Source organism: Gopherus flavomarginatus, chromosome 19 (genome assembly GCF_025201925.1).
Source record: "Gopherus flavomarginatus isolate rGopFla2 chromosome 19, rGopFla2.mat.asm, whole genome shotgun sequence".
NCBI lineage: Eukaryota > Metazoa > Chordata > Testudines > Testudinidae > Gopherus > Gopherus flavomarginatus.
In genome coordinates, this window is record NC_066635.1 from 19,613,176 (window position 1) to 19,757,354 (window position 144,179).

The window sequence follows — 144,179 nt, forward strand, 5'->3', positions numbered from 1 at the left end:
GACAATTATATACTGCGGGTGGGGGGGAACAGCTGAAGTGTTTTGAGACTCAGCCTTCAGCTGGCTTTGTGTCTGAATTGTCTACCTATTTATTTTATTTTTAATTCTAAGCACCTGTGACGGGGTCATGTCTTCTATATACTGTACAGTACTGAGCAAGTTGATGGGACTATGTTAAATACTTTAAATGATTGCTAGCTATGTATAAATAAACACGCCCTGATGTTTTGATGAGAGATCTATAAAACAGGTACAATACAATCTTCGGGCTTGATCCTACTCCTGTTGAAACCAATGATGAAAGCAGATGAGATCCCAGTCAAAACACCGTGTACTCGTACAGTCAAAAAGTCACCTCTCCTGGGGTCTGGTTTATTAAGGAAAAGGTCTTTCCAAAATAAGACTATATGAAGCTGCAGCCTAAACCTTCTCTCCAGCTAAGCTGCATTTAAGATTCCTTCCTTCAGGGCCTGTCTGTCACAAGCCTTAACTTCCCTCTTTAGAAAGCTACTTTCACCTCCCTTAGATTGCGGGTACAGTCTAATGAATCACACCTACTCCAGTGAGCCTGTGGCTCCTACCCCTCTGTTACAAATGGCAAAACTCCTATCAATTTCAGCGTAAGCTGCACCAGACCTGTATTCTGCATAACGTCCTTCCTACACAGTACATTCCAAAAGGCTTTAGAGTTACTGCTTTCTAAAAAAAAAAATTCAAATTGCAGAGATCAATAATGAAATCCGCTACCGAGGGCTAGGGGGAAAGATTTTCAGCTGATGTCTGGAATGCAGCTAGCTGGAAAATGGGCATGAGATTCAGTCTGTTTTTTCCCCAGTGAAAAATTTTGATTTGAAACAAAAAAAAAAAATGATCTTGACAAAATTGACCCAATTTTTTTTTTTTTTTTTAGTTCTTCAATCAGAACTCAGGAAAGAAAACTGGTTGAGCAAAATTTCATCCCCTCTCCTCCCACCATTTTCCACTGAAAACTGTCTTGAGGGACAGTTTCTAACAAACCCTGGCTGGAAATGCAACAGGTTGCTGCAGCAGAAGGACACACACAGGAGTCTCTTTCAGATGAGGGGAACTGCAACTGGGAAGGCTCTTGTGCCAAGGGGTAGTGAGCGCATGTGGAGGGACGGAGAGCAAGCCATTGCAAGACAAGCAAAGGGAGTAAGGTGAGCCTAGGAAGAAAGGACGTCAGTAAGTGAGGTTGAAAAGGTTTAAAAAACAGTCCGCTTTGGCCTGGCTACTGGGTGAGGGAATGAAAGATTTTGAAAGTTCAGCTTAACTGTTCACTTGACTTGATTGCATGGGGATTTTGTGGGAAACTGGCTCACACTTTATATTAAGGTTCCACTTATAAAGGGTTACTAAGTAGTGTTTTAATAAATGGTAAATCAATTAGAGTCCAATAACTCAATAGTGTGCTTATAGGCTCATAATCATCCATGGCACCACTATTCATGTCTGCATCATGCTTCTAATGTGTATTATTAACTGTTTACAAATGAAACCCCAGTATGAATGGGGGATGGGAAATGTAAGCATTTGATATTTCATACTAGGCAAGAAATGTCCTACGTGAACATTAATACTGTATTTGAGCCCAGTGATCTGACTTTGCTTCACTCTGAATGGAGTCCTTGCCTCCTGTTTGGTGCCCCCTGGTTTTAATGTTCAGTGGTACAGTCTGCAAAGCCTGGGATCGGGTTTCGGGTCCATTCTCACATTTGCCCACCCCAGCAGACTGCGGCAACACTTCTGACGGTGCTCCGTGCAGCTAGCCGCTGAAGGGAGCTCCTTCCAGCCTGCCTTAGCTGAAGGAAGGCCGATTCAAGACACTGACATGAGATGCAGGGTACAAATCCCCAGGCTGTTTCTGCAAACTCTCATTGACTCCCCTGTAGAAGTCTAGAGGACCCAAGGATCAGGCCCCAAGGGAAGAAATTAGCAGCGGTAGTAGCAGTCCCTATAGTAGACCCCTTATAACCAGCAGGGAAGGGAAGATCTGATGCTGACGAGACGCTTCTGTGTCCAAAATATTAATTTGTGCAGTAAAAAGCCAGGCCAGCTAAGCTAGGAGAGTTTGCAGAGCCCCTCTGGAAGAAAAATGAGAAAATAATGAATTACCCGGATTGACTATTTCTAAACATGCCCTAGATTAATGTGCAAAGTCTTCTCCATAATGCAGAAGGCATGAAATAAATCCTGCCCTCCCAGAATAATGAGGGAATCAATAGGATTATGAGGTTAGGGCTGAAGTAAACCTGAAAGACAGCTGCAAAATAAATTTTATTTGGAGGACATGGTTGAGGTTAAATGAAACATCATAAATAATGTAAAGTCTTTGGAGGGGGCAGGGAATAGTCCAGAGATGTAAGGTCTAACAGCAGCCTCCATGATTGCTAAATCTGTCTAGGTTATACCAATTGCCTGCTTTCTTGAACAGCAGGACATGTGTAGTGCCCCAGATTTGGTTCCAGGCTTTTTAATGATTTTGTTAGGCCTCTCCTGTGCCTGCCCAGCATCAGCTTGGAGTTGGAAGAGCTGGTACTAGGTGTGAGGATGTAGCGAACGGAGTAGCATCCCTTTGCAAGCCTTCTAATGTTGTTCGTGGGCCGCAGACTCTGCAAGGGGATTGTTTTAAAGTCCAAAACAAAAGCCCACAACTCCACCTGTTTTTGCTCAAATTTTGGAAAATGCACAAAGATTCTAGCATAGTCATTGTTTGTTTGTGTTACCGGGTTACCGTGTAAAATTATCCCTCCTGCAGTTGAAAATCTTAAATTTTGGTTAATTAGAAGAGAAGTTAGTTAGTTACATAAATCACTAATGGGGCACTAGATGGCATTGGCTGGAAATGGAATATCCAGAGCAGAGGTGAGCAGCAAACTACAACCTGCGGGCCACATCCGGCCATGGGACCGTCCTGCACGGCCCTTGAGCTCCCAGCTGGGGAGGGTAACTCCCAGCCCATCCCCTGCAGCCATGCCGCCGTGCAGGCAACGCTCTGGGTGGTGGAGTTGCGCGCTTCTGCTGCGCAGCGCAGCGGCGTGTCTGGCTCTGGCCAGGCGGCACAGCTGCCAGACATGCTGCTCTGAGCGGCATGGTAAGGGGTTTGGGGTGTTGGATAGGGGGCAGTCCGGGGGTGGCTGGATGGGGCGGAGGTTCTGGGGGGCAGTCAGGGGATGGGGGGTTGGATAAGCATGGTAGTCCTGGGGGGTGGCTGTCAAGGAGTGGGGATGGAGATGGGGAGCAGGGGGGTTGGATAAGCATGGGAGTCCCGGGGGGGGCCCTTTCAAGGGGCAGGGGTGTGGATAGGGGTTAGAGCAGTCAGGGGACTGGGAGCAGGGGGGGTTGGATAGGGGTTGGGGTCCCCAGGGCAGTTTAGGGTTGGGGGTCCCAGGAGGGGGCAGTTAGGGGACATGGGGCAGAGGGGATTGGATGGGTTGGAGGGTCTGTGGGGGACAATCAGAGGTCGGATAGGGGGTGGTGCCAGGCTGTTGAGGGAGGCACAGTCTTCCCTACCCGGCAACCCCAATGTGGCCCTGTGACGAAATGGGAATGTTCTTAATGTTTTCTCTGAATACTGTGTGGGTGCCTCAGGTTCCCCCATGCAGTTCTTAAGTATCTAGGTGGTGGGATAAAGGTGTATGGTTGCTGCAGAGCAAAGGGCCAGTGCACCTAAATGCCTGACGCTCTGTCTCCTAGCAACTGATGGCCTGGGCCCCTCCTCTGCAAAGGTGCCAACTGAAGGTGTTGGGGACAGAGGTCAGGTGACCTCCTGGCCCAGGAAAGAGAAAAAGCCCAGAGAGGAGGAGCTGGAGGGGGTTTCAGTTTTGAAGCTGTCTGGAAAATAGAGAGGGACGCCCCGGTGGGGCTTGGGCTTCCTAACAGGGCTGTAGCCTCCCTGGGGCCCCAGATGGATCTAACTAAAGGAGGTCCTGTTGTCTGTGCCTGCAAGACCTGTCGTGGACTGTGTTCCTGTCGTCCAAATAAACCTTCTGCTTGACTGGCTGAGAGTCATGGTGAATTGCAGGAAGCTGGGGGTACAGGGCCTTGTGTCCCCCCACACTCCATGACAGGCCCTCTGGCCAAAGAGTTTGCCCACCCCTGATCTAGAGCCTTTGACATCTAAGTTGTTGGCACGAATCTAGCCCAGGTCCGCAATGACCAAAACATGATACCATCTGGTAGCTCTTTGGTGGCTTCTGTGAAATGGGTTCATCTGTTCACATTGCCGTTGGTGCTAAATGGTGTCCTGGTTTGCATCCTCTGCAGAGAGGTTAAAGACTGAGTGGCCCGTGGTGAATGAAGCAGTTCTGCCCGACTGAGCTCTTGCATGGTCAGAATGAAGGCCTGTGTGAGGGAACCTGGCACTGCCACCGCTTCCTATGCGGTACTTGTTCTGTGGATTAATAGAAGGCCTCCCTGTGCAAGTTTGTCAGTTCGGCAATTTTTCACGAGCCAATGATAGGCGCACACAACAGCTCATCGTGCTAAATATGACAGGTGAGTCAGAAATGTGAACCGTGACACAATTAACATAGGAAGGTTCAAACGCCCTCCCCTTTCTTGGATTCTTTCCTGTCCCTCTTAAATTACATTCATTTCTGTCATCTAGTATCAACAGATGACAGAACAAGATTTTATGCTGCAGAATCCTGGTCTCCAATCTCTCTCTCTCTCTCTCTCTCTCTCTCTCTCTCTCTCTCTCTCTCGGTTCATATGACTGAGTCAGATGGTCTTTTGCTAGCACTGATAGGGGATGTTTGTGCATGTCAAAGAACCAGCACTCATTCTGGTACAATTCATCGTGATTAGCAGCCTCTGCTGGGAGAGGCCCCTAATGGGAATAACAGGAGGTATTCCAGGTCAGAGTGAGGTGCGTTACCAGAGCTGTGTAGGGAAGCACCTGCATGGAGCAGCATCTGCTCCCAACCAGGGCTGGCTTTATCCAGTTGTATTAGTCCCTCATTTTCACGAGCGCCAGATACACATGGCGCAGGGAAACAAATGCACAGCCTCCTCCTGTATCCCCAAACCAGCTCCTCAGCTTTGGCATCGTCTCCAACACGCCAGCTGTTTGGAGAAGACCAAATAGATCTGACATCATGGAAAACAAATTGAAAGGGCCTAGGGGACTAACACAAACCCGGAGACTGCTGGGCAATAATGAGTTGAACTGTGCAGTGAGTCCATGCTTTCCACTTCATGCAGCCACGTCGGGTATTCCAGACTTGGGATCTGTTTCAGCATATCTAGGCTAGCACTGCATCGTTTAATCAAGGTTCCTGGGTTTGATCCTTCACAAAAAAGGCATTTTCCAACATCTCACAGGAACATTGTGGGTATTTCCTTCCTTCCTTCCCTCCCCCTGAGTCGAATACCCTCTTTACCTGTGGGACGCTAAAGGTACATGGGAAGGGTCACCACTTTTTGGCCTAACTCGCAGAAGTGTGCGGCTATTTCCAAGAACAAGGGAAACTGCCCTGCTAAGCTCCTATGGGACAGCTGCAGTGCTCTCCATGCTCATCTGAGACTGATCCAGCTCCCACTGAAGTCGAGGAGTTTTACCATTGACTTCAGTGGGGGTGGCTTTGGTCCCAGGCTGCCTCTGAGATCGAATCCTTTCCTAGTCTAATTGTTGTGTCTATTTGTATGCTGCTTTTACTAGAAAAGATGCTTTTCTTTGGCTTACGAGTGTGTCCCAACATTAGCAGCCAGTTTCTTGGCATTTTGGCCTTTGTGGGGGACTTAAATGTTTGAGCTCTCTCACTCGCTCTAATTTAAATGACCAATTCTTGGTCAAATAGCAGAAGAGGTAGCACAGTTGTGAAGAGACTTAGGAAGGGCCAAAGGTCCTGTCGTGGGTAATGCTGCTTGTTTCTACTCTGAGAAAATGTCATCTTCAGGCCAAGCCTGATCCTACTGAATCCAATGAGTGTTTTGCCATTAAATTTGGTGGGATCAGGACCTGGACTTTAGGGTTTGACTTAGCGCACCGAGTTGCCCTGGTTTAACTAAACTTTATATGGTTAAGCTGGAGCAAACTCCTGGGTGAATTAGACCTAAATATATGGAAGCCAAGTTTAAATTGAATTAAGAGTGTCCACACATGGCTTTGCACTGGTTTAACTTAGTCAAAATGATGTAACACTGTGTGTAGACTGGCCCTTAGCAGATGAAGCTTTGTTCCATTTCCTATTCTGAACACAGTGTAAATGTTCGGCGATAGGAAAGAGATTTTTGCCAATATACTTGATCCCGTGCGCGTCCATGTACTCACTTAGGCAGGTTACTAGGGCGAGTTTTTAGTTTTAATGCTGGTTCCTTATATATTTTTTTTTCTAGCCCTTCCCTCCAAACATGTAAACTTGTACCTGTGTGTATCCTGCAAACCTACACATGCTTGTATAGAACACTCATCCATGTGCATCCGTTGTCATGCACATCCACACCCAACGCATGCACATACGTCTCTCTCGCCCACCCACATGCATCTGTTCCTGTGTTATGAACACCCACAGACATGTAAGTTAATACAAACATGTGAACACTCACACACGAGACCTTTGGGAGGGAAAATGCAGAAAATACCTTGTTTTTTTTTCTCTTGACATAAACTGCTCCTGTAACGCTTAAAGTTAGCCATATTTCTTAGGCTTTAACATAAAATATGAAATATTTACAGGTGATAGGGTACATTGCTTGACAAAATTCTTGGCAGAGTCCGCACTGGTGGGCCACCTGCTTAAGAGAAGGATCTGCACAGTCTAGTTCCAGTCCCAAGGCCTAATTCTGCACGCAGTCCCATATGTGAATAACTTAACTCACATGACCAGTCTCACCGACTATCTGTAGGATGTAAAGCCATTAGGGTCATGGGGGTTTGCAGGCTTGGGTCATCAGTGATTTACATTATACACTGTGATAGATTCAGTTCCGAACAAGTGTGTGCGGAAAACCAGTTGTGCAGTTAGTTAAAGTAATTTGCTCAGCTTTTATTTTTGTATTCTTTAAAAAAAAAAAATTACAATCAGATACAAAGAACAAGGAGTCTAATGGCAAATGGAAAGTGAGTGATGGTAGCTCCTTTCTGTGCTACTCCTGCTCTGGGAGCAAGACAGCAACTACAGACCACATGGGATCTACTTCAGGCAGTAAAATGCGGGCTGCTAATATAGTTACATTCTGCAGTCCTTAATGAAGCAAATCACCCATTGGAGTCAATGAGCCACCTTCCCCATTCTCTTCTCTGGGGAAATGCCAAGTAACTTTCAGGATTTGTACGGGGGTCTTCATTTGAGTAAGGGCCAAATAAGCCCAGATCTTGAAGTCTTTACTCAGTGGTTCCATGACCATGTTATCTGACGATCCCTGTTTAGTCTATCCCAGGCCATGCGGTTGCTCTTCGTAAGAGGAGAACTTGCCTCAGAGCATAAATGCAAGTGCTGCAGGCCACACCTCCTCCACTTTATAAACCTTGCCCACTACACTACATGTTCTTGGAGACGCTGCATGTTGGGGTTGTTTTTTTTACATCTTGCGTGTAAACTCTCTTCCAAATCCCACCTCTGAGGTCAAGGGAGAACTGGCAGACACCTGCACTCTGAAATCAATTCTGCCTAGTGCATGAGACTTCGTGCTGTGTCACTAATTGAAAAGTTTGGGTTTGATTTTTAGAGGCTCTGCTTTTAAGAGTCAGCTAATCGTGCAGGTTTCATACAGTAAACAGATAATCTCAGCTATTAAGTTATTTATCTGGGTCTGTTTTCCACTGTGCGGAATATTAACTTATTTTGCAGTGCCTCCTGAGGCGGCTTCTGGGTTAAAATGTAGATGACATACACGAGGCTGGGCTAAATACTGGCAGGAAAACACATTTGGTGTGTTAATTGGAAAAACATACTCCTTGTTTTTATCACCGGGGGCCTGGATTCTGTAGAACAATATAGTGCATTCCAGGAAGTAAAATGAAAATGTACTGGAAGTGCTTGATGCTCTCGTTCGAAGACCGGTAAGGGTTTGATGTAAATACACAAGTGAATGGGTTCAGAGTGTAAGGGTGGAAACTGTGCCATGCCCTCTGTTAGCATTGGAGGGAATTTGATGGAGCACCCAGCCCTATGTTCCACAGGGCCCTTTGTAAAGTAATATGTTCAGAGAGACACAAGGCTCCCCGCTAATATCCGAAACTGGGGACATTGGCCTCTGCAGCACTCTCTTTATGTGGCTGCCTTCGAACCCTCCCTTCCCAAACAGAGGGGTAACCACAGGGGGACAATGCAGGGCTCTCCTCCAGTTTTCTTGTGAGAAATGTCAACAACACAGCAAAAGGCTGGGGGAGAGAGATCATTTTCCCCCCCCCTCACTCTTCTGACGGCTGCAGCTCTGGTCCTTTGTCTGTTTTGGTCCCACAGCCCTTTGTCCATGTCTGGAACAGAAATCCAGGCTGGAGCCAAGGGGCAGCTTTCCAGAGGAGAGCTAGGGGAGGGATGGTCCTGGAGTCTGATGGGGAATGGGGATAGCACTCCGGCTGGGTGTGTGCGCCTGTGGTGTGGGGTCCCTCGAACAGCAGGACCCTCTGCAGCTAAATAGATCGCACCGGCCTAAGGCGTTCTCTACCGCTTGTGGCTTTGTCAGGCTCACAGCTGCTGACGTGACCGGGCCCAGAGCATGAACTTCCTAGTTGTCACGACACATCCCCAGACTCCGTGTGATCGCAGGGGAAGAACTCGTATCTTCCTGCTCTAAAGTCCCAGGTTCCAACCAGTTGAGAATCCCTCTTAGCAAGTAAGAGGAAAAGTCCTATGACATGCAGCTGAACAGTTCTGCTCCCATGGAGTAGAGGATAGTATGTGTCTATGTAATACTAGCTGATTAACGGGAGCATAATTTTTGTGTGCATATAAAATTCAGTTAAATAGAGTGGAAGAAGATTACTAATAACACCACCTAAAAAGCACTTATCTAGCTCTTGACTTCTTTAAAGGGCTTTCTAAGGGGTAACCTCCTGAATCCAAGAAAGGAGAGGACATAGCTGGTAGTTCTCTTTTGCAGATGGAGAAACTGAGACCCAGATAGGTCAAACGACTTTCCCCTGGCCACAGAGGGAAGTCAGTCTCAGAGATGGGATAGGAGCTCAGCAGTTCCTGCCTTGCAGCCCTGTGGTCAAACCCCTAGACCATACATTGCTCTCAGGCCCGTTGAATAATGCACATGGCTGGAGCTGAGGTAGAAAGCCGTGCTGAGAAGGTACAGGCTGAGATTTAGAAATCATGATGTGTGAAATGAAATGGGAAGCAATGGATCTAAAGAATCACCACAACTGCTACAGGGTGTTCCTGAAGCTGTCATCAAGCCATCTGCCTGCTTGCCATAGGTAAATAGCTGCGGAATAGAATGCAATGGCTGACACTTATTAGACATATATAAAGGGGCCTTGGCTGAGACAAGAGGAGCCCCCACGAGCAAACAGGCCCCAAGCTACACGTGTCAAGGGAAGTTCTGTTGTACACAGCGCAATGATAACCAGAGCAAGCCCTGTAACAACTGCAGACAAGGCTGCTAAGGCTGGGCCACCCCTAATGGACAAAAAGGAGAGAAAAGCCTCTGGCTGGTGAAAGCTTTGTGCAGTGTTTGCAGGGGGGGAAGACAGCCTTTTTTTTCCCTCATGTTGTTTCAATTGAGTAAACCTCCCTGTTCTAGTGCCGAACTCCTCATAACTCATCCGCGGGACACTCGAACTGAAGGGAAACGTGCAGTTAGCTGAGAGAGAGGCGCTGCTGGTTCCAGGACGCAATTTATGGCCCTTGGTCTCAAAAAGAGAGTGTTTCAGAGCGGAGCCTGCCCAGGGTAGGCCTGTTTCCCATTTGATCTCCCCACAAGCTCATTACCCAAGCATTCGCTTTACACCATAGCAACCCCATCAACAGGCAAGACTCATTCGCCACTGCCTCCGAGGAACAGGGCAGGCCGCCTCCGGCTCTTTCACTCCTTCATTTTCTGTAAGGACCATGCAGGGTTCACGCTGTGGGCAGTGTTTCAAGGGAGGGACAATGTACTGCGTTCTGGCCCTGACCCCTTGCATTCATTAAAGGTCCCAGGGCACACTCTGAATGGCTCGGGAAGTGAACTCCACCCGTCCTAGGCAAGTTCCCACTTGGGTTGGAAATCCCTTCTGCCTGCCTGTGGCGAGCTCAAGTTCCCAGACAATTCTGGTGTGTTGCTGTGCAGTGTTAAATACTTGCTGAATTCCATCCCAGGGGAGGCCGCACTGCAGTGGTGGATGAAGCCATGGCTGGGTATGTAACTTATACCGTGATTTGGGAGCTTGGAGGATGACTGGCTTTGTGATTGTAAGATATCTTGGGCTGGATCTTATCACTCCATCCTGCACCCTACCAGCTGCTTTGCATTGCTCCTGGCGGCAAACCAGGGACTTGTGGTTTCTCTAGTGCAGGGGGAGTGTAACCAAGGGGCAGGTAGCTCCTGGGGGACCATTGCTGTTGGGATGTAATTCAGAGCAGACCTGAGGGCCAGCCCAGCTCCTGGACAGCACCAAGGTCAAGGAGAGGGATGGAAAGGTGTCACACACGTGCCGTTACATATGCACGCCCTGCTCCCTGCACCACTTTGGCTGCACCCGGCTGAGTGTGAGGATCAGGCCAGAACAAGACCACAGGGCTCTTGTTCTGCACCAGAGCATCCTAGTGATGTTTCAGCCGCATGGTCTAAGGATGACTCAGGGATTATGGCTGGGGGAAGCCAATGTTTCTGATGCACAAAACCCTATACACAGGACACAGTTTACTTTGGTACATCTGTTGTGTTGTATAAGGCAATAGGTTAAAGACCAAACACATCCGTGGTCTAACTCACTTAGCTTAATTGTGTGGATGGTTCCATTGATGCTTATCTGTTCTAGTGTTCACAGCAGCCGGGCCTGTCCCCACTCAGGCTCAGAATCTCTTTCTTTCTGCAGAGAAATGCAATCAGACACTTCCTGAAATAGTCAGCAAAGATGAGGGCAGCAAACCCAAGAATTCCTCACAAGCCCTTGTCCTCTCTTCCCAAATCTGACTGGGAGGAGAGACAGCTTTGCACGGTTGCCGACTGCGGTAAGAAGGGCAGTGGAATTGAGTAAATATGTATATTTGTTTGAGGTTTGGGTGCCTCGGCCTACTCCTTAGTGAACTGAGAGGAACCTGATCCGGTGGTAGGGGACTTGAGAGTCCTAGCTTCCATTCTTGCTTTGTCATGGCTTTCCTGTGTGATCTGGGCTAGTCGCTTAGTTCCCCTGTCCGTAAAATGGGGATAGTGATGCTTCATTCCCTCACAGGGGTGAGGATAAGTGTATAAAAGTCTGTGAGGGGCGGAGGTACCATGATGATGGGAGGCGGGGCCAAAGCTTCCTGTTCTATCACAATGCTCTCCACAACATGGAGGCAGTCCGGAGACTCGCCTGGGAGTGGCAGAAGAGGGCAGGTTGTCCGTGTGGGATGCGGATGCACCAGCAAAGCTGTCAGTGCAAATTTGAGGGCGCTGGCCCCCAACTCCGTCTGGTGCCAAACCGACCCCTAAGTCCTTCCCTTCCATGAGCACCGAATTCGCCTGCAATGAAAGGAACGTTCATGAAATGAGCAGGCCCCTGAGCATGTAACCTAAAGCTGTTAGAGCTCGAATTCTTTTAACGTCTCACAAGTCTCTCCTCTGCACTAGCCGCCTCATTTCTCCTTCTACCCAGTAAACTTAGACCCTTTTGAAAATGCCCAAGGATGACTCCATAGACAAAATGTTAATTTATTTGAATTTCCTATTCCTAATATGCACTAATGTCCTTTTGTTTGATTTGCTGCCAACGTGCCAGTTCAGCATTTCCTTAGTTTCCCAGCCTTTATGGTAACTCTGCAGTAATAAGTATCAAGCGTACACATCCTAATTAGCCAGATTTGAGCCCACAGCAACAACTTTACCTTTTTCCTCTGGAAGATCCTAAAGCTGCAATTACCCATTGATTTCCCTGGGAGTTTGTTGGTGCAAGGATAGAAAAATTAGGACCTCAGTTCCTAGAAAGTTTTTAAGTTTTGCACAGTGCTAAATAGGTGGTCGTGATGATAATATTTATGTTGGGTCAGTGAACGTTATTTCCACTTCACAGAAGGGGAAATTTTAAAGCACAGAGGGGTGAAGTGACTTGTCCATGGGTACCCCATGAGCTGGAGCAAAATGAAGACTAGATCCCAGGGCTGCTCATTTCCAGTGCTATGGCCCAACTTTTAGGGATTAGTCTGAGGGCTGCAAATCTCCAATAAACAGTTTGATGCCTTTAACAGAGACCAACGCAACAGACTTTCCAAAACAAGGGAATCTGCTTTAACTGTAATGCTGTGTTTATTTTCACATCTTGCTCATAGTGAAGTCAGGGGAAAGTCACTAGTAAGACATACTGGGTAGCAAGGAACCTGGCCGCATCGCTGTGAAATGTGTGTGCATCATCGCATTGCTTTTTCATTTAATGATGCAGCTGTTGATACCACAGATGGTGCTATGGGTTCGTTGCTCAAGAGCAGCCTCCTCTGATGTATTATGTGTCTGAGTCGCTCTCACTTATCCACACTCATCACCCTGTTGGTTTGTACCCATACAAGTGTTGTCAGTGGCAGCTAGCAAGGTTGCTCTGCTAGCCATCCCTTCTGCTTTTCTTATTGTGGAGTTTGTTTGGTTCCCAGGCCCAAGCAGAAAAGCCATTGTGGCTGCTGATGCTTCATCTCAATGGAGGTTAGATAACCATTCCCTGCAGAGCTCTGGCCCAAGGATTAGTGAGCTTGTATCTATTCTGAACTGAAATCTCTGCCCCACACCTTTCCAGGTACCGTTCTTTCATTATCTCATTCACCTTTTCTTCTCTCGTTAAAACAAAGTGCAGGTGTGAGAGAGGAAGAACCCTCTGTTCCAGCACTTACCTCACTCCCCTTCCCCTTCCTCTGTTTTTCTCATTCCTTCCCCTCCTGTTACTTACAGGGAGTTTTGGATCCCAACACAAAACAGTCCTCTGTGGCAAGGAGAAAATTCCCAGCCTATGGGTCTGATCCTACCATTTGATAAGCATCCCAGGCTCCTGCTGAAGTAAAACAGGAATTTGGAGTGGCAGTGCCTGCATCTTGCCTTTCCTAAGAGAGACAATCATCAGAAACTTGGTCCCAAAAATTAGCATTCACTCTCTAGTCTCTGATCCGCAGCAGCTATGATTGGGGAGGAAGTTATTCTAGATGAAGAATAGCTCTTCTTTCAAGACCTCGCCCTGCACTACTGAAATCAATAGGAATTTAAATTACTGTTAACTTCGCTGGGACAGGACAGGAGGCTGTGGGTGTTCCATTAATAAGGGGAAAGGGCTGGAACCTGTATAAATAAGGTTCCAGCTCTGTGAAAGCACCAACCTTGATTCAGCTCTGGTATAGCTCAAGACCCAGGTGGGTTTCCTTTTGGACTCGCGTTTCAGCACTGGTGAAAACTGTTTACATCTGGCTGGATTTGCACTTTGCCTCTCTTTGTACTTGGCTTTTTTGTGTGTGTGTGTTGGGCAGGGGGGAGGCTTCATCCTGAGAACTTGCTGAGGTGGAACCAGGAAAGGCCTTGTTGACAGAGCATGCAAAGAACTGGAAATGTCAACTCCTGCCCGGGAGCATCCACATGGAGTCGTGGAGTGAATTGAACTGGGACTCAAGGCGCTAGCACAGAGAAAGAGAAGGAAGAAATAGTGACATCCTGATGTCTGGAAAATCAACATCCTATCGTATGTGACTTGTATCATTGGTTTGATCAAGCAACCTGGATGGGATTTTAGCTCGACCGTCTTTAACTTCAGAAGACATTACTGGCAGGATGGCTTGGCAGAGTGCACTGCCTTTCAGACCCCCTGGGGCAGGTATTGTCGTCCATGCCCCTTATCTCCTCACATCTTACCATCTGTCCCATACGCCTTTTGTATGACTCCCATGTGTACCGAAAGCTGCTTCCTGCTTTCTCAGATGGACAAAGAAACCCGATGGCATCTCCCCATCTTCAAACAACTCACTTGGACCTCCATTCATTTCAGGGTCCCCTTCACAATTGCCCTTGCTTCTAAACCTCTCTAAGGATTTGTGTTTCTCTGCCTATTCTTCCCATTCATCAGCCTCTGGCCTCTTTCCTGTCCCTTCACTGTAACTGGTGGTGTGAGGACCAGCTCCTCTGTAGCCCTTGGTATCTGGAAGAGGCTTTGTACCTCCCTCTCTGTCTTCAAGATCGGGAAGGCATGTCAGTGGTCAGCAACCGGAGCAGTTTTCATTACACAACCGCACCTGTTCCCCTCTCTTCCCTCCCTCCTTTGAAAATCAAACTCATTTTTAGATTATCCTTGAGTCTATAAGACCCACGCTATGAAAATTTTTTGACATTAAATATTTATTTTTGTGGCTGGAGATTTGTGAGCAATAACTAAAGCCCAGACAGGGCTTTCCTCTTGATGTTCCATATAATGTTACGTGTCCATTCTGGGCAGCGTCTATTGTTTTAAATCCAATGTTCCTGGATGATGCTTCCTGTTTGTTCACGGTCTTTCTTCCACCCTCCCCCATCATTTGCACCTCCAGAATGAAGTGAAGACTCTATCCTAATGCTGGTAAAATGGAGACAAGAATACATGACAGGGTAACTAGTAGAAAGGACAACATTGTCATCTTCCATGTGCTGCTCATGACTAAGTTGGAGTGAGACCCTCCAGTCTTTCTCTGGGGTGATCCTGAGACTGAGACCAGCTCTGCCCGCCTGCATTGTGCAAGGAGACTGGTCCTGCTAAAAAGGATAAGTTGGAGTCTCTGGCTGGCTCACCCGTTGGGAGAAGGAGGCCATTTCTCTGTAGAGTGGTCAAAGCTGGAGAGCAAAGAATCTGGAAAAAGCCCATGAACTGCAGATTAAAGAACCCATGTAACTGGCAAGAGGCTACTTGGGAGATGTTTCTCTTTGAGTAGGTGTGAAGGCTGGGCACTCGTTCGAATGGCAAGATCCTGAGCAAGGGTGGGATACCAAAGCACATGGTGGGACATGCAGAAGTGTCTGCCTTGAAGGCATTGGAGCATACAATAACAAGAGCAGGGATTTTTTTAACTGTACTTTTGGCTAACATAAAATAGTGACCTGTCTGGTTTTCATGTTTGGCCAGAGCATTAAATTTAGGCTGTTTGTTGAAATTCAGGGCCAAATTCTGCTCTGGGTTACACAATGCAACTTCCCTGGGGCTGGGCAGGTGGAACTGAGGCAACATAGTCCAGTAAAATAAGACACTGGACGGGGACTCTGACAATGGGGCTCTTCCTCCCTCTGCCACTGTTCTGCTCAGTGACCTTGGGTGAGTCACTTCATCTCACTGTCCATGTTTCCCCTCCCACCCTATAGCCTGTCTTGTGTATTTAGATTATAAATTCTTTGGGGCAGGGATGGTCTCTTACTCTGTGTGTGTGTGTGTGTGTGTGTGTGTGTGTGTGTGTGTGTGTGTGTACAGCGCCTAGCACTATGGGGACTCAGTTAGGGCCCTCTAGGGGCATTGTAACACAAATAATAAAGTAATAAGTGAGGTTGGAAACTGGCCCTTAGTCCTGTTATCTTGCATTGTTTGTACCTCATTGTGCAAAAGTATTAAGGTTACCATACGGTAAAATGTGCATTTTCTTCCAAGCAGTGAAGCTTAGATTAACTTTTTGATTCTGGTTCTCGAATGCTTGAAACAGATTTTTTGAATTGGGTCACCAGCACAAGGTTTGGAAGCTTCTCGTTTTGTTTTGTAATGGAGGCTGGCAACACTCTTGTATCTGGTCAGGCCAGTTGAGTTACTGACCTGGAATGGCCCAGTTTGTGAAATGCCAGCATTGTGGAAGTGATTGTTCCAAAGGACTGTTTCTGGAACCAATGCAAAAATTATGTGCGTTGAGGAATGAATGACTTGCAAGTTGTCACTTGTGGGCGGATGCAATTCCTGTGTCTTCCAATATCCCCCACACCCGAGAGAAGCTTAACCTAAAGGTTTTCTGAGTCTTCCTCCTATCACATGATGGCTTCAATAAGCCCCTCCACACCCTGGAGTTGAGTGATTTTCTATATCCACTCCCCCTTTCCTCCATGTGCAGCAATCAACCTTTTTGAGCGTCAAGCCTTTTCTTCTTAATGACTCCAGAAGTCCCTGTATTAGCTGAATATCCCTTCAGGGCTGCTCCATTCAGGAATTGCTAAGCTTGAGCTTACAGCATACCTCAACCTATGATTCCTCCCCTGCCCAGAGAGGAGAGAGAGCTATAACAGTTGACCCATTGACCTGCCTTAAACTGTAGCAGCACCAGAGGATGCTGAACATGAGTTGCAGCAGTGTTAGGATCTGGTGTGATGTTTCTGGCCAGCAACATCATTTTGATTTCATTTCAGGAGTGCTGTGAATCTGTGCTCGTTAATATGTGTGTGGATAAGTCCCATGAAAATTATCAAGTGCCTAGGGGTTTTTTTAAGGCTACTAAGAGATGTTCCCATGTGTTTATCTATTTTTATCTGTTCAGTCTTGCATCTCAATAAACTATAGTTTTCAGTGTATTTGCACACTAAAAATGTGATTGTAAATGTTAGGCAGATGCACAAAATTTTTCTAGTGCATATCTTAGTGAATCAGGCCTATGGCTAATAATAATGATTACATATTTCTAACAAAGGACTACCTAAATCTGACATTCACGGGTATAATGACCGCTAGGCTTTTCCTTCCTGAATAAATTGTTTCAAAATTCTCCATGAGCTCTCTTATTTTGAAAATACCCAGTTTATTCACAATATTTAACATAAATGTTTTCTCACCAGTGAATAAATATAATAATTCAGTGAGGATCAGCATATAACTCCAGAGTGGTCAGGGGAAACTATTGTTAGTTTCAAAAACGAAAATAAATTCTGATGTAAATTATTATTATTTGCAAAACCTTGGATTCATCTTTTTAATCTCTAGACTTGTGAATTTTCATGCATATTTTTATGAAAAATATTTGCTAAGCTACAAAAATTAACACCCCCCCCCAAATCTGGAACTAAATAATTATAGTTGAAGAGTGTACATTTATTATGTATGGCTCAGATTATAAAATATCCTCAAAATAATACAATAGCAACTAGAAACATCCTTGCTAATTTGATTATCCTTCTATAGTGCACACTTACAGGGCTGCAGCTGTTGCATGGAATAACATGTCAATATATAATGATTGCTCTAAATCATTCATTTAAATATTCCCTTAGCTGTGTACAAAAACGGCTCCGATCCTGCAAAGATTTGCTCCCATATGAAACTTTTACATATGTGAATAGTTCCATTGTGCATAAAGTTACTCACATAAGTGTTTGCAGGGTCACAGCCGTAGGGTGTATATTTTATATGCACTTGAATGCACACTAGAAATTAAAGAGAGCTGTTTATTGGATATGATTTATCTATGCTTCTGGTTGTCACTTCTTTGATTTGTTTTTGTGTTTCTTTTTACATTTCAGGCTGGAAATGTCTGGTACCTATTGCTGGCAAAACTAGCTGAGGAATAGACGAGTAAAGAAATATGCCCCAGCTGCTATGCACAATGAGGTATGGATGCCCTTGTACGGTATAATTTAAACATGTTACAAAGTTATTAGTATTGGAATCTCAAATTGAGCCCGGTTTAATTCCAGCTGAGTAAATGAATAATCCTGTACCACCATTCTCTCTTTGGATCTCTACTACCAACCAAAATCTGTAACCTTTGTTCAGCTCCCACCATTCCAAACTCCCACTGGGCCATGATCTCGGTGGTATAAATTGGTGACATTCCATCAAGATCCATGAAGCTAGTTTACACTAGTGGAGGTTCTGGTCTGTTGATTTCAGTTGGGATTATAGACCAGGCAATAAACCCCGATCCTCCTCTCACTTACAGTGGTGTAAATTAGAAGTCAATGGAGTTGCACTCATGTAAAAGTGGTTTGAGGTGAGGGGAGCCTGGAGAGTTTTGTCTCAGTAAAAATGGCAGGATTTTACCCAAATATTTTCATTTCAGTTAGTTTATACAGGGGAGCAAATCCTGGTCTTTCTGATGACAAGGGTGACCGCAGGGTTGTGGTGTATTCTCCCTCACTGACTATTTTTCAATTAAGATTGGATGTTTTCTAAAAGATTTGCTCTCGTTCAAACCGGAATTATTGTGGTGGTGAGAAATAAGTGGATAAATGCAGGGCTGCCCAGAGGGAGGGGCAAGTGGGGCAATTTTCCCCAGGTCCCTATGAAAATATAATATTCTATAGTGTTGCAACTTTTTTTATGGAAGGGGCCCCTGAAATTGCTTTGCCGCAGGCCCCCTGAATCCTCTGGGTGGCCCTGGATAAACGAACCTATACTGAACTCCATATTCCCCAAAGAATAAGTGAGTAAATTCTGTTTACCCATGTGTACCTTCAACAACCCAGTGATTTTCAGGGACGTTCTCTGGCATGTGGTGTGGTTTGGTTTGGTTTGCAGAGGTCCCACTGGGTGAGCTGTGGTCCCTTCTGGCTTTAGAATCTAGGAGCAATGAGAGTTTTGCCATTGAGTTTAGCCAGGGCAGGATTTGATCCAGTGTGGGGCACCTTTTGGTGAGCAGCTATTGAGAGAGACTATCTCATTTTAGAAACTAGTGAGATCTTTAAGCAGGAATTTCTGTTGTATTTAGTGCTTTGTAGTTGCATATTCTGGAGGGAATTTGTGGAGGATTTCTTTGGGGAAAAGAAGCAAGCAAGGGGGGCTGCGTCACACAGTTCTCAGTGCAAATGCTAAATGCCACATCTTGAAAAATATTAAAAACCCCACAGCAGGTAACTGACAGACTTGATCCTATTTATTTTTTCCATTCCCAAAGACTAAGTGTAAATGTAACTACTAAAGAAAGGCAACACTGCATTTTTATGAATCACCAGTGTTTAGGGCCAAAGAGGAAGATGATCAGACACAGTGATGAGTGATTTTGAATGTCTGTCCCTGGAAGAATGACTTCTCTGCTCCTTTAACTCCGTGATGATGAGCAATGAAAGATCCACGCTAGCTTTGTGTATCTAACACTTTATCTAAGGAGCGATGACAGTCGGGGTGTTTCAGAATCTCGGAGCCTTCTAAAAACATACAGAGGTTCTGCTAACACTTCAGACATGATAGGGCGGTGTGTGTGTGTGTGTTTGAAAACAATTAAATCTTAATGTGTTTAACCATTCCTTGCGCTGTTTTAACCTGCGATTCAAAACCATGCTTTGAAAATAACTTCCAACCACTTTTTCCATTGGTTGAATAATTTTCCACTGGTTTGAATAATTTTACAAAGATCAAATCAGGTACACAGCGGACCTACAGGATACGTTATGTACTTAACTAGATTTGTCATTTCAAAGAGCTAGTCTGTGTTTTCGGGATGAAGTTTGGATTAAGCAATAGAGCAGCAGTAAAATGTATTTGTGTGTGATACAAACTGTCAACAGAACGACATAATGTCAAATTAGTGATTTTTGTTCCATTTCCCAGCCCTCTTAATTACAAAAATGTCCTGGAAAATCTTTTCCAGAGGCCTCCACCCTCTAAAGGAACACGAAGTCTTTCTATCTATAACTTGGGTATCATTGAATCAAATGTGTTTTAAAGCCATTTGAAGCCTAAATAAAATTCCCACAGGGCAGTTCATTAATGCCCCGGCGATGACTGCACCATTTTTTTTAAAGAAGCGTCATCTCTTTTGGGTCACTTCTCTTTACCAAATGAAAAAACTATAGGACCGAGTTCAATTACAAAGGGGAAAGTCCGCTTTCCTGCTGCTGGGAGCATTCGGCCGCGCGAGTCAATTTCTTTTCAAGTGCTGGATTGACCATTCCAAAGATTTGGAGCCAATTCCTTGAACTCGGGGACGCTGCTGTGAACCCCATCTCCTTAACTGGAGTTACTCCGGATTGGGTGTAGCGAAGATCAAAATGGGATTCTACAACTAAAGATCACATTCTGGGCTTTTTCTTCTTCCACGGGTCTTTACAAAAGAGAGTTGCGGGGGGGGGGGGGTTAATCACTGACCAACGTGGTATCGATAACTCTGTGCCTCATATCGACAATGGTTCTTTGGCAGACCTCTCAAAGAATTATTTTCAGCTAATTTTCCAAATCCTTCCCTAGAAATCTGAAGGGGAAAGTTCAAAGGGGTGAGGGCTGACAGTTTTTGTACGCACTCACTTTCTGTGTTTACATAGCATGCATGGTTTCACTTTTTAAAAATACTTAAAGGAGAAAAAAAAAGTCCTTAGGCTTGTATTTTAACTGCTTAAAGCCCGTCTGCTTGTGCCAGGGCCTAAAGCAAATGAGAAAGTAGGAATTCCAGTCCGATGAATCCATAGGAAGATATTTTGTAGCCACATATTGCTATCAAAATAAAATCAAAAATATAAATATGCTCTTAAATAGCAGAGAAAATACAATAAATCAACCAGCATGAAATTAGAGAGGAATATCTCCCCCTTCTTTTAAATGATTTTATTTTAGTAGGATCGGATCTAGATGAAGATGTCAGGGAATCTTTGCTCGGGTGTCGTTAGATTTTTCTAAATCAAGGGCGATTCGAATGGTCGGTGTGTTTTCATCCTCCGTGTCAATTGCAGGCGGGAAGGTTTTCTCCCAGGCTGAGAGCCCCCCTCTCACACGTGCTCCAAGGAGCGCGCTCAGATTTATTGTAAAGCCAAGATTTATACCGTACAAAATCACTGTACAGCAGAGTTCAGAGTCATGACAATTCCCTCCTAATGCTAAATGATGTTAATTGCTCCAGGATGATTGTATATCTTCTTGCTGCCTTCAAGGTGCCCTTAGCGGACCATAAAAGAAATTCAGAAGGAATTCTATTGCATTGAGATATTAAACAGGTTGGATTGCAGAATTTAGTCTCTTCTGGGTAACAGCCCTGATGTCTCCCGGCTCAAGAGGGAGGAGGGTTGTGGCACATTGATTTTTTGTTCCCTCCTGTGTGTCGGGGGGGAGTCCTCATTTTAATTTCGGCGTTTCCATAACTTGTAACATTAGCAGCAGCTTTGCAATGGGTTTGCAGATGACAGACGAAGATGCAATAACAAACCAGCTCTAACACGGAAAAATAAAACGCCCCCTAAATAAACCCCCACTGGATGTAGCCGTGGGAACCAGCGCTGGGCAGAGGCAGGTACAGTTCTCTGGCCGAGCGCAGCTTTGCAAAGCGGTACTTAAACGTGCACAGGGCACGAGACCCACAGGCAGGAACCAGCCCCGCTCGTATTCGAGTCCTTCCTTTCCCCCCAATTAGCTAGGTGGCTAATTATTGCGAAGGGAAGACAAAAAGTTGTTGTTTACCTACCCCTCCTGGATACACTGACCAGCGGCGAGGCTGGGCCGCGAGCACCAGAGCGCTGCCAGATCCGCTCTGAATTTTACAAACGGGTTTGCAGTCAAATATATGTTAACGAGATTTTTATATATTTGTCAAGTGGACGGGGCTGGTTCCTTTGGGCTTAGAGCCGGAGTCCTTTGCTTTCCCTTTCCTAGAACCGGGTCGGTTGGATGTTCTTTCCCCCACCCCACCCCCGGGTCTCCCGTTTGATTCGGATCCTTTCAAAAATACATGTAATGATCTGGCCGGAGAGCAGAGAAAATGTCAGCTGTTCCACTGGCCAAAAAAAGGGCCCCAAATTCGGTGGATCCTTTTATTTGTTAAAGAAAATCAATAGTCGATTCACCTTGATGTTGAGTCCGGCGTCTCCAGCTATCAGTCCTCGCCCGGTTCCGCCAGAGGGGTCTCACCCCGGCCTGGCCCAGCCCGGCCCGCTGCTAAACTCAGCCCTAGAGGTGTGAAATCTGGAAAGGGGACAAACATTTGGAAGTGGAAATTTGGGGAAGTCTCCCTTCGTGGTGAAGGCAAAGCAGAGCCGCAGAGGGGCTGGTGGGTTTTGCCTCCTTGATCCCAGAACTTTCCAGACCCAATCCGTGGGCCTTGGCCAGGTTATTACCCCTCCTTCCCCCCCCCCATCTGCTTGAATAAGGTTTCTAGAAATGGTTTCGGCCCATAAGGGACGTGCCGCGTGTAAACCGAATCCTGCCCGTATATAAAGTATAAAGAGGCAAAATGCTGAAATACAACAGCCATCAGCTGCCTAACCCCCTGCAACAAGACAGTGTGTGTGTGTGTGTGTGTGTGTGTGTGTGTGTGTGTGTGTGTGTGTGTGTGTGTGTGTAAAAGCAATACACGTACACACACACACAATGTGTGCGCACACGAAACAGCCCAGAAAAATAATAACTGGCCGGGAGTAAAGGAGGCGCCATTAACAAAGCGAAGCCAGTTCTCATGTCCTAGATCTTGGGCCCCTTCTGAAAGGGGATTGTAACGGTTGTGCTCGAGCCGAGTGGTTTCTGGGGTGAAGACCCAACTTTCGGCTGCAGACGCTACAAGTCACAACAGCAAGGCGCGCACGCATCTAAAGTTGCTCAGGAAAAATAAAGTGCCTCTCGGCCCATCCAAAATCCAACGTTATCAACAAAAGTCTGATCGCTGGCAAAAAAAAAAATACCGGGGACAGCTCCCAAAAGCAAACATTAAACTCTAGCCTGGTCGGGGATTGAATACTATTCCTTTGTTCTTTCGTCGCGAGGAGACCCCAGCAACAAAACACGCAGCTCCCCCTCCTCCACTAGACTTTAGAACCAAATATTTCCAACGGATTCATCGAAAAATCAAACTCCTTTATTCAACTCATAACAAAATGGAGCAAAACGTTAATCAACACTCTTTGGGCGGGAGGGGGCACCTTAAACTGACATCTGTAGTCTTCCTCCTTCCCAAAATATCTGCCACTTGCCCTATTGAGAGCTCGAAGTGGCGGGTAATTATTGTGTTGGCGTAAAGTTCGTGTGTAAATTACAGCAAGCGGCCCACGTGTTTGCTCTGCTTCAGGGAGCTGGGTTGCCCGGGTTTTTGCTTTTTAGATTTTTTGCGTCTCTGTGGTACCAACTATGCCCCAACCTCTTCCCTTGAGCTGCATAACTATCACCTGTTCGCTCCCTGATTCCTAGTTAAGCCTTATTCTCTTCTGCATTTCGCCCTCTCTCTGATATTCACAGGTAATAAAGCAGAGAAGGTCCATCTTCCATTCCAATTGGTTTTCTGCATTGTCTTCCGGGAATTCTTCCCAGACATGGGAAAGCTGCTTCTTATGCCTTGGTTAACATCACACTGGCCTGCCCTGGCCATTTTTTTTTTTTTTTTTTTTTGGAGTGGGAAAATGGTTCATTAAGAGGTTGACCCCAGTTTAGTTTTTATTCTGCTCCTGTTCCCAATTTCTGCACCACGTGACGGTGGGAGTGAGTTTGGGTTTAAATTCACTTTCAAGAAAACCCCGATAAAAATCTTGCCCCCATAAAGAATCGGTAGTTTTATGACACTGTCTTTTTAAAACCCTGAGTACTCGGGCATAGAGTCCATTTTGCAAATTAAGATTTTTTGGGGGGGAGAAAAAAAAGGGAGAACTTGGAGTCCAGCTAGGACAAGCAAACGCGACTGGTAAGAGAATTCTTCTTCTTTATTCTGCAGCAATTTACTTTACTGATGAAGGAACAGACACTGAGAGGATGCGGAGGTGTATGTGTTTTGTTTTGTTTTTTTTTTTACCAAATAATTCAATATGAACAGCATGAAATGATAAATGCATCGTGTTTGTCGCGAATTTAATACGAATTTCCATCGTTGTTGCGTGCATTCTGCATGTACTTACAACACTAGAATGGGATCTCACAGTTGTGTCTAAAAGGATCTGATGTGGGGTTGTGTGTATGTTATATATAGACACAAACATATATAGACATATTTACAAATATATTACCTGTGCGCATATAGTTATAATATACACATGATTTTGTGTGTGTATCTCGTGTATTGTGCATCTGGGTAAATATGCATATGTCTATTGCATGTTTATATATATATATATATACACACACACACCATTAACCGATTAATTTATAGATACTTCGAGGTGTAGTTTGTTTTGTTTTACAAACTCAGAAGATGGATTCATTTTAATTAAACCGTAATCCTCAGCTATCTAAAATACAAACCGGAGTCAAAGTGGCCATCTATAAATATATACTAATGTATTCTTCGGAACTCTCTCTTCTCTGTTGGATTTAATTTGTGATGGAAAATAGAGCAAACTTTTCCAGGTTGTATTTTTTTTTGGGGTGGGGGGGAAGCTAGGTGAAGTGTTAGTTGTCAGAAAATAAACAATTAAGAAGTCATTTGCCAGAGAAAATTCATAGTGATATTTGCATTTTTTTTAACCATCCAGCAGCACAGTGAAATCCGGTGTGTGGGATTTAACTGATGCGACGTCCTCGAATTAAAACCCCTGCAAGTCCCTGATTAACCCGCAGCCTGGGCTTTCAGTCACAGACAAGGCGTTAGAAGACTGTTGGGTTTTATTATTATAATCCAGCTGCCGTTGGGATAAAGGCCCTAAAATGGGGTTTTCTCTCCCCCCCCTTCTAAAATTGGAGTATATCCGTTCCTTACCCCCCCTCCTTTCATGTATTATTTTTCTTTCAAAATAAATAATCGCTCCTCTAGCCGCTGTATTACTTGCCACTAGATCGATATTTTCTCCTTTTTCTTCTTTCCCCGCACCCCACTCCCCACCCCCCACACACACTTGAAAGGGAAGGATTTGGGGCTTGGTCTCAGGCACGTTTTGCCTTTTAAATAATTTATTCTCTTTTCTGAACTCTGCTGAGAAGGTAGATGAATGGTCGAAAGGCCGCTGGATGCGGGGGGGGGGGGGGATGGATGTAATAGTCTAGCAGAATCCGTGTGGAGTTTTCCCTTCGCTTCATAGACGTGCGGGATTTCTATTTTGTTTCGTTTTGTTTTTTTTTGCCACATTATCCTGCTCCGCTAATAAAATTAGAACAGGATTTTTTGTACGAGAATGTATTCAACATTACTTTCTTTTTCTCATCTAAATCCTTCCCCTTCCTTTCTGGGATATCCAGGGCCGAATGCACAACTGTGGTCCATGTCGTGTTAAAAATAATGATTCAAATCATGTGAATTATTATAACATATTCTGGCGAGTGTCTGTGTGTGTGGAGGGCGGGAATACCAATTTGGATGAAAAATCAACGATTGTCGAAATTACCATTTTTAAATGTTTTAATCTCTCCTTTCACGCCGTAGACTTCAGAGATTTGGCTCAATGAGTTCAAATACTCAAATTCTCATGCTCTGTTGCGAATATGGGGTGGGGGGCTCACTGTGCCACCGATTTGCAGGCAGAGCTCTCATTGATTTTCAAACGGGGCTTCTGCTTAAAGATTGCTCCTCAACTCTGATCGCTTGAGGATAAATTAAGAGGTCAGGGCTCCACATTTTAATTTTCAGTCAGAGGGGAGCGCCGGAAAGCTAGGCTGTACCTTTGGGTGGTAGCAGTTTGTAGCCGACTTCCTGGGAGTAATATCAAAGTACTGAACTAACTGGAGAGCCCAATCCAGCCTGCAAGACATTCTGAGCTGGCTATTTACATTATTTAAAACGAGAGTGGGAGGGAGAGAAATGGGTTGTGAGGAAGGAACCTGGAGTGTGAATCTCGCTGTAAATACCTTCCCCCGGGTCAGGTTGAAAGGGAAAAGACCCTTTTGCCCCTGCAGCCGTTAGAGCTGAACTCCGGGTAACCAGAGCTCGCAGGCGCAGGCCTGGGTCTCGCTCTGTGTCCCGAGGGCAGGAATCGAACCTTCCTGGCACCCAGGAGCCTTTGAAGTTGCGAACATTCGCAACGGGCCCATATCCGTCCGCAGAGGCCATTCCACCGCCTCTCCCCATCGGTATTTATTCCAGTCGCGATGCTGGGCCGTTTAATGACGTTTGGCACGAACTGAATAGTTTCCTTTGTGTCCTGATATATGGCCCTTGGCACTAAAGAACCCCGTCATTGTTCAGACTGGAATCACAAGCCACATTTCCATTTTTGAAAAAGTTTTTGGCATTAACCTTTGTGCCCCTAAATTTATAGATTCGCGTTTCATTTGCCTTTTTTTTTTTTTTAAAGGGAAAAAAATCAAAAATGCCTCCTTGGGCATGTTTGTCGTTCTCGTTTCAAGTACCCAAGTGTCGCCCCCGTTAAACGATTGTAAACTTTGAGTGCAGCCCGCGAGGTCTGCTGTTGCTTATTTCAACCTGTCTAGGCCCATTTTGGATATTTAAATATTACGCATCAACCTGCAACCGTGTTTGTTAGTAGCATGAAACCACCGTTTTATTGCAAAGGGGGGGAGGAGATTAATTTTGTGAGTTTGCCAGCACATGCAGTAAATCACAGGCCTCCCTTAACCACTGTAATTTTCAGATTGACCCTTTAATCCCAGATTGAGTCGACCATTATATTAAAATAAACCCACACCACTCTCTAACCACCCATATTTCACGTTTTTGCAACATGGGGAGGGCTCTCTTGCTCTTCACCAGCGGGGTGGGGGTCCTATTCCTGCGTGGGATTGGGAAATCCAGCTTTCAGTCAAGGGAGGGCGAGTCCTCCCTCGGAAACCCCGATTCTCTCCAAGCGCCCCAGTAATTAGGGCAGGGGCCCGCAACCTGTCAGAAGTGGTGCGCAGATTCATTTATTCACTCTGATTTAAGGTTTCGCCTGCCGGTCATACATGTTAACGTTTTCAGAAGGTCTCTTTCTATAAGCCTATAATATATAAACTATTGTATGTAAAGTAAATGAGGTTTTTAAAATGTTTAAGAAGCTTCCTTTAAAATGCAGAGCCCCCTGGACTGGTGGCCAGGGCCCGGGCACTGTGAGTGCCACTGAAAGTCAGCGCGTGTGCCGCAGGTCGCCTGCCCCTGAATTAGGGGAACACAGAATCGTGCACTGGAAACAGACGGGCTACCGAGGAGCCCTGGGCACGGGAGGGCTGTACTAATGCTAAGAAACACATCGATCCAGTGAGCGGAGGCCGACATGAACTGGGTTTGGTTTTATTTGTGTCTAGGAGATCAGTCCCCTCCTTGAGAAACAATTCGGAGCCAGGGACTGTGAAATTCAAAAGAGTCGATTTACTTTTTGCAGCCAGGCCTAGTTTAAACGGGTACCTCTTTTTGAAATAATTAAAAATCCCCCTCTAGCCTTCTGTGCAATCCACCCCCACCATGTGCCAGCGACCCATCTGCAGCCCTCTAGGCGCCCCCCGGCTTTGGGCTTCATTTCAGCCTGGGCTCTGCCCGCGGGCTGAGTGGGTGTCTTGAGAAAGTTGCCCACTGAGGCAGGCGCAGCTCTGCTTCGTTTCATCACGCTGACGCTTCCGCTGGCCCCGCGTTAAAAGGCCATGACGCCAGAATCCCTTTGCAGGGGAGCTCTCTGCCCTGGACAATGCCAGGAAGTGAGGGATCTTTGGCGAGCGGTATGAATCTCCCAGGCCAACATAATCTGTACCAGCTATGCCTGGAAAATGTGAGTGAGAGTCTCGCTAGAACTAGAGCTGAGGGTCAAGGCCAAGGGGCCCGTTTGGGGTCAGACTGGAATTCGGGCTGGGGGCAATCATAAGAAAGAAAAGTGCAGCCTGGCCTAGGAGTGATCTGCAGGAGCGAGCTGGAAATACACGTTGATTTAAGCCCCAGAGCCACTTGTTGACTCTTGGGAGGAATGGGAGGAGGGGAACGGGTCTGGATGTTTTAGGGGTTGCTGGACTTGTGCCTGGAAGGGAGTGAGAGGCTCAGCTCGCTCCCCGCCTCCCCCCATTTAAACTCGTCCTGTTCCTCTTGCCCCTGTGCATGGGGCCGAAGGCCCATCCGGCTGCTCAGCCGCCTGCAGTGTGTGCTGGTTGGTGCCCTGGGCTGTTTGCATCCCGCTCCAGGGTTTCCCAGAGGCACTAATCTAAACCAGGACGTGCCTGGAGCCCCATCCCCACGAGCTCGGGGGCAGGCTCCGAGCAGTGGTGGCAGGGCCCTGTCCTGGCCGAGTGCCGAAGCGCCCTGGACAGAGGGTGGCTGCTGGGCGGGGGAGGCGAGGCAGAGGCAGGGGCAGGGGCTGGGGGTGGGGGCAGTGGTTTGGGATATCGCCCCGCAGGAACAGCCAGGAGTTGAGCTCCTCAGGGCTGATTGACAGCAGCAACGTCAGCACCGCAGGGGAAGGAGAAGGGAGGGGGGGAGAGGGAGGGAGGCGAAAGGCCCCAAACTGGATCTTGATGGAACATTTTTTTCGAGAAGATCAAGGGCAAGTGAATCCGTGGAATGGGGACGGTCCCGCCGGCGGCGGCCAGTGAGCCCGAGCTCCCCTGAGTAGCCGAAGCGAAGCCCGAACGGAGCCCCGGGGGCTGCAGGATGCACCCCCCCTTTGGATGCTTTTAAGGCAGCAGCCACCAAATTAAGACGAAGTGTGAAGATCCCCCTTCCCCAGCCGCAGCCTGAGCCTCCTGCCCCCCCGGCGATCAGTGTAAGTGCCCCGGACTCTCCCTGCAAAGATCCCAGCTGGGCCGGGCCCGGGGAGCAGCCGGACACCCAGGAGGTGTTCAAATCCCCCGCCCCCAGCAGCTGCTCCAGGCCCTTCTGTGCAGCAGGGAGAGGCGGTTTGCCTAAGCCCCGGGGTGGGGGTCGTAGCAGGGGCCTTGCGCGCAGGTTGTTTGTAAGCGATCCCAGGGGAGCCCCAGCGGGGGGACCCTGTTAAAACCACCTCGGCCAGCCCAGGGGCGGGGGAGGGTCTTCTCCTCTTGGGCCTCCTTTAAACACCGAGCTCCCCTTGGCACCCCTTCGTGCCCGGCCGGCTGCGCTCCCCCTGCCCCCCGGGGGAGCTCCCGTGAGCTTGGGCCCGGCGCTGCCAGGCGAGGTCCCCTCACTGCTAGAGCTGGGAGCCTGCTCTCTGCGCCGCTTTCCCCGCTGCACGGTGGCCTCTCTGGGGCGCTTGCACCCTTAGAGCTTGGCCCTGGCTGCAGATGAGCTCTCTGGGCCCTTCCAAGGCGGCCCCTGGGTCGATTTTTTCTCTGCGGAAAGGAATAAAAATTGCTGAACAGGTTAATTGGGGGGGGGGGCGGTTGTTGGGTTGGCCAGGGTGATTAAAAACCCAGCGAGCAGGGTTTCTATGGAGCCGCCTGGGGCGATGGGGTCTCAGTTACTTCGAATTGTCCCCCCACCCACCCCCATCTCTAGCTGTGCGTGCTCACTGGTAAGTGACAAGAGAAAAGCCCCGAGCGAAGATCCAGCCCCGAGGATTGTTTTAGGCGCAGATTCTGGTCCTAGGGGCGCCTGAGGTCTGGTGTCTCTTGGAGCTGACACGACGCGTGTGTGCTGATGAATAGTAATCAGGTGATTGTTTGCCTCTAACCAGCTCTGCACAGGGGGGAAAAAAACCAATTACCCCGAGAAATAGAGTTGTGGAGGGGACTGAAGTCCTGGCACCGGCAGGCGTCCGATGACCCCCGGTTTCCCCCCGAGCGTTTGCAATGCGCCGCTTGCTACGGTTGCTAGTGAAGACGCGTTTTAATAGCGCTGAGAGCTTTTTCATGGCCAGGGGACAGGGCTCGCTGGCACGGGTACAAAGCGCTGTTTGGCCGCACGGCCTGTGTTTGTGTGTGCACGCAGGACCCGCAATCTGCAGCGTGGTGGTGTAAATTCAGTCAGTGCTGGCGGGGGGGGGTAGGGGGTACCCAAAGCAGGTTCAAGCCCCCTGCGGTAAGACAAGCAGGGCAGAGATGTGGCTGTCCGGACGCACGAGTGGCGTTTGTTGCGAGCCTGCGCTCCTGATGCGCTGAGAGCTTTGACATAGTCCCAGGTGATTTGTTGGATGGAGACAGAGGGATCGGTACTTTTGCCTACCGTGGGGAGGGGGAGAAGTCAGGCTGGAATTTGGGAAACTGCCCCAGACCCATTGGAATAGAAAAATGAGCCAATGTTGTTGTAATACAAACGTAGCGCAACTCAATGGAGACAAATCCCTACATATCGAATTAATAGCGGCTTAGAAGCTGGTTCTGGGGTGAGAAAATGCCCTTTCCCCTCCTAGTATATGTCTGTGGGGAGCTTCTCATTGACAGACGGGCAGGAAGTAACTAGGTATCCAAGGCTGTCTGGTATGCGCGTTTGGGTTTGTAGTGCGCATTGATTGAACCTGGCCTGGCTGCTTTCTCCCCTTCCCCGCAACTGTCTAGATACAACTCTTTTCCTTGAGCGGCATCCCCGGGTTCACAGAGCGCTGCTTCCAGTTTCGTCTTGCGCTCCAAAAAGCGGTAAACAGGTTGTCGACAAAGCGCTAATTTTCGAAGTTAAAAATCGCAGGATTCCTTGCCTACGAAAATAGCAGCCGTTTCGCTGTCATTCGTACAAGTTTCCACTTTCCTGCGAATTCCTACTTTGTGATACAAGTTTGTCTCTCAGCACTTGAAATCAATGGGACGGTGTTAAACGTTTGCAGATTGATAAGGCATAAAACAGAGCAGATGAAGACTAGCTTGATGCTGTTACTGGCAATAATAAATAAATGGATCAGATTTATTTCTCACGGGGCGAAACCGAGATCCAAGACAGCAGTGGGAAATTGGAAATAGTTCAGTTGGGGGAAAGTTTCAGTGATCAATGCAAGGGCTAGATTGGCTTATGGAGCGGGTTTGCTTTGATTGCTTTCGAAAGTCGAGACCAAACTATTTAAAATAGGAGCTCGCATCTTGTTTGTTTAATTACAGACATTACGTTTAAAGAACTAGCTTGCTCCAAGTGGTGCCTGATCTATAAATTGTGTATTGTCTATTTTAATTACTAATATAGTAATATTACCCTGTACCAATAGGCTACACAGGGTACATTTTAAATATACCCTTTGGATCTACGGAAATATTACCCACAAAAACTTGTGAATCTCTAAAATGCGATTCCAAGCTGCATGGACCCCTGTTCTCCATGAAACTGTAACTGCAAATCCTAATAGGATCAAACTGTGCTGTTCAAAATACTCACTCACCAGACCGCTGGAGTTACTGGGGGTTTGAGAATCCCACAACCGATTGGCAGAAGCAAGTAGCAGAAATCTTTAAAGATTTGTAAATTCTCATCTCCTAGTTAAACAAGTCATCCCAAAGAGCTAAGGTTACTCCCCCAAAAGCACCACGCAGGATTCATTTAACAATCAGGTACCGTTTCAGGCAAGCATCGGTGCCTATGTCCCTGCTGGACGCTATTGACAAGACCTAGGTTTAAGCACGCTGTTTGCTTGCTGTGCTTAGTATAATACTGTAAATGAAAAGTACATTTGCGCAGTAAAAGTCCGGCTTGATGTGCAGCAGCCTCAGTGGAGCTGTCAGGTCTTATCTTTATTGGCTTTTCCCAGTCTCTGTCCAAGTTGAAGAGAGGTCTCCTTTTATCTTAGTGAGCTTGCACTTAGAATGTTTACACAGGGCAACTTTTTGTTTTAGCATTATTACCAAGGTTAAAAACCTGACTGGAGACAGGAGATAAGTGGGTCATATTGCACTGAAGCAGGCTCTCAGGACTAGAACCTGTGCAGCAGCTGCCCAGATCAAAATAAAACGAACCCCCTTCGAGGTATTTTCCAAACCAATTGAAAATGAAGCCGAATATTGCAAAGAATTTCCGTGTAACAAATGAATCCAACAAGATTGATTTTTGGGTGGGGGGGGGCGGAGGGGGAAGTATCTAAAACGAGAAGAGACCCGAAAGACAATAACGCGATATGTTCACTGTAGCTATGTAAGTGAAAGCTTTTGTCAATCTATAATGGCCTTTTGTTAAGAGACAGAGAGAAAACATCAAGGATCAAGTCCTGATCCCACGTGCTTAATTGGGACCAAGATTTAAGCCTTGATACTTTCCTGCAAAGTAAATGTAACTGACCAGTGACTTCTGTATTTGCTGAAGAAAAGCAAATGCAACTGTTGTGGTTTTTGGTCTCTGTGTTTTGTTTAAAGGACATGTGGGAACGAAATCCGTTATTTTGTGTATAACGCGTTCCACTCGCAGCTACACCATTGCTGATTGTACCAATAGGGCTGAGACAAGGGAAACATTTGCTTTTTGGAGCCATCAGTTGAACCTTTCAATATCCAGGTGTTGCTCCTTTTAAGGTTAAAAATAAAAAGCGAAGGTAAAAGGACCGATATTTCCCCAGTAAACTATACTCTATTGTCCCGTCCGAGCAGAACACGCAGGCGGCAGCGCAGCTGCTATTGCGGGGTCTGGTCAGGGCCTGGGCCGATTCCTCAGGCAAAACTCAGCCCTGTTTCAAAGGTGGGTGATGGGGGGGATACAACCCCCTCTGTCTGTAACCGCTAAATCCCAAAGAACTGGGAGAGTCACTCTGGGTGCGCTGGTGTTTGTCACCCCCCATGCGGAGAAATAGAATTCAGCCGAGATTTCTTCTGCGTTAGGCTCTTACCAGACTGGGAACCCCAGGCCCTGGGTGTTTATAATCCAGATCAGGAAAGAATTAGCAAGATGGGGCTCAGACGCGGGGAACCGCCCCAGTGGCAGTGGGAATCAGAGCGGAGTCCTGCCTGAGCTGCAGGGAACAGGGCCGTTTCCCCTGCTCGGGAGACACAAGGGCAGGTTTAGAAAATGTCCCTCCAAGTAACCGAGAACGACAGCGGAGTCAGCGCTATAACGCAGCGACCTGCCGCTCTGCGCACAAGCGGGGCTATGGGGATGTTTGTGGGTCTGGGACAAAGCTGCGGCCTGGGCCAGCTGCGGAGACGTGTCGTTTTCCAGCTGCACATGAGCTCTGCCCTTGACTTGACAGCCAGGCGGCTGATTTTCAGGAGATTTCAATTTGGCAAACCGGACGCACCAGGGCCCAGTATTTGGGGCTGGGAGCGCTGCAGGCGGGAGTCAAAGGACAGGTCTGACCTGCTAGGCAGAGCCGCTTACGTTGCGCATTCAGACAGCGGGGTTGGAAACGGGCCTGGTGCCGTTTACACGGAGCCCGTTCGCTTGTCTCCAATTCCAGCCGGCTTGGCACTAACCACGTGTGTCCCTGTCGAAAAGGAAATGCTCCAGGAGAAAGGCCTGTCTGAAACGGAAGAAGGGTTTCCAGCGGCCCAGGCACCTGGTCATGCAGAATCCACCGTGGGTTCCCCGGTTCTCGGCGTGGCAGGAGTCAGCAGCACTCCGCTGAGCAGTCCGCAGGGCCAGGATCCGGAGCAGGTACGCACCGTTTACACAACCAGCCTCTTCCCGCTGTGAATTGCATCCCTCCCCTGCGTGCCGAGCTCCCTTTCCACTTCCCTGACCCCCTCCAGCTAGCACCAGCATCCCAAGTAGCTCATAATCCCCAAGGCGATACACCCCCTGCTCCCCCCAGATATCTTCTTGCACCTGGGGATTGAGTTTTTCTGAAATTCTTTGCTCTAAACTCCCAGGGCTCTTACCCGAGCGCTCTACAAGCGACTTATGTGAAAGAAGCCATAACAGAAAGAATTTACTGTCACTGCCACAGATGGAGGGATTTAAAAATGTTTCCATTTTTCTCCGGCTTGGTTTGGTTTTTTTGCTCCCCTTTTAACTTGCAAGCGTTCCCCGTCTGCTCTGGTTTTCTTTGGAAGGACATGTTTAAAGCCTGCCACTCCAGAGAGCCTGTCTTTGCACAGTCTACCCAAAACTGCAGTTGCTGGTTGCAATGAAAATTCAAGATCAAGAGTGTATCAAAACCTTCCCGCTTATCCAGAGTTCTCAGCAATGGGGTTTCCTTTGGCGGGTCTTTAATTTTTTGTCTAGATTTAGCTCATACCTTTTTGACCCATGGACCTTATTCATCTGCGTTGCTATAGAAACATCATTATGACCTGGCTGATTTCATGTGCCAGATTGAGTCCCCCTGTACCTTTTTTTGTAACCCCACTCCAAATATGTTATGCATCCTGAGATTTGTATACATTAATTAAATATAATTAAGCTCCTTATGCCAAAAAGGTCTGACTATAAATTAGATTGCATTCAGTCATGCCTTCTGATTGGCTAGGGGTATTTAGTGTGCTTTTTGACAACTTTCTCATATCAGAATTATAACCTGTCAAGAGGGTGAGGAGGGGGGGAAAAGGAAGCAGAAATGTAAAACGATGGAGTTTATATTTGCTATTTAAGCTAGTTAAAAAAACCACCCTATACTGTGTAATCATAAATGTGTCAAGTAATAGTAATTATGCCTCGAGGCTTTTTAGCTTAATTTTCCTCTGTTTTTCTTCCACTCTCTGATCTCCAGCCAGGTGTTGGAAAAGGAAAATAGAACCGTGAAAAATGAAATGTTGACAATTAGTGATAGGTTATAGAAAACTCAAATTTGTAATAGATAAAATAGAAACCTCTCAAGATGCTCAGCGTCTCCTTCACAAGGAGCCCAGCTAAGAGCTGAAAAGTGAGTGTGTCTCAGATGCACAGATGATTCCCTCCTAGTTTTCTCGCCTTTAGATTTCACACACCAGCGACTGAAGCTCAGTGGGGTTAGCAAATAACCATGGGATTCCAAGGAAGGATATGAACATCTAAGGTTTGATCCTGCACCCATTCAAATTAAGGGGTAAAAGCTCCCTTTGACTTAAATGGGGCAGGATGAGGCACCTCATGTTGAGTTCCTGTTACTTCAACTTCGCTGTCAAATGATTTCCATGAACTCTGTTCTCATGTTCATCACTTTCCTTAAAAGGGAGCAAACGCCAGCCCTGTCTTGTCTATATTATACATATGTACCTACACACCTATTCCAAACTTCTTATATAGGCAACCGAGTAAACAGGTCAGGAGTCCTCTACTGAGAAATTATGTTCCCTAGAAGTATGTGTGCCTATATAATAAAAATAAGGGGTTTCATCTATTGGGACATTGTGCTCCACCTGAAATCAGTGGGAGTTTTGCTATTGATTACATTAGGAGCAGGTTTTGTCCCAGTATTTGTAACTGAATGTGACAGAACATTTTCAAGTCCAGGCGTTTTGCTTTCAATTTTTCTTGCTATTCACAAGGCTTCGACTAACCTGAATAACACATACCCTACCTTAATTTTTTCTTGCATTCTGGGCCGGATCCTGCTTTCACTGAAAGTCAGTGGCAAAACAAAATAAACAAGTTATAATATTTGGTTTGCAGCTGGTTTGAACTGCAAGTTTTAGCATGTTGGGATAGATTTTTTTTAGTCAGTTTTTGGGAGAAAAACTAACTTTAAAAAATTGAAATAAAAATTAATATAAAGATGATACTGGAAAAATGTTTCAGCAACACAATTATTCTGTTCTTACATTATATATGCATTATTATTTTTCTGGTTGATGCATTTATCTTTAGTTGTATTAGAATCTCCTTTTACAGTTCATTACTTGGAAAAATAATAATTGTGAAACACTTTAAAGATGACAAGCACTTTTTTTATCTGTAGTTCTGTAATCTCTACTTTCAAGGAAATACTGAATGAAGCAATGTAGGAGTAATGTAAAAATAATCTAACCACAGATAAAACTGGATTATCCAAAGTGTTTTTACATGGGACTGATCGTATGAGAGCTTGTATACATGGGGAGTTATTCCAGAATAGCTATTCCTTATTTTATTCTGGAAGAAGAGTGTCTATAGGTGGAGTTAGTCCCTTATTCCAAATTCTCAATCCATTTTGGAAATGGATTCCACACATGGAGTTAACTGGAATAGTTAATCCATTTTCCAGTCACATTTTCCTTTATTCTGGATTAATTTTCATGTATAAACGCCCTGAGTATTGTTAATTGTGTAAGTATTTGCTGGATCAGACCGAGGCTCATAGCGTGCAATGACAGAGCCAATGACACTGCAGGAGAATAATATAATTATGTATACCCATCATGTCATTTATTATCAATCTTGTTATAAAAATCGCAATCTATTAAATAACTTGCTAGCCTGGTGGGATGGTGGTGCAAAGAACAATCCATGTAACACTTTCTCCTAATTTTAAAACTGTCTATTCTGAATAACGGGGGGAAAAGTTGACTCCTTTTGACCTGAAGGTTATGCATTCTGCTCATATAAGAGTGAGTTGCCACCCTGGCAAGTGCTGGCTTTTTATCAGCTAATTTAAAATATGCACTTACCAGTAAACATTTTCCTACAGAATTTCACCTTTTGCTGCTGCTTTCCCCCCTTACATTACCAGAACATCCTAGAGCTTTTAATTTTATTTTTTGAGGACAAGTATTTTTCTCACTTTGAACTGAGCAGACAGATAAAAGGTTGGATTTTTTTTTCCTTTTGTTTTTACCTGACCCTCATCTTAAAAGGTGGAGCTTTACTTACTGATACACAGTTATATTTGATAATATCAACAACTCACTGAGCCAGTGCTCAGAAGTCTTTGTTGTTGTTTTTTTTAAATTTATTTGGCTGCAATATCCTAGCTGGATGTGAAGCATTCTGCAATTAAAATTGATTCAGTTTGTTTCTCCCCATTTTTTAGCAACAGGCAGTGGAATCTTCAGGGCCTGCTCCTGCGCCCAGCGCAGTCAGTCCTGGTTTTGCCTTTCTTTTCCAAAGAACGTCAGCTCGCAGCTTTGCTTTGCGGGAAGAAATCACAGATAGAGGGCACCTTTGATGATGGTGGTTTTGTTTTTGTTGTTTTGAATCTTTTTAGACAATAGAAAACATCAAAGTCTATCTCCACGAGAAGGAGCTATGGAGGAAGTTTCATGAGGCTGGCACCGAAATGATAATAACCAAAGCAGGCAGGTTGGTGAAAATGCATTTCACACCCTGAAAGTCTCTTTTCTATATTCAAAGTCACAATTTGCCCACAGTGGAATCTTTTTCTAAGGGGGGAGGCCTACTGCAAATGATTGAATTTTAAGACACTAGGATTGCTATAGGATTACTTACATACTGAAAGTTATGTACCTGCACTGATACTTTGCTGAATATCATCAGAAGTGAGCACGCAATATAAGAAAAGCAAGTACAGTATATTGTCTTGGACGATATACTCTGGTCACTTGATAAGCTTCTAATTTAATTTTAATTCTCTATGCTGATATTTCCTTTGATTATTTGTGTTTCTAAGACCTTCAGGACCATAGTGATGTCAGTTCTATACGTGACAGTAATTCCTTCATGAGCAAGAGATTACCTACTCTATATAGAATAGTAGTAATGCTCTGTGGTACGCTTGTGGAAGTAATAAAACCTTTGCAAACTGAGACTTATAAACCGCTGGTATCAAATCTTTGTTGAGTATAGGGTTGAAGCTCCCATTTTGTGTGGGGGCAGAGCTGTCCCTTGGCTATGGTGAATTGGGGTGACCGCTCTGGGCCCCGTGCTTTGGGGGGCGGTGCGATTGGCCAGCATGGTCTGTCCTGGAAGAGACGAATCTGTGACTTCTGCCCTGGGCCCCACACCGCTCTAGCGACAGCCCCATGTATGGGGACTGGCCAGGTGTGAGTTAGCTTGGGTCCACTTTAGATTGCTCACCATTCCTTTGCATTAAATGCTGTTCACGTGTCTGTAAGCTCTATTAATGTTGTATTTTAGCTACCATCATCTTCATAATGGTGAGAGAGGGCTTAGTCCTGTGCAGTGCTGAGCACCCTCAACTCTCAGTGGGTCAGTGGGATTGGAGGAAGGTGGTTCCCATTGTGTTATCATAATGGAATCTCACAGCAGTGAACATGTGATGGGCTGCAGGGCCTTAGTCTAACAAACTGTTCCACTAAGGTGCAATGCCCCATGACGTCAATGGAAGGGTTGCCCTTGACATCTGGGGAATTGGGTCAGGTTTTTGTGAAGGATTACCATAAAGATGTTTTAAAAATCCCTTTAATTTTCTTTAGTACAACCCTTCTATAGGCAACTGTTGATTTAATACAATAGCACATTAGAGAATCATAAAGGTGTAAAAAAGAGCAACAGAAATAGTCTGAAATCACCCCAAAAAATGCCTTATAGTGGTAATGTTTCTTCAATAAGCCCTGATCCATAGCCCACTGAAGTCAATAGGAGACTTTCTCTTGACTTTAATGGATGCTAGATCAGGTCCATGGTTTAGCAGGGCTAAATCTGGCTATGAGATCCAGACTCCAGAACTCTGCTACAATGTGGCATATTCGCGGCTCTGCAGGGTAATAGTGTCCTGCTCTCAACCAGTAAGGAAATGTGCACTGACTACTTCCTTGCAGGCAGCCTTTCTGCATTCTTGCTCTTGAAGCACTTACAGGGTTGCCCACTTCTCCCCATGTCTCCTCTGCCCCCCCAACTCCCGCCCCAAAAAGTGCTGCTCTGTCTCTATTGGCAGTGTTGAAAGACGCACTAACGGAACCTATCCCACCAGGGAGACGAGGTGAAACTGTGTTTGTAAATCAAGAAGCTGAGACATGTATAGTGGGGCAGCTCTATGACCCGATCCTGCAGTTCTTATGTAGATAAGATCCCCCACGGGATTGTAATTTGCTATATAAAGTCTTAGGGCTGGATCTTGAAGCCTTTATTCACATTCAGACTCTTATTAATTTCAATGGAGTTGCTACTCACATTAGAAACGGCTGAAGGATCAGGACTGCAAATACTGGGCCTGTAAACTGAGAGAGAAATTTTACCAAATTCTAGAAACTAAACATCCCAAATGTGTAGGTTATCTCCGTGTCAGTCTTAACTTAGATTGTTTAAACAAATCCATATGGCCAGGACCCAGTCCTGCATTCTTTGGGGGCTTAAAACTCCCAGTGAAATCATATTCATGCTTCACAGCTGCTCAGAGGGGACAGGGTGGCTCTGGTAATTGTCCCTGGGATCTGGAGCCTTTCACTTCTAGAAGACCAGGGCCAAATTCTCTGCTGGTGAAAATCAGTGCAGCTCCATCAGAGTCACTGGAACCCTGCCAATTTATGCCAGCAGAGAATTTGGCCCTCCGTCTGAACCAGGCCCTAAGTCAGTAGGGATTCATTACCAAACCATATGAAATAAGTAGATAGTTTCACTTCTGTTCTGAGTGGAGAGTTACAATCCACTTCAGCCCAAATGACAACTTTAATTCTCAGCATTGAGGCCAAGGACTGAATGGGCCTCGTTACTTGACATCTATCTAATACACCGAAGTGTAACGCACCCATTGATGCATTGGCTTCTAAAGGTGATCTCTGCATGTCAAGGATGAGGCATGTTAGCAGGGAGGTAGGGGTGAGTGTGTGTGTGTGTGTGGGGTGGGGGGGATTGTATGTGTGAGAGACTCCTCTACCATTGCTTGTGCTTGTTCTGCAGTAAGAGATTCCTCTACCAGCGCAGAAAATAAAAATACCTGTAACAGTTAATAAAAGAACTAGTCTTACAACAACTAAACAACCAAGTTAAGCCACATGACAATAAGTCTGATTTAGACGCACATTTCAAAACTGATCAGTGTGCAAAACCACCTAGAAACAGAACCATCCAGCAGCACAAGAGCAGACTTCAGTTCAATTCTTATTGAAAATCGTATTTCACCCAAACTGTTTAAATGCATAGTAATAATAAACCCACCCACCCCCAATGACCCAATTTTAAAAAGAGGATACAGAGTCTGTTGTTTCAAGGGGCCTCATGCCAGGCTCTCATTCTGTATCTGCAAATAATATAGAAACAGTTGAGTGCAGACCCAAAACATGGTCCTGATCCTGCAACAGCCATTCTCTGTGTGTGTGTGTGTGTGTGTGTGTGCACACATGTGTGCATGCGCGCACATGCACAAAGAGAGGTAGGGTTCTAAGCAGGCACAGGGATGCACCCACATGCACTCAACTGAAGGATCAGGTCACTTAAATGTCTAATTATTTAATTTCAAAAGGCGAAAAAGGAAAAAAAAGGAGTCGGTTTTAAATTCTAAATTGCAAATGTAACTTTAATGACCAGTTATTTAAAAAGCGGGTAAAAAAATAAGTGTAAAATAGATTTTTTCTAATTATAATCCAGACACCGATAACTCAAGAGGAGTGTGTTTATTTCATATGTTGTCAATCTGTATAATTCCACAGACCACGTCAACTATAAATTACCAGGAATTTCGGACTAAGAATTACTTTGGGGGATTATTACTCCCTCTTAGGACTGATCTGTAGGAGACGTTTGGAGAACACAGCAAGCTCAGTACTGAAATAGGAATGATGTTGTTGCCAAGAAAGCTTGATTTATAAAGTGGAAACATCTTTAAAATGCACTCACTATCTTTTTAATGTTTGACTCTTTCATTGTGGGAGGGGAAGAAAAGATTATTTTATATTAAAAGGATCATCAAAAGATAAAAAGTTTGTTAGCAAACTTTCCTGAACTTTGTGCAAAACCATTCGCCTTCTTTGTATATAAAATACCACAACTTTTCATGTCCTGTTTGCAATGCAGGGTATGCAAATCAAAACTTTTGTCATGTCTTTTTTTTTTTTTAAAGGTTTGTTCTTCTACTTAATTTGTATTGTGCTCCTTTAAGGCATTAAACATAACACAACAATTGAGAAGCCAGCCCTGCATTCCTTGCACACATGCAATTCCCAGGCGTTTTGGGTGTGCACAAATGCAGGATTAGGCCTAAAGAAATGGCAGAAATTTAAAGTAAAATTCATTATCCTTTTTTAATGCAAAAAAAATCAAGATTTGCATGTTATTCAATGTAAAATTAGTGTGATTGACTGCAGCGTGGGTCAAATGCTGCCCTTACATACATACAACCCTACTGCCTTCAATGGCTTTCATTTCAGTCCTTATCCTGCAAAGAGGAGCACCTGAGTGGAACACTGGACTTGCACGGAGACCCAGGGAAGTGAAAAGGGATGTGGAGAGATCTGCCGACATGGTTCTTTTAGCAGCATTATGGCCTGTTCTTGTGTGTGTTATAACCTAGGTGATAGCTTTAGATGTTGAGACACATCAATACAATTTTTCAGAAAGATAAAAGCACTTTTCCAGACAGAAAGATAATCCCAAAACCATAGTTGCCTTGAAAATAAAGGGGTGCGTGTGTGCGCGTGTGTGTTTTCCTCTTTATTACATGTACTTGCTCTCCAGTATGTATCACTGTATGTACATTTTTTAAGTGTGCTGCAGATTAATACACTCCTCAGGGAACTTACATGCTCTTCGTTTGTATTTACGGCATGTAATAGTCAAAAATTTAATATGATGGAGCAATTTATACCCAAAGCAAATTGTACAACTTTATTATAAGCTGCTTTTCTTTTTTGTCCCCATGCTCTGTCCCGAATTAGGCAAGTCCTGCAGTTGTAGCTATCTTTGTGGCTCAAATCAGTCTCTGTCTCAATTCTCCAGTGGGCTTGACCCTCCAAACCCTCATTCAGTCAAGCGGTCTTTACTTATGTGAGTAGTCCCATTGGCTTCAGGATTTCTTCTTCCCTTTCACCTTTTTCCAGAGCTGTCTGGCTTTTTATCACCCTGAGGTGCCGATCTTTACGGTTCCTACCCGGTACCATTCCATGACCCAAGTGAATGGGCACATCATCACTTCATAGGCAGTGTTATAATGGGTTTATTGATAAACAGCAGGGAATGCCAATCCACAGAGCAGCTGACCCCCTTCCTGTGGACACCCGACTCTAAATTAATATGTCAATTTCTCTACAGTGACGAACATCCAGATGATGATGATAGTGGGTTTGGAACCATGGAGTGGGGTTCAGAGCAAAACACCGTGTATACATGGATACAGAGTCAGCCTCAGTTTTTACTGTAACAACTCTTAAAAACTGCATGTAGATTGATGGGCGTTAATTTGAAGCTCCTCTAAGAACCTTCTTACAACATAGTGCACAGAACAACTTTCACCCCAGGGTACATGGAAAATTTGCAAAGCTCTGTGATTTTTAGATTTTGGTTTGAGTGGCTTATTTCAGTTTAGTTTAAATATGTTCACAATCAACTTAAGGTAAACTGAAATTCCCCTGGTTTAAGGTCACAAGGGTTTGCACCAGTTTAACTAAATTGATTTAAATTCACACCTTAGATTAAGCTGGTGAAATTTTGTCTTGTGTAGACAAGCCCTGCCAGGTTAAGATTTTCAGCTAGGAGATATAGATGCCCGGTTCCCATTAAAACAAAAGGGAATTGTGTCCCCAGAATCACTTTCAAAAGTTCAGCCCAAAGCTTTACATTTCAAAAAGGCAAACCAGATCAGGTATGGAATGGGAACCATCCATTTAGAACTTTGGAACTAAATTAGTAATTCAAATAATGTTTGACCTCCCGAGCCGTAAATTCAGGGTTCTGCAAATATCCTTTGTAGGTAAGCTCTTGCTCCCGGTGCAATCAGTGGGAACCAAAGCAGGATCCATTCGCTTTTGGCTCTGTTGCTAGAGATGTCAACATCTCTGGCAGGGAACATACAGTTTCTTGAACTTGGAACAAGTCAGGAAAATGGACAGTATTTTTTTTTAAGTCTCCCTTTATTTTCTGTTAATGATTTGGGATATTAATAGTTAAATGTGTTACCAAAGCATTTTCAGTTCACTGTTAGTCTGTATCCATAAAAACAACAAGGAGTCCGGTGGCACCTTAAAGACTAGCAGATTTATTTGGACATAAGCTTTTGTGGGTAAAAAACCTCACTTCTTTTGTCCATAGACTGTGAGTTCAATGTTGCTTGTGTTAGTGACAGTGAATTTGGGGCTGAATGCATCTGAAGAAGTGAGGTTTTTTATCCACAAAAGCTTATGTCCAAATAAATCTGTTAGTCTTTAAGGTGCCACCGGACTCCTTGTTGTTCTCATGCTAATAATCCCTAGCGGGGGAGGTCTCCAGTACCTGGACTGTGGTGTTTGCCTTTTGCCTTGAAGGGCACAGAAGCTACAGATCCTCCGATGCTGGACCCATAAGGATCCAATCCATGTTGAGGAACTAAATCAAACACTGTAAGCAGTCAGAGTAGTCAACACTATGGACCAGATCCTTCTAATGGCTCCTACAGAGGGTGTAACACTAAAGGAGTTCTACCAAGGAGAAAGTTGACTTTCTTTAGAACAGTTAAAATCATTAGGAACCAGCACAGAGTTGTTAACTTCCCTCATTCTTGTGCAGTTTCTTTGTTACCTTTGTACTTTGCTGTTTATGCTTCAGTAAACTTAATCTAATTTTAGCTCAGCCATCCTCTATTATGGTTTGGACCTCGATAAAGGAATGCTGTAAGCGTTTCAGCTTTCATGGAGGAAAATCAAACTGGAGGTAAAGCATCTTCTTGCAAGAAGTTTGTCTAGGTTTTAATTTGCTATGGGGCAAGAAGAGAAAATGATACTAGATCATTAAAGTAACTGCATAGTTAACCAAGTTCTCAAGCGTGTGAGAAACAATGTTTTATTTAAAACTTAGATGAGTTAGCCAGAAAAATTTAAATATAACCTCCCTTTGCCAAACTAGAAAAATCCCCTAACTGTCTGACCCCCTCATCGGTGGGTCATAGTCCTGCCACCAGATAAATCTCTCCTATCTGTCCGTAGACTGAGAGTTCAATGTTGCTTGTGTTAGTGACAGTGAATTTGGGGCTGAAAAATGAACTACTGATGAGAACTCCTGTTGAACCTGTATTGTTTGTTATTCTGAGGCAACGATCTGGCATGGGCTAATCCAGCACTTCAAAGCTAACTGCTCTTACTTTGTATACAGAGCGTCATAGTGGAGTGGCGTGGGTGATAAGAGAAAGAAGGGACTGGAGGGTTAGGATTCACTGGGAAAATGGGACCCTGTTGAAAAAGTCTTTGATCTCTTCAAAGTATTTTCTGAAAGCAAGGATCTATCAAAAAGGAAATGCCATAAAAAAAAAAAGCTTAAAGAAATAGTTGACATGACCAAATTTGTATTAACTTACCCCTGGAAAACATTTTAAAAGATGCTTTATGTTGATATGGGAAATATTTGTCACAAAGGAGGGGGGGAATAAGGAAATCATTTTAAAGAAGAATTTGGTTCTTGAAGTCTCTACTCACCATTAGTTTGTCTTTTGGACAATAAAGACAAAGTGTAAAATTTTCACAAGGGCCCAAGTTTTATTTTTCAAAAGGCATGTGGGGCCAGATTTTCCCATCAATGGGAGTTGGGTGCTTTTCCTGCATAGGTGCTTTTGAAGACCCCATTAGGTACCCATCTGGCCTAAATCCATTTGAAAATCTGGCACTTTAGGCTCCTAAATCTTAGTGAGAATCCTTTTGAAAATGGCACTTAGGCCCCTAAATCACTTAGGTGCTTTTGAACATTTTACCCAAATGCAAAGACTGATTTAAATGTTTAATGGCAACGGGGCTGTCTTGTGAACCAACCTCTAATGTTGGTACGGCCTAATCCAAACCCCAGTGGAGTCAATGGTGTAAGACTCCCATTATCTTCAGTGGGCTTTCGCTCAGGCGCTGGTGAACAAATTAGTTCCTTCCAAAACTGCAAAGAAAAATGTGTTGCTACCAGAGCATCACGCAGTCAGGGTTAGACCTCATCTTCAGGATTAAGGTCTTTCGCTTCCATTCAATCTTCTCAGAGGGAGTGAGAGGTAACGGTACTCCCTAAGTGTACTATACCTTCCTGTTCACCATGCCACTGCAGGGGCTTAGAAAAGTAGGACATCTTTGCTCAAGAGCAGGTTAGCAGCTTCACTGAGGTGACCCACACTGCCCTGAAAAGGAAGGTTAGATCAAGCCTCTTACTGGGTAAAAAGGTCATTAAGAATGGAGAGAGGTATAGAAGCCACTTCATGATCCGGTCCAGACCAAACCATCATCTGGAGTCCCTGGCAGAGAGACACATGCAGCTTCTTGACATCTGGAGCGAGTAGGCAAAGGACAGCCAACCCTCACATCAGTGTCTCCAAACCATTAGTAGTTGTACTAATACTGGTGCTTTAGGCTTTTGCGATTGGCACGCAAGGTTCCTCTTTTCTACTTCACCAATAAGATACTACTGGATGCTGGGTGCTGCAACTGTGCACCTCCCATTTTAACGTATGTACTCTCCAGTCCCCAAAAGGAGCTTGCACTGCCCCAATCCCCCATCTTCCAAACAAGTATCCTTTTGGGTTAGGCCATGCACTGCTCAGTAGATGCTGGGGTCACTGGTTGCTACCACCAAACTTTTAAACTAGTACAGCTGCCTTAAAGGCTGGGATGTCCTGCCTTGGAGGAATGAATCTGTCTCTGTCTCTCTCGCTCACCATTTTGCTGCATAACCAACCAACCACGCAATTAAACACCAATTAAAATTTGTATGAACATCAGAAGTTTTGGCTCCACGTCAGTAACTGCTGCCTAGTAAAAGGGATTGAACTGTAAAAGAATAAATAAATAAACAAAGGACGCTTATTCTAACAGCTCATTTGAAAACAATTTGTGAATATCATGTAGAGATAAAACGTGCATAGCACAAACTTAGCTAAGCAAAGGCTGCTTCATTATCAGAGCACATAATTCACTAGCACGTCAGCTCTAAAGCTTGCAAGGGCTACAGAATTGTGCTGCTTGCTTATTTTTCTTGCTCTTACTGTTTTTGTTACATTTCATCTGTAGAGCGGCACAGGGAAGAATTTAGCTGGGGCCGTACTATTGCCCTGCCAACCTTTTCATGTGGGTTTTGCGCCCCCCACCCCATATTCAACTCCCCAAAGCAATGCACACACTGTTTTTTGCTATCTGCAGGCCTCCTCAAAGAACATCGATCTGCAGATAACTTGATGGCAATTGAGATAAAAAAGACAGTATTTTAACATAAGGTGCTGGACTCCCCCAGGGATAAGGAAGAATGTTATGACCGTTCATCTTTCTTGATCTTTTCCATGGAGGATGCCTACGTTCTGTGAACATAAAAACAACGTTAATTCTTCATCACTAAGCTCTAGTGAGAGCGACAGTCTTACAAAGCAGGAGCTTCTGCACATCTGCCAATACTGCAAAATTTGGGGAGGAAAATAGGGATGTGCCTTTAAAATCCATTCCTAGACCACAGGAGAGTTTTGGAGGGATGGAGAGGAAGAACAATCAATACTGTACCAAAAAGACTAGACTGTCCCTTCTCAACGGGTGTGGGGTAAGAATGCACCTGAGACACAGAGTGTGAACATTCCCCAAGCCTGGAGGTGTTGGGATCTGGGACTTTATTCTGTCCCTACAGAGGAGGAGGGAGGCAGTAGGGAGCTAGCTGAAATCCCCAAGTTCAGAGGTGTTGGTTCTGGGGTTTCAGTTCAGGCCTGTGGGTCGTTCCCTTAGGCCAGTATGTGCTTTTGTGTTGGCTGTCGTTCTGGTGGACACAGCAGAACTTGAACTGGGGACGTCCAGAGCTAAACATATGAGTCTTTACAGCATGAGCTAAAAAGCCATGTTTTGTAGCTAGGGGCTGTAACAGAGCCATGTCCTCTGTGGATCCACAACAAAAGAAGGTGCATAGCAAACATTGACCAGTGGGTTACACCCATTGCGTGTTTTGCTTTCTTTTAAAAAGTATTAAGGGGAACAAATCAGGCCAAGAAATCCATAACTCCTATAGCACAAGGTCTTGGTGTAGGGGATTGGCTTTCTCTACTGCTCTTCCTTCCCCTACCCACCAGACAGGAGGGGATGCAGTGTGGGAAGGGAACAGGGCTAAGAGACCCGTGAGAAAGCCAGAACCCATCCCTAGAGAGCTAGATGCATGGAAGGAGTCTCCTCCTTCGTTCCTGTAGCCCCACTACAGGCTTCCCAGACTGTAGTTAGAATCTGACCCCTCCCAGGGCAGTCAGGGAGTTCACGGCTAGGGGCAAAGCTGCTTAAAGCAGCACTGACTTTCTGCTATGTTTCCTGCCTGGGCTCTGTGGTGCAGCGGGGCATTCGGTGATTGTGTGGAAAAGGGCCAGTAGATTTTTAAGTGATGGTGTGGTCCTAGCAGTCATCTCTGGGGGTAATAAATGAGGTATTTTCATAGCAAGAGCAACCTCTTGAATCACGTGAGGCGAATGAGACCCTCAAGCCCTTGCAGTGTCCATTCCACTTGACCTGTTTTGCAACTTGCACGGTATTTGGTCTCTGCTTCCCTTCCTTACCCATCTCACTCCTAACTTTTCTGTCTCTCTCCCTCATCTTTGGAGACAAGAGTGGTGGAACGTTGGGGATTTTTGAGGCCCAGGAGCATGGTGAAAGCCAGGGGCAGCTGGAAAGCTTCTGATGTGACAGTTCTCTCTGTGCCGACTTTTCAAGGAGTTGCTTCGTAACAGCAGCAAAACGGCATGTGCTCTCCTCCTATGCTGATGAAGAAGGGTCTTGGGCTCTGGAAGTCTGGGGGGCCATACATGTGACACAGTGCAAGACGCCTAATGTTTGGGATGGGATTGGGAGGCAGCACTGCAGTTGCTTCTGTTTCTGGAGCAATGATATTGGCAAATGCACTCACCCTGGTCACACAATGCACTGGGATCTCCTTTTTAACATAGAGTGACCAGACAGCAAATGTGAAAAATCGGGATGGGGGGGGTGGAGGTAATAGAGCCTATATAAGAAAAAGACCCCAAAATCGTGACTGTCCCTATAAAATCGGGACATCTAGTCACCCTATTTTAATGGGCACCTGTTCAAGGAAGTGCTAGTTTAAAAACCAAACCAAACAGTAATTAGCTGTGTACTGAACAGGCAGCCCATCAGCAATGGCTGGGAGTCTTTCCATTAATATCTTTTTAAAAGGAAATGAAGGCTCACAGGCGAGAAAAGACATTTTAATTCCACTTCCTTAGATGCAAGTGGACTGATGCGCAGGCACAGATCTTTGCAGAGTGCAGCAGCTTGGAATTTCTGCCTTTCCTCCTTTCTTTGGTGATTCCCCCGCACCACTTCCCAGCCATAGATTTTCTTACGGAGCAAAAATCATCTGTGTTTATGACAGACAGGTGTAATCGAGTTGGTCTGTGCACACAACTGAGAGAACAGGGACTACTTGGCATTAATCCCGAATCTGATGCTGATTCATTCTGTGGCCTCAGGCGAATTATAAATAGCCAGTTTCTACAATGCTGTAAATTCACACAGCACTTAACTTCTCTATCGTTCCCCCATCTGTAACCTGCATGGGGCAGAAACTGACCTTTTGTTCCGTTTGTACAACACCAAGCACAATGCATTCATGGCCCACAGCTAGGGCATCTAGCATAATAAACAGGAATAGAACCACTTTACCTCCCTTCTTCAACGAAGGTGTTCTTGAGGATTAAATTCTGCATCTCATCTGCAGTCTGAGCTAGGAAGAGTTCCCAATGAAGTCAAGAATCCTGTATGTGCCCTGCCACATTGGGCTGCTGTTTGTAAATGATTTTCAAACTATGAAGTACTTCCTGAGTGTGAAATACAGTATGATCAAGGGGGCCAGTATGGGTTAAAATAATCTGTCTGGATCTTCATTCAAATCTCAAACCAAATCCAGCCTGAGCCTTTTTCAGCAGTTGGGAAAAGTGTGATCAACTGTGTGTGTGTGTGTGTGTGTGCGCACGCGTGTGCGTGAGTGTGCGTGCGTTCCATGTACCTGTTGAGCAGCTCCTGGTTTCAGATGGGACAGGAACTGAAAGTAACGTATAGAGGGGGATTCCTCGGCCAGGCAGAATGAAAGAGTTCCCAAAAAGAATCTCCCCAGAAAGCCAGACTTGCTACAGGTCAACAGAGCTACTCTCAGGGCTTGTCTACATCACAAAGTTGCAGCGCTGGTGAGGGGGTTACAGCGCTGCAACTTAGGAGGTGTACACATCTGCAGGGCATCACCAGCGCTGCAACTCCCTGTTTGCAGCGCTGGCCGTACTCCCGTTTTGTCTCGGGTGTAGAGGATCCAGCGCTGGTAATCAAGTGTAGACACTTACCAGCGCTTTTCTTGACCTCCGTGGAATAAGCAGGTATCCCAGCATACCTGAGGAAGCCTCTGGTAATCAAGCTGGTCTCCTTCCCCGGTTTGCTCTCGCGTTCCCCAAACGCCGAGCGAGCAGGTCTCCTTCCCTGCGGCTTGCAGGAGGGTTCGGGGAACGCGAGAGCAAACCGCGGTGAAGCTGGTCTCCTTCCCCGGTTTGCTCTCGCGTTCCCCGAACCCCGAGCAAGCAGGTCTTTCCTGCGGTTTGCAGGGGGTTTCGGGGAACGCGAGAGCAAACCGCGGCGAAGCTAGTCTCCTTCCCCGGTTTGCTCTCGCGTTCCCCGAACCCCCGTGCAAGCAGGTCTCCTTCCCTGCGGTTTGCAGGGGGGTTCGGGGAACGCGAGAGCAAACCGCGGTGAAGCTGGTCTCCTTCCCCGGTTTGCTCTCGCGTTCCCCGAACCCTCCTTGAAGCCGCCCAACAGCGCTGCAGTGTGGCCACATCTAACACCACTTGCAGCGCTGGTTGCTGTAAGTGTGGCCACTCTGCAGCGCTGGCCCTGTACAGCTGTACTAATACAGCTGTAACAACCAGCGCTGCAAAATTGTAGATGTAGACATACCCTCAGTAATAAGCTCGGTGTTCAGTACAGGATCAAGCCCTCAGCCAATCCCCCTGGACAGAAATTCTCCTGAGGCCAGGCTATGCAGGCAGACTTTTGGATGCTTACCAGGACTTGCTAGTGGACTTCATAGCCTCGCTGTAAGAGTGTGTGTTCCGCACGCAGCCCTGGAGATGTGCTTCCCCTTGGTTTTCTCTGACTGTGCATCCAGATAAGAGCCTGGGCAACACTACACAGCACTACCACACTCTCTCTTTAACTCTTGAATCAAAACACTGATTGCATTTTTGGGCCCAACTCCCCAGTTTGTTGTGCATCCTCACCAGAAACACACGACCCATGTTTGTATCCTATTGCACAGAGGTATTTACTAAACTAGACTTTGCCAAGGGGTTGAGAAATATGTTTTCATTAAGAAAATTAAAGTGACACATCCCTGGACAGCATTTAGTCGCATATTATTTTAATGCCAGAATGCAGCAGCTAATAATAATGATGAAATGTCCATGCAGGGCCAGAATTAAAAACTGATAATGCTTTCCTGGAAACAAATGCCGAGAGTTGGCAGATGCCACTGTCTCTCAATCTGTTGACTTGCTAAGTGTAATGCTACCACTGCTAGATACTGAATGGTTTGCAAGTTAAGCAACACCTTCAATCAGATGTGAGTTCCCATTTGTTATCCTTCAGGAATTTCAGCTGTGTATATTAGAGTAGTACTTCGCCTCTTTATATTTATTTTAGAGAGCTATACTAAAGAACATTATAAACTCAACCATGTCTACGCTATATGAACTCCATATGCTGAAGCTTAATTTTAAATGCCATTAAAAAAGCACTTAACATTTACAGTAGATCAGTCTGGCTACTTTAGCAGCTTGGATGTAGTTCAGTATGTGAAATGAATGGGGAAAAAAACTTCAGAAGCTACAGGTTATTAAAAAATCAACCCCGATATCTATAGAATCCTTTACTGGTACATCTCAATAACTATCCAAAATCTTATTTTCTAATTTCTTCTTAAAGTCCATTTTTCTTTCATTTCATTTTTAAGTGCAATTTTAAGACGTAGTTTAAAAAAAAAAATCTTGGCAGTCGGCTTGGATTCCTAGTGTAATTTTTTTCCCATGTGAATTGGGCTGTGTATTCACAACCTGAAATGTCCTACTGTATTTATACTGGTGCTTACCTGTGTGAGGACAAGGTTAAGAGGAGTGCACCGTTTATGAATGAAAATCAAATATGGACATTGGTAAACCACCCTTGGTTAGTCCCAGCTAAATACATAATAAATATCTGGATTTTATGCCTGGTGTTAAAAGAGTCAATTCAAATGAATCCTAACAGGGCCCATTTTATTGCCTTCTCCTGGAGCAGTTACAAAATGGTGGCACAGACAGCAACTACCGCTCATCTCACAGGCTCAGATTGTTCAGCGGTCCCTAGCACTCACCACTTTCCTTAGCCACAAATACAGCGAGCCCTTTTATTGGCCTGAAGAAACTTTTTCATTAAAAAGAGAAAAGGGGGAGAAAAGAGAATTTAAAATACTGGGTCTATCCAAGGGTAGGGGAGGGTTTTCTCTGCCAGGCCAAGCTATTAATCCAGACTAAACTCTCATTTAAGTTGCTAGGCATTTTGACAGAGTAATGATATCAGGATTTGGCCCATTGTTGCTAACGCTGGTTGTGACGATGCTGCCTCAGGATATAGATATTTTCATCCATTCTGCCCATTTTTTTTGCTAGTGCAAATGAGCTGTCATGGCATGTTGATGTATTGGATTGTTCCGTCTTCTTGCTTAAAGACCGTGATGAGCCAGTTTGCGCAAGTAACTTGTTTTTATTGGATAAGGAGAGGCTTGGTAATATGGAGCCAACAGAAAAGTTACTCATAAGATTGAAGATGCATGCTCCTGCAAACCCTTACTGCTTACTTGGTATTTAGTCGCTTGGAAACCAATGGAAGTACTCACATGGATCAAAGTTACCCACACCAGCAAGGGTTGCAGGTGCCTACACTGTGACTGTATGAATTAATTTCCCTGTCACATCTAGCTGTTGCTTGTTTTCATGCTGCAAATACTGCTCAGTAATGTAACATCTTAGGGTGAGATTCTTCTGCTTGTGTAAATTGGCACAACTCCACTGGCTACAACAGCGCTGCGCCAACTGACCCTCACAGAGAATTTGAGTCAGACACTCCATTATTAAACAGTATTTGCAACATTCGATTAATGCACAGGAAAGTCAATGGAGCTGCATCTGTTTACATCAGCATAGACTTTGATCCTTAATCTGCCTCCCTCCGTTGGAGAGAGGAAACCTGGGGTATCTGAGGCAGGGCTCCATGTTGGGTCAATATCGAGTAGTAACACTTTTTTTTCCCTGCTACCTCACGTAAGGTTTTTCACCATAATATTGTTGTTTATGATTTGTATTACCGTAGCACCTAGGAGCCCGTCGTGGAACACCCCCCCACTGTGCTAGGTGCTGCACAAACACAATCTCACTGTCTAATGGTTGGATATTCATAATTTCTGATCAAAATTCAGTGCCTGGGGAACTGTGTGTGTAACATAGCTGAATTTGATGTACTTAGATCTACTCACCTCAGTGTCTTCACTGTGGTAAGTCGACTGCTGCCACTCCCCCGTCGACTCTGCCTGCACCTCTCACCAGTGGCGTACAGGAGTTGACGGGAGAGCGCTCGGGGTTGATTTATCCTGTCTAGACTAGACACACTAAATCGATCTCAGATGGATCGATCACTGCCCGCCGATCCGGCGGGTAGGATAGACATACCCTTAGTTCCTTCGCCTCTTTCAGACCCATAGTCATTGTCAGCACTCCTGCTTTGTGTGCCCTCTGGAAGGCACTAAGCCAACCAGAGTCATTCCCTAATGATCCCGAGTAGCTTTTAAAATCAAATCAGCTAGTAGCCCAGATTTTTAGGGTGAAAATCACCTTCAGGCAGAGGGCCTGTGCAAGGCCCAATGCACCGATTAATAAGGGGCTGCTCACTGCCCTGAGCATGCATTGGGGATTAAATTCTGAAAATGGTCAATGCAAGGCCTGCACCCCATGTAAGTCCCCCCTTTGCTCTGAGGAAGCGGAACGTAAGTGGAGCACAGACCCTGTGTTAGCTCTCCACAGGGATGAATGTCATTCAAATGCCGTGACACGTAAGTGGTACGGAGTTTTGGGGTGAATTTCACTTTAGACTTTCAGTGGAACCTTCTTTTGGGGCTCCTGTCTGCTGTTCTGTTAGTGTACTATGTGTTAAGTTAGGTGCTAACGTATTAACGCTTTGCTTTTCATAAGGAGGATGTTTCCTAGCTACAAAATTAAGGTAACCGGGATGAACCCCAAGACCAAATACATCTTGTTGATCGACATCGTCCCAGCTGATGATCACCGGTACAAATTTTGTGACAACAAATGGTAAGAGACTATTTGTTTTTTTTCCTTGGGTTATCAAAAGAGAGGTATTCATATCTGTATCAACTGTTTGCAATAAGCACTGAGGAGATGGTCAATAAGGACTTTCGTGGGGAGAAAATAGCAGATACCAAAGTGCTCTCTAACCTAGCCCTGAAAGGCAGAACAAGAATCAGTGGCTGGAAGTTAAAGCCAGACAAATTCAAATTAGAAACAAGGTACAAGTTTTTTTAATAGTGAGGGCAATTAACCAGCGAACAAACTACTAAGGGAAATGGTGGAGTCTCCATCACTTGATGTTTTTAAATTAAGCCTGGATGCCTTTTTAGATGACATGCTTTAGTCAGACACAAGTTATTGGGGCTAATCCAGGGGTAACTGCATGAAACTCTATGGCCTGTGATATACAGTTTAGACTAGACGATGTAATTGTCCCTTCTGGCCTTAAAAAAAAAAAAAAAAAAAAAAGTCTCTATGAGGCCCTAGATTTGCAGTGGGTTGAGTGTTGACTATTTCTTCTCTAATTATATTTGTTCTGTGGGAAAGAGCCACAAAGCCACCAGGTGAAGATCTGTTGGCAGACCAGATGAATCTTCCTCATTTATCCAAACTGGTGCGACTTTTCTTGCCTGCATATAGTCTCAGAAGACCTGTTGATAGTGGTCATCTTGAATTTACATCTTTTGAGCAAAAATACTTGTCCTTCCCGAGATGTCATTGTCTGTTGGAAATGAAATATATGTGCTTTAAAATAAAAAAAAAATTAATAATAAACTCACCACCACCAGAGAGTTTTTGAAGTGGCTGCTCTCCTTTCCTGTTGCCATTTTGGAAACACAGGAGCAGTAGCGATCTTGTATTTCTTGTGGTGGTAGGGTCCCATGGGAATTGAGGCCTATCCCAGATTGAAAGTCACAGCCCTTAGAAGTTGGATAGCTAAAATATGGGACTTCTTTGTGGTCTCAGAAAGAGGGAGGACAAGTGGAATTGGTCAGTCCAATGTAGCCCAGTTCTGGAGCCATTTTTATTCTCCCACCCTCCACCTTTTTTTTTCTTTTTCTTTTCTTTTTTTTTTTTTGCTTTATTCTCCAGATTTTTCTCCTTTGTGTCTCCTCTCGCCCTCTCTCAATGACAGCAAGATAACTCAGCATGAAGGCTGGTTTAATATTTACTTTCCTTCCCATGGGAATCTCATGCATCTTGACACCTTAAAATCTCTCCTTGCTGAAAATATGCTGTGCCTTTCCCAGAACCCTCCTGCTTTCTTTGTGTGGAGCTTCGTCTGTTCCACTAAGTGTCGACATTGTTTCTAAGTCAATGGCAAAACTCCCACTGACTTTGAAGGGAATAGAATTGACCTCTTCATAGTGATATCCTATACAAATGTAATCTACATGCACATTTTAGGGCATTGTTCTCAGTTTTTAATTGTCTTTGAGCTAATGCTTGTTTCTGGAGTTCTTGCAGGATGGGAGTCGTATTCACTGGGAACTTTATGCAACCCAGGGCAAATTCTTTGCTTTAGCCATTAAGTCCTAGATGATGTTAACTCTTTTAATTTAACTTTGGCCAGTCACTAGAACTGTTTTCCCTCTCCATTTTTCATTGCTGTTGGAAAGGCTCTGCTGGTTTTGGTAATACTGCTTTTACTGGTGTTTTATTACATGAGAACAATACACAGGAAGGGGAGAGTTGCTGTTGCATGCTGTATTAGAGCATTAAATCCATGAAAAATAACGGCGCTTTTGACATGTGAACAAAGGTGTCTGGCAGGGGGAATGTGAGGACAAATCCATGTCCCAGCCGCAGCCTGAGAACTAGGCTTCCACAGGGGCTGGAGGGGAAGGAGTCGCTTCCCAAGAGCTTCTACCAAGCTGGTGTTTCAGCCTTAGGAGCTACAGTAGCCTCTAGTCTTCTTGCAGCCCTGCTACCTGGATCCAGCCCTGGTCTTGCCCCCTGCACTTTCCCCAAATGCCTTCCTCCTCACAAGGCTGAAGGAGTTTCCCCAGAGTGATGCTGGATCCTGCCTCTCTGCACAGTGGAGCCATATGGTTTCCCTCATGCTCAGGGACCTCTGAGTGGCAAAGTCAGGACTTGCCCATAGCCAGCTCTCATATAGTTGCTGTGTACTCACTCATAAAATACTGTGTGTCCAGGGAAAACCCTGCCCAGGCAATGAGAACTGAAAAAATGAGAAAAGAGGCCTGTGTTCCTTGCCCCTCTTTTTGCTTCATCCTTCCCAGATCGATGAAGCAGCAGCAGCATCCTACATTTCTTGTGTTTCTCCATCAGGCCAACCTGTCTGGGCCAAATCCATCTTAAAATACAGACGATAGCTCAGAATTTGTAAGATGGTTACCATGTTCAGTTAGGCAATGAATTGCTCTGAAGTGCTAATTGGCCAGGAAGATGTAATCCATAAGTGCCTTGTTCACAGGATGGTGGCTGGGAAAGCAGAGCCCGCAATGCCTGGGCGGTTATATGTTCATCCGGACTCGCCCGCCACGGGAGCTCACTGGATGCGGCAACTGGTGTCGTTTCAGAAGCTAAAGCTCACTAACAATCACCTCGATCCATTCGGACATGTAAGTTCTGGAAATGTTATTGCCAGAGGTGGGCACAAGCCCCGGTTTGCATCTGAGTCGGAACTTCCTCAGATTTCAAGCCGGCTCGGCTCTGGGGCTCCGCTTAGGAGTGGCCTCTAATTAATCAACTTTTAAAATAATTATTAGTAGCATTTCTTTTATTCTACTATGTACCTGAGAATGAAGATGTTTTAATGATACAAGATCAAGCACTCACCACTAAGTGCTTTAGTGCTGTTGCATTGGTCTCTTGAAGTGCCATGCGTGACTTGTTCCTTTATTCATCTGCATGGTGCTATTGGGCTTCTACTCTCTGCTATGGAATTTTCAAGTCAGTGTTTTCAGATATTTCAGCCAAAGCCTTTGATGCATAGGGCATGCAGAGCACTCAGAAACAGGTTACATAAGCTTGTCATTTTCCCAGCTGGCTTCGGCACTCCTATAAAAGATGGAGTATTTTATTTGGAAACTCTTAATTCCTGTGTATTGCAGATGTAGGACTGGGAAGTTCACTGTTATCGACTGCAGTACGTTTAATAGCTTAGAACACTGGTCTTTCCAGACTCCCAGCCGTTTGTGCACCCGCGTAGGTAATTAGAACATACTGACCAGTCTAGTTTTTGCTTTGCAAGTTGAAGGATGTGTACAAATAAACAACATTGACTAGAAAAAGTAAGGTTAGATTTTTAGGATTTGTAGAATTCTTTTAATTTGAGTGGTCTCAAGCACTTAGTAACACGGGTCAGAGCATTGGCTTTGCATAACAACATATGATTTTTACCAGCTGCTCCTTGAAATACCCCTGGTGTTGGGAGGGGCAGGGTGGGGGATGCTGATAGGATTGCAAAGTGAAGGGGAAGTGGGTCTGTCTTGCTCAAACTAAGCATATAGCCATATGCTAATGGTCAGATCTTCAGCTGGGGTAAAATGGCATAGCTCCACAATCATGAGCTGTGCACCATGTTAATTTTCCAAACTACATGACACAAGGATCTGCCCCGAAGGGTTAAATCCTGGCCCCATGGCATAACTCTGTTCCCATTTAAGTCAATAAGAGTTCCGCCATTAACTTCAATGGGAGCAGAGGCTAATGCTAATGCTTTGCATTTCAGAGCATCCTCTGGCGAGTAACAAACAAACAGCCCCCACCCCAAAATCAAGTGCTCTTATTAATATATTTGTCCTGAAATATACAAAAGTTACAACTCATTTGGAGAGCGAAATTACTTTTAAACATACTGATCTGGGGGTCTTTCCCAAAGCCCGATGAAGTCAATAGCAGCCTTTCCAATGACTTCCGTGCATTTGGATCAGTTCTATGACATGCAAGGTTTCAACACAACCGAACAAAGCTCTTTGTGAAATCAAATTTTGCACATTCTCCCTGACTGGCTTGAGCAGAAATAAAGGCTGCTGATGGGACACTGCACAGGGAGATTGTGTAAGTCAAATAGAAACACAATAAAATTCTAAAACAAACAAAACCCTGAATAAGCAAATCCAGTGTGCATTAACATAGGGAAAGCAGAATGCTTTAAGTCCTCAAAATAGTGCAGATCCGGTAATTTTAGGGTCTGTCCAAAATTTTTGATGCCTTTTATGACTTTATGCAAATTCTAAACTATCTTCCCATTTCTAAATTTCAATGTTGCAAAGATTCCAGCCATCACAATGTGATGCCTTGATAACCCAGCTTTACAGAAAACAGTCGAGCAAAGTTGGGAACTTGACCCTCTTCTCCAACCTATTGACCCCAATGAAATGTGTGTGAACTTCAAAGACTAATCAGGACCATTAAATGCTTACATTATTAAGCGCAGGTTTTCTCCCCCTCCCACCCGCCCACACTCTCTTCTTTAGGGAAAAAACACCATGGAAATTAAATGCAAGCAACTACGCTAAAGATTGCATGGCTGAAAATTTCATCTTCGGAAAATGCCAAAGTTAAGGTCTCAGTGGCAGCAGTAACTTGATCGCTTTGCACACATCCCACTTTTTTTCCCGCCCCCCCCGGGTAACTGTGCATCTTAATATATTACTGTTTATGTTGTAAAATGGATACTGTAAAACTTACAGGACGTTCAATGTGGTCATAAAAAACCCCAGGATATCTAGTGTTACTGTTGGAACGTTCAGCATCTGCTTTTCCTGGCTTTTTTTTTTTTTTTTTTTTTTTTTTTTTTTTTTTTGTAATTTTTAACTGTGCAATTTTAACACAGTATTTAACAGACTGAGTTGGTGTTTTTTTGTTTTTTTCCCCATTTATTAAACATTTTGTTTGTCACTCCGAGAACACATTCAGAATATGACGGGGACTCTATTTCGATTCTCTGGGTCAGACCCTCAGGTAGCGTATGTCGTTGTAGTGCCATTGACTAGAATCACGATCCACACCAACTCAGGATTTGGCCCTCTCTCCTCATGGAATCTGTCCTCTAAGACTGCCCTTTTATCTACGATTTTAGTACAGTGTATGCTAAAGAAAAATGCCTGGAGTAAAATTTTCAAAGGTGCCTAGATCCCATTTTCAAAAGCCTCTAAATCCAAGTGGGACTTAGGCACTTAAGAACTTAAATCACTTTTGAAAATAGGATTTAGGTGCTTTAGACATTTTAAATTTTTTTTGATATGCATATGAAGGAAGGCAGGACCATGTACTGGGCTAGTCAGACTCTTCCTAGCAATGCAAGATATTTCACTGCATCTGTTACACCTTCACTGACACTTCATAGGGCTTGTCTACACCAGGAGCTATTCTGAAATAACAACGAGGAGTCCTTGTGGCACCTTAGAGACTAACAAATTTATTTGGGCATAAGCTTTCCTTGGGCTAGAACCCACTTCATCAGATGCATGGAGTGGAAAATACAGGAGCCGGTATGAATACATGAAGGGATGGGAGTTGCTTTACCAAGTGTGAGGTCAGTCTAACGAGACAATTCAATTGACAGCAGGATACCAACGGAGGAAAAATAGTGATTCCTGATTTAATTCTTCCTGATTAACTCCATGTGTGAGCGCTCCTATTCCAGAATAAAAGTGCTTTATTCCAAATTAACTTAATCAGGTTCATCTGCTTTGAATTCACATCCTACTTTATTCCAGATTAATTGGTACAGTTATAGACCAACCTTTAGAGCATAAGCTCTGCAGGGCAGAGGCAGTGACTTTGTATGTGTCTGTACAGTCCCTAGCACAACATAGGCGCCAGTTTTGACTGGGGTCAAGGGATACTACTGCTATGCAGATATTACTAAATTAAGAATAATTGCTATTAATTTCTCGGACTTTGCTCTCAAAGTATTCGCAGACTATCTCGTAATGCTCCCTAAAAACAGGTCCTAAAACCCACACTGCTTGTTTGCCTTCTATTCCTGCTCTATAAGGCTACTCTGCCATTTCCTTTTGTCTTTGATTTTCCTAAAACCTCAAAACCACTGCGGGTCTGTTTCCTCAGGCTGCAGTTACTTTCTTTTGTGGTGAACAGAGTGACCCAGAAAGGGACCTCAACAGCAGCCTGCTCTGGCCCTGTTAGTTCAAGGGAAATGGCTAGTGCCAACCCGGTGTGTAAACGCAGGGTTTGATACCATCCCACCCAATCTCTGCACATGGAGAGTGAAGTATTAAGTGAGCAATCCTAAATGCACAGCCCGGTTTGCTGCAGAATCTCTGTTACGAGACCAGTGTGCCCTGCCCTAATCTGCAGATTTTTTGAGTGTGTGTAAGTAATCCCTTTATAACGTGCTTTGACATGCAGAACTCTTATAGCCTCCTTGCAGGCAACCGCTGCTGTCTGACCGGGGCGGGAAGTTACTGCAAAATAGCTCTGCTTTGAATTACTCCATTTCTGCATTTACATTTTTTTGGCAAACGCATCATTTGAAAAAATGTCCTTAAACTCCCCGTCTATTCTCTTCACAGCTAAGTTTTGGTGGGTTGGTTTTTTTCAGGCTTAGCTCACATACACCATTGTACTGCTCTGACAAGCACATAGCATTGCCAACCCTCCAGGACTGTCCTGGAGTCTCCAGGAATTACAGATTAATCTTTCATTAAAGATTATGTCATGTGATGAAACCTCCAGGAATACGTCCAACCAAAATTGGCATCCCTACAAGCACAGTCTAGGAGTGCTTACTGCAGACACTTGTGAAGCACAAGACATTGTTAGGCTCCCTCCCTGCTCCCATCCCCAGCCTCCATTTATAACTGTTTAGGAGACTTCCATCTTTGGGGTTCAGTGTGCAGTGCATATCTGATCGTTTACTTTGAACGTGGCTCTACCTTGGCAGCTACACATCTGGTATCTTATTTAAAAATAAATAAATGAGTAGGCAAATCATTTACAGTCCCCTCACTGAATTCCTCAGTAAGTAAATCCAGGCCCTGATTCTCTGCACTCCAGTACCTGATTAAGGCCTTGATCTTGCAAATAATTTATGCATATGTTTACTTTTATCCAGCAGTAGTCCCAGTGAGTTCATAAAGCTAAGAGTGTGCAGGCCTGAGGCCTAATTAGGTAAATGAGTTAAACTGATTAATTTTAATAAAAAGACTTGGAAGCGTTGCGGAATTGAGCTGGCTTTCTGAACTCAGTGAGGTCTGACTGAAGATTACTTGTGTTAGTAAGGGTTTGTGGGATCAGACCCTTAGAGTATGCCCTGAAAATGGTCAGATTCTGACTACGAGCTCCTAACAGACTGAACAACTGACCCCCTAAAACATTCACTGCTGTCTCTTTGGTGAAGACTCATAATCAAGTCCCTACATTTTCCACCGGTAAATTATCTGCTGTTGTAAATTCTTTGGATTATGAATAGCAGCTGCAGTGTAATGGGTGCTGTCCAGGCATAACAAGGGGCAGTTCCTGTCTAAAAAGAATTCACGTTCTAAGGGCTCGTCTGCATGAGAAAGTTGCGCTGATATAACTTAGACTGATGAAAACCCCTGTATGGGGAGACTTATTTAATTTTGAGTGGTTTATTTCAGTTTAGCTTAAACTGACTCCTAATCGAAACAAAAAATAAGCCTGGTTTGAGCTGAAATAGGTATCCACACAGGAGTTTGCACCAGTTCAAATCAATTTAAAATTGCACCTTAGTTAAATCAGTGTGCCTCTCTCATGTGGATGAGCCCTGAGACATCTGTGGGGAAGGAGAGAGTGAGTTAATTAAATATGTTGTAACTAGCCCCATTAGCCTCCAACCTGTGTTTTGCCTCTTCGGACACTGAAATATTTATTCAGCAACCAGGGGAGGTCTCAGGTTGAGGTGCTTGTTAAAAGGCGCTGCTGATGCACTTGTTTGGGAGCTTTGCAGATTGGTGAGGAAGAAGTTTGCTGCACTTGGGCATTTGCAAATGTTTATTTTGGATGGCGAACAGTTTGCAAACAAATATGTTGCTCGGCAGCTCTTCATTGCAGGTGACTGAGGACGTGCGGATTCAGCCTTGTCGGTTTAGAGCAAACAATTAGGAAGATTCCTACTTTTTTTTTTTTTAAATTTAGTCAAGAACCTGTGTAGGTAGGAAGGAAGATCTTGTGGCTGAGGCACAGGGCTAGGAGTCTGGAGACTTGTGTTCTGTTCCAAGCTCTGCCATAGATTTCTTGAGTCAGCTTGGGTGAACTGCTTCCCCACTCTCTGCTTCAGTTTATACTTCAGTCAGTTCACAAGTTGTGAAGCTCGTCTGTATCGGGGACTTTTGTGCTGGTGTAGCCACACTGATGTAACTGCACCGGTGGAAGCTCCTTGTATTGATACACGCTGCACAAGTACAAAAAGTGACTTGCACCAGATAAACTGCACCAGTGCAAATGACCTTGTACATCAGTGCAACATGTCTACACTAGGAGTCTGCATTGGTACAGAAGTCCCCAGTGCAGGGAAGCCCTTAATGCTATACTTTTTTCTGTCAGAGCAATTTTTTATCAGGAAAGGCCTGTGTTTTACATCAAGCATTTCAACTGAAAAATACTTGTGCTGAATATGGATTCAGAGGACTTCAGTAGCTTAGACAGAGATTTGGGGTCTATTATAGGGGTGTGGGGGTCAGGTTTTGTGGCCTGCAATGTGCAGGAGGTCAGACTAGATGATCATGATGGTCCCTTCTGACCTTAAAGTCTGTGAGTCTATGAGAAGTAGGGTGACCAGATAGCAACTGTGGGAAAAACCGGGACGGGGTGGGGGATAATAGGCACCTATACAAGAAAAAGTTCCCAAAAATGGGACTGTCCCTTTAAAAAGGGACATATGATCACCCTAATGAGAAGTGGTCAAGTGCCTGTGATATTCAGCTATAGAGTTGATCAGATCCTAAAGAAATCATTTTAAGCCACTTATGTTGCTCCTAGAGTGAGACCTTAATTTATGTATTTCAAAACTTTACATGCACAGATAATCAGCCCAACAGAACCTCTGATTTCTGTGTGTCCCGAGGCTGGTTTGTGTTATAACAAGCTCATTATTTTGACAGATTTGGGACTTTCCTTCCTAATGCCATGTAAATGATTGGTAGCAACGTACACTTTCTTTGAAAGTGCAAAATATTGTCTAAACTTGAGAGTCAGAACACTGACACAGCAGTAAGGTATCCATTGAAACTACCAATTTATTCAGGCTACAATACCCATCCAGCTACTGGTTCCAGATGAAAATTAGAATTACTCCTTCAGAACACTAACCACGAGCCTTAGTGGATCTAATTCATTTAGTGAATGTTATCTGTAATCTCCTGGTAATTCTACAAAAATATGTCTTTATTAAAAAGGACTACAGAATTATAGTTCTTGCAGAAGGTTAATACAGAGCATTAAGGGAGACCTAACAAATATTTCTATTAGTTTAGTTTAGATCCTTATGAATGGAATCCCATTGTCTTTTAAAGATTTGAAGTGTGTCTCTGAGTTCTCTGTGTCTAGGTCTGGGTGAGAGAGTGCCTACAGACTGTTACAAAGGAATTCTCCTACACGTTCTCATTCTCACTGAGTTCACTGGGGTTTGGATCAGGCCCACAAGGAATTATCTTTTTCCCTGAGAGACCAGTTGATTTCTATGCTGAGGATTCTCTCCAACCAGAATTAAAATGTGCAGGGCACTGACTTTCATTCTATTTGGGTGTTTCCCCCCATCTCAGTCCACAATGATATTTAGATTACAAGCTCTTTGGGCCCAGGACAGTCTGTCTGGTCTGTGTTTATTATGCAGCACCTAACACCGTAGGAGTCCTGGTCCGTGATTGGGGATCCTACCATATACAAATAATACATAATACCAGCTCATGAGCCAAAGCCCAAGAATACAGGCCGTGAAACTGAGTCTGGTCCCTAGTCCAAAGGCCACTGCAAGTCTCTTAATTTACTTTAACAGGCTTTGGATGAGGCCCTGGGGGGGAAAACAATCCTTCCCCTTGGCTATTGAACAGCTACCGAGCCACCATTTCCACCCATATTCTTTTATGGCAGGGTGATGGAAATGGCTGGAGGAAGGTGGTAATGTCTCCATAGCCACCCTGCACAGCTATGTCAGCTGAACTAGTCAGCAGTGCTCACCGCGTACGCAACCCAAGCCTAGGCTCCCCAAATCATCCCCATGGCCAGGCAATAGAACTACTCCAGTTCTACTGCAGGCAGGTCCATTTACACTTGCAGAGGTGTGGCTTGGAGCTGCCCTCTAAAAGTGGCTTCCATTGAAGCTATTCGTGTACAGAGAGAGGCAATAAGCAGTGTAATAACAAATAACAGAATTGGGAGCCTGGCTCTCCTGAGTTCTAATCCTAGCTCTGGCTTCCTCTAAGCCTTGGGAGAGTCACTCAAGCTTCAGTTTACCATCTGTAAAATGGGTAGATGGTAATGCTCTAGTACTCCTCCAGGGTGTTGGCAGGACTAAGTGTTAACATTTGGATAGTACTTTGCAGAGGAGTGCTAAGCATTTTTCTTAGGGTGAGGGTCAGTTTACATACAAGATGCTGAGAGTATTCATTCAACCACAGTGTACCAATTATTAGTATTATTTTAATCTGAGCAATTAGCCTTTTGATACATGGGGGGTGGAGTGGGCAGAATCGCTTCCATGCAGTTAGGATATTCACATTCTTAAAGGGACATCCTACTCTTTTAAGCTATTTCTTCATGGTGGTTTTTGACATATCAAGGGTTCATTTCCCTTGATCTCAGTGGAATAACCATCTCCAGGAAAAGCCAGTGAGAACTCAGGTGATTATCCTGGTTTATTGTGGAGCGTTTTCTGACCATGCTTCTCAGCACACAGGAACTAGAGTAGTGAGCCCTTTAAGAAGTGGTTGTGATAATAAGACTTCTACTGAAACCAGACAGTTCTGAGGGAACTGCCACATTAAACAGGATTTGCTACAGAGACACACTGAGGTTAGCTTGGCTGCAAAGGCACAGCCTATCTCAGGCTTTCTCAGAGTTTTTCACCAACCTCAAACTGGCTCTGAACAAACAGTGCCATGGCAGACTCTCTTTCATAGGCATGTAGTGACATTTGAAAACTGCAAGGGGGCAAATGCATTACAACAGAGTTGTTTGTTGTTTTTTAAATAAAAATCTCCCCTGAAATTAAATATTTGGAGCTGTATCTTAACCCCCTGAAAGCTCAGCATTTCAGAGGTGCATTTGTTCTTCACACTGTTTGGAATTTTGTTTCTTTACTTTATTTTTCTCACGTGTGTCTTCTGACTGCAAGGATCTTTGTACATCCCTCTGTTGTTCATTCCATTGCTGGTGGTTTGTTGCTCTTTAATTCCATTGTTTTTGTCTAATTTTAAATGCATTTTGTTTTGTGAGAAGAGGACTGCTGCAGTTTGATGTTATGGGACATTCCAGATGGGTTATCAGTTGCAGTGTTGCTTTTGGTTTTCTTGATCTGCATCTTCTTGGATCTCTTTAGCTTGCTTTGCTGTTTGTTCTGATCAGGTCTGTCATTTCTCCCCAGCTGTTTTTATTAGACTCTTTCTGCAAGGCATTGCTTTTTCTTACCTTTGGAGCTTCACTGTCATTTTTCTATTGAATTGATTTTTGCATTTTCTGTCTCTTTGTTGTCCGGTGCACTCAGCACATTTAACCATGTCAACAGCCTTTTCATCTTCTAAAGTCTGAATCTTATAAAGTTAGATGGTTAGTTAATTTTTGCAGTTCTGCGTTGACTTGTGGGACAGGAAATGTTTCCTATCTGGGACCTGGTATGTAAACTTAGGTGCATGTTTTACCATCAACATTCACATGCCTCTTTCTGGAGAAACTTTGCACATGTACCATTCAGCATTTATTTTGGGCTTAGTGATAAATCTGTGAAAACTTTGGGCCCAGTTCACTGCTTGCATAAAAGGGCATATATTTGTTGTACCCCCTTACACCAATGCTGAATGCGTCCTGACATCCTGAGCAATAGACTCGCCCAATGTCCTTGTTCTCTGATAGTTTATACTTCAGTTAGATTCACTTTTCCATAATCTGTTGTTTCTGAGGTGAATAAATTTCTGACTAGCCCTGTGTTTGGCTGCCCAGTTCAGTCTTTTGGGTTGCTTATTGGGTTGGTTCTGCCAGTAGAAATATCTTTGTGAGGGATTTTATTTTGAGTCTCCTTTTTTTGTATTGAAACTGATCTGATCCCAGGGATGCAGAGGTTGCATTATAGAGGCCAAGTTGAACTTTTATATTTTCTGTTTTGTGCCTATGAAAAAGAACTGAGCCTTGTGCTGATATATTGTATGATACCGATTGGGATGAGTAGATGATAACGTTACATTTATTTACATGGATAAGCAATGACTGGTGTGATTCCTGGTTGAGTTTAAATTATATGGCTTGGGATGAGAATTTATACTTGATGTATTAAGTGTTTTTTATGGTCACACTGTTGGTTTAAATCAATTTAAGGAAGTTCAGGTTTTTTTCTTAATATAGAATCAGAGTCTGAAGCCTTCATTCACTCTTCAATGGGAAGTTTGCCTAAATAAGCAATCAGTGAAAGATGTCAAGATTTGCATAGTGCCTTTGCTCCTATTGGTGACATAAGGCCAAATTCTAGTCATGTACTTTAATGGGAATTTTGCCTGCCTATGGACTTCAGCATTTGTTCTGTTTGTTACCATTCTGAAAAAAAAGATTTGCATTGTTGAAGACTCGTCTCCCCCCACAAACGCCACCACCAAGGCCACATCTTGTGGTCTTTACTCAGTTTTTACTCAGGCAAAATTCCCGTGGACTGCAATGGAAGTTAGATGGAATAAGGACTGAATGAGGACCTCTGGCTTTGGCCCTCTAGAAGGAACAATTTGTTTGCTTTCCTGTTGAAGCTTTTCCCAAGGTTCTCCACTTTCTGTTTCTCACTCTGTAAATTGTCAGGTCACGTATATCATTTGGGGCGGACGCCTCCTTTTCTGCTTGCGCCAGTGGTAGTGTGCAAGGAAACAGCATGGAAGGATTCAGGGCTTGGGCCATGTGGAATAGACAGAATGCTCATGATTTAGCCCTGGCACTAGGGCTCTACTCTCTGAGCATATGGCGCCCATAAGACACTTGCTTTTTATGCTGAAGCATATTTTATCCCAGCTCACCTTTCAGGGACATTTAAAAATAACTGTGAGGTCTACAGCAGGCCAGGGAAGCAAAGAGGCCTTTGAAAGATCTGAACAAAAGAAAAAGGATTGTTGGGGGTGCACGTGGTTAAGAAGTAAAGCAGGCAACTGGTGATGCTTTTTTTGTAGCACTTAAATATGGACTATAAAAACCTCGAGTGGCAATGTGTGGTTTATGTTCAATGGCAACAATGCCCTGTGCTGTTGTTGTCTGAGGCATGAGGGTTCAGATCAGGGTGAATTCACTGAAACTAAAACCTTCACAAACAATCATAGACTCATAGAAATGTAGGGCTGAAAGGGACCCCGAGAGGTCATTCCGTCCAGCCCCTTGTGCTGAAGGCAGGAGCAAGTAAACCTAGCTCATCCCTGATGGGTATTTGTCCCACCTCTTCTTAAAAACCTACAATGACAGGGATTCCGCAGCCTCCCTTGGAAAACTATTGCAGAGCTTAACAACCCTTATAGTTAGAAAGCTTTGCCTGACAACTAACCTAAATCTCCCTTGTTGCAAATTAAGCCCATTACTTCTTGTCTTACCTTCAGTGGGCATGGTGAACAATTGATCACAGTCCTTTTATAACACCTTTAACATATCTGAAGACTGTTATCGGGTCCTCCTTCATCTTTTCCCAAGATTTTTTGTTGCTCTCCTCTGGACTCTCTCCAATTTGTCCACATCTTTCCTAAAGTGTGGTGCATGCAATTGGACAAAGTAGTTCAGCTGAGGCCTCATCAGTGCCAAGTAGAGTGGGACAATGACCTCCTGTGTCTTACATATAACACTCCTGCTAATACACCCCAGAATCATATTAGCCTTTTTTGCAATTGCATGACATTGTTGACTCATATTCAATTTGTGATCTGCTATAATACCCAGATCTTTTTCAGCAGTACTACTGCCTAGCCAGTTATTCTCCATTTAGTATTTGTGCATTTGATTTTTTCCTTCCTAAATGAAGTACTTTGCACTTATTTTTATTGAATTTCATCTTGTTGATTTCAGACCAATTCTCCAATTTCTCAAGGTCTTTTTGAATTCTAATCCTGTCCTCTAAAGTGTCTGCAACCCCTTTCAGCTTGGTGTCATCTGCAAATTTTATAAGTGTATTCTCCACTCCAGTATCTAAACTATTAATGAAAATATTGAATAGTACCAGACTCAGGACTGTCCCCTACATGATCCCATTAGATACACCCTCCTAGCTGGACAGCAACCTATCGATAACTACTATTTGAGTACGTTCTTTCAACCAGTTGTGCACCCACCTATAAAGGTCTTTCAGGTCTACTGCTTCCACTCTATGCATTAGACCCAAAACTTTATCAAAGAAGAAAATTAGGTTGGTATGGCATGAGATCATCTTTACAAATATATGCTGGCTATTCCTTATAGCCCCATAATCCTCTAGGTGCTTAAAAACTGATTGTTTAATAATTTGTTTCAGTATCTTTCCTGGTATCAAAATTAGGCTGAGTGGTGCATAGTTCCTAGGGTCCTCCTTGTTCCCCTTTTTAAAGATGGATATTATGTTTGCTCTTCTGCAGTCCTCTGGGACCACACTCATCCTTCATGAGTTCTCAAAGATAATTGCTAACACTTCCAAGATTGTTTCAGATGGTTCCTTAGGTACCCCAGGATGAATTTCATCAGGCCCTGCCGACTTAACTACATCAAACATCTCTAAATATTCTTTAACCTGTTCTTCCCCTACTTTAGCGTGCATTCCTTCCCCATTGTGGTTAATATTAATTGTGCTGAGTATCTGTCTCTATTATCTTTTTTTGCTGAAGACTGAAGCAAAATAAGCGTTAAATGCCTCAGCCTTGTTGATGTCATCAGTTATTAGCTCTCCTTCCTAGCTAAGTAGAGGACTTACACTTTCCTTTATCATCTTTCTTGCTCCTAATATATTTAAAGAACCTCTTCTTTATTGCCATTTATGTCCCTTGTTAGGTGTACCTCTGTTTGTGCCTTAGCCTTTCTGATTTTGTCCCTATGTGCTTGTGCTATTGTTTTTAACATAGCAATTTGTCCATGGTTTCCCTTTTGAAGAATTCGTTTTTGATTTTCATGTAATTATAAAGCTCCTTTAGTTAGCAGACTTGAGAGCTGGTTTCATTTGCTTTAGGGATGTTTTTATTTATTTATTTAAAATCTGAACAGAGAGTTTTCTCTAAACACTTTGATTAGGCATATTTCAGGTCTGCAGGCTCCAGATCAGCAGAGACTGCACCTATCCCAAGGTGATCCAGTTGGTTATGTGGTGGGTTGAAGTAGATTGCTTTTACTATAACTGCACCTGTTCACACTCTGAGTGGCATACCTGGGCATCTTGGGGGAACCAAGATTCACAGTGGGCTGGATGCTACGAGGTGTGAGAACTGCTGAGCACCCTCATGAACTCATTAATAGCTAGGCAAATCAGCATTTCTCAAGATGTTCTTGACACACTGCTGAATCAGGTGGTGTAAAAGCTGCACTAGTAGCTGATAGGTAAAATTAGGACTTGAGAAGGCAACCCCAGAGGAGGTCAAGCACAGCCTGATATTTTGGTGATTGATTTTCTTTGATCATTTTTTCAATAAACGCTGGTACGTTCACTTAAATGAGCAGCTCCCAAAAGTGACCAATTTCCCTTTCCTGTACCATAAATATTCATAAATGACTTGCATGGAGTGGTTTAAAAAAGCATGAAAGCCATTCTCAAGTGTGTCATGCTCTGTGCATCCAAAGTAATTAAGCAGAGGATGACAAACACCCTGTTTGTCCAGCAAATATGCAGGCTAAAGATGGACGAAGTTGAAGTTCATCACCTGGAGAGCTGCCCGTAGACCCTCCCCTGTTACTTCCAAACCTGGGGGCCACCAACTTTTTATCACTCATGGGAGGCACTCTGGTTAGGAAGAGAGAGAGAGGCATAAATGCTGACTTTCTCTTGGGATATGCTAAGTTTGGTGCAGAGTTGTGTCCCGTTTTTTGTGGTCTGTGCTGGACCCTCTCTGATTTGTTTAGACTCGGTTCTTCTTTATGCACAAATGAAAAGGGTCATTTTTATTACATACCTGTTTGAGGCCCAACTTAAGCAGACAGAGCCATTGAAGAACATGTCCCTCCTTTTCTCTAATGCTCAAAGAGAATAGAAGGAAGAAAGAAACAGAAAATACATTAAAATGAAAGATTTGACATTAATTGCGTGATCCTCAGGGACCAACCATAAAATTATACAGCTTTTACACAGTTATTTACTATTCAGTATAAAAAGAGCAATTGCCATGACAACCCCTGCATCACACGATACATGCTACCTTGGAGAAACAGCAAGGTCTGTTAAATCAACTCCCAAAATGTCGTGTGAAAGCGGATATGTTACAATGAGTTGAGGGAAAGTTTGCTTTACAGCGAGTAGGCCCCATGTACACTTAAGCTCTCAAGCTAAAGGCCCAATCCTACAAAGTGCCAAGCACCTTCAAGCCTTGGTGCTGATGCTACTCAGCACCTTGCAGGGTTTGGCCCAAAAGCAATGTTTTCCTAAAAAAAATAAAATGAATGGCGCAAATGATGTCATTTGTTTTTTGCCATTTGTTGCTTTTGAGAATGCAAGAAAAAGATTATTTAATTGAGCCACATTAAAGTTTAAATTCCAGCTGCCAACCACGTGATCAGTGAATGGGAGGGGGGGAAACAGACATTTGCTTAAGCTCCTATTGTTTTTAGGAGTCAAATAAGACTTTGTCATGAAGGGCTCACAGAATGCTAGGCTGGGAGACTATAAAATTGATACGACTCTTGATACATGTGTGTAAAATGTCCACTTTAGCGCACAGCTTAAGCACTGGCACAAAGGGAGTATGACTCAACAGTATTACGTGTGTGTGTGTGTGTGTGTGTGTGTGTGTGTGTGTGTGTGTGTAAAAAAAAAAAAATGACGATCTTTGAAGAAAATGGCTGTAAAATATTGCCCAAACGATAGAAAAGTTATTGGAATTGTGACCAACTTTGAGCATGATTCTACAATTTAGGAAAGTTTTTCTGTTGCCTATGGTAAAATTTCTCATATTGAAGAATACAAGTCACTGTACACCATGTTAACCCCTCCTGGCAATGGACTTATACTGGGAGGTAATTGTCCCTATATGCTTTATTAAAAGATATGAATGTGCTATATGTACCTGTAAAACTCTCTGAATAAGAGAGCCTGACCCTGGTCTCACTAAAGGCCCAGCATGTGCATGCTGAGTCAGCCATTTGTTTTCTGAAAGAATGATGTATCTGAGACTGTGCATCAATCTGCCTTTTCCTGGTTTTTCAAGCAACCATGGATGTTGCAGTGATGGGGACCATACAAGTCCTTATATAAATAGACAGTATATTATATTAGTGACTAAAATGACCTGTAAGAATTCTGTGGCACCTTTTAGACTAACAGACGTATTGGAGCATGAGCTTTCGTGGGTGAATACCCACTTCGTCGGAATACCCACTTCCACATGTAGTGGAAACTTTCAGAGGCAGGTATAAATACGCAAGCAAGAATCAGGCTAGAGATAATGGGGTTAGTTCAATCAGGGAGGATGAAGTCCTCTTCTAGAAGTTGAGGTGTGAACACCAAGGGAGGAGAAACTGCTTTTGTAGTTGGCTAGCCATTCACAGTCTTTGTTTAATCCTGAGCGGATGGTGTCAAATTGGCAGATGAACTGAAGCTCAGCAGTAACACAGCTACCCCTCTGATACTGTAAGAATTGACAACTCAATGTTTAGAATTTAAATGCCTAGTTCGGCAACTGTAAGTAGGATTTTCAAGATCACCTGTGACTCTCTCTTAATAGGTCTAAAAAAGCACCTATTCACTTACTTAGAGTTCTTTGAAAATCCCACCCAAAATCTTCTAGATTTAGGCACCTTAATAAAAATGACTTGATTTTTCACAGCTGCAGAGCAAATAAGACACCCGTTAACCTCACTGAGAACTGTGGATACATAATCAGGCTAATATCAGATATCCAAATATGGATTTAGTTATCTCACTTTAGTTAACCTGAGTTTGATTTTTTTAAAATAAGATAATAGTACAATAAATACAGCTTAGATGTGAACCTTCTAAGTGAGACTATATACCATGGAAGCTGGATTGTGCTTCCTTGTGGACAATTGGATAACAAGATCAACAGCACGTTTAATTCAAAGTGATAGCATCCAATCTAATAGTGATAAAAGTAAGATCCAGTATTTGTATAGCAAGACATTTACAGTTAGTAGCATAGCATGTTGGAATGCTAGTTAAGAAGTGGTGTTTTTCAACTTGCTATACTAATGTTTTATTCATATAGATTTATAAATATTTCTCTGTCACCAGCGTATTTTTAACAATTCCAGACAATAATGTAAACATACTTTTTTGGGGGGGAGGGAACTAACTAATATTTCAGTTAATGCAAAGATAATTTTCAAAAATATACATTATAATGTTTTACATTTTACAAAGATTAATTTCACAACCTACTAACAAAATAGTAAGAAAGAGAAGGAAAATCTAAAAAGATCATGTCAGTAATATCATTCCCTATTGGGAAAACTAAGGCACAGAGCTCTTAAGTGAATTGCCCAAGGATTCCGCCTGTAAAAGTCCTGACTATGTCAATGCTTCCAGTATGCATCCTGCATAATATATCATATGCTCTATTTTATCAATTCAATTATTTCTTCTTAATGCTAGGACTCTTTAGGATAGTATTTCCACTGATATTGGTCATAGGAATGGCATTTTCTTACATTTGTTTTGAGCATTTTTAGACAATGACACAAGATTGTATTTTCAACAGCAGCCACTAATATCAAGGTCTGAGTTTTAGGTACCTAAGGGACTGTCCATACAAATAGTTAGTTCATGACAAGCTAGGGTGTAAATCTATCTCGCACTAGCCTGCTGTGCACCAGCGGTCTGTGTGGACTCTGCTACGATGCACTAAAAGTGCCATAGTGCACTTTGGTCTATCCCGCTTTGAAATGGGAACTGATCAAAGCGCGTTATGGTATTTTTAGTGCATCGTAGCAGAGTCCACAGCGACAGCAGGTGCACAGCAGGCTAGTAGATTTACACCCAGCTTGCCACGTGCTAACTGCTTACAGAGGCAGACCCTAAGTTTTCACGTGCACAGTTTTTCATGCTTAGATTTTTTTGGGGGGTGGTGCACATAAAACCTAAAACAAATGTAAGTAAGGAATATGTGCGTGTGCAAATACAACCTGTCTGCACAACTCCATGCTTTTGTACATGCAAAACTTATTGATGAGGAAAAAAATGATGGATCCAGAAACACTCACACGCACAGCTGCAAAGACGGGGCTGAGGCTCTGGAAATGTTGGCAGTGTCAAGGTAATGATGATTTCCCCCCCCCCCTTTTTTTTTCTGGTCTCTAATTGGAACTGCTGACTATTCTACCTCATTGTGTCATATCCTGTTTGTGGTTGTCTTCCTGTAACCAGGAGGCATCAGTTGGTAATTTTGCGTGTCAGAACAAAATCTCAGGCTTTAAAACACTTGACTGACAGGGATACCATGAGTGTTATCAAGGAATAAGGGGCATAAGGCCAAATCAGACCTCTTAACTGACTGAGCGTTCAGCACCTTGTAAATTCTTGATAGATTCTAGAGTCATGTAGATACTGGGGACTGGTAAAGATGTAATAGACTGGTTTAAAATATGTATGTTTTCAAGGGGGAAGGTTAACTGAATTCATATTCTAGTTAGAGAAGCAGGAGTTTAAGTGAATGATTGTCTATCAGAACCTTATAATTCAATGTGTAATCACATAGGATACATTGCTGCATAATAATATGTGAGATGGTATTTAATAAATATGCTTACAGCTAGAGTAATGAGTGAATGTATTTTTCAGTGGGACCATAATCATGAAAAAAGAGAATGAAAATGCATTTATTTTTAGCAAACACAAATGGCAGTTTCTGCAGGTTTAATTTGTCTTTTGGCCATGGAAAAACCACTTTAAAAAATTATCAAGAAATTGGCACATTTTCCTCCTGTGCTGTTGGATTTTGTGCTTTTCTGCTCTCTGCTGAAAGCTGTTCCTCATTCATGTCCATGGACACTGACTAAATCAAGTTAACCTCCACCTTCTGCATTTCTCCTGTATATTCATCACACTCTATGTAAAGGGATCACCGTTCTGCTTTGATCTGGCAAATCTAAAGCTGTTTCCTTTCATGGTCTGCGCCCTGTAAGGTCTCTGCATTTTCCTGAGCAGTGGTGAATTTTCAGTTTGGTGCAGCAAGGGACAAAAATGCAAAACCTCGTAAGTGAGGTGGGGCAGCTTAAGCAATAATGAGTTTGAGTTCGACCTCTAGACAGGTTTACGGTAACAACAGTATCATTCAGAGTCTCTGTAAAATATCCATCTCTGGTCAAACTCTGAATGCTCCAGCAGGGTCTACAACCACGTAATACTGTCTTGAGATGTCGCCTTGGCTCTGTTCTAGTTAGGTTCAAGCAGGGCATTGAAACATGCATTATAGGGGAGGTAGCATGGCCTAGAGGATACAGCACTGGAGTGGGAGTCAGGAGCTTTAGGGTCAGCTTTTCAAAGGACCCTCAAATGTAATGTGAGTTGGGTTCCTAGTTTTTCCCCTTTTGAAAAAATCCCAGTTTCAAGTTCTATTCCTGTTACTGCCACTGACCTACTACGTGATCTGGGCAAGTCATTTCGCCCCTCTGTGCTGTTAGAAACAGGAATTGTTTCAGAGACGTTCTATGGCCTCTGTTAGCCTGGAGGTTGGACTAGATGATCATAATGGTCCCTTTGGGCCTTGGGCTCTCTGGAGCTGTAAAATGAGAATAATGAAGCTTGAACTGAACTGACCCTTTGAATCAGTACACTCTTGATTTGGGGAAAGTTCAGATCTAAATTGGAATTTGCAGCTTGGGCTCATCTCTGATGACTAATAACTAAAAACCTTCTCTTCATGAAAACCTCCGCTCTCTGCCCATGCTTCTCTATGGATTTGTGCTTCCAGTGGTTGATTCCTGAAGGGACAGCAAAGACTAAAAACCAAACAATAAGCTGACCCTCTCACATCTGAGCCCTGCAACATAGCAGCAAAACAGTTAAGAGAAACGATGCAAAGCTGATAAAATGCCAAAAATTCCTCATTCTTCTGCAAGGGGGAGAGGGAAGGTTGTCTGGAAAATGTCAACAATAAAAATTACATTTAAATGGTATATGATGCAGCCAGCTACTGTGGGCAGAGTTATGTGCAGCCAGATGAGGAGACTTTAAAGCCCCATACGGTACCTGCTGCTTTGTCTGAAATGCAGAATTTGCTTCTGGGTTTTTTTGGTTTGTTTTGGTTTGTTTGCTGTACTGAAGGGCACAAAGTCTGAAAGTTTTGCTAACCAAACCAGCAGATCCCAAAGGGAGCGGAACCAGCATCTTTTGCTTCTCCATGTAAAACAGGCCAGCTCCTTGCCATTCACAGGCAGCTTAGGGCACCAGTGTTTGTGGCAAGGAATAAGGATTTTGAAAAGACGGGGTGAGGGGGCGGTTGGGGACTCACTCTCCCATTAGAGATGAATGGGCCCCCTGGGACAATGATAGAGAATGTAAGGGGGAAAGAAAAGTTAGGGGGAATAAGTCTTGCACCAAGAAGATATGCAAGGGGGGCGGGAATAAAGGAGAAAACAGAGGAGGAATGTTTTGGCACTAAAGGCAGCAACCAATATAGACACTTATTTGTAACAGGAGTAAATATAGTGCTTGTGAAGGGCTGATGTGGGACTGAGGCAAGCTGCTGAGCTAGCTTCCCCAGGCAAGTTTATTAAGACAGCTCAAACCCTGACACACCACGAATTCCCCATACAGCTCTGTAATACACCTCGGTCCTGGTCTGTAGCCTTGATGTTTCCTTGGTCCTTAGCTCCACAGGTAGTTCCACTGATACACCACAGTCCTGGATGTTATTAACTAACTACAGTCATATATTTCTAAAGCCTGTTTCTGGACTGCACACCAATCTGTTATATTTATTTCTCTCGGAAATCAAAGCATATGGCTGGAGTTGTTTGAATAATATTTTATTACATTCACTTTTATTCCATTATTGATGCCAATTGAACGGTTCTGACCACTTTTAACAAACTTGCAATATTTTTATTTGTTTTTCAGATTATTCTTAATTCGATGCATAAATACCAGCCAAGATTGCACATTGTGAAAGCAGATGAAAACAACGCCTTTGGGTCCAAGAACACAGCGTTCTGCACACATGTGTTTCCAGAGACATCCTTTATATCGGTGACCTCCTATCAGAATCACAAGGTATGGTGCTTTGCAGCAAAAGGTGCTTTAGCTTTGTTAGGTGAGTGTAATTTTTGCAGCCCTGCACTGAAGACTAAAATGAACTGATGGGAACAGGCACAGTATTACCGTTATGGGCACTGTGCTTTGAGGAACAGTGTTTAATGATGCAATTGTGCAGCAGGAAATGTCTAAGCATAGCGATTGGTTAGCAAGACTGGAGAGGCAAAGGAGGCAGCTAAGGAGATGCATGAAAAATGTACTGTGTAAAAATATCTTGGCAATCTCCACTAGTATATAACTTAATGAATCTGAGAGCTCATAAACTCTCAAATGTCACTCACAACAGCAAGCAAATCTAATAATGAATAGTAAAGCTGGCTCATAAATCTACAGTGAAAAGTAATTACAGTATATATATTTAGTGAGACATACAAGGAATGTGACCATAAAAGTGCAGCTCAGAGCCTTACTTACGGTTAGGACACGAGGGAAGGTGGGTTTGTGTGTGTGTGTGTTGTTTTTTGGGGAATACAAAATTCTAAGGGCTCAGTTCAGCTGCACATAATGGATTATCATATATTGAGAGGGTTGGGGTTGGCGCTTGGGTGGGGCTGCAGCAGGGAGGGGGCGTGACAAAATTTGGTGTGGTCCCATCTGAAACAGGGAGAAGTGGAAGATGCCAAACAACCTATGAAGAGAAGAGGAGTGAGCTGATTGGAGAAAAGTGAGAGGAATGTGACTGACTATTTAATACACATTCTTTTCTTCTGTCTCCTCCTCTTCCCTCCCCCCACCATTTAGCCCTTAGAGGAGATGTCAGGGTAAGCTGAAGCTGTCCAGAGATGGCTCTTATTGGAGCAGGGGGGATCATATTCTTACACAAACGACCCTGTCATTCCCAGCATGTTAGTTCAAACAGGTTTTCCTGCAGCGCCAGGAATGTGTGGCTAGTGGGGCTTGTTGCTTTTGTAACTTGGGTGGAGGCGGTGCTTATGGGCAAAGAACACTGGGGAAGATGTGTGATTGGTTATCTGAGGCCGTCGCTTCTCCCAGCGAGGCCAACAAAACAAAGCAGGAGGAAGCAACAGATTTTGAGGTTTAGGGAGCATTGTAATCCCCAGGCCGGGTAGACAACAGTGCAGCCGGTCAGCTGCCACCTTCCCATGGCTCTCAGCAGTAGCCCAGTGCATGCGGGAGCAAGAGCAGGGGATGGGGGCTTCAGGCTCTTAGGTTCTATTCGTAGCTCTGCTGGTGATTTGCTGCTTCTATACTATAATTTCCCTATCTGTAAAATAGAGACGAGGACACTTGTCTACCTATAGGGATGTATTAGGCTTAACTGAGTTTTGTTAAAGGCCTGCCTGTTTCAGTGAATGTAATACCTGCACTATATGTCAAGATATAGACTCCTCATACAAAAGTAGATTGCCCCAAACACATGTGGAATTCCTGTCCACCTTTGGTCTGTTTAAATCTTTTCCTCAGATGAGTAGGAGGCAGTTTTATTTTGCCATTTGAAGGCTGGAATGCTCTGCAGTTACTGAGGCAGGGCAAAGAATGACAATGGAAACAGGGCTGTGTGCGTCAAAGTAAACCAGCAAAAGAGAGCCTTAGCTTAACGCTAATATGGATCCTAATTACAAACTTGTGACTGTAAATGTAAAAAGATCTATAGCCCAAACATGGTTAACCAGAAAGGCACTGAAGAGCTTGTTTAATAGCTACTCATAATATTTTACGTCCATAGCGCCTTTGTGCTTCATAAACTTTATACTTACAATATGACTGACATGCAGCCACTTCTTGTGGGGAGGCTGGTAGCTAACAGATGTACAGCACACAACATAGTGATGTGGATGGGGACAAACCACACCAGGACAAACCACTACTGTTAGACTAACAGATGTATTGGAGCATAAGCTTTCATGGGTGAATACCGCTCTGATACTTCACTCCTGTTAGGGATCTTTAGGCCAGATGTTCAAAAGAACTCAGCTCAGAGCAGTTATATGGAGAACTGTCACAGCTGCGGAGAGCTGAGCCCTTCATGTTGGTGTCTAAATGGGAGCTGAGCTCTTTTGAAAATTTGACCTTCACCGCCTGTGCCTGTGACGAGCTTTGTTAATGTCACCTCTGAACTGTCATGACAGAGTAAAACAAATGGAACTCCATGTGCCTACCTCAAAGGATAAAGGGCTACCTGGCACTGCCTGGATTTTAACCTGATGACCCCCCAGAGCCTAGGTAGTGCAGACCTGCTGCGCAGCTAGTGGAGCAGCATGATCTAGAGGACTAGGAGCCAGCGACTCCTGTGATCTAATCTCCACGCTGCCATAGACTCAGTGTGTGGCCTTGAACAAATCACCACCTCACAGTGCTAAATATATAATAAGTTCTTCATTAGAAAACCATCCTTTCTGGCATAGATAATGAAACCCCCACAACCACAGGAATTGCACATCATCTTCAAAAGGTCTGTTTTCCAGATTTCAGCCAATTGCCAAACTCCTTGGCTTAAGAAATAGTCAGCTAGCCAGAGGTGCACTTCTTAATAACGGCAGCTTCTCTGAAAGAGAATCGAGAGCTTGATTTCACAACTGAAATGAGCATAATGCTACAGGTAAAATCCTCAGCTCCACCTGCACGCACACAGGTCTGGGCTATAGAGCTTTCCTGGTATATTTACCCCAAACTTCCCTTTTGGGGCAGATGCAGGCAGGGTGAAATCTTGGTTCTGTTGAAGTCAGTGGCAATCCTCCCATCCACTTCAGAAGGGCGAGGATTTCACCCTATGTGCCAAAGATTTTGCACTGAAGTGGGGGGCGGAGGGGAAATTTCAACCCAAAAGTATTAATAGTTGAGCTCCCATATATCTCTACCTAACAGTCATCTCAAATTACTTTGAAGAAAAATAATAGCAGGAACACAATGGAAATTATTATTTCTGCTGCCAAAAGAGGCTTGTTTAAAAAATGTGTTGTGACTGCAGCAGAACTGAGTCAGGCTGCACGTTACAGCATCAAAGAAATTAAATTAAGGCTTACGTGGCTTCATGTTGGTCTGTGGGTGGGGAGGCAGGCAAGGCCTTAAGCTTCTTGTGGTTCCTCAGATGATTGTTAGGCTACCACAGAATCCACTAGTGAATCAAAGCGGGGGAAAAAGAGGGCACTGACTCCATCCAAAAGGAGCCAATACCATCAATGCTAGGCTCGGTTTACAGGCTGCACAGAGCAGATCCTGACAGCTGTTGAAAGTGGCATCCGATGCTGGATACATTCACGTATTGACGCTTACCTTCTTTGATTACAAATACCAGCTGATCCATTATGACCAGCTGGGAGGAGCTCTCTTCATTCTGTTGGGTAAGGGATATTTTCAAAGTGTTTTTGAAAGTACAGATGCTAATTAGAGCAACATTTTTGGAAATAAGAGCCAAATGCTGGATGGTACAGGTACTTGCCAGAAAACCCTTAGCCAGCAGGGGTGGGTGGGTGGGAGGGAGCTGGCTGTCTGGATTCTGCCCCATGTCAGAGAGAGTACATCATCGGAGTGGCTGGAGTTCAGGGCCATGGTATATGTGTACACTCCCTTCAAACTATCACTAGCCTTTGCACATGATCACTCCCTCCGTGTGGAAATTATTCATATTTTCATTTGCAAGCAAATGCAGGAGGAGAAGAGGTTGAGTGTTGCTCTTGTGTTACCATAACAGCACATTAACACAGGGTTGGCAGTCTGTCTATGGTATTCCTTAGACTGGTAGGAAACGGGGGGGGGGGTAATGTGTGTGTTGCGGGGTGCACGCACACACTCTTTGGCAAGAGGTGCCTTATGCCCTGGGTCAGTGTTCAGTGGGCGGGAAGCAGAGGAAGAGCACAGAATTGTTACTATGGGTTTTGAGGAGCTGGGGGGAAGGGGCTGGAAGAGATGTGGCTAGGCATGCTGCCTCAGACAAAGCAACTTAGTTATTTTTTAAAGGGTGGTGCCTTTCAAAGATTCCACCACAATGGCCCATTGTGGCCGTAACATTAGAGATGTACAAACACAGCAGTAACCAGGGTCTCTTCCCCAAGGAGCTGACAATGTTAAGCAGTAGAAGGCAAAAACTGAAGGATTGGGCACAAAAAGGGTGTGGCTTAAGAAATGACTTTTAAAGGAGGGACTTGGAAGACCACCTTGGAAGGCCATTGCTATGAGCTTCAGGGTAAACAAAGGGTGCACAAAAGGAAGGGAATTGAGAGAAAATTAGAGCAAGGACGGGGAGAGTAAATGAATGCAGAGATTTAGGCAGGTGAGGGGACTGTGGGGAAACTTGATGAGGTGACTGAACTTTATTAGCAGAGGGGAAAGTCAGGAGACAGCCAGAGAATCCAAGAACACAGATGATGGGAAGCAGAGAAATTAAAGGAGTGTGGGAAAAACCCTGATAAGACTCAAGTGTTCTGTGTGGGGGTGGGAAGAGGAGGAAATATAGAAAGACCAACTAGCAAGTGTGAACTGCCAGCCCTAAGGCGAGTTGAGGACATCACTGATCAAAGCTTTATAGCCTTGTAATTCACAGTTGTTTAGTCAATATTTCTTAGATATTTTTATTTCCTTGGTATCTTGTTACATGTGAACCACATGAGAGGCACCCCCAAGGCCTGGGATGGCGCAATGAAGCCGGAAATGACAGTGTGAGCTCTACCTTACGCCTAGTGAAATCACTGGGAGTGTTGCCATTGACTAAGCAGCAGCAGGCCCAGGGCCTTTGCCATTGTTTTATATGGATGGGTTTCAGTTTTTAACACACACGTTTCTTTGATAGGTTTGTTGCCCCTACATCTTCAGAGCCCCTTAAAATTGGTAGTAACCAAAGTAGTTTGAGTGTCCATGCTCCAGGGGCTGCTTCAAATCAGTAGGAAAGTTATTAGAAGCTCTTTCCCATGCAAGGCATCCTTCTCTACATGACCTGCTGGATGTGTGCGTGCGCACACAAAGCTGCTAGCCATGTGTTGTATTGTTCCGTGAGGAAACATTTAAGCTACTGGCACGAAAGTTACTGCTAGATGACGCTGGGGCAAACCCCTCTCTGCTCAGTCTATGGGTAAAAGTTTCACACATACACACACACACACACACCCCACATCCACCCCACCCCCAGTGGCAGGTCAAGTGATTGGGGCTTGCAGTGTCTCAGAAACCAGTCCAACTCCAAACATCTACACTACTATTTTTAGCTCTGCAGCATGAGCCCAAGTTAGTTGACATGAGTGTGTGGGGGTATGTGTGCGCACCCTAAGTTACAATGGTGTAAACCCAGGGAAGCAGGGCCTGTGAAACCATTTAGCGACCTAGGTAGTCACCTAGGGTGCTAGGATTTGGGGAAGGTGGCATTTTCTTCAGCAGCGACTGCGGCGGCTGGATCTTCAGCTGCCAGCGGCATTTAGGTGGAGGGAGCTGGGGCAGGGGAGCACAGGGAGGGCCGCCTGCAGCAAGTGTGTGTGTGGGGGGAGGCGGCACGCAGGGGAACATGAAGCAGTGACGGTGTACTCAGGGAGGAGGCAGAGCAGGGGTGAGCTGCTTCACTTCTCCCACCTCCCAGGCTTGCGGTGCCAATCAGCTCAGGCGTCGCAAGCTTGGGAGGCGGGAGAAGTGAAGCAGCGACAGCATGCTCAGGGAGGAGGCGGGGTAGGGGGTGAGCTGGGGCAGTGGGGGGATGCTGAGTGCCGTAGGGGGCGCAGGCTCAGGGGCGGGGCGCAGGCTCAGGGACGGGGCAGAGCGCAAAGTGGAAGTTTCAGCTAGGGCGTGAAACATCCTTGCACTGGCCCTGCAGGGAAGGCAATAGAGTTATTCTGGGTTTGGGGGAGGGCTAGCTCAGTGGTTTGAGCATTGGCCTGCTGAACCCAGGGGTGTGAGCTCAATCCTTGAGGGAGGGCCACTTAGGAATATGGGGCAAAAATCTGTACTTGGGCCACCTTCACTGTTAGTGAAGGCAGGGGGCTGGACTCAATGACCTTTCGGGATCCTTTCCAGTTCTATGAGATAGGTATATCGCCATATCTTTTAGGTGAGAGGACTACATCAGTGGTTTGAGCATTGGCCTCCTAAACTCAGAGTTGTGAGTTCAATCCTTCAGGGGGCCACTTAGGGATCTGGAGCAAAAATCTGTCTGGGGATTGGTGCTGCTTTGAGCAGGGAGTTGGACTAGATGACCTCCTGAGGTCCCTTCCAACCCTGATATTCTATGATTTAACAGCTCCCAGGCTGGCCCATTTTTTTCATCAAAGCCTTGTTTTCACACATCTTTGGCAAGTCCAGGTTATGATCATTTTTAATTAAGTTAGTTAAAATTGTGGTTTTGCTGCCATTGAACTACATGGAGGCAGACGCATGCCTTTGGAAGCCCCAATCTACGTGCTGGTGGTTATGGTTTTAGCAAACAGCTTGTGTAGCACTTCTAATGTTCCTGCCTGAAAGAGCTGAACTATATGGAGTGTGGTGTTTTTTCAAGTGATTACTGTATCTCAGAGGTGCAGAGGCAAACAGCAGTGACAAGACTTGGGTGTACAAGGTTGGATGTAGCACCTGGCGTTTCGTCATCAAGTGTGAGTTTACAACATAAGCCTGAGTGAGGTCACCAAGGAAAATGCCAGGTGCTGTAAGACGTAGGTTAGGTGACTCCATAGCTATTGAAACACCATGAGAATAAATTAGCAACCAGGGACGCTAATGCTGGTGGAATTGCAGTCACCTGATGTCGTTCACTCAGCTGTCTGTCTTAAAGAGCTGTTCTAGCACAACCACAGTCTGCTTGATGAATGTTTAAGGTTAGTATTACAGCAGTGTAGATGCCCATAATGGGCCCATCTGACCTTCAGCTATGGATGGCTGTGTTCCTTTCCTCAGAGGTGGGCTTGGCCCAGCACTGTGCTATGGGCGATGCCCTTTTTCCTGAGCCGTAAACCTGAGGTGCTGAGCCTTAACGATGCCATAGCACTATTCGCATAGGTAGGGGGAAAAGAGTGAGCACCTTTGGTAACTCTAGTCTGTCTCCATTAAAAAAAAATCTTCCTGTAGCTCCTCTTCACTAATTGGTTGGGTAGTGGTGCTGTGCACGTGTTAGATCCTAGGGTATGTTTGCATTACAGGGTGGGTGAAGTGATGTCTGTGTACATATAGTTTATAAAAGAGCCATGAAGTTATTACGAAGGTCTTAAGGGGATTTAATGGATTGTCTCTGCTTTTTCTACTTAGGTGACTGTTAATGTGCAATTTCCCAGCTTCTGAAGCCCTTCCCATATGCTCCACAAAAATCATTTGTTAAAAGAGACTGTAGTTTAGAGAATTTCCTGCAACACAACACTCTTTCCTATGACTTTTGTAGGCAGTTTTAATTTCAGGTGTGTGTTTAGGAGGGAATGAGAGAAGAGGCTTGTTTACTTGTGTTTTTAGAGGCGTGAAACTAATGAATATTTTTTTAAATGAAATTTTACACACAGCCCCGTAACTTCCCCTCATGTGTGTTTGTTTATTTCCAAAATTTTCATGAAGTTATAGAAATCGATCTCAGGCTGAGGGGTTTGGATCACTGTGATAGCCTTAGTCTCTTGAAAGACACGTGTATTTCTGGGTAATAGTGATTATAAAGCAGTAGTAATTCTTCTCAGCCATAAGGGAAGGGGCTAGAAGATACTGCCTGGGATAGGGGAAGATGGTTGTGGGGGGGGTGGGAGAACAGCAGCTATCCACCCAGATCTCTGTTCTGGAGAACTTTACTTTAGGCCACCAAAGGTACATTTTCAGTAATGAGAGCACTGCATAAAACCCATCAGGCCTAACTGAGTTCAGCGCTAACTGGGCTCTTATCTCAAGCCCGAACCACCTGCCTGGAAAATAAAATAAAAAAGGTCTGGTGGGAAAGTAAGTTCAGCTCTAGAACGAAACTTTGCAGCTCAGGCTGCTCTGACTTTCAACTGATCCCCCACCTGCCGCTGTAGCATCTTTAGGTGACTGAAGCTGTGCAGGAAATAGACCCTGAATGCCACTGGATGATGCTTTTTTACATGTATCTTTTCAAATCTACAAACCTAGTCCCCCAACCATGTGGTTCTGATACACTATTAACTGACTGACTCCTGTTTTGTTTCATTCTTTTAAAGATAACCCAGCTGAAAATTGAAAACAACCCATTTGCCAAGGGATTCAGGGGAAGCGATGACAGCGATTTGCGTGTGGCACGGCTACAAAGGTGTGGCTAAAAAGAGCAATGAGATGCAGCTGTTTAGAATATAGTTCTAAGCTCTGCCATCAGAGGGCCTCGATTCAGTGTGTGTGTGTATTAAATGCATTCGGGGGGTGGGGGGGGTGTTCCAATCCAACAATCTATGGTAACAGGGCTTTGGAGAGTAGGAGCAAGGAGCTCCAGTGTTCCAAGCCTAGCATGGCCACCAACGTGCACAAGTCTCACCCACTCTGCAGCTCAAGCTGTGATAGTTGTTATAATACACACCTGCCGCCACACAGTGGTTGTGAAACTTAGTTAAAAAAAAATTCAAGTAAATTGTCTTGAAATCTTTTGCTGCAAGGAGCTATAGGAATGCTAAAGTAGTAGTATTTTGTCCCGCAAGAGCTGACTGTTATCTAACTAGTAAATGACTTTTCTCGCCTGCAGCAAAGAATATCCAGTGATTTCCAAAAGCATCATGAGGCAGAGGCTGGTTTCCACTCACGGCCAGCTTTCAACAAAAACAGATGTCAACCCACTCCATGGGAGTCACCAGACCCTTCAGCATTATCAGTACGAGAATGGTGCTCATATGCCATTTGCTGCTTCGGATACTCAAGATCTACCACTCAACACCTTCACAGCACAGAGAGATTCAGGGCTCTTCTATCACTGCCTGAAAAGAAGAGGTAACAGACCTTTATAGCTGTTCCTCCATATACAAAACAAAACACCCTAGTGGATTCTTTGGCACCTTTTCCTATCTTTCCAGGGCCAGGAGAGCTGTGCTGGTCTATTGCAAAGCACTGGTGGAACTTCTGATTGGATAGTATCAGGGGGTAGCCATGTTAGTCTGGATCTGTAAAAGCAGCAAAGAATCCTGTGGCACCTTACAGACTAACAGATGTTTTGGAGCATGAGCTTTCGTGGGATGCATCCAATGAAGTGGGTATTCACCCACGAAAGCTAATGCTCCAAAACGTCTGTTAGTCTATAAGGTGCCCCAGGACTCTTCTGATTGGATAGCATTTTAAGCACAATCCTTCAAGGTGCTCTGCACCTGTTGCCTTCATTGCAAGTTATAAATGCTCAGTGGTTTGCCAGCGTATACAGGCCCTGAGAACAATGCTAAGGTGCTAAAGGAAGTGATAGTTTGGATGTCAACATTCAAGATACAATATTTTAAATGTAGGAAATTCAAGTACTAAATTATCTGAGCTCAAAATATATCCGACAAGCAAATTCATTTGCACTCTAAATCTGTGCATGAAGTTGCCATTTGTCTATGCACTTTAAACGTGTTCAGTGAAGCACCCCAATTTTATAAGAAAGGAGAATCTAAAAAACTATTATGACACACTAGGGGCTCAGCTACCACCTTTATTCACACTTGAGTAGCATGTGTGAATAGTCTCATTGAAAGAAACACAGTACTACTCATGGAATTTATTCACGTCATCAGAAAGGTGACAGGATATTGCCATAAGTGATTTATTATAGATCAGTGCCACAGTGGTTATGGTACTTTACAAGGTCTCATTTGCCACCCTAAACAGCCTGATCCAAAGCCCACTGCAATCAGTGCAAATCTTTCCACTGATCCAGTGGGCTGGGGATTAGATCTAAGTCCTGATCCTGCAAACATTATTGAGAGTAATAATAATAGGAGATACACCTATCTCCTAGAACTGGAAGGGACCTTGCAAGATCATTGAGTCCAGCCCCCTGCCTTCGCTAGTAGGACCAAGTACTGATTTTTGCCCCAGATCCTTAAGTGGCCCCCTCAAGGATTGAGCTCACAACCCTGGGTTTAGCAGGCCAATGCTCAAACCACTGAGCTATCCCTAGTGCTTATTACCCTATAGTCCCCTCAAAAAAAGACCAAATCAGGCCCTTAACTAGAGCACACAAGCAAAGTAGATCATCCTGGCATGTGTCTAAAGGAGTGAGATTATGTTGGTAAATTATACATTCAATTACAAACAGTTACATATGTATATTCTTAATCAGAAAGTATATTCAACTGAGGCCTGATCCTGAAATGTGCTGAGCTCCTCCAGCTGCTCGTGAGATTATGAGGAGTTGTACATCTCAGCACTTTTCAGAATCAAGCCTTTAGTAAGTTTGTTAATGTCTGTCTATTTTTGATTACAGAAGCTAGCTGTAGACATTTTCTTTGCCTGCTGAGCCAGTTTTTAAATGTAACCAGCCTTTAAGTACACACTGCTCCCTTCCGACCAGTATCAGATGAGATCATGTCAGATTCTTTTGTTTTTAAGTTAAATGGAAGGGCTTTGCCGAGAAAAATCCTTATACTATCATGTCTCATTTGCTGCTAATTAATCTCAGCTTTGATGAAGACACTGGTAATAAGAACTGCAATGCAAAACTTTAATAATAGAAATCTGCTGGTAGAGTTGCTACTTCTCCGACAGTAAATAATAGTTCCTAATGATAGAATGCTGGTAAACAAAGTCAACTAAAAGAGACAGCTTCTCTAGCACATAGCAGAAATCCTTACCAGAGCACTCTCCCTTGGTTTTATCTTGAAATATTTCTGCAGCGCTTGACATGAATACCTGGTAAATGTATAGTAACTTTTGTGAGGACAGGAAGAAAGGTTGCGATAAGACATTTTAAAAGACTGCTTGAATTTGTCAAAAGAGTCGTGGTCCTCGGTTATCTGGATGAATGAAAAGTAATCTCTGGCTGTAAAAGTAGTAGCCCAGATCACTTATTTAAACTGATAAATGTAGCCGAAAAAGGCTTTAAGGCTGATTGGATTAGACTAACATTAACAGTGTAATGCCTTTTTAATATTAAATATTGTTTTTCAAAATGAAGTAGCTTAACTGGATTAGCCTGAATAACAATGCAAGTAACCTAGTAAAATGATTGTAAGATTTACATGCGTTTAAGGTGAATCCATAAGCTTTTCGAGAGCTTGACAATGTAATGTTAAATGCTGTTACACTGGAAATCGTTCCCTAAATGCTTATTTCTTTGTTTACAGAAAGTGCTCGGCATTTAGACCTGCCCTGCAAACGGTCCTATCTGGAAGCCTCCTCTTCTGTAGGAGAAGATCATTATTTTCGTTCGCCACCTCCATATGACCAGCAAATGTTAAGTCCTTCCTATTGCAGTGAGGTGACACCTAGGGAAGCTTGTATGTACTCAGGTTCTGGGGCTGAAATCGCAGGTGTCTCAACAGTCGAAGACTTGCCGCCTCCTCCCCCTCCCCCCTTGAGCTGCAATATGTGGACTTCTGTTGCACCTTACACCAGCTACAGCGTTCAGACAATGGAAACTGTGCCTTATCAGCCTTTCCCTGCTCATTTTACTACCACCACCATGATGCCAAGACTCCCCTCTATCACAAGTCAAAGCTCCCAGCCACCAGGTAATAGCCCCTTCAGTGTCTACAATCAACTGTCACAGTCTCAGGTTCGGGAGCGAGTTCCTCCTTCATCCTTCCCGAGGGAAAGAGTGCACCCATCTGTTTGTGAGAGGAAGCCTCCATCTCCGCACTTAAACACGGCAAACGAATTTCTGTACTCACAAAGCTTTTCACTCTCGAGGGAATCTTCATTACCGTACCATTCAGGAATGGGGACTGTGGAAAACTGGACTGATGGATGATTCTAATATCTAAGTAACAAAACAGTTAGTTTTACTGCTCCTGAACAACATTACTTCAGTGTTAATTCCTGTGGGTAACTTGCACTTCAGTGAAACCTACACACATGTACAATTCCAAAGGGGTGTGTGTGTGTATGAGGCGTTTGTATGTTTACACATATACAATTCTGTACAAAGTAACTCTTAGCTCAATGGCCTGGATTCACCAATCTCTTCTAAATTAATTCAGTCCTACTGGCCCCATAAGAACCATCCGAATGACTAAAATGTGATGTGGCTGGTCCTTTTCCTTTGTTTAAAACAGCAGATTTTGGGGGAAATTATTACCCTTAATTTATGTGGCTCATGGAGCCATAACAATTAGAGACAAAACCATCAATTTATAGTCCAATGTCTGCAAGTTATAGGTCTTTTAATCTAGGACTGTTTCTATCCTCAGCAGTGGATAAGCATTATTAGCCCACTTATAGCTGGAGAAGGAGAATCTCAGTGAAGTGACTTGCCTTGAGGCTGCATACGCAACAAGCCCATGTCATCTGATTCCTTGCAGTATAGTGGCTTGAGATTTGTCCAGCCTTGTTTTAAATGGCTCTAGAAATGGGGTTTCCACCATTCCCCTCGGGGAACACTATTTCACAGTGTAATAGTCCCTAAATACTCATTTTCTTTGCACTGAACTGAAGGGAGTTGTTTTCAGGATGGTGGAGACAGTGAACCAATTTTTTCCCCCCACGCTTTTAATTAAAGTGATCAGATTTTGCAATGGACAAAAGTATCAGTGGAGGTGTGAAAAGCTGTGACCAATATATTTGTTGCTAATATTTTTACTGTGGAATTATTTCCAGGTGACAAATGGATGGATACCTCCTTCAATGATCAAAGGCCTGCAAGAATTCATTCATCAAAAAAACCCAGCCATTATGAGAAAGGGACACTTAGAGGGGAAATTCTGCATTCTTTATTAAACAAAACTCCTACTGATTTCAAGTGAATAGTTTTGTTGGGAAGGAATTGCATCTTTCTCTGTATATACCACACCTTAGGTCTCCAGTCCTATGCAGGACCACCAGCTGTTACTCATAGAACAAATAGAAGGATACATAGAAATAACAGTGGGAGTTTGGTTCAATTAAGGAGTACAGAATTTGACCTTAATAATTTTGTCCTGTTTACTGAGCAATCAATGAATAGGTGGAGGGCTACAGAAATTTTAAAAAGTTGCTCCTGCTGAATCCATTCCAATGAGGAGAGATTGATGATGTTTAAGCTAGACAAGCCCAAGGGCACTGAAGTGAAGGTTATTTTTAGCCAGGACATTCATATATACCCCATTCAAGAGACAGTATGTGTGGATTTTGTAATCAGATTTGGGAAATCACTACAATTTTTGCATGCTGAATAGCTATTTATATATATATATAAATATAAAAAATATATATCACAAATGCAGGCCACCTGTCCAATTCAGCTTTGCTTTTTACAAATGAAATACTTAATAAAAATGAATGTTGAAAGGGTGTTTTTTTTTTGAAAGACATCTATTTAAGATTTTTTTTAATTACACACTTGCTGTAAAAACTAAGAATTGGTTAGACAAAAGACATATATACCACAAATGAAACCCCCTTAGATACAGGTGGTGTGGACTTTTAAAATGTTTTGTTACATAGCATGGACATTTTATTTTACATATCAGAACATAAAGCCATTTTATTACTATAAACTGTCTCTGGGTGCATTTCAATAATTAGTATAAAATCTGCTGTGGTGAGTCATTGGACATCTGATCTTTCCCTCTGTCCTAATATAAATCTTACTCTTTCCCAGGCTGCATGCTTGACCTTTTTACCAGCTCACAGCCACTCAGTAACATTTTAAAAGCCTATTTCAAGATTTTTTGTTGTTTTTGTTTTTAAATTGGGACACTCAAGCTCTAGAAACAACAAGTTGATAGTGATAGACCATGCAGCAAAGCACACATGTTGAGGAGAAGAATCCTTACCCTGCATGCAAAATAAAAGCACCAAAATGGTGTATCTTTACATTTTTACATGTTTAAATGGCATTTATAATTAAAAGCAACATCTCAAGACTTAGAGGTAACAGAGGTGTCACTGGACATAGGCTGAAGTGAACATTTTCATTTGTCATAGTGACAGTGAGTCAACACTAGAAGAGACTGGTGCTGCCACCCCTTCCTAAAATTTATGGGGCCATGAGCCTACAGTCCCAGTGACCGTCTATTCTGGATTCTTTTGCCTGTTTTACAAATTTTATATATATTTCAATATAGATATATCTATATCGAGATTAGATACATCATCTCCTTTTCTTTTGGTAGAAATAGTGCCCTTCCCCTGAACAGTTGGCCTTTCCAGTTACATGCCTTCTGTTACATTCAATGCACTGTGGCTTGTTGTGAAGGATTTTAACAAATAGCCCTATCAGTGTGCTACTGTGCTGGGAATGGGGTACAAGTTTAAGCTAAGGTTGAAAAGTCCTACAATATTTGGAAAATGAGCAGTGTGGGAATAATGCTTTCAGACTTCTTGCGTAGGGGCTTACATTAAAGCAAACATTGGGAGGGGTTGGAAAAAAGGCAGATACTGCTGTTCATTGAGACATTAATAACCTATGCATAGCTCCCATTACTATCAATGGAAGTACATTTTTGTAAAGGTTGGGGTCCAAATGTGATGTTGAAGCAAGTTGGGCTGAGTTATACTGCCTTGAACAGTGCTCATGCCAGCTCTGAATTTGGCACTCACTCTAAATGTATTCGTATTACTTACTTAGTCTACAAATTGATACAAATGTCAGAAATTAAACAAGCTAAAATTAATTCATGCCAAAAAACCACTAGTCTGGGATCACTGGCAGCTCGCATACTTGACAGAGGCCTAAAGCTGGAATAACGGGAGTGTTTTTGGCATATACACACACACACAATGTTTTTTTTCCAGGCTCAAATGCCTCTCTACAGTTTGGAAGATTTGGGCCTCTCTGTCTTAATTTATGATGTCATTAAATAATTATTTTTGCAGCTTGTATAGAAAAAATGTTTCTTTTGAAGATCAGAACTCCCCTGGTGGGATGGTTAGAGTGGAACATTCCATTAGGAGGAAAAGTCATGTCTTCATTAGCCAGTCGAGATTCCCTACTGGTCTTTGAACAGCAAGAGCAGACAATTTTATAAAATAAGGGCCTGATCCAGGGAGGTGCTCAGTATCTCCTATAACATGCTGAATTTGTTTGAATGCCAGGTGGGAAGAAAGTACTGAGATTTTGCTGGATGGAACTCTAAGAGTGCTTGAAGATTTCAGGGAAATCACAACATGGCCAACTTGCTGGTGAGGAAAGTAAGGATTTAAAATGTATCTCCTCTCCACAAGCTACACTGTCAATTTATTAAAAAAGGGGGAACATGGGGAACACTAAGACAAAGGTCCCATTCAATAAAGAATATATATTAATCTTAGCAAGACACTGTCATGCGAGAGTCAGGGGCCATTGGGTCTCTTAGAAAGAATCAAGTTGAGGAGTGAGATAAGAATCAAATGGAATCTAAAACACACCTTTCTGACTTCTTTAGGGATCAGCCTCTCATGCTTAGTGTTGGATTTTGCATCCTAGTTCTGCTTTTTGTTTTAAGATTGTAAGCAGATAGCCAGCTGTAAGAGGAGTACCAGGTAGGTGGAAAGGGAGTGACCTCACTAAGAAGTGGGAACTATAAAGAGTCAGCATAATCTGGTTGCCATTTATCTTCAGTCTCAGGGATTGTATACCTGGAGAATTGCACTCATTTAACTTGAAGTGTGATTTTTAAATTGTTTTATTTAGTTAAATTAATACAAAAGCCTGACACCATTATTGTGATTTAAAGCAAGCTTATTTTGGTTTAGTTTAAGTCAATTACGAACCTGTTTAAGATAAACCAAAATAACCCACTCAAATCAAAACAAGTATCCACTAGAGCTGATTGTGACAAAAGTTGACAAAAATGAATTTTTTCCCCTCAAAATCTATCTGTGAAGAGCAACAGGATTTTGCCCAAAAAAACCCACAGCATTTAAAAAAATTGTTCAGCAATGAAAATAGTTCAATTTTTAGCTAAAAATTGATTTGGCAAAAAAACCAAATATTTAATCAGAAAACAGACATTTCCCACCAAAATTTCTATTTTGGAAAAAAAAAAGTATTTTTTGGCAAAACATTTTGAATGAAAAAATTTGACCAGCTGTAGTGACCATACAGGAGTATGCACTGTCTTAACTAAACTGGTTTAATTAAACCAGTCCAAGACTGTGTGTAGACAACGCCTGAGACACTGCTCTTGTGGAGTTAAAGAAGCCTTTGCCAAAACCCTTCACAGAGAACAACAGGCAAAGAACAACAAGTTTTTTTGTGTATATGATACTCTATACAAAAATAAATCCAACTTACATTAATTGAATCCATTGCCAGAAGGGACTACTGTGATCATCCAGTCTGTCTTCAAGTTCAAGATTGGACATTGTTCCTTTTGAACTAGAGCATATCTTAAAGAAAAACAAAGTTTAAAAGTTGATTTAAAAGTTGCCATTGACAGAGAATCTATCTTGTCCCTTGGTTTATTGTTCCAAGGTTTACTCACTTAAAAACGTACATCGTATTTCCAGTCTGATGAATGTGTCTAGCTTCAACTTGCAGCCAGAGAGTATCCCACCTTTGAGTGCTTGGCAGATATAAAAGCCTTAGGGCCCAGTCTTTCTTCCACTGAAGTCAATGAGAAAGCTCCCATAGACTGACTTCGGTATGGCATGAAAATAAAAACAAAGAGCCTGATCAACAAGCCCAAGCCCGTATCTTTCATGGAGGTGCTAGCCCTGGGATGTGCAGTAGGACATTGACACACTAGGCACAGGGTATAAGGTCTTTGATGAAGGGCAAGATCACACATTGTTATGTATAATTACAGATAACTCATTTTCATTGCATCTGTCTTTTTGCTAATGGGGTTTACACACACACAGCAAAACCCTGAACTTAAATCAGTTTACGGGATATAAATAAAAGTGCACAATATGCAAAAAAGAGTAGCCTCAAGCATTGATACAAATATTACAACTCCTGGAAAACACCTAGAATAAATTGGAGAACACCTCAAGCAACTTATTTCAGCCTGAAAATATAGAGCAGGTCTCCACAAGACATAAGGAATCAATCAGGAGCCATCCTGGAAAGGTGATGAACTTGCACTGTGTAACTAAAGTAATGTGAACCAGTCAGCATGGAATGGTAAAGGTGACAGCTACTAAGCAACTGGATACAGATGAAAATGGAAGTGGGGATTGGTAATCAATTCAATTTAAACAGGAGACCAAAGTACCACAGTGACTGTCTTAGCTGATTAGAAATCTTTGTCCAAGGCTTCCTCACAAGAGCCATGAAAGGTCAGGAAGTTAAAAATATCAGTGCCGCAGCCCTATAAACAGAGATTCTGTTTTATATGCATCACCATTCTTCCTTCCTGTCCTTTTAAAAAGCAACCAGTTTGAAGAGTAGTTTCCCCCTCCCCACCTGCCCAACCATTTATCATTATGAAAGAAAGTAGACCAGTTAGAAGCAGGAAAAACGTCCACTGAGATTTCTGTACAGTATCACTAAAGAGGACCAGATTTACATTTTACAGTTAAAACAAAGCACATGATCGTTACAAAAACCTTTGGGTGAGTTGTAGTTTTTCTACATTTCTCCCGCTGTAATTTGAAGGGGGGGAGAAATTAACTATTTCCATAGACATTTCCTAAGCATTTTAAGAATCAGAAGCAATCAGTGAAAGCAGGGTACATAATGGTATGTGTTTGTTTAAAAAAAAAAGGAGGGGGCAAACCCTAGTTATCCTGTATCCGTACATATTATCCCAGAGTTTCTGTAAAGTGGAACCAATGTGTTGCCACTGCTCAGGAAAGGGGACAGAATTCCCAACCCCTGCACAGAGGATCCATATACCACAGATCTGTGCTCTGGAGTATTTAGGGGACAGGAAGGTGAGGATAACTGGTCATTCTCCCCAGCTGTGGAGTGGAGACACAGGAGTCATAGACTTTAAGGTCAGAAGGGACCATTATGATCATCTAGTCCGACCTCCTGCACAACACAGGCCACAAAATCTCACCCACCCACTTTTGTAATAAACCCCTAACCTATGCCTGAGCTATAAGTCCTCAAATCATGGTTTAAAGACTTCAAAGTGCAGAGAATCCTCCAGCAAGTGATCTGTGCCCCACGCTGCAAAGAAAGGCAAAAACTCCCCAGGGCCTCTGCCAATCTGCCCCAGAGGAAAATTCCTTCCCGACGCCAAATATGGCAATCAGCTAAACCCTGAGCATGTGGGCAAGACTCACCAGCCAGACACCCAGGAAAGAATTCTCTGTAATAACTCAGACCCTACCCCATCTAACATCCCATCACAGCCCATTGGGCATATTTACCGTTAATAGTCAAAAATCAATTGCCAGAATTAGGCTATATCATCATACCCTCCCCTCCATAAACTTATCAAGTTTAGTTTTGAAGCCAGATATGTCTTTTGCCCCCACTGCTCCTCTTGGAAGACTGTTCCAGAACTTCACTCCTCTGATGGTTAGAAACCTTCGTCTAATTTCAAATCTAAACTTTCTGATGGCCAGATTATATCCATTTGTTCTTGTGTCCACACTGGTACTGAGCTGAAATAATTCCTTTCCCTCCCTGGTATTTATCCCTCTGATATATTTATAGAGAGCAATCCTATCTCCCCTCAGCCTTCTTTTGGTTAGGTTAAACAAGTCAACCTCTTTGAGTCTCCTTTCATAAAACAGGTTTTCCATTCCTCGGATCATCCTAGTAGCCCTTCTCTGTACCTGTTCCAGATTGAATTCATCCTTCTTAAATATGGGAGACCAGAACTGAACACAGTATTCCAGATGAAGTCTCACCAGTGCCTTTTATAACAGTACTATCACCTCCTTATCTCTAAGGGAAATACCTCGCCTGATGCATCCCAAGACCATATTAGCTTTTTTCACGGCCATATCACATTGGCGACTCATAGTTATCCTGTGATCAACCAAGACTCCAAGGTCCTTCTCCTCCTCTGCTACTTCCAACTGACGAGTCCCCATCTTATAACAAAAATTCTTGTTATTAATCCCTAAATGCATGACCTTGCACTTTTCACTATTTAATTTCATCCTATTACTATTACTTCAGTTTACAAGGTCATCCAGATCTTCCTGTAAGATATCCCGCTCCTCCTCTGTGTTAGCAATACCTCCCAGCTTTGTGTCATCCGCAAACTTTATTAGCACATTCCCACTTTTTGTGCCAAGGTCAGTAATAAAAAGATTAAATAAGATTGGTCCCAAAACCGATCCCTGAGGAACTCCACTAGTAACCTCCTTCCAGCCTGACAGTTCACCTTTCAGTATGACCCGTTGTAGTCTCCCCTTTAACCAGTTCCTTATCCACCTTTCAATTTTCATATTGATCCCCATCTTTTCCAATTTAGCTAATAATTCCCCATGTGGAACCACATCAAATGCCTTACTGAAATCAAGGTAAATTAGATCCACTGCATTTCCTTTGTCTAAAAAATCTGTTACCTTCTCAAAGAAGGAGATCAGGTTGGTTTGGCATGATCTACCTTTTGTAAAACCATGTTGCATTTTGTCCCAATTACCATTGACCTCAATGTCTTTAACTACTTTCTCCTTCAAAATTTTTTCGAAGACCTCGCATACTACAGATGTATGTATGCTGCTGTAGTGTGGCCCTGGAGTGGCTCTGCAATCTGGGAAACAGAGGAAGATTTTCTCCCTCCTCTTTGCTCCTGGGGAGCTATCCTAAGCATGGCCAGTTGTATAGGTTGTGGAGTAGGGCTAGGATTTGACTTAAATCTGTTTATAAAAAACAGAGATGTCTGGCACATACAACAAATGGTAAGGAATGTTTAATGAACAGGGAATAGCGTACTGTCTCCTTAAGTGGGAAAAATTTGAATTTTCTGCAGCTCCACATAGTAGAGAGGAAGCTGGAAGTTTGTGAAATAAAGACTCTAGAGATGACTTCCAGCATAAGTGCTATGCAGTACATGAATAGCCTGGAGTCCAAAGATTCCATGTGGGATGAGTGCCCGTTTAAGAGTGTAGTTATCCTACATATCGTATCCCATCCCTCTGTGGTCCTATGTAGACTAGGATTTAAAGGTGTGATGTTGGCCCAATACATCTGGTCCAGCATAGACAAGACCCACGGACTTTTTAACATGTCCTAAACTGACTGAGTTAAAGCCTGTGGGGAGCTATCTTTAAATCATAGTTTAGACCAGGTCTGTAAGGAAACAAGTAAATCTGTACCTGTTTGTGTGCATCTGACCTGGGGTTTCAGAGAGAGCGAGTGGCATGATCCAGCAGTCTAAGCAGAAGACTGGGATTCAGGAGCTTCTGAGCACTGACCCAACAGGGATCCCTTCTGTGGCCTTCAGGAAGTCATTTAGGGTCTGCCTTATGTTCCTCATCTGTGAAACGGAAACCACACCGTCATGCCTGCTTCATAGAGGTGAATGAGGATTGTTTGAAGACAAAAAGTGATATCAGCACCACTGGCAGGAGAGTCATCTGTTTAAAACAAAATCAAGGGGAAAAGACAGTTAAAGAAAAATATAGGCAATTAATTAGGAGGGAAATGACATGGAACAAACTAGAATGGAAAGGAAAAAACTTGTCAAGCATCAAATGGAACTATGCACAGTAAGTAAAGTGAAAAGCGTGTGCATAAGTCTTTGCAGGATCAGGGACCTAGTTTGCTCTGTTGTGTTCACACATTGCAAGGGTCTTCAAGCAGTGAGTGGTGTTATAAACCCCATTCTATATGAGACAATACCTACTGTGGGCCCAACATTGACAGTTCTAGGCTGCCCTCCAAACTTCCTTCTTTTAACCCTTTTAATCATTGCTATTGGGTCATTTAAAAGCACAAGTCTCTGAAAATGAGAAGTAACTGTAATCCTAGTTGAAAACACAACTTTCCTCCTGGTCTCTTTTGTTACCTCATTAGCCAATTCTCAGTTGCTATTTTAAAGATACAGAGCCAAACCCTAGTCCCATTAAGTTAATGACAAAACTCCAACTGGTTTCAATGGGAACAGGACTAGGTCCACAATGTCTCTTTCCTGTAAGACTAATATTATAGTTGTCTCATTCTGCTATAAAATGGTGGGCATATGTTCCATTTTAGGGTTACATCATCCCTACTTCTGCCTTTTGCTTCAGTCTGAGATTCCTTTTGTTTTGAAATGTTGCCTTGTATTGTTTTTTCCATAGTAAAAGAGTTGGAGTTCATGTCTTGTTCAGTTTCCTTATTGACAGATGCTGGAATTGCAGAACTCCAATTAATCAAGATTTTTACTAATAAACTCTAGCCGAATTGCATGTCAATGGGCAGAGTTCTATAAGTGAGATTTAGATAATCATCTGGATTATAGAAAAAAGGTTTTTGTTGTCCTATGACTATGTCCATCTGTGATTGAACCTTTTGCTGTGCCTGGCCTAATTAATAGCTAATGCCAGCCAGTCGTACTATCATTGATACTCATGTATCAAAGATATTTTCAATAAATGTTTAGAAGTGCAGGCTAAGATATACTAAAAAATAAATGAGATTTTGGGAGATGTTCCTTAATTTATTCTCTTGTTCAGATGCCTTGGTAATGTTTAATTGCTATAAAACAGCTGTAGCCCTCTTGCCTTTCTACCAAAATATAACCTTATGTCTTATTTGCTAGTCCAACCCTGGTACTAGCAAGGTGGTACCATGGCATATCATTTTACAAACAAAGATATTTCACTTCCACATGTTTCATTTAGTAAGCAGCATATTTAATTATATCAGAAAGGTGATGGCAAGGATGGGCCATTCTGACTGACTACAGCTGAGCTACAGCAGGGACAAATTTGGCTCAAGACATAAAAACACAAGTTTAGTAATTAAAAAGAAATGGTTGGGCTTCTTTTTTATAGTATTCAGTCATGTTGCCTTCAGAATACATATGCCTGGTCAGTAAAATCCAGCAATAAAGGTTTAAAGTGTTGAACATTTCATACGCAGAAAAACCAGTGGTGTTTAATTACAAGTGTAAATGCTGCCATGCATTTCTTACCTGGAGAAGGAACCCATTCTCTTTAGAGAAGCTTATTTATTCAAGACATGCTGAGTATTTGCCTGCTGGCTGTAACTTCTAATACCAGTAATTGTGCTGCTTCTTTTGTCATCTAAACAGTTGAATATTGTTAATTTTTGTTTTAAATTCCTTGTTTGGGTCACAGCGTTTGTGTGTTTTCCTTGTAGTGCTGGTTTTGAATGTTATGAGAGCTTCAGTCCTGATAGATTCCTTTTTAAATTTAGGTTTCAGAGTAGCAGCCGTGTTAGTCTGTATCCGCAAAAAGAACAGGAGTCCTTGTGGCACCTTAGAAATGTGTTAGTCTCTAAGGTGCCACAAGTACTCCTGTTCTTTTTTTTAAATTCACTCACTCTCCTTTTCTGAAATGAAGGTTTGCTGTTTCTTCTACAGGCTCTGGGCCTCTCACTCTCCCAACTCTTTGGGCTTCACCAGCATGTTGCCAGATGCCAACTTTCAAACATATTTTGAAACCCAAATTTAGATTGGTGCATTTCTCTTCCTATAAGTCTTTCTGGCTCCCCTGGAAAAGCTTCAGTCTTATACAAGGCCCAAGAGACAGCCAGATTCATGCTATGTGAATTTATTCACAACATTCAAGGGAATACCCTGACTGATTCCAAGACACAAGCCCCAGCACACACAGCAGCAGCAACATTTTGGAAAGAACAGCATAATCTAAAAATCTTTATTTTTTAAAATTTGCACAAAATTCTGTCTAAACAGTGCCTTTTTGGAGAAAGTGAACCATCATTATTCATTAATCTCTATTGAGTTTGAGCTCTCACTTATGTAGAGCTTTTGCTAACTTATAAGGATGAGATTCAACCTTTCTGTAGGAAACATGCTTTTTACAGGTGGGGGGAAAAAAATCCTACACAATTCGGTGATGTTGAGACATGATTTAGAATCATCACCTGCCGTATCATTCTCATCCTTATGCCTGAATCCTCAGTTTTTGATTAAGTCAATTTCCTGAGTGCACGTGAAAGCCTGTGGCTGTAGCCTGGAACAATCCTACCTCAGTGCTTCTCTTATGTTGTTGATCCTTTAATTTCCTCCAGCCGACTCCTGCAGGGGACTAGTTCTATGTTTTATGCTCGCCTTTTGGACTAATCATTTACAACAGACTGAGAAAAAACTGCCCTGTACATACTGCGACTGCTTTGAATAGAAGGAGTACTAATTGGGATGTATTCCTAGCCAAATGGCAACACTTTAACAGGAAGTTCATTGGACCCTAAAAATTCTGCCCAAATCTTTACAACCAGAGCAATTATTGATAAACTTAGAATGGTATTCAAAAATTAAGGTTTCCACCTATGAAATTCTTCCGTACTGCAATTTTTCACACCTTTAAAACAAGTGTGCTAGCAGCAGAGCCATATAAGATGTGATTAATAAAAGACACTGCAACTTAAAGACCAAGTTTCATCTTCTATTTTGACTGGTAACAAAATTACATACGGACTCTGATCACCTGACCCAACTCTGTATGTTAAATATGAGAGCATCTGAACGTAATATGGCTCTTGGTTATTAAAAAAGTAGGAAGCACACTTAACTGGAAGTTTAAAACATTTATTTTTTTGCTGATTATTGAATACTGACAAACACAAAATGAGAATTATAATGTGAAAGTTATGTTCATTAATTTCCTCAAGGTTCTTACAGCTAATATGTGGGAAAATGGACACAAGAACTGCAAGGTTACTCCATAACAAAAATGTTTATGCAACACAACATTTGTGATAAAAGCTGATAAAAAGTATGAAATTCAAAGTGAAATCTGATAATCCAAGACTCCTTCCTTAAATCACTTTGTATTACCTTCTTCTACAACCTTAACATACTTAAATGTGCTTTTTGGGTTTCAACTTTCTTATTACTATTATTTATAAAAATACTTATTTGGAGGCAATAAACAAAATACAGCTTTACAAAATAATCTTGCATCATAGTCATTATCTAAACAAATATTTTGGTCATTTTACATATTGAAAAATTTAAAGATTATGGATTCATTATTTTCCAGATCTTTTTCTTTTTAAATAGTGGGGTTATATTTACAACAATAGCTATGGCACGAATTGGAAGTTACTTTCATATTTGCAAGCATTAATAGTTGCTGAAAATTGCTCCTAAGAAATGTTGTTATACTGAATGGATGAATTTGTACAAATGAATGATCTATTTTTCACAGCAGCTATGTTTGCAGACTATTGTTAAAACTTAGAATCAATGTTTGTACATTACTTTGAGGGAAAGTAAAGTCATACTACGCTTTCTAGAACAGAAATGGGTTCTGTTCTTATTCCAGGCTGCATCTGCTAGACTGGAGATTATCCTTACGCATTCACTGGGAGTGAAAGCTAGTGATTTAACTGTTTCACATATTCATGATAAAAATCTGATATTCAATTAATGTTTTTTTTGGGCATAATAAACCAAACGGTAGAGGGAGATAGTCTAAAATGATCATTTACATGAATGATTATGAACAGTGGAAACAGAACCAAAAATCTCAAGAAGCAGACGATTTACACACTAATTCCTTCCTTATACAATCAGACTTAGACTGGTCTGATTTCAGCAGGAAAATCTTTGCACAGAGATCAATGCTAGTCTCAGGTATAAGATCCTAATTATTTGAAAGGCATTTATTTTCATAGCTTTTTTTGTGTGTGTGTCCAAGTCGATGGCATTTTAATGCCTTACTAAATGGTTGTTTTACAGCAATCCATCTGTTCAGTCTCTGTGCCCACGCCTGTACATTGTGGTGCAGGATTTTACTTTTCATGCTAACCGAAAATATTTTCCAAATTCCCAATAAAAGTTTGATATTTCCTATGACAAATAGCTTGGTTGTTTTTTTTTTTTAAACATACTCTAAAATGGCATTGATATGTATCTGTCATTTCTACTATATCCATTTATGGTACATTTGCAAAAAGGACAGAAGGTTTGTTTTTATTAAAAGGACATTTTTAGGCAGTTTGGGCCAAATATGGGATTTTTTTTAAAAAACATAAACAGATGTTAATGTTTTCATAATTTTTGTTTTAAAAAAAGAATTTAAACATTTTGCATTGTGGGGATTTAAATATTCCCTTGAAATGTTTGGAGTCCAAACACTGCAGTGCTGGGGCTGCAAATTCATGAAAACCAGAAAAAGTGAAGCCAACTTGAAACTGACTAGAAACAACTGAAATTGAGGAGGCTGCTTTCCATCTTATACTCTGAAGGGCAGATAAGTAAACAAACAGCCAGAAAATGAAAAGGAAATCAAAATTTTAAAACATTCTTTACCTGCATTTCTAACCCCTCCAGCTAATAACAGTTAAAGATTTCTGTTTAAATACGGGGTGGAATCCTGGCTTTATTGATGTCAAGGGTGTAACTTCCATTGATTTCAATAGGGCCAGGACTACACCCATGATTTTTACCCTGATAATTCTTTCCAATCATTTTACATGTGTACAAAGATAGTGCTGCTTCTGCAACTGCACTGAAAAATACTTCTGAGCGGACATTAAAGAATAAAACCCTTTACTTATCTGTCTTAATAGTCCCGGTAACTGTGTGGCATACATTTTTCAAGATAGCTTCTACTCCAAAGAGCCTGTTTTCAGTTCTTGAGAGATCTGTAGCAGTAAGCAATAACGAACAGATGATGGAAGGAGCCAAACCTACAAAAGAAAGTATAGTAAAATTACTGCACTTAGGGGGAAAAAAAAACTTGCCTTTGTACATAAATGGCTCTATTCATTAATAGAAGTTTTTACAAGTGTGGTAATTTCAAATAGTCAAAAAAGTGTGAAATACACTTAAAATGAGTAAAATGGGTGGGTTTTCCTGTGGGTTAAATGTGTCATGCAGTAAAGTTCTCCACACGCCTCCTCCTAACTGTCAATCATAGACCTCATCCTGTACCTTTACTTCACTCCTATTGAAGTAAATAAGAGTTCAGAGTGCTCAGCATTTTGGACTCATAGTCAGTAAGTCCCTAGTCCCTGCAAAGATTAATACATTCCTAAATTTTAAGGGGTCCAGAAGAGATCAGCTAAGGTCTGGTTTACACTGGGAACTTACACTGGCATAGCTATGTCTCTCTGGGACGTCCAAACCTCTGAGAGATGTGCATATCCCAAGCTAACCCCGGGTGCAGACAGAACTAGGTTGATGGAAGAATTCCCCCTCTCAGAGAATTGGATTAACTACAATCCCGTCGCTGTAGTGAGTGTCTGCAGTGAAGCACTGCAGCTGTGCCACTGTAGTGTTTTAAGTGTAGACATACCTAAGTTCGGCCCTTCTGCATAATGTTGGCCGTAGAATTTTACCAAAAATTCCGATATCAGACCCATAAGGTGTTAGGCAGACTCACATGCTTGCACAAGTCCTATTGAATTTAACACTTGAGAATCCCACTGTAGCACAGAGGCCCTTGAGGAGTAGTTGCCCTACTGACTGTCTGGGCAGGCACACTGAAGGTGAACAAGGGGGTAGGGAATTATTCCGAGAGTTCATACCTATCATGGGAACCCAAAACAATGAATCGGAGAGAGAATTACTTGTCCAAAAAGTCTCAGAACCCACAGGTACCAATTTTGTACCACTCACCATTCTGAATTCTCTCTAGGTACCCATATGGTTCCTATCAAGGAGTATCCAAGCATCTCTCATGACAACAGTAATAACATCCTAAACACCTCCGTGAGGTAGGGAAGTATTATCTTCAGTTTACAGATGGAGAACTGAGGCAGAATGAGATTCACTTGACCAAGGTCACAGAGGGAGTCTCTGCAAGTAATTGGAACTGAATCCAGATTTCCCAAGTCCCAGTCCAGTCTCAATTATATGACTGTCTTTCCTAGCTACCTTGCATATTTTATTCTGCCACTTCATTGTCTTTTATTAATTTCACTTTTTTCCTTTTAAAACAATATTGAAGTTAACAATTAACAGGCAAATGCACTTTGGGATGACTGTATTAAAGACACCAAATGTCAGGCACAATTACTTTTCACCTGAATCTCTGAATTATCGGCAATGCACACACCTGTGGTGGAATGGTGTTTCAGGTTCAAAGGCAGTATTGCATCATTTCCCCTCTGGTGGCAGTTGTTTTTAAAAGGACTGTTTCTCTGTTTACAGCACTGTTATGGTTAATACGATAATTATGTCAGCAGTTTATATCCTGCAAAATCTGCTTTATATTTTATGTATGAAATATTGAGTCTAAGCAGACACAAATAAATGCTGCTGGATACTGGCACTGGAAATAAGAGTGCTTGTCACCACAACCCAGATAGACATTTCTCCTGTATCTATGATCTCATGGTTTTGCCGTGGATGTTAAGATGGCATCGGAAATTTAGCATGATGATTCTACTGGCTGGTCAAGTAGGAAGATGCAAGAAACATTTTGGAAAACACGGGTTTATGTTTTAAATTTGATATCTTTAAAAGCTGGCTCCTTGTTTGCAATAGGCAACAAGCAAAACCTGAGATTTTCAGAGCATTTTCCCCAGCTACTGTGGTACATTATCAAAATCAAGTAAAAGAAATGTAAAGTATCTGCTAAGCTTCAGTTGCTTCGGCTCTCCAGCAAGTGGTTAGTCAGTCAGGCACTTAGCTCATGGGTGCAAGGCCAAATGGCCCTCTTTTTTGCATACATTTCATCCCCTTAGTATTGAATTAATTCTTCACCAAGACAACTACTACAATTGCGTGTGCTGAACATCCTGATCAATCTGAGCTACCGGAAGTTCTAGTATGCACACACTGGCTGTTTTTCTAAATGAAATAACGTATACATTTGAAATATTCCACACCACACTTCACATGGATTCTTGCCCTACAATAGACTAAGGATCTTAAAAAAACTGTCTTTAAAGAAGAAGAAAAAGCAGCAGCATTTTTTAGATACTGCTGTTAAAAAGGCATCTAGATGGTTTGAGTTAATATTGTGTTAGAAACAGGTAACAAGTTGTATGCCAAAATTCAGTCCTAGGTCCATTTTTATGGCTTCAGCTGTAAACCCATGAAATTAGGGGTTTATAATGGAAATTTTGACACTATTTTAAGCATCAATACCGCTCGTAGTGGCAAATGAGTTTTTGACAGCTGTGGCACTCACTTGTATCAGCTGGATTACATGGACAAATGTCTTTTGATGGTGGGGTCCCTTTCTTATCCCACACTGTTCCAGCTCACTGGTCCTGCAGCAGTTTGATGCAGCCATCCAATTGAGTTTCTTTTGGAGCTTGCTAATACTAACTCCTGGTTAGCTAGAATGAAGGGCTTGAAAGCAACACAAGGCACCAACTGGGGTTCACCATACTGTCTCTCTTGCAACGCTCCCAGCCCAGAGCACAGATTCATGTCATCCCAGTGGGCAGCTCAGCCTATGGAACAATTTTTTTCCTTCACTCACAGGAAGATGGGGTGTTTCTTCAGTATTTCTTTCTTAGTAGCTGAGCAAGTGCGAAGTGCTCACAGCCTTGAACTCAAACTTGGAAACCTTCCTTGAAATCATCTTGACACTAAAGGTGTGGGCCAGCTCAAATACTGCTTTCTCAAAGAAACATACAAGGAAACCATCCTTGTTATCTACTAATATTAATTTAGAGGCATAGCATCATTGTCATTTCTTATATCCCTATAGAAATCTTATTCAAAAATAAGAGGGCATAAATCTACAAAATCCCTTTAGAGGTTAAATGGTAAGTGGTAACCATTCATCTGCATATCTCACTGGACTGACAAGTAGATCCTTAAATAAGTTCATGATTAAGTGAATACCTCACTAATCTTAACCATATCAATCTGAGGACCCTTATAAAGCTGAACACAATAGGCTGCTATCACAGAGGATAAGACATGTTTCAGGCAAGAATGCACTCACTACATAGAGAGATATTTTATTAATAATAAAAACAAGAACTTGCATTAATCTAAAAGGGATTTACAACTTTGAAGCCTCTCACACACATGGTTCACTTCACTCATCAAGGAAATGGAACCATCTCTGGGGTGGAACACAGCAGCTATTTACCAGGGCATCACAACAGTTTAGCTTTGGAAGTACAGAAGAATGCTGTATCACAGATAGTGAGAATTACATGAATTGGCCAGGACAAAATAATTAAAACAATAAAATAAAATGAGGGATGTTAAGTGCCATGTGACTTCTAATGAACACAAATTGGCAGGATGTCCATTTTCCATCTCACCCAAAAGACATCTGGCAGTACATTGTCCCCTACAGCCATGGTAGAACATAGGTTCCATGATGACTCAGAGGAAAGAATGCCACCTATTGAATCAACAATACCACATCAGTGTGTTGGAGATTTCCCCTCCAAAAAATTATCAGGCCAAACTTCATTAGCTTATGAAGTCTGATGGGGCGTCAGCACAAAGTGGTTTAGTTCCAGAGTAGATCTACAGAAGATTTAAGATGCATGCATTAGGAAGACAGTCTGGAAAAACATAACAGCCTAGAAAAGAATAGTCGTGAACATCTACCAGCAAAGGCACAAAGGTTACCTGCCTGCCACTATCGTTTTTATGTTGGAAAAAATAAACGGTGTTGCACTCACCTTTGAAAGAAAAATTAATTGTCCCTAGGCAAGTGGGTGAAAATTATTGAGCACCAAACGGACATTTCTATAAACACATCCAAAATTATGTACTTATAATTGTGAGAAGAGTCTGATGGGCAGATTTAATGTGCCATCACCAGAGCATCTGCCACATATCTGTATATCTCTGGAGTTAAAAAGGCAGAAGACAATTTTTTTGTTAACATGTCAAAGATATGGCAAAGAGGGAGGGTTACAACAGTGACTGTCTAGCTAATCCACAGGGATCACTTCTATGCCTTATCTGTCTGCATCTGCACACATTAGGACTGGTGTTTCCAAAGGGGCAAATATGGGAGTTAGGCACCCAACTCCCACTGATTTTCACTGATCTAACGGCCCCTGTGAAAATCTCGGCCTTGATTTGTAGTCAATGTTGTGGAAGAAAAATAGTGTAGCAGCAAGGCAAATGATCGCTAGTAACATGAGTGAATTGTATGGGTGTAGAGGATAACCACCAGGGTTTCAAGTATTATTTATATGGTACTGAAAATGTGCTAGGCACTTTGCAGACAAATGAAAGAACATAGTTCTTGTCCAAATGTATTTAAAATCTGAACAGATGAGAAATAGATAAAAGATTGCAGACTGTTTTTTCCAAGTAGCAAGTTAATCTATTCTGTTGCAAAGATAAGCTTCCTCTCTTCTTAACGTGCAGAATAATTACAGGCACAATTAGATTAGCTACAACAGCAGATTACAGTGCAGCAGGTTAATTTTATGCAAAATGTACAGTGAATAAAGACAGGAACAGAGGCAATAAAGTTCTAGAAGACTTTAAAATATATGTCTGCAGAGGAAGTCAAATAACCATGTCTATTAATTAAGATCCATATCTAGACTTCCAAGACCTTCTTCTATTGACACTTCTCACTTAGCACGATTAAGTTAGTGTGTGGAAGGCTGTGCTGATGGAGAGAAGGCACAGCCTGGAGCACATTAGTTGGCTGTACTTTAAGAGCACTGAACATTTTAAAGATGCATGTAAAGTATGAGGATATTAATAATAAATTTACATACTTCATATGATAATTGCTAAGGGACCAGGGTTCATTTACAAGGCCAGCCATCAGATGGTAAGGTCCACATTTAAGATGCCTAAAAAATCATGATACTGTGTCACCGGCTAGGCCACCTGTGATTACTCTGAACATTGGGAATACCACAAACATACCCTTTGCTACTGTAACCTACCCTCTATCCTATCAGCATTTGACTATTTAACCACCTGTTTCATATGGTCATAAACCTAGACTGTGAGCTCTCCGGGTTATGGATTACCTTTGGTTTACTCTTTTGTATAGCAGCTGGCACTATTGGGCCCTGATCTCTGGATAGGGCATCTAGATTCTACTGTAACAGAAATAAATAAAGAGTAATAGTAGCTTGATCATTGCTTCAACATATAATTTGCTGTTACTAATGTTCCTCCTTCTGCTTATTTTACTAACGTTTCACCTACAGGTCTCCAAAGTCCTAGAGATGGTTCTTCGCCTTGTGCCCAGCTGTGATTTCAATCATGGCCTTAGTGAGGTCAATACATATGTTTATTTCCCCCTCTTGATTTGCATACAATGAGGGGCAAATTGTAGGTGCTCAGCACATTTTCAGGATCAGATACCTGGTATGTAAGAGTTTCACAAGCATTCCAAGTGCTTGAACTAGTACTGGAAATACCCAAACTCTCTAGGGTAAAAGGACCTTTAGACCCATGCCATTAGATGAGGGTGAGTGTTTTTTGAGACTATCAGAGAAACAAGAAATCTGTAAAATGGTGAACAGGATACTTCCAGTTCCCTGACAACATCCCATTCACAGAAAGGAGCTGTCAAGAAACCACTGGAAATACAGAGTTTAGATAGAGGAACAATGAAGTTGCCATTTTTTACCTACTGAAGCCTCACGTGTCATTCTAGAAAATGAGGGAACAGCAAGAAATCTGCTGCGAAAAGTGAATTTGGAGCCTGTCTGAAGAAACCAGCCTGTGAAATACAAGTAAATCAAATGAGTTCAGTCTTGACTGTTAATTAAGAACTTATATGTTACCAATCCTTGAGATAAGATACAGTTATAGGGCAAGTATAGGGCAGTGCCCAGCAAACGATGATGAGTATTGGCCAAATTGCTCCAGAATGTGTTTACATGTGGTCTCAAGATACGTTATCGTCAGTTCTCAAATCGGTGCTGAGAGACTGACATTATATAAGTTAATAGTTATTTTCATATAGATTTTAAGTCCAGAAGGGACCGAGAGATCATCTAGTCAGATCTCCTGTACCTCATAGGCCACCCACCCCATCCAGCACCAGCACACTAAACCCAACAAGCAAAACTGGACCAAAGTATTGCGGCTCACAGGAAACTAGCCTATGATGTGCCACAGGCAGAGAATAAGAGGGACCAAGGTGCACCAATGCCCAGAGTCCCTGCAATGGGACGGAGTTTCATGTCTGTCGAAAAAAAGAGATGGGAGGTGGAGGATTCTGCGTTCTTAGTATTTTAGAATTTGCCCTTCCTCCTGTTAGAAAGAGACTGGGTTTAAGTAGCCCTCTTCCACCTAAATTATTTCAGATTTCAGAGATCCACAGAGCAAAAATTCTCTTCCTCCACTGCAGACCCTTTATCCATAGTATGGGTCCCTAGTGCATATTCTGCCATGTCCAGTCATTGCAGTGGGAATTCTGGGTGCTCAAGGGATGCATGATCAAAGATTTAAAGAAAGATCTGAAACTTTTACCATTGAGAAGGATGACTTAAAAAATTCTCGAAGCTAAATTAACCATGCCTTCTTTAAATTGGCTTACAAGATAAAATCCTGCCATACCCACTTGCAACCCAATGGCCTCATAGAGCCTAAAAGGGAAAAAAGTTGGTGGATTTCCATTACAGTGTGAGATGCAGGACGTGACAAGTTCAACATTCAATGCAAAAGATGCGTGCCAAGGGGACCCCATTTTGCCACTGCAGAGGGAGAATTTGGGGTCATGGCCAGTGGCCCATATGAATACAACATTCAAACACCTTGAGTAAAGTGAAGTACAGTGGTTGTAGAAGCTAATGTAGCCCTCAGAGGGTCCCACACATTTGAAGACAGAACTTGGCTAACAACATTGAATTAGGTTCCTAATCAGGATTATTTTACTTGCAAAGAAACTCAATATAATTAATCCACATCGCAAAACACTATAATAAGGAAGTATTTACATACTAATGATTTCTATATAAGGAAATCTGACCAAGTCAAGAGCAGAACTAAACATTGCACACCAATTTCCTCTAACAGTCAATGTAAAGGTAATGTACCATATATTTAGAATTTGTGTCATCAAAACTTACAGCAGGAATATTACAACCTTTATGAGGAAAAGATACACTTGGAAGCCAGTCTGGGTTAGTGGGTTACAGCAAGGAGGAAGTCAGGAGAGCTGACTTCTATTTCCAAGTTTGCCACTGACCTACTGTATGTCTTTGGATAAGTCACAGTCTCTCTCAGTTTCCCCACCTGTAAAACATCAATTATTGTTGCTTCTCTTTGGAGTGTATCCCCTATGCTATATACATATAAAGTGTTGTTACGCATAAAACCCCAATTTGGTTCAATGTCTAGGCAACATGTCTTACACCATTAAAGTTCTGAAAATACAGCCTTTCAAGTTTGCTTCAAGCTGCTCTATAAAAATGCCATCATGTGGTTACATTTTTAGTGGGTCTAAATGATTTACGGACCAATTTACTAGTATAAACTGCCAGCACTACAAATCTCATCTGGGATCAGAGAGTCAAGCTGGGTTCCTTCTTAGTAGTACATCCTCCCATCTGAAAGAGTCTGTGGCTCAAATTCTACTAATTCAAATTCTACTGCTACCCCTGTGCAAGTCCAGTGAGTTCCACAGTGCTGCACAGGTGCGGCAGAGGGCAGAATTTAGCTATGCAACTGGATTTTAATTAGCAGTTCTGTTGGCAAGGCACAAGCCAGAAAAATATTCTGCTCTCTATGCTCACAGTGCTAGCAGAAGTGTATTTAAAAAATCCTTAATTTTGTCACTGAGTCAGCTGACATGACTGAGTCTGTGCTAGGAGCAGAAATGTTAAGTGAGACACTAACAATTTTACATCGTCTCTTTTCAGAGTAGAACTATACTTAAAAATGTAAAAAAGTCAGCAAAAGTAACATGAAGGCCAAATCTGACATATTTGATGGCATCTCTCCCCCTCCCCCTCCCCTCCCACTGCTGTATAGCACTTGACATCAGATGGTAAACTCTTTGAGGCAGGGGTCTTATCTGGGATTTTCCCTCCCTTTATACAGCAGCCTGGATCTAGCTGGGGGAGAATTCCTATGGTGCAGGAACTGATTAAAAGTCCCCTTTGCAAGCTATGCTATAGGGGGCATGATGGGACCCTGGAGTGAGCAGAGACATAGTAGATGGTTCTACAGAAATTTTGGGTGATACAGGGCTTCCTAAGTTTAGCCAGGGACCCTTTTGTCCTCTGCAACAGCCCAGAATCAGGAGGATGCTAAGGCGACTTAAAGCCACCTTCACTCCCAAATCCCCTTGCGATGAGAGTTATGTGCTGCACCTCTTAGAAACATCACAAAACCTCTTGCCTAGTCTTCTTGTGTGTTTGTTTGGCACCCAGCACACCGGGAACCCACTCGATTGGGGTTTCCCCAACACCATGGCAATATAAACATTCAATATTCGTATTTTTATTATGAACAGGCAGGAGTGAAATTACTAAATGGCTTCTGCTGAAAGGGTAGCATTTGCAGTATCCCCTTAATCTAACTTTCACCTCTTCCCCTTTTACAGAATAACTCCTCTTCACTGAAGACAAGTATGGTGAAATAAGTATACAACCAGAAAAGAAAGACATTTACAACGCCTGGCTAATAAAAATCAGAATAAAGTTGGGGTTTGGTCAGTCTGATTTTACTCATATTTTAGGGTAATTTAGACTCATGGCTACCAATGAAAAGATCTGTATACACACACACACACACACACACAAATGCACACCATGCCATTTCATATTACCATGCACTCCATTTAGATGTGAAAAAATAAACACCTTCTACACTTCTGACAAACTCCATTCTCTGAAAATGTTACCATGACTTGAGTGTTTCACTCTACTAGTTAAATGTCACAAAATTTTGTCCTGTATCAATTCTAACACTGCATTACACGTCATTGTTTTCTAATAAAACTTATATGATCCTGAAACGTTATGGGGATAGCTGCATTTATTCACATCAGAGATCTGGGGTATAACATTAAAATGTTAAGAACAGGAACTATTGCACGTTTGCAATAGTGATTCTTCAAATCCAAATCTTAGACTTTTTAAAGCTCATTATACCCAAAATGTCAAAAGGTCCCAGTCCATAAGACTGTCTACCTGCTTGCAAAATTACAATAAAGTAATTGTTTAAAACACTGCTGAAAAGAGTCCTATGAAACAAACAAAACCCCAAACATTTCCGATCTGCCCTTCAAATGATGTCTGCTTCCTAAAGGGGAAAAAAAGATCTCTGCAATGCCTTAGCTATTTATCCTATCAGCATGGCATCTGACCACTCCTGGGGACATCTCCTCCAGATTCTGATCAGGATATTTGAACAGCCAAGGAGATTGCCTCCAAGGCACTGAGCCGAATATTTCCTGGTGCAGGACTGGGAGCTTAATAGATGCTGGGTGGACACTAATGAAGTGCAGATATAGGTTGAGATTTTCAAAGCCAACTGGGGGACTTAATTCTCATTAAAACTAATGGGATCTAAATCCCGTAGTCAAGTTTGAAAAATTTTAATCATGATCAATAAAGCTCACTATTAAATACTTCACCATGAAATCCCAAGGTGGGATTTTCAAAAGTATTTAAGTGACTTAGGAGCACAAGTCTCACTGGGACTTGTGCTTCTAAGTCTCTTAGGCAGTTCAGAAAACACCACCCCAAACGTTTTGTTTTAAGGATGCTTCAATCTGAAACACAACATGAGCCCAATTTTAAAAATTCATCTGAATAGACAGCTTGAATTCTAAGTGCACACGGGATGTCCGCTGACTCTTGAGGTTTACAGAAATCAAGCTATAAATCCATAAAAACGAATGTTTATATGGACAGAAACCTTAACTAGAGCAGTCCAGGGTGTGTTATTTAGAAATAATACAAATCATGGGTTTGATTCTGTGAGCACTTACTCATGTGGCTAGTCCCATTGAAGGCAATGAGTAAGGACTACTGACATGGACTAAAGGGTTTAAGATTGGGCATACTGTATAACATTCAGCTGAATTACAAAACTGACTATAATACTTCTACAGCCTAAGCCTTACGATGTTGTCTTTGCCCATTCTCTTTCATTTGCACCAGAAAAGACAAGAGCATAGTTTTTGGAGTACACTTTTATGTACACATTCCACAAGGAAGTGTGCATTCCCTAGATCACAAAATGCGACGTTTTTCCTGATCCAACCGATCTTTTTTTGCAATAGTATTTATCTTGCCTGATCCAATTTTCCCCTACAAATCAGAATAAATATCAAAGTAATCTAATCCACAACACACAGAATGAAGAAAAAAATCACTTACATGCCAAGAGAAGGAATTATTATGAACTGAATCTCAAATCTTTTTCCCAACACACCAACAAAATAGAAAGACAATAGATGGCAAAGATAACAAAATTAATTAAATGCTTATAAAAACTAACATGCACTATCTCTCTAACTTCCCAACAGACACCCCCATCTGGAATTTATTTTTTTTTAGGACACTCACTGCTTCTCACAGGTTCAATGTTACCCATTTCACATCATTTAACTATTGAAAGCTCTTGAAATTCCGGATCATAGAAGCCAGAGCCCGTGTATTTCACAGTGATGCAGCTAATGTGTCAGACTTGTAAAATAGCTCTTAGTGGTAGACCTCCATTTAGAAAAAGACAGAAACTAGCTTTAAATACTTAAGGCTTTAATATCTAGTCCATTATGCTGCAACAAGGTCTTGTAAAGAGTCAATTATGGGATACTTCTGATTTGATCCACATGCAAGGGAAATCCGCTTCTTTGCCTTTAAATCCCCATAGTAAGTGTCCTGTTTAAATAATTAGTGACACTTTTTCTTTGATCAAATTGATTCACATTGTTATTCTTTTATGTTAATTTAAAACCTAATCCACATAAAATGCTAGACAGCTCTTAATCCATCCTTCAGAGAGCTTTCTGCAAAAGGGACCGTCATGAGATTTTCCAGAAAACTCTACAGGTTAAAACCATCAACTAATTAATTTGAAATGAAGTGTTACTTTTTGCCCATTGTGAATCGCAAATCAAAATGATATTAGAAGCCTGGTTAAGTGGTGCAATTTAAAAATTGCTGCTAAGTTGAAGTGCAAAGTTACCTACCATTATCACATGAACATAGCTCAGAGATTTAAAGCATGAAGCCTAAATTTGTGGGTTTCCTGCGCAATACAAATAAATGGGGCTAACATCTTTGTTCTCTAGTCAAAGTCCAACTGTTTGAGTTATTTGGAAGTTTAAGCAATAGCAAGGCAATCTTGTTTCAAGCGTAGGGGAAAATCATACACACAAACACAATCATCTCTATGGGTGAGGGAATGCTTTTGTCAGGGCAGACCAATTAAGAAGCAGGGGCCAGGCTGATGAATCCATGACCACTAGGAATCCACCCATCATTCCTCCACCCCTGGACAGGGGAGGGGTGTGAAGCCTGTAGAAGCTATTACAACTGCAGAAGTGGTCATGGATGAAGTAGCAAAATTCCTTCCTCCATTGTTCCCATTAACCTTTCCAGTACAGAGTCCAGTTACTTGCAAAGCCCAGCACCCTTTCATATGACCTAGACTTAAAAAAAAACCAAATCCTTATCATGTGCATGCCTTTGTACTGATTAACAGATTTCTGCGAATCTATGCATGAGCAGTTGGCAATATAGTTAAACATAGAAGAGTGATACTTAGATTATTGCATAGATATGAAAATTATGTACTGCTCCATAAATTCAGACAAATCCGTGAATTCAGTAAATTATATCAGTTCTGTCCTTGTTGTACACATTCAAGCAATGTGTACACTAAAGTAAAAGATCAGTGTTGACAAGGTAGACCAAGGATTACATGGAAATGCACAATAGAAGCAGAATTGGAAGCTATCAAAATGGGAAGAAGCTAAGACTGCAACAGGAGACCAGCAGAGATGGCAGACAGTGGTGAAGGCCTCAGGGAATAGAGAGGCAAAAGAGAGAAAGTAAAGGATCAGCTATACACTGAATAGAACACAAACTGATAGTTTCTAGATAGTTGAGTTAAATTTTGCCCTCACATGAGGCTGCATGGATGCAAGCGAGGGCAGAATTTTCTCCTTAAACAGCAGCATTGCTACCTAATATCAAGAGACAACAATGGAACATAGCTCTCCTAAAACGCTGTATCATTTCTCTTCCAAAAGGTTTCAAAGAACAGCTTTTAAATCCTATCAGATCTTCCATGATTACGTTTTTCCTATAGTATTATTTCACCCGTTAAAAAAGAAAATAAAAATATGGTATGTTCTAACTATTGTGAAACATTTAAAGAAAAGATCAGATGACTGTGTTTAATTGCATGGCAAAATCTCTGAGCAATTGTTCTATAAAATGATGTATGTGAACACAACCACTTTAACAAATTAAGTTTGAGATGAAAGACATGCTCAGCATCCTTGCTAAAAAGCTAGGTCCTGAGGCCCTCTACTGTTCACATAATGTACTGTAGAGATGACATGTTTAGAATGTTATTTTTTCCCAACACAGAAAGGGCGATAGATTTTTCCAACAATGCATTTATATTACCAAATTATTTGAAACTTTCCAAACCCAAAATTGTTAGTTAATGAAAAGGCTAATAAAAATCACTGCATAATATTCACTTAAATCACTTAAATATTTAGCTGTCTGGTGTCAGTAATATCAGTTACTTTGTTCCCTTACTGTTTCATGGGTAATGAAGTAAACTCAAAGGAAAACACTCCCATTACTTCTCAAATACATAAGAATGTAATAATGGCCATACTGGGTCAGACCAAAGGTTCATCCAGCCTAGTATCCCTGTCTACCGACAGTGACCAATGCCAGGAGTCCCACAGGAAGTGAACCTAACAAGTAATGATCAAGTGATCTCTCTGCTGCCATCCATCTCCATCCTCTGACAAACAGAGGCTAGGGACACCATTCCTTACCCATCCTAGCTAATAGCCATTAATGGACTTAACTTCCATGAATTTATCCAGTTCTCTTTTAAATGCTGTTATAGTCCCAGCCTTCACAGCCTCCTCAGGCAAGGAGTTCCACAGGCTGACTGTGCGCTATGTGAAGAAGAACTTCCTTTTATTTGTTTTAAACCTGCTGCCCATTTATTTCATTTGGTGGCCCCAAGTTCTTATATTATGGGAACACGTAAATAACTTTTCCTTATTCACTTTCTCCACATCACTCATGATTTTATATACCTCTATCAGATCCCCCTTAGTCTCCTCTTTTCCAAGCTGAAAAGTCCTAGTCTCTTTAATCTCTCCTCATATGGGACCCATTCCAAAACCCTAATCATTTTAGTTGCCCTTCTCTGAACTTTTTTCTAACACTAGTATATCTTTTTTGAGAAGAGGAGACCACATCTATTTGCAGTATTCAAAATGTGGGCATACCATGGATTTATATAAGGGCAATAAGATATTCTCCATCTTATTCTCAATCCCTTTTTGAATGATTCCTAACATGCTGTTCGCTTTTTTGACTGCTGCTGCACACTGCGTGGACGTCTTCAAAGACCTATCCACGATGACTCCAAGATCTCTTTCCTGATTAGTTGTAGCTAAATTAGCCTCCATCATATTGTATGTATGGTTGGGGTTATTTTTTTCCAAAGTGCATTACTTTACATTTATCCACATTAAATTTCATTTGCCATTTTGTTGCCCAATCACTTAATTTTGTGAGATCTTTTTGAAGTTCTTCACAGTCTGCTTTGGTCTTAACTATCTTGAGCAGTTCAGTGCCATCTGCAAACTTTGCCACCTCACTGTTTACCTCTTTCTCCGGATTATTTATGAATAAGTTGAATAGGATTGGTCCTAGGACTGACCCTTGGGGAATACCATTAGTTACCCCTCTCCAGTCTGAAAATTTACCATTTATTCCTACCCTTTGTTCCTTGTCTTTTAACCAGTTCTCAATCCATGAAGGATCTTCCCTCTTATCTCATGACAACATAATTTACATAAGAGCCTTTGGTGAGGGACCTTGTCAAAGGCTTTCTGGAAACCTAAGTACACTATGTCCACTGGATCCCCTTGTCCACATGTTTGTTGACCCCTTCAAAGAACTCTAATAGATTAGTAAGACATTATTTCCTTTTACAGAAACCATGTTGACTTTTGCCCAGCAATTTATGCTCTATGTGTCTGACAATTTTATTCTTTACTATTGTTTCGACTAATTTGCCCAGTACTGATGTTAGACTTAGGATTGGTAATTGCTGGGATCACCTCTAGAGCCCTTTTTAAATATTGGTGTTACATTAGCTATCTTCCAGTCATTAGGTACAGAAGCTGATTTAAAGGACAGGTTACAAATCATAGTTAATAATTCCATAATTTCACGTTTGAGTTCTTTCAGAACTCTTGGGTGAATGCCATCTGGTCCCGGTGATTTGTTACTGTTAAGTGTGTCTTCTGAGCCTGATGTTGTTATATCATGCCAAATTGCTTTTCCTTCAAGATCCTACATCACTTTGCCTCTGCCTACATATCTAACCTCTACCCCCAATACCCTCATCTCTGCCACTGATGCCAGTTTTATATACAAACATACATATATACATATACACACACACACCCCCACGGTGGTTATGCTGCTTTCCGCAAAGTTGCCAGAATTTCACTCAGTGTTATTTCATTTGTAATTATTAGCAGAGGGGCTTTTTTTTGTGAATTTGGAAACATTACCATGCAAACTTCAGAAACATAAATTAAGAATCTCCATTTGAAGGTCAGTATTTCAGTAAATCTGCTCGGTAAATTGGTATCTTCTTACTCAAGTTTGTGGCAAACAGGTGAACTAGGATCATTCAAATCAAAGAATTGGCTGATTTCTCTAACTAATGTAAATGCTGTCTGACACTTTCGGCTACTACTTAGTTCTTGCATGGATCACTCTGGCTATTTTTCTTCTCTGCTAACTGTGCGTGTAACCCAAAAGACCTAACTGGGGAATATCAAATTGAAAACATTAAGACCAACTCAAAACTGGGGCAAAGACATTTCTAAACATTTCTTGGTGTAAATCATCACTGGTTACGTCTGCAGTATCTAGACTCAATAACCACATTTAATCATTTTGTTAAAAGTGTAAAAAACCTAAATCACAAGTGTTCTCCTCTTCAGAATGATTGCGTGTAGCTAATGCTGCTGGTAGAAACCCTTAAAGAAAGTTTGGGCGCATTCACTTTTGTAACAATTTAAGAAATTTGTTAACTCATGATTTAGCCAGACTGATCATTGCCCAGTAAATCAAAGAGTCTTGAAGACAAACATTGGTTCATAGATTTTAAGGTCAGAAGGACCATCATGATCATTTGGTCTGACCTGCACATTGCAGGCCACAGAACCTCACCTGCCCACTCCTACAATAGAGCCCTAACCTCTGGCTGAGTTACAGAAGTCCTCAAATCATGATTTAATGACTTCAAGTTATAGAGAATCCACCATTTACACTAATTTAAACCTACAAGTGACCCGTGCTCCATGCTGCAGAGGAAGGCGAAACCCCCTCCCAGGGTCTCTGCCAATCTGACCCAGGGGAAAATTCCTTCCTGACCCCAAATATTGTGATCAGTTAGACCCTGAGATGCTGAGGCTGTCTGTAATTGTGTGCCTATAATCTGACACAATTCTGTATCATTTTCTTTGAAGGTTGCCCCATTGAGTCCTGCAAAGAATACTGAGAACCTCAAACCTTTTAACATGATCTTGAGCTACCAATTTATTGTGCTCATTTTCTCTTTACAGTGGAGTCATTTATATACATCTGATCTGGTTTTATATGCCATTTAGAGCTTTGAGAAAAAAAATTGTGTAGTAATTCCATACGGATAGATATAAATACATTTTCTTCTTCTATGATGCAATTCTATATTTGCTGGTTTTATATTTCTAACCTTACTAGGTCTGGTTTTACAGTAAAGACTAATTTCAAGATGGAAATGACCTTCCTGTCCCCCACCTCCAATGCATTAACGAAATGCCACCCAAAGTAGGCCCTGAGATGCCTTACAGGATTTCCATTTCCTTGGCATTAAAATGTATATGGAGCTCAATAGCTGGCAGCCACATCCTTGAGCACACCTTATTACAAAAGCTAAAATTATAATCTCTGAAGTAGACAGTGCATTGGTCATGAGCATCAGCTGCTAAAAGGGGGAGGAATAGCTCAGTGGTTTGAGCATTGGCCTGGTAAACCCAGAGTTGAGAGTTCAATCCTTGAGGGGACCACTTAGGGATCTGGGGCAAAAATCAGTACTTGGTCCTGCTAGTGAAGGCAGGGGGCTGGACTTGATGACCTTTCAAGGTCCCTTCCAGTTCTAGGAGATGGGAATATCTCCAATTATTTAAATTTAAATCTGCCTGCTCGAATAACAATGCGTTTACAAATGTACTGTCTCTGTCACAGTAAAGAAGTCAAAATGTGACTAGTCATAGCTTGGAATTAATAATCTGTTTATCTAGGTATTTCTGGCCTCCAATACAACAGTACCTGAGCACCACAAACATTCATGAAGTTATCCTCTCAACATCTTGTGAGGTTGGGAAATAGTGCCGCAGTTCTCAGACGAAGTTATTTGCCTAAGATCAGAAGGTACTATTTGTGGCAGACCTAGGAATTGAACCCAGATCTTCAAAGCTTAAGGCCAGTGCCTTAACCACCAGACTTATTCCAGCAGGAAATCTAAATGAAACCAACACTATAAGAAGACTAAGCATTAAGAAAAACTTGGCTAACCATTTATGTAGTTTAATACAGTGCAAAGGCTAAATGTTGCAAAGATAAGAAAAAAGGCCTCTCTTAGAGAAGACTGTCTTCAAGGCCTAGAGCAACAAACACAGGTGCTGTGCCCACCTTCGTGGAAAAAGGCATGGTTTAGCAGCACATACAATGCCCCCGAGGCAAGCATCATCTGCCTGGTGGGAAGCTTTCCAGAAAGTTACAAAAGTGCTAGTCAGTTCTCAGGGACTCACACATGCATGTCCATGAGAAAGAGTGGGTGCAGCAAAGAATACTTATCAGTATCCACACTCACCTCCATGCACAGGTGGGAAACACTAAAGATGTTACAAATCAAGACACAGCTTCAGGGAATAAATGTGTAATGGTATAAAAGCAGGGAAGCAGTCGGGCGAACCCTGAGTAGTACAAGCACTCTCTGCCTTAGGTTTTCTGATAGTCCCCATCCCTGTAATACCTTAGTGCTGTAAATAGAGGGTGCTTGTCTAACCCACTGGTGTGTTCCAGGAGATACCATGATCTTCGTTAGGTTAGTAATTGCTCTTTGTTCCCAAATGGCTCTGTTATTTTGCCAGGTGAGGTGAATGGTACAATTTTGCCAGAGGAGTGTTACTTTCCTTTTGAGTTGTTTTTTAATAATGTCTGTTCAATCGCAAATTAAATTCATTGTCCTAGCCAGGGCCCAGATAGCCTGCCCTTGACCAGTATGCTCCTTTTGGAGGTATTAAATCTTGGCAACATCCATTGCAGTTCCCACTTAAGCTGAAGTAAGTACATGTGCAGAAGGGCTCTGTCAACATATCGGAGTGGAAAGATGTTTGGATTAGCTAAGAAAACCTATTTCAAATCTCAGATAATAAAATGTCCTCCCAAATCCTAATTGCAACTTTCATCTTGCGTCTTAGACCTTGCCACCAGCTGATGTGCCGATATGGATCAAGTGTTTAGTTTGATAAATGCGGCTTACTAGGCTCTTGGTATTGCTGACTGACAGAGTAGCTGAATAGGATCCAGGCTTCTAAAGGTGATTATCTGCCTAAAGAAGGAAGAAGATGAGCATAGGACAACCTTGTTTGTCATTTTGCGCACTTAATCAGACAAAGCTCATAATACTAAGAGCTTCTCTGTACTATCAAAAATAAAACAAAAGCAGCTTTCAAACAAATTACACTACCATTTTACAGGGAAAAAAAAAATCTATGAGCATGCATCCTTTGGTTGCTATTTTCCTGCAAAAGTAATTACAGTCTGAACACTAAATCAAACTCACAAAGGCTCATTTCCTTGGAGTGGTTGAATTCGGAGTTTATTACAGCTAGAGTTCACTATATAATGCATGTAAAGTGGCACTCTTATTATAAACAACATGTAGCCAGATAGAAAGTCAATAGATAGAAGTCCAGTCCTTTTAGTACAAATTGTTACACAGCATAGAAACAAATATAATGCCTCTTTGGGAAGAAGCAAGCCTGTCAAAGCCACATCACCAATGCCCCCTAACTACATTAAGATAATACCAAGGGTACATGTTAGTTACTTTATCTTTGCCTCGGTACAGAGGGTGCATAATGTGATTCTAATGCAATATGATCAAATTTATTTCCCACTTTATGAATTTAATTTATGAAGCATTATATTTAAACAAAGCCTCTGAACAATGTTCCGTTCCATACTCCATTCAGCTTTATTCATTGCTGAATACAAAAGAAGGTTAGAATTATTTATTTTCACAAAGTTATCTTTAGTTTCAAAAGAGAGAAACAAGTTTAAATCAAGAAAACCTGTTTTTTTCTTGGATCCTTCTTTAGAGTTAGTATATCACCTACCTTCATGTTACAATCTATTTTCTAAACATTCTGTGATGTTTAATTTGTGTTTCTTTAAATGAGAGTTTGTTAAACTGATTTATTCCATCATAAACGTAAATTGAGCATCAATAGCTGACATAATAATGAAATTAAAAACCTTTTTCAGATGGTCCTCTCTTTAAGTCAAAAAAGCAACCACCACCTTTCGCTGGTATTTGAAAAACAACAGGCTGGGATTATAACTGAATTTTAAGATTTGAAAGCCATTCGGTGAATCCCTCTTGTAGCACCACTGTAAAGAAACACTGAAAGACAGTAATAAAAGTACCTGAGTGATAGTGCTCTAATAGTGGGGCTTCAAAAATAATGAGAGAAAAAAAATTTTAGTTAAGTAAAATGCATCATATCCAGAGTTAATAAAGAGTTGGATCCTATAATTTATACACATGCAAAACTCCCCAACATTACTTATTGCTGTTGAGTCTTAACTTGGGCATTTTTTTTCATAATGTGAAGTCCCAGTCTTCACTTGTACATTACACATATCAAACTACTTAAGTAGACAGTCAACATAACACAGGGACAAAAACTAATTTTCAAAATACGGGCCATTCCCTACACACTCTTAGCCATGTGAGTAGACTTTACTCACACAAGCATTCCCATGGACATGAGCAGCACTACTAACAAGAGTAAGGCTTGCAGGATCTAACCCTAAAGCTGGAAAGCAGCACTTAATGGCCATAGACTGGCGTCACAAGACAAGTATTTCAATTCACAGAAAGTCCAAAACATTTGATCAGCAAAATTGTCAGAATGAATGGGGATCATATGGAATTTTAAATCCTGTTACCAATTTTCAGTCAGAAAGTCTTAATCTATATCCTGTCCGATAAAATATTTGGAGAAAAAAGGAAACATACAAAGATTTCTGTTTTCTTAAATAAACGTTTCTTTCAAAATAGGCATCAAGCACAAAGAAATCATTCTGATGCATTTCAGAGCTAAAGCATTTTGTCAATTCTAAACTTCAAACCAAACAACCTCCCAGTGTTTTGTAATCACACCTAATTATGCATTTAAATCACTAGAAGGATAAAGCAGTTATACTTGTAATGGTATTTGTCCTACTTTGAACATTACCAAACTGTTTTGTCTAATCCTTTAGGAAACACCATAATGAGGCTCATCCAGTGGCTTCAGCTAGTTAGGAAGGCAAAATAAAAGATTTAGCTCCTCAGTCTGTCTCTAAATCTTCTAAGTGAAAGATGATTTACAGTTAAGCTAAGAAAAATGTGACCACTCTCGAGTCTGGAAAGTCTCAATCTGATTTTAGCAATCTTAAATTACGACATGAGATTGTGTCTCACTAACTATAGATTTGCTTACCTAGGGAATTAGCATCTGTTGCAAAACATTCATCAAGTTATAAAGGTTCATAGTTTTCTAGGGCTTCAAACACGGGAAGATTTTCAGTGTTAGCACTAGAAATAATTTTTAGAACGGGCAGGGACAAACTATATGTAGAAACATATTAGCCTGAACCCCGGAATAACATCGTCAGCTAGATAAGAATGATGTCTCACCCCCTCCTCCAGTATGGTATAAATCAGCCAAAATATCTGTAATTTTCAGAAGGAGAAAAAATGGTGCGTTCAAATATTTTAATGGGCACATTAATAAAAGTAGAGACAGAAAATGTACTAGTAAGATACAGCATGAAACATGATTGAGAACGGTCTGTCCCTTAAAGTATTTGGTGAAAAAAGAAAACTGTTGAAACATTACAATATAAACCTTGAATGCTGCAAGGCATTTCCAGGTGGTTAGAGTTCATTTTCCTCTTAAAAAAATATATGTTTAAACATGAGATTTAAAAATGAAGCAAAACAAAACTTCAAACCATCCAAATTCTGAGGCAAGAAAGGGGATGTGGGTAATGTGAAGCATTCACTTTGTACCTCAGACTCAGCTGTGATGAGCTTTTGGGCTCCTCTTTCCCTTTGTTGGGGGTCCTTGTTCTACTATGGCCCAGCAGTTGCACCATTCCCCAGTAAGTCCTGTGAATCAGCCCTGAAGCCATTGATAACTATATTTCAAAAGTTCTCAGTATCGACAACTGGGATTAGGCTTTCAAGACAGCTCAGCACTCAGCTCCTCCCATTGCAAATAATGTAAACTGTTGGGTACTGAAGAGTTTTGAAAATCTGGTCACTAAATGGAAGTTGTTAGGTACTGATCCCTTGAAAATCCAGCTATCATGGTATAAGAGTAGGGGGTCTGGGGTTTGGAGGGGCAATAGCAGGCAGTTCATAGAAGGGCAGCATCTATGTTTCGGCAGTGAGGGATGAGGGTTGTTTCCTTGGGAGGTTCAGGTTAACAACACACAAATCTCCAAATGAAGACGCAGAGGCTGGCTTGCTGAAGTGAACTGCAGGGATCAATTCACAACCAAACCCAGCACAATTCACAAAACCTGGGAAAGATGGCAACAGCCAGAACAGAAGCTGGGGCCACCTCCTGTGGCTCCTTGTGCAGGAGGGTGTGGAGCCATGTTTAACAAATTGTTAAGGTAAAAAAAAATATTCTCAAGGTGTAGCTACAAAATATATCATAGACTTGATTCTCCTAATTGGTTTTGCACTGGTGTTAGCTTCTTTTCTTTACTCCTCATCTACACTGGGGTAACTGAGAGGAAAATGAGGCTCAATATTTAAAAATAAACGTAAAGATACAGAGTGCTGATTCTATGCTGACAGATACCTTTCAAAGCCATCCCTAGGAAGAGGCAAAAGTAATAACGACGCCTGATCCCAGTACCATGAGCTTTTAGGGACCCTGCAGTCAAAGCACATACCTGCTTCTGTGTAGGAATTCCCCTCAGCCTCAGAGCTCCCCACTGTCTACAAGACCTCCTGGAACTTTGAGACCCCAGGGACACGTGATGTTGAGTAGCTTTGGATTATTACTCATTTTGATGCAAAATGGGAGGAGATGGGCCACAAGCCATCAGAACAGGCCACCTTGGGAGGAAAAAGATTGGGATGTTATTTCACAAAAAGCCCTGCAACAAGTAGGACATGATGCCTTTGAAGTTCCGAAAATTAGTTAAAATGATCCCGCTACACTGGCATTTGCAAATGGCTAATGTGTGTGTATAAAATAATACTATGTTGTTTCACTGCATCATGTGTTTCACTTGGCATTGGTAAACCCCAATTAGAAGGGTTTAATACAGGGCTCTCCAAAAGAATGATCCTGCACTGTGCCTTCTGAGATGTTTTGAGCACCCTCAACTCCCACTAGGAGCCCCCCTAATTTCAATGTTTCTTGCAGTGCTGGGGCCTTTAATCCTACCAGGCTGCAAACTGGTGATTGGGTCACCAATACCAGTCTTCTCATCTCTCCTCCCCTCCCATGGTTTAAATCCGTTAAGTGCTGTGGATTTATAAAGCCACAAAAAGGTAAATTTCTCAGGATTTCAAATGCTTCTCTCATCAGACGGCACAAAGTTTAGGGCCTAACTGTCCTGCTAAGATCCAGAGAGGAGACTCTGTGAATGGATTTTATCCTTTGCTCACAGAAGTGATGAGAACGTGTCATATCACCCTCAGCACTTTCCAACCCTCCCTGGAGAATTGTCTGTGTGGTTGGGAATTCACAGCTGAAGAAAAAGTTATTCTGAGCCTGCAGGGGACAGTCAGATTGGTTGATGGGCCATGTCTCATCCCTTCAAAAGCCCAGAGGGGAACCTGTATAAAAGGCAATGTAGATTGTGGCTGCATTCACTTCCTGCTGGTTCCCCTCTTCATTTTATTAAAATTATTTGTATTATGGTAGCACCCAAAGGCCTCAGCTGAAATCAGGTTGAGACCCCATTGTGTCAGATGCTGTACTGAGTAGAGATAGGAGTACTTGTGGCACCTTAGAGACTAACAAATTTATTTGAGCATAAGCTTTTGTGGGCTACAGCCCACTTCTTGGGCTGTAGCCCACGAAAGCTTATGCTCAAATAAATTTGTTAGTCTTTAAGGTGCCACAAGTACTCCTGTTCTTTTTGCGGATACAGACTAACACGGCTGCTACTCTGAAACCTGAGTAGAGATAGCTTCTGTCTTGAAGATCTTCCAATCTAAATAGATAGGAAAGACAACTGGAGGGAAGGAAGGGCCATACTACACAAGTAGAGTGAAAAAACACAATTGTTTACAAGCATTGTGTTAGTTCCACCTTATTTGGTTGTTTATTTTAATGTTTTGGATAGGGTTTTGTTGGGAGGGGTTAGCTAAGCAGAAAGACAAAAAGGAGTATGGAATGCAGGGGATGAGAGATTGAATGGAGCAGGGAGGGCAGGTTGACTGCAGGAGGGTTTTCCTCTACACAGCACCCCTGGGAGATGTCAACAGCACCCTTTACTTTTTCAGTTTTAAATATTTTTCAGCTGAGTAAGCTGGTCCTTAACACTAAAGGAATTAAATATTCCTTCTAAGCAAGGTTTCCAAATAGCACTAGAACATTTCTCATTTGTTTTTCCTTCAGGAGTGCCGTGTCCCCCAAACTTATCATGCCCCAAAAGAATCCCACCATTTCATTTTTGCTCCCTTTCTTGAGGCCCCAGAAATTGCAGCCATCTTCCTTGCAGACAAAAGGATCTGGGTGTAACCCCCTTTGGAAATTGACACCACCACCTCTTACTCGGCCTCGGGGGTCCCAGTTGAGTGATACAAGGCACTCCCCTCAAAGGATGAGTAGGCTCCCACCATAATGTTCCTAGCCCCAACTGGCCCAGAGCATGAGAGAATAGGAATGGGTATTAAATCAGTGACAGTATCTTTTTATGTGCCACTACTGCATTAGAATCATAGAATATCAAGGTTGGAAGGGACCTCAGGAGGTATCTAGTCCAACCCCTGCTCAAAGCAGGACCAATCCCCAGACAGATTTTTGCCCCAAATCCTTAAGTGGCCCCCTCAAGGATTGAGCTCACACCCCTGGGTTTAGCAGGCTAATGCTCAAACCACTGAGCTATCCCCCACCCCCCCCCCCCGATTATTTTTACTGTGCACTGGTCAACTGAAATGAATAGTATTAATGGGACTCTGCACATTAAGACACAGTATGCAGTAACAGTGTGTGATATTGCGTAGAAAGAAATTGTGTTGTGAGAATCAAATGGCTACTAGTGCATCTTAAGTGACAAGGATATTATCCTGCCAGCATTTAGGCAACAGACTGAATTTGTATCATTTACACAATGCAAAGTCTGGACACAAGCGTAGTAGTAACAATGCACAGAAAAAGTACTGCATGGTATCAGGTCACCGCACTATCCTGCCAACCCAAGTGATTCCATAAGGACTGGTTGCACACACCGCCTGGTCTCTTTATGCCTCTATAACTTCCTGCCTCCCAGACAGGGCATGCTTCCTTTAAACAAATTAATTTAAATAAGAAAAGCTGTTGAAAAAGAAAATCAGTTTTTGTTCTGACTTCTAGCTACAAAACAAGGGAATTCAGAGTCAAGGTTACCACTTTGTTTTCTGAGTCTGGTATTTTCATTACATTGTATGTGTGTTTATTCTGTTGTACAGTGCCCTAAGCACTTTGGCAGGGGTGGGGTGCTCTATACAAATACACTTACCACCACTTCCTACTTAGCTGTTATAACCCAGTATTCATACTGTCATGAATCTCTCTCACGGGTCCTCTAGGAACACAATCAGAATCGCATACTAAGGCTTGAACCCAAGAGGCGCTGAGACCTCACAACTGCCAGTGATTTCAGGTTCTGGATCAGGTTTTCAAGGCACAATGTCATGAATAAACAATGGAAGAGCAACTGTCACTCTAAAACGTCCTAGTTCAATAGTTCAAACATTAACATTCCAACTATACGCGTAACTCTTACTCATCTGGAGAAACCCTCTTTGGTTACAATAATATGGTATCTGCCTCCAGGCCTGCAAGGTTAGTGGAAAGTTTTTTGTTTTTTTTTGTTGGCCACAAAGATAAAAATGTAAAAATCAAAATCCCTAGAGAATATATAAACTGAGACTGAAAGTAATTAATTTTCTAGCCTTAACCCCTGCACACCTATATAGTCCCCTAAGGGGAACTATTTCTTTAAAAATATTCTGTCTTAAGTAGTAAATTCTGCACATTTAGTGGATATTTTATTACTGGTGTCATGCCTAGACAATCATCTAGATACGTAAGCAAGTCTGGTATAACTGACATCATTCTGCAGAAAGCCTCCAAAAAATCCCCAACAGTGTAACAGCTCTTGTGAGGTTAGAAGGAAAAGCATGAGCTGAAGGAGGAATGACTAAGATTGGATCACACAGTATGTTTATCTGTAGAACAAATGAAAATGTTTAGGAAAAACTGAATGTTTCATTCAACTGATGTGAACGAAAGGTAAAGAAAAGGTTACACTTTGCGGATTAGTAGAATGGGTTAATATTCCTGTCCCCCATACTCCTTCCACCCAAAAAATAGACTTCAACAGAAATCTGGAAAAGAAAACATTTCCATGAATTGTTCAAAGGGCTAAGCTTTGAGAAGTGCTGAGTGGTTTTCAGTTTGAATAGCAGTATAAGTACACCTGCTGAAACATTATTCTACTTTTAATGTTTACTTGGAGCTTGGGGCTGGTTTTATTTTTTGTTCTGTGACACTATAGAAAAAGATAACTTACAAAGCTTATTTCATTAGTACGTTTTGAATTATCTGCATTTGTCTGTTGATCTGTTCTTGGTTTTTATCTATTCTTCTGCTGTGCATACAAGCGGTCTCTATTATTAGAGAGTTAGTATTGATATAACCTGTGAAAAGTTCTGTATAACTAGCCATTAAATGAAAGCATCTCTGAAAACATTACAACTTTTGTGTTCGAGGGTGTAACCTAAATTATAGAGCTAGTGAATATTCTCTTATGTATTATGACTTCACCACATTAATACCAAAAGTAAATATTAGATGGAACCTTTATCACACATGAAAAGCCCTTTAATGTTCAAGGTATTATAAAGCTGAAATAATTTTTCTGTTCAATAAAGTGATGACAATGACAAAACAATACAGCGCATGAGTAAGGCAGCTCAAAATGAACAGTTCAAGAGTCCTGTGAAAGCTGTGAATTGTTTGGGCTTTTTCTAAAGAACTTATTTCAATTTGCTTTGAACTTCCTTTTGCTGTGAACAATGATTGTTGGGAACATTAGGAAATCAAGAGATAGTAAATACAATTCATTTTCTAAACTGCAAGGAAACCTCAATCCTCTCCCCACCCCACCCACGGGCTCCCAGTACGTCAGAAAGAACTGTATTTTTAAGGGCAGGTAAATCCAACCCAAAGACAGTCCTGAAAACACTTGATTCATGTGGTAATTGATTTCACATGCAGTTTGTCAATCTGCTCACTTTAATTAATCTTGTTGACATAAAGGTCCATTATGATTAACCTAAATAACATTTCAGCTATGAGAAACCTGGGTTCTAATGTCACATCCAAACATTTACTTTGGGAATTTATCTGGAACATCAGCAAACACGTTACCTAGCTAGAGGATCTGTAGAGCTGCAGCTCTCTTACTTAAAAGAGTGCCCAAAGCTCTGAGGACTTAAGGAGTTTGTGATTTCACACTTAAAGGGGGCACAATATAAGGCCCAATAGCATTAATCCTGTTTTTATACACACACACACACACACACTCACTCTCTCTCTGCTCATTCATTTAAAAAATTGTAGACAATACATAAATTGCTGGTCAAGCTAAGCAGAAATTAATACCTACAAGTTATATGGCAATTATTTGTACAGGCTTTTTTATGCTGCTAATGCAGGGCAGCATTCTCAGGTACACACTCCAGATTAGCTTCAACTGGAGTTTGCCTGAGTAAGAAATGAACAAAAGCAGAGTAAGGACTTCATGATTTGGTCCATATATTATAGAGGAGGGTTTTTGTCTTTCTAGAGATAATTACAGTTAGCAATGAAAAATAAAGGTAAAACTGGGGGAGGGGAGGTAACAATGGGAATTTACCAGCTGGAAGACAGAAAAATGCAACAAGCAGCTGCCAGTTGCAAAATGGCCACTTTAGGACTGGAGCTGCTGGGTTCTTCCACTTCTAAAGGGCCAGCCCCAGAAAAGCACGTTTGGAAAAAAAGTTCTTGTAAAAGGACAGCTCTGGACTGCGAATAGTTTGTAGGGACCAGGAAGCTGCTCCTGAGGAAGGGTTTGCTTTGATGTTGTGGTAGGTTAGCTTCTAAAGGCAGTTCATGCAAATTCTGGGAAAGCAGGCTTTCCAGATAGCCTTTGACAAAATCAAACCCTATATGCACATAAACTCTCAGAAAAAAGACTAAACTTACCCACAGCAAGGGTAAACAAAAAGTCCAGTAAACTAAACTCAAACAAAATAACTCTTTGCCTCCTACCTGGGTTCACTTTTCCACTGACTCTTTACATCTCTTCCCGGACTCTGTGGAATTGTCCTTTCGTTCTTGTGCAGAGTAACGCCTCTCAGGGCTTTCTTCTTTGAGACATGGCTCCAGATTCAACCGTCCTTTTCCCTCTTGTGTGGAGTGCTCCTGTATCACCTTTCTTGGTGGCTGGTAGGGAAACCCAGGCCTTCCCTCTTCTCTAGATTCCAGGCCAGGGGCTTGTTGCTGACTCCCTGGATTTCTTCCTACCTCACCCATCCTTCAGGCCCTTTCCTACAGCTCCATCCTGGGCTCACTGATTATTTACCCCTCTCTAGGCCCTTCTTCCACTCTGTATCAGCCAGAGACTCAGAGTTCTTCCCTTCTCCCTGCAGACCCCTTCATGCTCACCACCCAGCTGGGTTTCATCTTCAGTTGAGCCTGGCCCACCCTCCAGGTGCAATCAAGTGCCTTAACTGAATTCTCTAGCTCCAGTTAACCCTTGTAATGCCAATGCGGGGATATATAACCCACGACAGCCTGGAGACTGAGATCCCCCATCTCCAAATGTGGTCCCACAAGGTCAGGGTTACATCAAGGTCAGAAAAATGTGCTCCACTATTGCCCATGTCATACCGACCATGCAGAAGTTGAGAGCCCAGCTCTGTTAAACGAATATCACAAGGTTTACGTAGAACTAGGACACATACTTGAAACAAGTTATATTTTTTTAAAAGAACAAATAACATTCTAACAACTACTGGTTCAGATTTTATTTCTAATGAACAATTATACAAGATCTGGGTGGGGGAGGGGTTCCCACCATCTGTTTTGCTATGCATTGACAAAATCATTTTGTTCTTTTAAAACCCCAGGGTCCCAACAAAAGATAGCCCTGTAGAACATGGAGGAGCGTGCATGTGTACGTACACACAATATTTGTTTCTTCGTCTATGCTTAGGTAACACTCTGGCTTTGTTTCTAAAAGGAGGCACTCTGTCTCTCTGAAGTGACAGAACATACTCTATTGCTAACCACAACAATGCTAGCAGTGCTATTGTAAGCAAACACTTCTGTGCAATAACATTCAGTGGCCAACATGTAAATGTGTTCAATGAGACTATTTGCATTCCCATCCCATCCCATCCCACCCCCCGTGCACGCACACACACTCTTCTTTCTTCAGACATTCTTTTTAAAATGATGTTAGTGCTGGAGAAAGGTGCCTGGCTGACAGCTCTGGAGAATTCTATTTTTCCACAAAACAGGTTCAGCATGGGTGACTGCAAGCTACCCTACACCTTCCTGCCAATGCAACTTCACCCTGACCAAGAGGGACCACCTCTAGGGGTGAAAAGATAGCTCACTCACTTTCAATGGTCAATTCACACCTGCAGAGAGTGCTACAAGGAGACCAACTGTAGCAGCTGTTTTTGTGATACGGACACATATTTATCAGGCACTTGACAAGGATCACCACCCTCATTTCACAAATGCCATCCAATAATCTTCAGAACTGTATTAGTTCAATACAGATATGAGACTGTGATCCCAGAGGTGAAAGGCTCCACATTCCCTTATCATTAAGGATACGATTTAGTCACGGAGGTCACAGATTCTGTGACTTTACCAGAGCTCTGTGACTTCTTTGGCTGCAGCTGTCAGTGGCTGCAGCCCAGGGCTGACAGCCTAGTCCAGCAGTGGGGCTTGGGCTGTCAGTACCCTCACGACAGAGCTCAGGCTGTCAGTCCCCAACCATGGGGCTGCAGCTGTCATTCCTTCCCCCCAGCCCTTTCTCCATGGTTATTTTTCATAAAGTTCCCAGACAGGTCAGAGGATCCCATGAATTTTAGTTTACTGCCTACAACCTCTCCTTGACTTGTACTAAAAATAACTGACAAAATCTTAACCTTACTTACTGGTCTCCTGAAACCACCCAGTCCACCAAGAGACTTCCTTTTCAACAGAGTACCAGAAAACAAAGATCAACATGTAATTTTTGGGAAACGATATAGTCTTTTGGAGCAGGATGGGACCCACACTCACCACTTGCACACCCCCTTATGGCTAGGGTTGGTGTAGCAAGTTTTTCCTTTCCAGTGCCCCCTGCTGACACTCACTCTGGTCCCACAGAGGTCTGACTCTTCTTGCAACTTGGCTCCAGTCTGGTCATCTTTTAGTCCTACTCCTTCTGGGGGAACAAAGTCAAATGAATAAAAGTTCAACAAATAATTCCTAGACCTTTTATTAATTCTGCAGACCCTGACTCTAGGCCCAATGGTCCTTACACCTTCTCTCAGCATTTAAAATCATCCTTATCCACATACATTGGAGGCAGGGGGGGCTTCACTCCACCTTCCTCATGGCTGGTAGGGGACTCAAGGCCCACCCTCTACACTGGATTCCATTCCAAGAACAGAAGATCTGCTCTGACAGACACTGTGACACTGCCTCCCTGGACTCCTTTCTACCCACATTTTCCGCAAACTCCTTTCTGAGCTCTTTCTAATGCCCAACACCTCCCATGGTATTTCTGGCTGGTTCCTATTCTTGGTCCGGGACACCATGGAAGCTCACTCCAATCCTGTGTCTTGCAAGTATCTTCCCTCATTGGGCTTCATTGTCTCCCTGCAGGAGCCTTCCTGTTTCCCACAGGCCACTTCACTCTCTAGCGCCAAGAGAGTGGCTACAGAGCGCTTACCTCCCTCCCATCTAATTTCTCAAATCCTAAATATTGTCATCTCCTCCCTCACCCTTCAATATACCAAATCTGACATATATTTGTTGCAACCTTCTTTGTAAGAAATGTCCATTCTGATAGATTCTTAATTTTCTATATGAGTCCACAGAGCCTAGTTCAAAGCCAACTGTTCAAAATGCTGCATATACTCAACTCCCATGGCTATTTTGACCTTAAATGACCATTTTATAGGGCTGGCCTTCCAAATTATAACTTTAACAGATTAAAATGCTGCACTCAGTATGCTCTTAGATCCAAAAAAACACCAATGTCATAAATGCATTTCATATTGTCTTGATTTGTGGCATAGGTCAACGCATCTGGTTGTCAAATAAACATGGACCTCTGATTGTATGAGAGAGGCATTATCAGGGCAGTTTTAAAAGTTAATAACTACTAAACTTCCATGATACATATTTTTGGCTTACTATGTTTTAAAAATTAATGCATTTTCAGATTTCATTATATGCACTCAGAGTGATATGTGCAGAGGGCACAGTATCATGCTGCTTGGACATGTTTCCAAGTAAACGTCAGTTGCTAATAACATTATGTTCTGCTTTCCCATAACTAGACTGAACTGCAAGCTAGATGCCATTGCACTGTAAACACTTATCCAAAAAGGTAAATGTTTTTAAGGTCAACTTTTCAAAGTCTTCAAAAAACACATTTATTCAAACTGTTCTCTGAGTAGTTAAACATTTCAAATCCTCCCAAAGGACACAGGGCACTTCACAACCCCCTACCCTCCCCCCCAAAAAAAACCCCAACAGCAACAAAAAACCTTCAGTCTACTACTGGGATGAAACAACAATTGAGCAATACCAGACAGCACAATTGTGGAATGATTTAGAACAGAAAATAAAGAATACCCTTTCTAGTTCAAAATACAAGGAGAATTTTGTAGACAAAATATAATGATAGGTGTTGCAATTTGGCTAGGATAGTAGAAATAACAACCCATCGCTTACAAGAAGTGCCATAAGATCTTTAATAACATATGTCAGGTACCCTGTTTTAGGTCACTATTCTGGATGACTGGTTCACATGCTGAAGCAGAGCTAAAATACCACCTACTGAATCACCAACTCCCAGTTCCTGCAGTACCTCGTTGCTCTTCAGAGTTCTCCCAGTTTCACTACTTAGTTTGACCCTGCTTAACTTAAAGAAGATGATTGGATCAGAGCAAAACGGTAAGTCTGCAGTCCAAACTGCCATAGCAAATCTCAAACTTCATTGCTTACCTCATCAGCTAAACAAAATTCCCAATATTTTGGATGAGCTCCTTTTGTTTTGTTGTTTTGTTTTAAAGCAGTCTCCAAATCTGCACCTACAAAATGCAAATGCAGATCCATTTTGTACACATGAAGCCAACATTTGTTCACTAAACCAGGCATTTTTGTTCAGTTTATCCATTTTGTGTTTATAAGTCTAGATTTTTTGCATGTGCAAATAGGTGAGGTCTGTAGAGCTGGGCAGGGAATAGTTTTCCCATCCTGCAAAAAATTTCAAGATTGCAAATTGTTTTCCTGTTGACTTTTTGGGAAAAAATGGTTGTTTTTTTTTTGAGAGAGACACACAAACCACACAACTCCAGCACAGTGTGTAGCCCCCTGTTTAAGGCCACTCATCTGGGATGTAACAGTTCCAGATTCAAGTCCCTTCTCTGGCTGATTCATTGGGCTAAGGAGTGAGACTGACTCTATATAGTCTGGTGTTTAAAGACACTCACCTGGGTTGTCAGAGACCCAGATACAAGTCCCTGTATCTTTGACCTCGCACTCAAGTGCCCTAACCATTGGGATAGACAGTCAATCTCTCCCAAAGAATATTTAATTATTTATACAAGGTGAAACAGCTCCAACAGAAGAGGCTGAGGGAGAGAGGGTGCTGAATAGCAATAGCCAGCTGATTGGGGCACTCAACCTGGATGTTGAAGACTCAGGTTCAAGTCCTTCTGAATCAAGCAGAAGAAGAACTTGAACTTCTTGACAAATCCCTCTTGAACCTGGGTCTCCCACACCCCAGGTAACCGTTGGGATCAGGGCTACTTTGGGGTGGGGCTCTCACTCCTCTGGGAGGAAATTCCATCATGGACTCAAGAAACTTTTCCATCAAAATCGGTATGTTCCCACAAAAAATTTGGTTTAAACCAGTTGGCTTTTTCTGACAAAAAATGTCACCGAAAAATTCCTGACCAGCTCTAGTTCAGCTCTGTGTATCTTGAAAGCTTGCCTCTTTCACCATCAGAAGTTGGTCCAATAAAAGATATTAACTCACCCACCTTGTCTCTCTAATATCCTGGGACAACAACACTGCAAATAACAATGTGAAGAGTACAGTCACATCAATGTTCTGTAGAAGAATACAGGCAGTGGCAACAACCATTTTCTCCATATTAGGGAAAGTCATATGGTAAACATCTGGAATTCAGACAGGCATTTATTCAACAAAGCACTGTGCAAGTAGCCACTATTGATTTATGTCTTCCAAAGCAGTGATGATACACACACACACACACACACACACACACACACACACACACTCCTGAACCTAAAATTACCCTTATGCAATTTGTTCTTATTTAATTCTTACTAATTTTTAAAAGGTAGCAGATAATTTAAGAGGTTAGTTTAAAATCTGGTAACACTTGGTACCATTGTGCCATTCATAAATACTCTTATTACAAGATTTTACAGGGCTTTATAAATATGCCTGGCAACTTGCTTATACCTGGATTTAACAATAATTAAGGCCTACTATTACCTTCTATTTGCTTCTCAGCTTTAAGCACATGAAGTCTTTTTGATTTTAAGGACTTGCATATATGTTGAAGGATTGGGGCCTAAAATCTTAGAACATGCTTTACAACATCTGTTAAGCATTTGTGAATGCATTGCATGCCATATCTTACAATATGGCTGGTTAGTGAAGAGTACATCCTGTTTGTTTTTTCAGTTAATTCAGTGCTCATGGAAGATGGACATCACTGAAGAGTGACATCATCTGTTTATCCCCAAAACAAGTATAGTATAGACAGTGGATTCCACATATTCAACTGTGGCGCTTATTTTGTGATGTCTAGGGTGACCAGATGTCCCGATTTTATAGGGACAGTCCTGATTTTGGAGTCTCTCTCTTATATAGGCTCCTATTACCCTCCACCCCCGTCCTGATTTTTCACATTTGCTGTCTGGTCACCCTAGTGATGTCAGTACTAGAAAATCAACAGAGACTTATTTCAAACAGATCACTGAACAGCCACCCAATGGTAGTAATTTTCTGTCAGCCATTACCTGCAGGAGATGGTCCTGGGGTATTTAGAGTTCAAGTCAATGGAACAATGAAACAATGAAACATTCCCTCAATCTAACAACCATTAAAACTAGTACCACAGGATCATGGTAATCTCTGAGTCCCAAAATGTATGTAATTGGGCAACTAGATACAAATATCCATATGGGTGTGCAAATCACATATTTGTAGGAATAGCAGGGCCAAACTGGCCACATGCACATGTAAAACACCTGATCTGTCGGTGCACAAGTATTTACAAGTTAGTTGCATACATATGCACATTTAACTGTACACACCCAACTTTGGAAGTCTGGCCCAGTGTGATTAACTATGATGAGTCAATCATACTGGGACAGATTTTTACAAGTATTTCAGCATGCTATTGTCAGTGGGAGGTAGGAACTAGCTGCCTATTTGCATCTTTAGGCACCTAAATACCTTTAGAAACCTGTACATTAGTCAGTAAGATTTCTCCTGTATTTAAAGCTACACATGTGCTTAAATACTTTCTGAATCAAGGTCAATCTGAGTACATTTGTGCCACTTTCCAAACTGATGGCCTGATTCTCCTGTGGTGTAAATTTCCCCTGGTGTAAATCAAGAGTAATTCTCCAAAAAGTCAATGCAGCTGTACTGGTACAGAACACACAAAAAAGGACAATCAGACCCTGAATGTTTTATGCATTGCAATTCCTATGAGACTGTAAAGAAATAAGGAACATGAAATCTTATTTGCAAGACCAATTATGGTAACATATGGTAGATTTTATGTGTAACAGCTTTCAACAGACTATCAGCAATATTGTAATATTCGTGTAGTGTTTAATTTAGAAATAGTTTGGGGTTAGGTAAAAATAAGACTAATGTTATGCTGCCATCTACAGTTAAATACGGACATCTTCTTTAATAAAAATTCAAAATCCACTACACATTCTTAAAGTTTATAAAAAAATTTCAAATAGTAGTGGGTTAAAAGGATGACTCTCTGGTGACAATCTGCATAGATTTCATTGGCTCCATGATACTGAAGTGAAAAACAGTAAGAAATCACTGAAGGAGATCCTGCCACTTGACGAATCCAGTACAGAATGAGAAAAGGAGAAACTACTGAGACCCTTCAGGAATTATAGTATCAAACATTTTTATATGAAAATGATATGAGTGAGCTGCTAAATATTTTCAGAAAGAATTTTTCAAATTAGTCCTAAAGTAAAATTTGAAAGGGGATCTGCAATATTTAACAGTTTCCAAAGACAACTACAACCACTGTTATCAGCAGATGGGCTCCTTCATTATAGCCAGCTCTGCTAAAGGTACACAGTAATTGTAACGAGTTTCAATTTGTTGGGCCATTGATCAAACATAATTAGAGCCCTACCAAATTCATGGACAAGAAAAAATGCACCATGGACCATGAAATCTGGTCTCCCCCGCATGAAATCTGGTCTTTTGTGTGCTTTTACTCTATACAGATTTCAAGGGAGAGACCAGCGTTTCCTCACATTAGGGGTCCTGACCCAAAAGGGAGTTATGGGGTGTGTGTGAGAGACAAGGTTATTTTAGGGGGTTGCGGTATTGCCATCCTTACTTTTGTGCTGCCTTCAGAGCTGGGCGGCCAGAGAGCAGTGTCTGTTGGCTGGGCGCCCAGCTCTGAAGGCAGCACCCCCCCAGCAACAGCGCAGAAATAAGGGTGACAATACCATACTATGCTGCCCTTACCTTGTGCTGCTGCCTTCAGAGCTGGGCAGCTGGAGATGGTGGCTGCTGACTGAGGGCTCAGCTCTGCAGGCAGAAGTAGGGGTGGCTCTGTCTTCAGCGCTCCGGGCCAGCAGCCACTGCTCTCCAGCCGCCCAACTCTGAAGGCAGCACTGCTGACAGCAGCAGAGCAGAAGTAAGTGTAGCAGAACTGCACCCCCCCACAATAACCTTGTGACTTCCTCCACAACTCCTTTTTGGGTCAAGATCCCTACAGAGATCAAGTTCTGCAGTCTGAAAGCTAAACTTGCACTGAAATACAGGGGAGTTTCCAGTAAAGACTCCAGTGGAACTAGCCTATTATTATTTTTGTCCTAAAATTAATGTTTATTTCCATTCATATTTATTTTGAAAACTGATGTCGTAGTAACATCAGTATTGCACAGAAAAGATATTTAGTAATTAATTTTAGGGTTACATCAGGGATACATTTGGTCTTATATGGTTTGAAAATTATGCATTGCATCATTCACTTGATCCATAAGGTTGGGGGTTTTGGGGGGAGTGGGAGTTGGGTGGGGGAGAGGATTGCATATTATCAGTCTTTTGAGACTGCATATATAGGTTACATTAGAAAAATCAGCATTTATTGTTGTTCTATATTAACAATGGCGTACAGCATACTGTAGATAATTTTTCCTGACCAAAGTTTTACTGTTTTCTTCAGATTAAGCTATTACAAGTTGAGTAAATATAGAAATAGAACGAGTAAATACATTGTGTTTAATAACTACTAATGTTAAAAAAAGAAGTGTTATCTACTTGTTACTTAGACTAATTTTATAAGCCTTGCAGTCTCTTTATCTTTTAAGTTATGAATCATTTGAAAAGTTTCTAATAACATCATGAATGTACTTGTCACAATTGCTAATGGTTTACTTGTCACCACAAACTATACAAACAGTTTCTTGTGACTACAGATCATTTTTCCTAGTCTTTGTAAAGATATATTACAGCATCATACCACCGCCTGTTACTTTTCTGTAGGCATGTTGTTTCTAACCATCTCTTAGTATCCCCAAGTCAACAGAGGTATGTATTTGAAATAATCTATAAGGATTTAAAACAAATATTAATAAGGATTATCGGAATTCATTACACCCCCTCATTCATCTTTTATCATTGCGTAAAATGCTGTTAATTTGTCTATGCTCTTTAAAATAAACATAAAATTGCCAAAGAAGGCTCTAAAGGCTGTAGGATTGCAAATTAAACTGAAATCCATCTCCATAACACAACAACAAATTCCAATAGCTTAAACTCTGATAACCAAACAGGATCATATATACAGGCTGCTACTGAGTGAACACAGCCTACGTAAGCATTTCACAGGGTTTTTTTAAAAACCCTTATTATTGATACCATTTTTTTCTATTGGGGTAGTTATGTGTATTGTAGAGCAGAACTGGGTAAATACTGCACAAAAGCATTTCTAAAAATAGCTTCAATTAATATTGAATTCACTTAAATAATAGTTTGCAACCCTCTTTTTTTTTTTAAGCAAACATTCATGTAAGTTTGTTTTTGAAAGTGTGAATGTTTGCCTAAAGCAAAAGGCTCACAAGTATTCAAGTGAATGTGTTTGCATGGTCATTTTGAAATCTCTGATTTCCCACTTCCTGCTTATAAAAGTTCAGTCATTTAATCCAGGACAAAAACAATATCACCTGACTTAGCTGACCAATTACATACTACAAACAAACAAAAAAGTATCAAAGATAGAAGAGAAGCAAACATAATTGGTTCACAAACCACCAATAGCCTAAAATATATTTGTCTGAAGTGCTCCTTGAATAATTTTAACCAGCATTTGCCAATTGTTATTTGCCAATAATTCTCAAATAGAAAAGAGGGCAAAATTTGTCACCTATGGTACTCATTGGTTGGCTAGCTCTATTCTAAAAGGTACTGGATATTTAGTGTAGATTAAATACAGAGATAGAGGTCACTAAAAGTGTGCACAATATGCTTTAACATACAGTTGATGGACTTGTTCATACAAATAAGGATGGGAAATTAAGACATCATAAGAACAGAACTAGTAGAGGAAAATTACATTTTTTCTTCTGCTCCCTCTCTCTCAATCCCAGTTTTGCTGTGATATGGAGAAAATAAGGACATTTGAAAAACAAAACAAAACAAAATCCCTCAGAACCAATCACCATGAAACTGAAATGCATCTCTTGGAGCCAGAAGGCACCACTGAACAGTAGGCTGCATTCTCAGTAACTACAGTATCCACATCCTCCTTCCAACTTAACTGTCAAGCGTCTTGTATTACAGCATCATATTCAATTGATATGTAACACATAATTTTTCAGTCTACCACAGGATACTATTCTCTTCCCCAATAGAGTATAAATACCTCATTTCTACACTTGCTAAATAAAGCAGCACAGTTTACTTAAAATACAATAAGTGCTTTCCATGGTTTATACATGTGGAATATCTTCCCCTTTGTCAATTCAATCCCATTTTTTCTTCTCTTTGGAACGGGGAATAATCAAACTGAGAACAACCAAACAGGAATTAATAGACCATAGCCACGGTTACCCATTAAAATGTTGCTTTGAGTAAGATATAAAAAAGGCAAAGAAGATAAATATCCACGGCTGTGTTAACACGTAGGGATGCATATGAGCCTTAAAATAAAACATGTGTCCTATTGAAAAATGTGTTGTGATAGTAGCACATACGTTTGAAAATTAGAAGATAGAATGTGCCCAGATATCAGATAATGTGACAGGTGGCATTAATGCATTAAGATAAATACCCCATTTGATCCTCAGAAAATGATCAGGGACTACTTAATTCTTACTAGTCTGAATACCCTGTCTGACATGCTGAAGTAGTGACCCTAACCACCAGTTGCGACTGCCAACTCCCTTCCCCTATAATATCTTCTCCTTCCAACAATGGAGCCCATAAGCTATGCTGAGGTTTCCTAACTCTTCTGTCAATGTTATTCATCTGCCATCTTGTGAAATGAAGTGAATCCCCTCATGATCACTATAGTTTAATCATATCAAAAAGGAGAGTGTACAGTCATACTGACAGCCAGTGAATGACATGGCCTGGATTGCTGCTGTCAAAGATTTGCATGTCAATCAATAGGAATCCATATGGCATCTGTTTACAATGATCATAAGTCACTTGCCATCAGTGTCATCATAAATCTTTGACAGAAACAAACTGGGATCCATGTCCTGTATTCCTGAATGTATGAATTACAATGTTTACATTTAGAATACATATACGAGCCAAGAGAGCTGGAGTGTGATAGCATACTGTGCTAGTGACAAAAAGCACATAGGGTGACTCTTAGTAATGAAAGACAATGAAGAGATCTTCTGCGGGCACTTGGCTTGACAGCCGTTTGTATTGATTGTGCAGCTTTTCATTTTCTGAAATAATGCATCTCTTCTGAATGTGTGTGAAAATCATCACTTCTGGTAACATCATCAAGCACTGCTGAACTATTATTGAGCCACAGTTAGACTTCTTTCAGTTTCTTTTGGCACTTAATGTGTTCACTTCCACTTTCTTCCTAAAGTATTGCAAGATCATAAGCAACATTTGAATACTATTAGAGAACAATCAGGCTGACAGAAGGATCTGAATATTAGATTCCAGAGAGAAAACTAACTTATCAGGCAGATATCCTTATTGCTTCAAAGATTTGGCATGGCATTCAGTGGGAAACCATTTTGGATCAGTGCCACTAAAATGCACATAAAATCATGCTGTTTTTTATTTCAGATCCTTGATAGTATAAAAATGTGTGTCTGGTAGCAATCACAGTTGGGCATGATACCTTCCTGTAATGCAATTGTAGGCACCCAAAGAGTGATAAAAGAGTCTTGACTCTTGATATTCATGAATAAGAAGCCAGCAAATTCAACAAAGCTTTTCCCCACACAAGCAAATTTAATGTACTTAATCCTGCCCACATACTGACAGGTCATATCTGAACGTTCTTTCACACTGACAGTCCAATAACAAGTATACCAAGAAGACTGCAGAATGTCTCTACAATTCTTTTTTATTTAACTTTGGGTAGCATTCTCATTTCTTCACATATAACCTCTTCTAAGGAGGGTCAGTTATGTTTACTAATGACATTTCTTGCTGTCAAAAGGAGTATCAGTTGCACATGAAATTTAATTTCAATGTTGTATTGGGAACTTAGCAATGGAAGGGACCTCCTGGGTCATCAAGTCCAGTCCCCTCCTATCATGAGCAACTCCCTCATATAATCCCTTTCCTAAACTTAGACTATCAGGGTTGGAAGGGACCTCAGGAGGTCATCTAGTCCAACCCCCTGCTCACTGTAGGATCAATCCCCAACTGGCCCCCTCAAGGGTTGAACTCACAACCCTGGGTTTAGCAGGCCAATGCTCAAACTACTGAGCTATCCCTCCCCCCATGCCAAGATCCATTTAAAAACTATTTAGGTTGTTTTCCCCCCTACTCCTGCTGGGAGGCTCTTCCAGAAACTTTCCCCTCTAATTTCCAGCCTAAATTTATTCAGGGCCATTTCATAGCCCAAAGTGTAAAGTGTACTTATGTTATATGCAGCAATATAGGGCCAGTTCATTAGAAGATGAATGATTGTCAGCACATCAGTTTCTTCCCATGGAATGTTTACCTATAAGATCATAATGAGTAATCCAATGTAATTTACAAAAGTATAACAACAATCATTTAGAATTTTTATCAAGCAATTTCACAAGTCGGTAAGGGTTATAGCTCCCATTTTACAGATTGGGAAATGGAAGCAAAAATATCAAGTGACTTGCTCAAGGCTGCATCAAACACCATTGTCAGAGTAAGGAAGAGGACCCAAGTCTCCTGAGTGCCAGTTCTCAGCTCTAGCCTCAGTCCATATTGTCTCCCTGTTCAAGTCATTCAATAAAATAATAAGCTCATCACTTCTAAGTTCAAACACTATGTGCCTGGGCATGATTTGCTTTTAAATATATAATCCTTTTTTCCTTTTACTGGTTTAAGTACAATTTAGTGGTGACTCAATTTATGTGAAAAAGAGAGATGTATTTTTAGTTTGGTTAAGAATTAACTGACTATTGAGTAACAACAAGTTTTTCCTATATACACAAACTGCTTTTTCACTTTAATACGCCATTCATTCTGACCCTAGTCAAAGAGACTGATGAAAGTAAACATCTGTGCTAATCTGTAGTTTGGGAGGCATTTGATCACAAGCTTTGCTCTGCATTTGAACTAGGACCGTCTTTTACAAGATAACTGGCCACTCCCAGGGTGGTATGTGCATATCCAATTCCTGTTGTCAGCATAGACACACTTAAACCTCCTATTGTGTGTCCTATCAATAATTATATTTGTTTTTTTTTATTATGTACTATTGCCTGGTCTATGAGCTCATACCTGCTCTAATCCTCTCAAAATAAATGATGCCAGTTCTAATACCTGTGGATCTTATTACCAACAATTACCAATTTTTCCCTATTTTTACTGCACTTAAGGGTGCAAGCATACAAAGAAGATTTTAAGAAGATCTTTAAAAAAAAATTAGAAATCAATATCATTTCAGATTCACTCCTATTGTATGCAGCTGGATTAAATTTATTTAGCCAGGATCCTTTCCAACAAGACTTGAAGTACTAAAGCTATGAAATGCAATTGTCACCCTAAGTGAAATATACACCAAAGGAAAATAAATGATGAAATTTCTTTAAAGAACATATTGAATCAAGTGTGCAGAAAAAACTTGGGAGATAGAAGTGGGGAGGAAGTACTTTGTTCTTAATCTTATACAATAATTACTAATTTATTTGCATTCTGATTAGCTTCATGGACTGTAATTGCTAATGCCACACCAAAGCAAAGAGCCTTCCCAAGCTCGATGATAAAAAGATTCCCAGAAACTTTCCCAAAGAACTTAAGTCCCATGGATTTTCAATGAGATTTTGAAAGTGGGATTTAGTCACTTTTGAAAATTGTACCCATAGTCCAAAACAACTTTATTCTGGCTAAACCATTAACATGCTGAAAACTCACTACAGGCCAGATGCTGACGTCCTCACTGTTTACTCACGCAAACTAAGGAACTACCGAGAAAAAGATAATCCCTCCCTCTCTCTATCACAGTTACCCCTGCAGGAGGGAATATCCACAAGGATCACCCCCTTACAGAGCTCCTCCTCTACAATTTCATTGGGAGGTTGGTGTTTTCCCTTCTTCAAACAGTTCACTTAACCTGCCCTGAAACCTGACAGATCCATACAGATCCCAGGGTATCTGCAGGAGACATGTGCCCCACATTGGTTCCAGCTCCTGGTGGTCCTACTATGTTCTTTGCAGTGCAGTTTCAATGTAGCCTTGCTATAGAGACTCCTCCCCTCCCCTTTGGCCTGGCTACTCTCAGCAGCTCCAAGTGGTAAGTAGCTTTGTAGAAACCATAATACTTGGGGGAGGGGGTTGTTTGTTTGTTTGCCCAAAAGCTTCAAAGGGCTGGAGGAGAAATGATGCACATCCTCCTTAGCCTTGTCCACTGCTCAATCTTCCCAGTCTCTGCCCACTCGCCTAGCTTAGCCATCAGAACCACAACAGACCTTCTAGAGTCCAACAAAAGGTGCAAGGAGTTGATGCTGCAGGGGCACAGGAAATGTGTGTGCAGAGGATCTTTATTTGGAGTGGATGCTACTTGCTGAATACATTTGAAATATCTGAAGTTTGTAATTTCAGAGGCCCATTTAAACATCCAAATGGATGTACACAGAAATTGGTGAGAGTACAAAACAGAAGCCACCTGGAAAGGTGCCTGCTGAAGCAACACTCACACAGCACTCAGGCCGTTCCACTCACTCTAACCTACAGAGCCATCGTTTCTGAAGTCCTCTGTACTATGTACTATTGGAGGCTCCCTATTTATTGACGATCACAATGAGGTTCAAACTGCAGGGACTTGCACCGTTCCTTTATGTGGTAACAAACAACAACAAAAACACATTGAACAAGGCAAATCAATGGCACTAAGTTTGGAATTTGCACTCAAAAACATGATTGATCACACCTCACCCAAATACTTTTACCTAGTTTTGCATGTATGAAAATTTTTTCCCCAGCACAATACGCTATTACAAGACATCCGCTCGCCACACAAGATATGCACAATACAAAAAGTACAGGAAAAGAACGTAAGTGGATAAATAAAAACACAGCTTTGACTGCTAATTTTTCAAAGCAGCACACGAAGGTTTGGCTGCCCAGCTCTTATTAATGTCATTGAGAGTTGTACGGATAAACACTGCATACCAATCTGAAAATTTATGGTGCATAATTTTGATTGTACCAGGAATTCCCATGGGACATTTTGCAACAGTGCACCATGATAAAGTTCCTCCTCTACCTTGGTGGGTCCTGCGCTTATTGGCGGATTTGCTCACCTCAGAGATCTTCCCCTCTGGGGGAACCCACAGTCCGGGTCAACTCCTCCTGTGTCTGATCAGGAGTTGGAAGGTTTGGGGGGAACCCGGGCCCGCCTTCTACTCTGAGTTCCAGCCCAGGGCCCTGTGGATTGCAGCTGTCTATAGTGCCTCCTGTAACAGCTGCGTGACAGCTACAACTCCCTGGGCTACTTCTCCATGGCCTCCTCCAAACACCTTCTTTATCCTCACCACAGGACCTTCCTCCTGGTGTCTGATAATGCTTGTACTCCTCAGTCCTCCAGCAGCACACTCTCTCACTCTCAGCTCCTTGCGCCTCTTGCTCCCAGCTCTTCACACATGCCACAAACTGAAGTGAGGTCCTTTTTAAATTCATTTGATTAGCTTTGATTAGCTAGCCTGCCCTAACTGATTCTAGCAGTTTCTTAATTGGCTCCAGGTGTCTTAATTATCCTGCCTGTCTTAATTGGTTCTAACAGGTTCCTGATTACTCTAGTGCAGCCCCTGCTCTGGTCACTCAAGAAACAGAAAACTACTCATCCAGTGACCAGTA

General features: G+C 42.3%; 2 protein-coding genes and 2 long non-coding RNA genes across 6 annotated transcripts in view; 1 reads left to right on the forward strand and 3 right to left on the reverse strand.

Moving 5' to 3' along the window:
- The first annotated feature begins 23,431 nt into the window (after positions 1-23,431).
- TBX4 (T-box transcription factor 4) lies at positions 23,432-87,266 on the forward strand. 3 transcript variants are annotated; one of them, XM_050928795.1, is made up of 10 exons: positions 27,478-27,573; positions 28,329-28,554; positions 33,105-33,263; positions 36,709-36,803; positions 52,807-52,926; positions 55,361-55,508; positions 75,287-75,439; positions 83,563-83,651; positions 84,075-84,316; positions 86,641-87,266. In XM_050928795.1, exons 3-10 carry the CDS (start codon positions 33,108-33,110, stop codon positions 87,264-87,266), a joined length of 1,629 nt encoding a protein of 542 aa, XP_050784752.1. In that variant the 5' UTR covers positions 27,478-27,573; positions 28,329-28,554; positions 33,105-33,107. The 3 variants fall into 3 exon arrangements, with proteins under 3 accessions (XP_050784753.1, XP_050784752.1, XP_050784751.1); XM_050928796.1 differs by lacking the exons at positions 27,478-27,573; positions 28,329-28,554 and adding an exon at positions 23,432-23,633; XM_050928794.1 differs by lacking the exon at positions 27,478-27,573 and having other exon boundaries at positions 28,253-28,554.
- LOC127037318 (uncharacterized) lies at positions 86,064-92,037 on the reverse strand. The gene is made up of 4 exons (XR_007770334.1): positions 91,912-92,037; positions 91,710-91,804; positions 87,187-87,275; positions 86,064-86,206 (listed from the first exon to the last, which is right to left on the reverse strand). It is a non-coding gene; the product is annotated as an uncharacterized LOC127037318 (long non-coding RNA).
- Positions 92,038-101,020: 8,983 nt separating this feature from the next.
- BRIP1 (BRCA1 interacting helicase 1) overlaps positions 101,021-144,179 on the reverse strand; it is a 196,402-nt gene continuing 153,243 nt past the window's right edge. The window contains exon 24 of the mRNA XM_050928766.1: positions 101,021-101,153. Within this exon, the coding sequence (XP_050784723.1) occupies positions 101,073-101,153 (81 nt within the window). The 3' untranslated portion in view covers positions 101,021-101,072. The remainder of the gene's footprint in view (positions 101,154-144,179) is intronic.
- LOC127037319 (uncharacterized) lies at positions 129,957-133,508 on the reverse strand. The gene is made up of 3 exons (XR_007770335.1): positions 133,432-133,508; positions 132,392-132,477; positions 129,957-130,598 (listed from the first exon to the last, which is right to left on the reverse strand). It is a non-coding gene; the product is annotated as an uncharacterized LOC127037319 (long non-coding RNA).

Bases quoted from the DNA above. Each gene is read 5' to 3' on its own strand.
- TBX4 (XM_050928796.1), top strand. From the start codon at position 33,108: ATGCTCCAGGAGAAAGGCCTGTCTGAAACGGAAGAAGGGTTTCCAGCG. The intron at 55,509-75,286 runs GTAAGTTCTGGA...TTTGTTTTTCAG, and splicing joins ACCTCGATCCATTCGGACAT to ATTATTCTTAATTCGATGCA. The intron at 75,440-83,562 runs GTATGGTGCTTT...ATTCTTTTAAAG, and splicing joins CCTCCTATCAGAATCACAAG to ATAACCCAGCTGAAAATTGA.